General features: G+C 38.4%; 1 long non-coding RNA gene across 1 annotated transcript; it reads left to right on the top strand.

Annotated features, from left to right (window-relative positions):
- Positions 1-31,594: 31,594 nt before the first annotated feature.
- LOC130543079 (uncharacterized) lies at positions 31,595-139,700 on the top strand. Its single transcript, XR_008958097.1, has 2 exons — positions 31,595-33,208; positions 129,165-139,700. It is a non-coding gene; the product is annotated as an uncharacterized LOC130543079 (long non-coding RNA).
- Positions 139,701-144,179: the final 4,479 nt, after the last annotated feature.

Below are 144,179 nucleotides of genomic sequence, written 5' to 3'. Positions count from 1 at the left end.
AGTGTCACTCCAGAACAGGTTTGAATTTGATTTTGTCAGAGGACGTTGCTTGTTTGGGACAACTTTTTAAAATAAATTTTGACTTCCATTTTCTTTATAATAAGTAAGAAATTTGGACTCCAAACTCTGTGAAGTATGGTTTCAATTTTACACAAGAAAGTTGTATTTTTTTTTCTACTCAAGTCCAAGACAAACATTAAATACATTAAATGTATTGTATACTTTCAAGTTACTTACTTATTCCTTCTTTGACTAGAATTATATCCCTTCAAGTGGCCTTAATTTTTTTCACAGGGGTTTAAGCTCTAACTCCCAGTGTTCTGTGGGCCTAAGGAGGCCTGGGGTCTCACTCCTTAGGGAGGTGGGTGTTAATATCTAACCCCCTGACTGTGGCTGAATCCAGAATTCTTTCATGGCTGTGGAAACATCATCTCACACATCGAGTACTCTCTCATTAGACTCTAATTCTGGTACATGAAGATTTTTGTTTGTTTCTTGCACATTTAGTTGTAACTTTTAAAAATAAGTAAAAACCACTGTTACTTTTCATTCAGCATCTATATCCCTATGAATTTTTTGAGAGAGGTTTTCAGTACAGCCTAGTTTATGGAATTACTGAGAACGGAGGTCCACTTCTAATTCCGAGGGCTGCACAAAATCTTTTGATGTGTATGTGCAAGGTATTGATTCAATCACTCACTCGCTTAGTGATGTGAATTTGTTCATTTTCACAGTTTTCTGGAGGTTCCTCACTGCTCTGTTTTGGAGCCCAGTGTCCTGCCAGGCATGGTAGCTACAGAGATCCCTTGCTCTGCGGCAAGCGGCTGAGTCTGCTCCAGCGTGGTGAGTCAGCACTGGCTCTGAGCTGCTCTTTCTTTGTGATGAGTTCCTTTATCAGCCAACTGCTATGGATTTGTAGTTTGGTATCTGGTTTTGTGATCTGTTTTCCTTTGTCTTGCATTTTTGGTGGAATCAGGCATTCCTTTTCATCCCTTTTGCTCTGTTTCATGTTAGTTTTGTATTGTGCTGTTTAAGAGTGTTTGTCGTCGGAAAAATACAAGGGAGAACATGGGCGGAGGCCCTCTCACAGACTGGACACAGACTGTCCATTTGGACAAACTGCTGAGTCATCAATAAAACCAGACAAGGTTTTCCTTCCTTCTTGAGCTTTTGTCTGGAGATCTTGGCTTTGACCTAGAGAGTGTTCTCTCTGGTGTTTTGCCTGCTGGGCGGAATGGAGATTGCCGAGTCCATGTTCAGAGGAGGCCATCCATAGGACTGGGGACCCGAGACACAGGGGTACAAGCATTATATTCCTTTCTATGGTTGCCAGCTCTCATGGGGTCTTCTAAATGTAAATCTTATCGTCTTCCAGGAAAAACTTCTGTTTTTTTTGTGTGTACAGTACTAACTCTAGCACTTATCTTTCTAAATGGCATAACTTCACTAAGGATGATTGAGGGCTTCAGTGGCCACTCTGGGGAACATGTGACTTGAACAAAATTGTTCACCTGACAAGTGCCCTCAAAAAATAAAAGAATATTTCTCAGGACCAGTGGGGCAGCAGTTTTCACTGGTATGAGAGGCCTCCGAATGAAACTCTGAATCAAAAATTCTTTTAGTAAAAGATTCTCTGCCCAAAGCTAATGAGCAGTTAGCAAACTAGACTCTTTTCCTAATGAACCCTTCCCAACCTTGTCCTCCAGCTGCCCCTCTGTACCTAGCTCTCTCTTTGCCCCCTGCAGCTCCCCCCCCTCCCCGATCTCTGTGTTGTGCCTCAGGAGTCTTTTCCCTCTTTTTCCCCTGTCCAGGTCCTGTGTCTTTAACCAGCAACTCTCCTAAAACCCACACATGTCAGTGCCTCTAGACAGTCATCACTCCCAAGAGCCAGGTTTAAGGCAACTGTGGAATTTAATCCTTGGACTTGAGCTGAGCTGAATTAAGAGGTGTACTTAAAGATTTTTCTATACACAGAAAATTCCAGCAAATATTCATAGAAGAATTTGGAATTCTTTCGTGAGGGCGTATGGGGCCAGATGAGGCAGGCTCACTACTTTTTTTTTTTAAAAAAAAGATTTTATTTATTCGACAGAGATAGAGACAGCCAGTGAGAGAGGGAACACAAGCAGGGGGAGTGGGAGAGGAAGGAGCAGGCTCATAGCAGAGGAGCCCGATGCGGGGCTCCATCCCATAATGCCGGGGTCACGCCCTGAGCCGAAGGCAGACGCTTACCTGCTGTGCCACCCAGGCGCCCCAGGCTCACTACTGTTATTTTTACTACTGTATAGTATTCTGGTGTTTGCAAAGTGTATGCGTATCCTTCTCTCAGTTTATTCTCCAAGTGCTTATGTGGTACAGATGGACACTTTAGTCTACATTTGACAAATGGAGTCAGAGATTCAAGTTAATGCCCAAACTCTACAATCAGTTAGTATGAAAACTGGCAACCGAAAATTATGAATTATAGTTCTGTGTAATTTCTCCCTGGCCATGCTGAACATATAATCATATTTTCAAATCTTTCTTTCTTTCTCAGTTCTTGACAACGATGTTTGATTGTGTATCAAAAAGCACATAGAAATGTATAAATTGGTTTAGTTTTGTAGTCTTGGCATTATAGAGCCTGGTCTTTTAGTCTGGTGCTTTTGGTTTAATATTAAACAATTACTAATCAAAATTATAATTTTTTCATTCATACGTTCAAAGTAAAATTCCTCATATGATGAGATCTTTTCAGTTCTTTCTTCTATTTTAAATTGTTATGTTGTGTGTAATCCTTGCGAGATTCTAAAAACTTTGATTATCTATACTTTGTAACTCTGAATTGCTCTTTATGTATTGATTTATGTAAATGTTTCATTGAGATTACCTTCAAGCTACCCTATAAATTGTAAAAGTACAAAATGTCTTCAAAAGCTAAGAAATAGCTATAGGCATTCTTACAAAAAGATTTAATAAGACCAACTTGTGCTCATTTAATATTCTCCTTTTGCAAGTTTTCCCCAAATCCAATCAGTAGTCATGAATGCTTACATGACACAGGTTCATATTTGGCTCAGTTGAGCTTATATTCCCCTTAAACAACAGACTAATACCATGATTAATTGTATCATGGACAAATTGTATCCTGGGCAATTTGAAGCTGGTCTGAAAAGGCTGTATACTTTTGATTAAAATTGTACAACATTGTGGTACATTCTGTACTATCTGTGCATTTTTTAATAAATTTAAAACTACTCTAAAATAAAGTTATTACATAAAAAGAAAAAGATCTAGGGCCTAAAGAATAAAAGAATACAGAAGATTCAGGTAAATTTTTCCAGGCAGAAAATAGCCAGGGCAAAGTTCCTAAGAAAGGAATAAGCAAATTAGCAAATTCAACAGTAGACATAAAAATCAATTTTCCTAGAAGGGTAGAGGTAATATTACTATCCCTGGCGGTATGGATCAGATGGTTACAAAGAATTTGGGATGTTTAACCAAATCACTACATCCTTGCATGGTGTTGTCATGTCTCAAACATGCATCATCAGGTTCTTTGTCATAATGGACAGAATTCTAGATTCTCCTGTTGATTAGACTGTAAGTTAATAGTGTCCAGAAGTTGGATGCCCCAGTAGCTCTATTTGTCATGCTAGAAAGAACAGACAGCTAATGCTTCAAAAAGATGGCTATTACTTGAATAGTATTCCTTGATGGCATAATTCAGATTTCAGTAATTTGACAAGTTAATTGAGGAATAATTCAGACTTAACTCTTCAGAAAATTAATTTGGCATCCAATTTGATACAGCAAAGTAAATCCTAAAAGAAATGCAGGAGTGTCTGATAGAACTATAAAAATGCTGATAAATGGGATCGTGCAACAGTTTTGCAATTCCCTGTTGTTTGGCGAGAAAAATCCAGCGGCCTGTTCTTATGTCTGCGTCTTACCATAGATATATACACAAGAACATGGATTAAAAACAGAGCGCCTCATAAATGTTTGATTTAAAACATTGTAAATAATTCTCTTATTTTTCTGAGGAATATTAAAATTTTTATGTAATTTTTAGCAATTCTTGGTGGTGCCTTTGGGAAATGTGTCACAAATAGAAATTAACATTATTCTTTTTAAAATATTGTATTTGTTTATTTGAGAGAGAGAGAAAGAAAAAGAGCACGAGCTGGGGGGAAGGGCAGGGGCAGAGAGAGGAGTAGACTCCCTGCTGAGCAGGGAGCCCAACACAGGGACCCTGGGATCATGACCTGAGCTGAAGGCAGATGTTAACCAACTGAGCCACCCAGGCGCCCTGAAATTAACATTATTCTGAACAGCTTTTAGTCTATCTAGAGTGGAGATGAAACGCTGGGTTCTGTTGTGAGTCGTGGATTGAGGATGACGGAACCGTGGGGTAGAGTGACTCTGAGTCTCTAATTGGAACCTGGAAGAGAAGTGCCTACCATTCAAAGAGACCTTTTTAGGTTTTTGAGAATGAGAAATACATTTTTATTGTGTTAAATCACGGATTCTTCATAGCCTGCGTGTTAGGGCAGCCAGAGGTGCCTTCACGAATTGATACTCTCATACCTAATTTCATACTACACTCCTTTGAGTCAAGAAACCTGAAGTTAGGAATTAATGAGCACTCAGGGTCTATGTGGAAAATCTGGGATTCACAGCTGGATTTTCTGCATACAGATGTTTGGTATTTTTTCCCATGCCAAGTGGTCAAATACGTTAGTTTTACTTAGTGTTTAAAAGCTCCCTAGAGCCCCAGAAGCAGGAGGTGAATAATGACACTAACCCTTAACCAGCGGTACAAACCTCAATTATTTACTTCCTTCAAAGTTCCATTCCTTAGTTTGGAAGAGATAATAGCTCTTAACATATGTTGTGAGGAGTAAGATAAGTAATTCAAGTTAAAAGTTTTCTAGAGTAATTTAACATAATGCCAATACATGGTAACATAATAGCTGTCCCTTTGGTTCTTAATATTGAGCTTTCTAGACATTGAAGAATCTGGAATTTTGCCTTTCTTCTCCTCCCTGTGAGTAATTTCTCCTTCCTTCTGTTTTTGTATAAATCGTTAGTTTTGAAACTGGACACACAATTGTACTTGGAGTTTTCTACTAAACACAAAACAATCTCCACGTGAAAATAATATGCAGAAACCCGTAGAATAAGAAGGGAGAATTTCCATTTATTGTAGTGTTTTCAACCATGGGAATATATGTTATTATATTGCTAGTAATAGGAATATATCATTTTATATATGTGTGTGTGTATATATAGAGAGAGAATATAAATATAGTATATAAATATAATATAGTAAGAAATGTAGTAATAAGTATAAATATAGCATAAATATATATAGTATAATATAATATATAATATATATGTATAATGTGTATTGATTTTTATTTGAATTTTTTATTTTACTTGAAATATATATGAAAAATAAATACATAATTTGGTTATTTGATAAGAAGCCTGTAAAAATATAAGCACATGATATTGTGGAAAAAACACTTCAGGAAGAATTTTACGTTTTATGGTGAAATTGCCTACAGTAAGTAAAGGTTGCAGAGTGTTAAAATTTTGAGCTAATCGCCTGGTCAAGGTTATGGAGCCCTACCTCCTGTTAGGGCTGATTCTGTGTCAAAACAAATACGTCAAGAGAAAGTAAACGTGAAACAAGGAGGGGATGGGTGAAAACTATGGGGCTGAGTTTGAGAAAAGTTAAACCGTGTATTCAGAGTTGGGTCTCTGTGCCCACCATGGCCAGGGCCAACAGGTGCAGAACCTGGATTCATGTGTGGCTCTATGAACAAATGAATATGCAGCTAGAGAGCTGTATCGCTGGGTTTGATTAATATGTGAGTGCTGTATTGGATGATGCAGAGGAGATTAGTTAAAAACAGTCAGGAGAATAAGTCATGCCATGCTAGAAGGAGATAGTATTACTCTGGTGCAAAGTGCTCCTGACTACAAGTGATCAATGAAGTGAAAAGCCAAGACGGCAATGTAGTGTTTGCTTTTGTTTTAGGATGTCTTGTTGCAAGTATGGTTCTACAACGACTGTTCTTATTGTTTTGATTTTCCTGATGTTAATATGGCATCATAACGCTGGGAGGTTATTGTGGTCACAGGACTGGTACTGGGGGCAGAAATGGAAGTCAGAGCAGTGAGCCTGCCTGTTGGAGTGTTTCTGAGGTTCTCCAGGTCCTGCCGTCTCGGCCGTGTTGTAAACGTGTTCCGTGTTTGCTGTTTGCTCCTCACTCCACCTCTCCTACCTGCGTGGGAGGAAACCTCAGCGCCGGTTATTCTTGTGTGGTGTTTTGTGAATTGCCCCTGCATCTTGTTGCCCCTCAAAAAGATGAACCCAAATCCAAAGATGGAACATAGGTTGAAAATGAAATTAAGATATCTGCCTTGGCCAGATCTCTCTGCACATGTTACATGAATGGCTGCTAACAAGTGAGGGTGCTCACCAGTGTCCTTCTCTGTACCTTTGTATATGCACTTTATACACACATGTACACACGTGCACAGATAGACATGTTTCACAGCTATCTTTACATTGTACATATTGTTATGACACATACATTATTTATTTTATGATATGCTTTAAGGATACTTCTGTGCCTGTGTGTATACTCCTATGCATTCTATTTTTCTGCTTACACAATATTTCGTATTTTAGATGTCTCTTTTTAGTGATTCTTGTTTTTTCTATTTGAAACAACACTGAAGTGATATTTGTGTGTATCTCTGATATATATCTCTATATAAGTATTTCTATAGGATAGGAGCCTACATATAGAATTGCTAGATCAAAGGTCATAAGTATTTTACATTTTACAAAATAGATTCAGTTACCTTCCAAAGAGCTGAATTTATTTATATCTATAAATGATTACTGATACTGTATTTTATCGATCCTTGGAATTTATGCCAATCTGATAACTGAAATATATTTCATTTTTATTTCATATTGTTAATTCAAAGAAGCACATTGCATATTTTTAAATTAATCCTTTGTGTTTAATATTTTTACACATTGTTTAATAATTTTACTAGTTCTCTTGATTACTGAAGGGGAGGGAGAATAAAGGGCAGACGGAATAGTTGAAGGAGATTAAGACGTACAAACTTGTATAAGTCGTGGGGATGTAATGTACAGCATAGAGAATATAGTCAATAATATTGGAGTAACTTTGATGGTGACAGAGAGTAAGTAGAATTATTGTGGGGATCATTTCACAAGTAAAAAATACCAAGTCATGTGGGTGGCTCAGTCAGTTAAGCATCTGCCTTTGGCTCAGGTCATGATTCCAGGGTCCTGGGATCGAGTCCCACATCAGGCTCCCTGCTTAGCAGGGTAGTCTGCTTCTCCCTCTTTCTCTGTCCCTGCTCTTGCTCCCTCTCTTTCTCAAATAAATAAATAAAATATTTTTTAAAAAGTACTGAGTCACTATGATGTATACTTAAAACGAATAGGGTATTGTATGTCAGTTATGCTTCAATAAAAGAATAATGATACTAGTGCTTTTATACTTTTTAAAATTTATTTTTACAAATCATCTGCAGTATATTTCTATAGCAGCTACCCTTTCTTGCTGTCTCACAGCAATACATGAAGGTTTCAATTTTTTATCCTAATGATCACTCATACTTTCCTGCTTTTCTCTTTCCTCATTATTGGTATCCTAGTAGGTGTGAAGTAGCATGTTGTGATTTTGATTTGCATTTTCCTAATGACATGTTTTCATGTGCTTATTGCCATTTATATATCTTCTTTAAAGAAATGTCTATTCAAATCATTTGCTCTACTTTTAAAATTGAGAGTTTATTTTTTTAGAGCAGTTTTAAGTTCATAGCAAAATGTAGGGGAAGAGGCAGAGATTTCCCATATGCCCCTGCTCCTACACGTTCATAGCCTCCTGTCATTATCAGCATCCCCCTCTAGAGTGGTACATTTATCACACTCAGTGAACCTACATTGACACATCATACTTGCCCAAAGCCCATAGTTTACATTGGTTTACAGTCTATTTCTGGGATCTTGGTGTTGCACATTTGGAGAAATGTATCAGGACAGGTAGCCGTCATTATGATTTTGTATACAGTATTTTCACCGTCCTAAAAACCCTTGGTGTTCTTCCAGTTCATCCCTCCACCCAACCCCTGGCACCCACTGGTCCTTTTTACTATCTCCATAGTTTTGCCTTTTCCAGAGTGTGATATAATTGTAATGTTACAGTATAAGTATGTGGCTTTTTGGGGTTGATTTCTTCCACTTAGTAGTATGCATGCCCGTTTTTTTCATGTATTTTAATGGCTTGACAGCTCTTTTTTATTTTTGAAGGGCTGAATGATATTCCATTGTCTGAATGTACCATAGTTTGTTTATTCATTCACCTCCTTGAGGACATGTTGGTTGCTTCCAGTTATTAGCATTTATGAATAAAGCTGGTCTAGACATCTGTATCCAGGTTTTTGTGTGGACATAACTTTTCAAGTCCTTTGGGTATATATCAAGGAATGCAGTTGATGGATCATATGGTAAAGAGTATGTGTAATTTTATACAAAACTGCCAAACTGTCTTCCAGAGTGGTTGTACTATTTTGCATTCCCACCAACAATGCATGAGAGTTCCTGTTGCTTCGTAACCTTGTCAGCAGTTGATAGTGTCTCTGTTCCAGATTTGGGTCATTCTAATAGGTGTGTTCTGGTGTTTCTTTGTTGCATTTCCTTGATGACCTATGATGTTGAGCATCATTTCATGTGCTTATTTTGCATCTTTAAATATTTTTGGTGAGGTGTCTGTTAAGGTCTTTGGTCCATATTTAAATCAGATTGTGTTCTTATTGTTGAGTTTTAAGAGTTCTTTGTATATTTTAGATAACTTTCCTTTATCAGATGTCTTTTGCAAATATTTTCTCCTAGTCTGTGGCCTGTTTTCTCATTCTTTTGAGATTGTTTTTTTTTGCAGAGCAGAAATTTTAAATTTTAATGATATCCAGTTTATCAATTATTTCTTTCATGCATTATGCCTTTGGCACAGTGTCTAAAAAGCCTTTGCCATATTCTCGTATGTCTGTTTTCTTATGTTCTAGTAGTTTTGCAATTTTACATTTAGGTCTGTGATCCATTTTGCTTATTTTTTGTGAGTTGTGTATAGTCTGTGTCTAGATTAATTTTTGCATGTGGATGTCCAGTTGTTCCTTCATGTTGAAGACTCTTTTTGCTCCATTGTATCACGGTTGCTCCTTTATCAAAGACCACTGTATTTATGTGGTCTACTTCTGGGATCCCTGTTTTATTCCATCGATCTGTATGTCTCTTCTTTTGCTGATACCACACTGTCTTGATTACCACATCAAGTCTTGAGGCTGAGTAGTGTTAGTCTTCCAGTTTCCTTCTTCTGCTTCAATATTGAGTTGGCTTTTGGGCTTTTTGTCTCTAGATACAAACTTTAGAATCAGTTAGTCAATATCCATGAAATAACTTGAGATTTTGATTGGGATTTTGTTGAATCTATAGATAAAATTGAGAAAAACTGACATCTTGACAATATTGAGTCTTCATATCTATGAACATGTAATATTTCCTCATGTATTTAGTTCTTTGATTTCATTAATCAGTTTTGTAGTTTTCTTCATATAGATCTTGTACATATTTTGTTAGATTTTTTTTATTTTAGTATTTCATTTTTGGAGTGCAAATGTAAATGGTATGGTGTTTTTAAATTTAAATTCCACTTTTTCATTTCTGGTGTATAGGAAAGTGATTGACTTTTGTATATTAATTTTGTGTTCTGCAAACTTGTTTTAATCACCTACTAACATTTGCTCAATTTTTAATTAGGTTCTTTTATTTTTGAGTTATGTTTTTTATATATTATGGATAAATGTCCTTTGTAAGAGATTATCTCAGATATTTTCTTCCATTCTGTAGGTTGTATTTTCACCTTCTTGGTGGAATCCTTTAAAGCACTACGTGTGTGTGTGTGTGTGTGTGTGTATGTTCATATGAATTCCTTAGGATTTTTCATATACAAGATTATGTCATCTATGCATCTGTAAATATAGTTTTACTTTTATCTTTCCAATCTGGATGCCTTTCAGTCTAGTCATGTTATTTTATATATTCTGACAATTGCCAACTTATTTTGAAGTGTTTTTTGTTTTTGTATTTGATATGTTACTGATAAGTTGGGGTATATGTCATTTTGCTATTTGTTTCCTCTGTTATGACTTTTTTATTCCTCCATTTCTCAATTTAAGCTTTCTTTTTAATTGAATAGATATACCCTACTTTACCATTTTAATTCCTTTTTTTTTTTACCCTATTTTTGTGTTACTTTCTTAGTGGTTACCTTAAGATTAAAATTAACATCTTAATTTAAAGTTATCTGTTTTAGAATAACACCAATTAAATTTAAGTAGTACACCAAAACTTTGCCCCAGTATTACCTTGTTCTTGCTCTACTCTTTTGTGCTATTTTTATCATGTAAATTATGCCTTTATATATTATAAGCCTATCAGCACTGTTTTATAATTTCTTTGTAGAGTTATCTTTTAAAACTGATGTGAGAAGATAGAATTACAAGCAAAAATACATTTCTACTGTTTTCCTATTTATGTATCTATTTTAGTAGATTGGTGCTCTTTATTTCTCTGTGTGGAATTAAGTTACTTTCTAGTGTTCTTTCCTAAAGAATTCCTTTCAGTATTTCTTTCTTTCTTTCTTTTTTTTTTTTTTTTAAGATTTATTTATTTGTTTGTTTATTTGAGAGAGAGAAAGAACACAAGCAGGGAGGAGGGGCAGAGGGAGAGGGAGAAGCAGACCCCCTGCTGAGCAGGGAGCCTGATGCGGGCCTCAGTCCCAGGACCCCAGATCATGACCAGAGCTGAAGGCAGAGGCTTAACCCACTCAGCCACCAAGATGCCCCTCTTTTCAGTATTTCTTATGAGACAGATCTGTTGTGACAAATTTTCTCTGCTTTTGTCTATCTGGAAATGTTTTAATTTCTGCTTTGGTTTTGAAGGATAGTTTTGCTAGATATAGAATTTAGATTCACTGTCCTTTTTCTAGGAGTAATTTGACTATGTCATCCCACTGTCTTCTGGCTTCCATGGTTTCTAACAAGAAGTTGGTTATTTTCCTTTTTGTGAATTTCTTGTACATGATGACTCCCTTTTCTCTTGCTGCTCAAAATTTTCTATTTTTCATAACTCCTGACTTGTTAACTATGTGTGCTGATGTGGGTGTATTTGAATTTATCCTGCTTGGAGTTCTTTGTCATTCTTGCATGTGCAGATTAATGTTTTTAATCAAATTTGGAGAGGTTTCAATAATTTTCTCAAACATCCTTTCTGTCCTTTCTGTCAGTCCTCTCCTTTTGGGATAACAATGATATGTATTCCATTGTTTGATGGTGTCTGTGATTATTGAGGCTCTGTTCATTTTTTCTTTCTTTCTCTCTTTCCTCTAATTGGACATTAATTGACCTATATTAAAGGTCATTGTTTCTTTCTTCTGCCAGTTCAGTTATGGTGTTGAACTTCCTAATGCGTTTTGTATCTTAGTACTATACTTTTTAGAATTTCTACTTTGCTCTCTTTTATAATTTCTATCTCTTTATTATATTTTCTTTTTGGTGTGATGACCTCATACTTTTCCTTTAATTTCTTAGACATGGTTTCTTTATTACTTGGTTACTTTATTACTATTTAGTTCAAATCCACAGTTTAAATTGAAAGTCTTTATCTGATAGGTCTTACTTCTGGGCTTTTTTTGACTGTTTTTTTTCTTATGAGTATGAATCATGTTTCCTTTTTTTTGCATCTAATAATATTTTATTGAAAACTGGAAAATTCAATATTATTGTGTATCTGCTTTGAAAATCAGAAACCTACCCTAGGTCATTGTTGCTTTCTGTTTGTTGTTGCTTTCTGCTTGTTGTTTTTACTGTTGCTTTTTTTTTTTTTTTTTTTCTGAACTAATTCTATGAAGTCTGTATTCTTTGTTGTATACAGCTACTAAAATCTCTGATTGGTTTGCATTGTCATCAGGTAGTGCTTAGACAGAGATTTTCTGAATTAATTTGAATTGGTAAGTCTCCTAGCCTTTGTTAGGGAGTTCTGTATGTGCGTTTGGGGCTTTCGATATTTTAGCAGGCAGTTTACAACTCTGTGCCTTCACTTTCTGTTTGTGCAGGTCCTTCAGGTCTATCAGAAGTGAGAGATAACAGCTGAGGTCTTTCCTCAGCATGCACATATTTATGCTCATTGTATGATCTTTTTGATCACTAGGAATATGTCAGAGTTCTTCATAACACCTTATCAACTACACATTTCTTTATTTTTTCGTTTCACTTTCTTGGTCAGCCATCTGTTCACCCCAACTGAAATCACTCCTTCTGGCAGTTGTAGTGTTAAACAATTACCACTGATTGTTTATGACAAATGTTCTGGGATAGACTTATTTGCAGAGAACGAGCTCTGATTCAGTTCAGATAAAGATAATTCCTGAGAATGAGGCTTTCAGGGAACTTCCACACATGTAAAATAATGAGAATTCTCTGGGGAATAGGGTTTTTTTCCCCATGGGTTTTAATCCTTTTCTCCCCCTTACAGTGTTTTCTGGGATGCTTAATTTCACAGCTTTGATAGTTGTATGTCTGTTTACTTTCAGAGCTACCACAGACCTGGGGAGAAGGAAAAAGGAATAAGTATAGCTAAAATGTCATAAAGTTAACTGTTCTTGATGGAATTAAGTCCTTTTTCTTGAATAAATTTCTCTAATTGTTGTACGCCTTTAGTTAATTTTAAGAGTTATGAAAAAGTTGTTTTGGGCACATTTTTTCCAATGTCTCACTGCTTTAATGGAGGAACAGATTTTCAGAAGTACTCATTACACTATCCTGGAAGTGCTTCTTCCCTCAAATACATTTTAAATGTTTGGAATCATCTAGGTTTGAAGAAGGCTGTTTGCTGGGTCACTGGCTAATTGCCAGCTTAAAAGGAATTTTATTTGATTATACTGAGGCGCCAGATGATGTCTTAAAATTTCATGGATGAGCTGCCCTGGATGTGCTCCTGGTGAGTTTTCAGATCTGTAGTACTTGAATTGACAAATCTTTAGTTGGACCAGAAGGTGAGAATGCTATTTTATTTATTTACAAAATGTAAGCAAACTGCTAATTTGTTTATTCCAAAGCCTTTAATCCTTGGCTTCTAATATGAATAATGAATGAATAAATGCATTTAAAATAAGCAAATACATATTACTCTTTTCATTTTTATTGTGCTGACTTATGAATCATTAAATTAAAATGATGGATTTTTTAAAAGTATACTGACCTTAATAATTAGGTTTACTTCCTGTATTTATTTCATTATTATATGTTCATTTGACAAATGGTAAAAATTCAAATCACTGTGTAAAGTAACCATATTAGAATTACAGCACTTTTGAGTTATTAAAGCTATAAACTCCTTGGGGACGTATGGTAAGAAAGGATAGTCATCACTGTGTGAATTGTTTCTTTATAAAATTCCTCAATATATGTTTAGAATGTCAGACCTCCTATAACTCATCAGTTTGAAGACAGTCTTATTTTAAATAATCACTTAGGATGTACTTGTTTTTCACTTTCCATTAGAACATTGATTTATTTGTTATGCAAGTCAAGAAAATGTTTATCTCTGGGGAATGGTAAAAATGGTATTGCTTATATTTTATTCATAACCACGTTAGAACAGCTATCTCCCGGGCATTTGGAAAATTTGATGTGATACCAGTAATAATCCATAGCATTTCAGTCGCCAAATGAACAGATTCTTTCTGCATGCTGATCAAGAAGTGATCTGTGATAAAACTTTTTCAACATCTGAGTTTCACAGTAATGGTACTTGAATCCTACATTGTTAAATCACATTGGAGTCTCTTTTCTTTTTCCTGTAAATGAGGTCACTTCTTCAGAAGGCATATGTTGCCTTTAATAGCCTCTAACTAGCTGTGTGACCTTGGGCAACTTGCAGAATCGTAGAATCTCAGGGTTAAAAGGAATTGTAAAGGTTATTTTGCCTAGTTATTCACAGAATTTATAGATCTTCTCTCTTCAGCACTCCCACAGAGTAGTCATTCTGCTTCTGTTTAAATATTTTCAGTAACAGGGCACTCAGTACGACTCAATGAACTCAAACTCGTTTCAGGTAACTCTGAGTTGGAGGAATTTTGTCTTTGTTCACTTTGTTCTTTTGAATCAGCTTCCTTATGTTGAAAGTCTGGATAACAATAGCTGTCTCTTCCACAGAATTATTGTAAGGATAAGATATATAATGCGTGTAGAAAATAGGGTGTACACAGTGAAGCTGAGGTATGCCTGTCAGAAACTTATTGTATCCAGCGCAGCAAACGGTATTGTTATTCACAAATACTTGCTTTTATTTTCTGGGGGAAAATTAAACTTCATCCTTGTTAATATTAATCTCGGCCAGGTGACTTTGGTCTATGGAATAAGAATTTGGGCAACATGTGTCACTTTTGGGGAAAAACTCTCAGAGTCAGCACATGGTCCCATGCTCCCCTGTCCCTTCTGTCTGGATGATCAGAAATATTTCTGATAGAGTCTGTTTTGACTGGATCTTGGAGTGAAGATAGCATGGAGCAGATGTCCAACCAGCCCACAATGCACCTGTCATATAATTCACTGAGAATTTTTTTCGTTGGTAACCAAACACAACCTTACTGTCTTCTCTGACACAAAACTTTATCTTTCCTTCTGTGAAGTCTTGCTTTTCAGATTATATTCGTACAGACTTCTTACCACTATGGGGAGACCCTTTTTCCCTTCTCATCCCATGTGAAGTTAATTATTAGGTAGGTGGGAAAGTATACTTTCTTGAGCTGTACGCATAAGATTTTAGTGACACAACTAATTCAAGTAGGTAGTTATTGGATAAATTGAGAAATGTTTCTCTAATGACCTTTTATGACATAATTTTCATGAAATTTCATTTAGACTTGTAGTCTTTTTTCTCAAACTGAAAAAGGTCAAATAAAACAAACCTTCAGGTTTTTGTGAGAAATAGCATAATGTGGGTTCCCAGGCCTAAGGAGGAGAACTCAGCACACTGAAATTAAATAATTTCCTTATATTAAGTTACAGACATTTTAAAGTGGAGATTTTCATTAAATGAAGAGAATGTCATTACGGTTCTCTAAATTCAAATGTTGTAAGAGGGTTGAATACAGCATATCCTTTGGGAAAAAATGAGGCACAATGCCATTATACCATCACATGGCATTCATTAAACATTTGCTATGTGACTAACCTTTACATGCGTTGTTTCTTTCACTTTCAAAACAAACCCTGAGGTATATAATGTTACTAACTTTATATTTGAAATTCAGGCTTAGAGAAGCTGTGAAATTTACCTGATGTTACACAGAGAGAAAGTGGTGAAACCAGACTCTGCCCATGGCTGGCTCAATGCAGACTATGGAACTCAGCAGTGAAACATGATATGGTTTTCTTTCTCAAGTATAGATTTATGTTAGTATGGTAAGTAGCATCCTGTGCTCAGGGAGCCCAGGTTACCTTACCAGGGCTCCTCTTAGAGAGGGAAGGATCAGCCTGACTATTCTAAGATTTGTGTGTGTGTGTATGTGTATATAAACAACCCTAAAATTTTTTCCTCCTACAGGCTTTGTTAGGAAGAAACTATCTTAGGTCAATTCCTCTGTTTCTCTGTGTACCCCATAAACTGTGCTTATGTGATTTTTTTCCCATTTCAGGATGGCCTTCATAGTTGTGTTAATTCAGTGTTATTTGATTAAAAGTATAAGGGCATATTAAAATTTTTGTCTCTTTTGGCATTGCTGTCATTGCTAACATTTTAAACAAGGTCTGCTATATAATAACAGGTGCTCAAAATATTTGGTGAATAAATATATGAATTAATAACCCCTGAGGAACAATTCAATTTCTGGAGTTAATTTCTATATGGGACCTCTTGCCTATTCACATATTCCAATAACAGTGTTAACAAAATGTTAGTTGGGCCATTTTGGCTTATGTACCTGGTTGAATGGTCCCACTGTAACACATAAACATTGGCTGTTCAGATGTTAATTAGTTTTCTAAAGGGAGTAGATTGAGTTCATGCATTGAAGGCCACCCATAGAATGAATACAAAATTCTTTTTTTTTTTTAAGATTTTATTTATTTATTCAACAGAGATAGAGGCAGCCAGCGAGAGAGGGAACACAAGCAGGGGGAGTGGGAGAGGAAGAAGCAGGCTCATAGTGGAAGAGCCTGATGTGGGGCTCGATCCCATAACGCCGGGATCACGCCCTGAGCTGAAGGCAGACGCTTAACTGCTGTGCCACCCAGGCGCCCCTGAATACAAAATTCTGATAAAGAGAAAGAAGGAAGTTCAGTGCTGGAGAAGGATGTCAACAAATTTTCTGAAGTCTGAATATCATGTGATGATAAGGTCGTAGATGAAATCAAGGAAAGTATGTGTGAAGATGCTGTGTGGGAGCCCATCTACTCAGAAATCCCAGAAAGTTCTAGGCTTGGTATAAATCGATTCAAGGAGCAGAAATGAGAAATGTGACTCAAAACACAGAGAGAAAGTGGACCTCTGTGTGCAGAAAGGCTTTGCATTCAGCCACTTTATCTATTTTCACTTTCCCTCCTTTTTCATGCAGCCTGACTTTTATGTTACCTTAAAAACAACATAACAAGAACAAACAGAAACAACCTAAAAGTAACCAGGGGTTTTCTCACTAAATAACTATGATGGATGAGCTAGGGATGTTAGGGTGGATGTTTGTACCCCAGAAATGAAGAGCTTCTCTAGTGATGCCTGAGGCTGTAGGGGGTGAGCTTGTCAGCTGGCTTTCTTTTCTCTTTTCTCTCTCTCTTTTTTTTAAAGATTTATTTTATTTATTTTTATGTTAGAAAGAGAGAGAGTGAGGGGAGGGACGGAGAGAGAGAGAGAGAAAATATAAAGCAGACTCCCCACTGTGCATGGAGCCTGACTTGGGGCTCCATCCCAGGACCCTGATATCACCATGTGAGCCATAATCAAGAGTCTGGTGCTTAACCTACTGAGCCACCCAGGCTCCCTTTCTGATCCATCGCCTGAGGCAGGCCTCCCAGTCACAAACCCCTCCCATCGTACTTGGAAATTCCCTTTAGCGTTTTCAGTCAAGAAAGAGGTGCACCACACAAAGGTCCTTCCATCACAGTGAATGAAGCACAGATACCTTGAATCATCTTTTCTGTTTGTTTCACTTTTGAGCATGAAAACAATTTAAGGTATTCAGGCAGTTGAAAAAGATGGAAGTTAAACAGAATAACTTACCGTAGAGAACAGACAACTCAAGATAAGAGAAAAAAAAATTATTTCCTACCCTCAGAGTTATTCAAAAAGATACTATGTTCATAAAAAAAGCATAACATGCTAAGAACAAGGAATAATCAAATAACACATGGTGTCTGTTGACTGTTAAAAAGGTACTTGCTAATGTTTAAGTACTTATTATATTAAAAAAGAAAACCATAGGCCCAGAATGACATCACTTAATCTGACTAGGCAAACCGGGGCTCAGTACCTGATCTGACGGCAGGTTCAGCCTCCTCCAGAAATGGGAATCTTAACAGGTCAATTCGTCAATGCCAAGGAGGTAGCCCACCCCATAGGCTCTCTCCATGCCCCCAGAAGATGGTGAGGTCATCTGCTTGAAAGATCCCCGGATGTTCCCCCTTGGGGAAAGTGACTTCGCCTGGAGCAATCCTTTTCTTTTGCCAGTAACTTTCTTGCCCCAGCCTGTTTCCTATAAAAACCTCCTGTTCTGTACAGCTCCTACCAGCCACCCCTCCACATGCTACATGGGATGCTGCCTGATTCCTGAACTGTTTAATTAAACCAGTCAGATCTTCAAAGTCACTTGGTTGAATTTTGTTTTTTCACAGTTAACATAAGTTGAAATCTAAAGTCCAGGGAACTTTCCAGAACATTAATGTAAAACACAAAGAGTTGAAGTTTATGAGAATAGGAGAGAAATTCAAGAGGTCTGCTCTGGAGGTAGGACTCTCCCAGTAGGAGATCCTGAAAGAGAGAACAAAGAAAATGAAAGAGAAGACTTACTCAAATAACAAGGCATTTCCTAGATCTGAGGAAGGGCATGCAATTTTAGATTTAAAAAGGGAGTTTCAAAAAATCCAGTTCTAGACTCAGTATGATAAAGTTTTCAAAATCTAAGGAGAAACAAAATAATTCTGGAAAACTTGAGAAAAAAAAAAATCACCGATGAAGAAAAGATAGCCCACAAGATAGGATGGCAGAATTTAGTGTTGGAAAGTCCTTCAGAGGTCCATGGGAAAATAATTTTAAGCCTAAAATAATTTATTTTTAAAAATATCAACCAAATGTGAAGTCATAACAAAGAACCTTAAGGACTAAGAATGTGTAACTCACAATACATATTTTCTGAGGGCATAACCAAGGGTGAATTCCAGAAATGCAAAGTAGAAAGCAATAGATTGTAGGAAGTAGTGGCTCGGATTCAGCAGTGGAGTCAATGGAAATCATCAGCTTATTAGGGGATTATAGTGTATAGCTGATCAACTATGATCAAAAGATTGGGAGAAAAAGGAGATTTAGGGCAATAGGTACATTAAAGGATGTGATAATGTCAAGAATTTGATAACATCATATTTTGTTTTTGTCAGCAAGAAAAAAAATGAAAGGTCATTGAAGACAAGGGAGGAGGAAAAACGTGCAGTCAAGTCATGATCCAAGTGAGAAGAAAATAAAACATAGCATGATCAACTGATAAGATGTAGAGAATAAGATCCACTTGACCCTTTACCCAAGAGCATTTTCCTCCAAATGGTGTAGCTTCCCTTAGAAAGATCATACAATGCTAGCAAACACTTTGATACTTAACTGATCAATAAATGTGTAGAGCTGTGTTAATGTAACCTGTTTATGGGTTTTAAACTTTTCAATCAATTTTTACTCAAAACATGTGGCATATTTTTTTGTTTACAAAGAAATGTATATGTTGTTAGCCTTGACACTGTAAAAGAATAAAGGTAAAATTGATAGAAACTGGGGATCATATAGTAACTCTCGAAGAAAGTAATAAAAATACTATTTTACATAATGAACAGCTGGAAATAATTTTGCCTAAGCTAGATAGCAAAATAACATTTTAAGCATATTCTTTAATTTTACTAGGTTGACCTATAAAGGAATAGAAACTAACTTAAAAAGTAAAGAAGGGACGGAGATATGAGGTTATATAACAGAATCGGAAGTATATAACACTGTCTTTGAGGGGTTACACTGGTGTTTCTCAGGCTAAAAACGTTACTTCTTTACTTTGGATGTTTGAATTGCCAGTTGACTGTATTACTCTGTTTCAAAGTTAGCATTTATGTTAAGAGAAGGACTTCATGGTGTGGACAATCTGGAGCATAAACAGTTTGGATTTCCCAGTTGACTATGGACAGTGAGCTTAATATTACTATTATTATTTTTATTACAAAAAGGCTCACAGAAATTACCTATCCTTTAAAGGAGACATTAGGCCTATTCATAAAAAAATTTTTATGAATTGTCAAGAGATTATTTGAGGTCAGCCAATAGTTGGTTTAATGACTTCATTTTTTTATTTGTTCAGCCCTTTGGGTGTCTTTGGACACAGCCCTCCAGAACATGAATAAATAAAAAGTTCTATCATTGTTTCTATGTCAGTGGCCAATAACAGACTTATATTATAACACTTGAAATGGTCGTGATTCTCAGGTCAGCATTACAGAATGTTTAAAAACAGAAGCTCATTCATTTCCAGCTTTAGAGCATGCCAGTAATCCACTGCCTTAAAAGCTGCCTCATGGTTTTGAAGAAAGAAATATTTTTAGTAAGATGATTATTCACCTGTAGGTAGGAGATTTTATTTCATGTATTTGAAAGGCTGCCAGGGTTTGACATTTTATATTTGTCTAGCAATTGAGAAAATATTTTTTGTTAGAACTTGTAGGATGAAAAAAAAGCTATAAAAATTCAATCTCACATGAAATTGTTTGAAATTGCCTTTCAGTTGGCTAGATTATTGATTTCACCCTTTTATAAAATGAAAGGTTAATGAGCAAAATCACATAACATTCATTTCTAGAAGAAATATATATATTTAGAGACATATACCATATATGATTATATAAAATATATGTGTGTATATATATATATGGCATATATATAAATAGTTTGATACCCTTCCCTTGAAAGAAAAGTTAATATTTACAAACCAGAATTTATAACCATTATGATGTTATGATAGGCGATGAATTACGCCCTATCTTTAGCTTCAGAATCCTGCCAATTGCTGTTTTGCATTTAGGTGATATTATTTAATATGGAGGGCCAATTAAGTGTAAGCTAATGGAGGAAAAGTTTCTATATAAGCTGTTGTGGCCTGGATGAGAAAGGGATGAAACAAGCTTTTTTTCCCCCCCTTTGTTATTGAAGATAGAAATACATATTGGCAGATTGAAGTATATTATTATTACAAACCTTATGACAATATGAATAATTTTCAAAGAACCTACTGATTTATGGTACAAAGGTCCACCCATTTACTATTTTGCCATTAGTAGGTGATGGGAACAAAAATTAGGCTGAAAGATTCTGAATGAAATTTGTTGGAATTATTTTGTATTTCTTTTTTTTTTCTAAGATTTTATTTATTTATTTGACAGAGAGAGAGACAGCCAGTGAGAGAGGGAACACAGGCAGGGGGAGTGGGAGAGGAAGAAGCAGGCTCCCAGCACAGGAGCCTGATGTGGGGCTCGATCCCAGGACTCTGGGATCACGCCGTGAGCCGAAGGCAGGCGCTTAACGACTGAGCCACCCGGGCGCCCCTACTTTTTATTTCTTTTCACAGTAAAGCATACCTTTACTAAAATAGCCTTTAAGACTATCAGTAGTTATTATTTACATAGCCTCTATCAACAAGGTTGTGCCTGCTTTACATGTGAAGTAGAATGTAAAGCAAAAATTAAAATGAAGAACTTTGGTAAATAGAAACAATTTTATTTCTAAATGTCCAGAAACTTAAATAAGTCATGTTTTTTTTTCATTATCCTCATTGCAGATAATGACTTTTGCTTGTCTTTATAGAAACAAGTGTTTCTTGTTGAGGAAAATATACTTTATATCATACCTTTCTATTTTTTGCGAAGTGAAGATATTCCAAAACAAAGATGGACAGTAAAGGGGCAGGATATTAAGCTGTAGACAAAGACGAGGCTGCACAGAAAATTAGCACTAATTTTTTAAAAACTATTTTTGATTTATTCATTTAAAAAATAAATTTCACAGGCCTTTTTCCCTTCAACTTTTGTACCAAAAATAAATAAACGAGAGCAACCTGTTGGCATTCACCATGACCTGAATTTAATATGAGCAAATAGAATTTAATACTAAATATCCTCTCAACTAGAAAACCTCTCCACGAAGGTAGAAAAGAAAGAAGAGAATTTTATTATCGAATAAGCCTTAAGCCCAAATGTGATGTGCATCACAGGTGATCCCCTAAAAGATTGCAAAGACAGAAGACATCTTAGGCTTTTGTAAAACAAGCAGATGCAACCTGTTACACACATGTTCTCAAGATAAACAGTAACTAGCAATCAAGTAAGAGAACTTGACAGCACCATTTGTCACACATGGTTCATCCTAAATTCACCAGGTCATTGAGGTGACCATTTGTGTTTGCTAATTGGCTTTATGCAAAGGAATAATAAACTTGTCATATCTTTATGACAGGAGGCAGTTTTGAGCAAGGCACTGACTGAAGACAGGCTTTCCTCCACCCTCCCCAGCCCCCCCCCCCCCCCGGCAGAAACTGGGAAAGAGCAGCACTGTCTGTTTGATGCCTGCATTTGGAGGAGATGGTTGCTAGATCCTTGATAAAGTCATTTGTGGGTCATAAACATTAACTTTAAAAAAGATTTACCTACATTTCAAAGAGACAAGTTAAAATGAAAACTACAATTAAAACTAAATGTTCCAAGAAAAGGGGAGAAGGGAAAGTCTTCACTGTTTTCAACAAGGAGCCTTAAACCTCTTATTTTTTAAAGTTCTTACTTGCCCTTCCAGCTAAAGGGAGGGTATAAAAAAAAAAGGGTATAGAATTCCCTTGTGAATCACTACTGTTTAATTTCACAAAAGAAAGTAACTGACATTGGTTAAGTGAGATTTGTAGCTAAAGGATACGCTTACTCCCAGAAGTCTAAGTCTTGGTGTGTCTAAACTTACTCAAATAATGAAATATTGAGTAAATATGGCAATGGCAAAACTTTGGAAAATCTACTTTGACTGTTTTAGACAGTGAGGTAGAGTTTTCAGATTCAGCAAATCAGAATTTAAGACTCCTGGTTCATTTGAATTTCCAGTACATTGAGATTTAGTTAGCTGTTGTGGGTTTTGTTTGGCAAGTGTGGAGGGAGGCAGTGGTTGGAGCGTAAGACACTCAACTTAATGGAACTGGCCAACAATTTGATGAAGGCCCGTAAGAGAGATGTACCCATTCCTTTTATTTATCAATTTCATAGTTGCCTAGAAAAAAAATTAAGCTTGTCAAGAGACTCTGTGCCTTCCTGAGAAGATTGACCTGGAAGTCAGGAAGGTGATATTAGGAGCTGGTGGCAATCAGTGTTTGTTTGGTGTTAGCGATGAGTCAGTCTTCACTAAGAGCTCTACAATATCATCTCACTTAATTCACACATTCCAGAAGTGCAGAGTGACATGAACCTGCTTACAGGTGACAGAAATGATTTTCAGAGGGTGAAGTAACATTGACAAGCAGAGCTGTGATTTAAATCCCATCTTGTTCAAAGTGAAGGCTCCTGCGTGAGGTACTGTACAGCCTGCAAGATGGAACAGCTCCTAGCATCTGCTGCTTTTTTATCTAGACTCCTGGCCTATATGCATGAGCCATTGAACCTTGTGGGTTTTCCAACTTCGCACATATAAAATTAGAACACGAAATTCGGTGATTTCTAAATGTGTTTCATTTCTGCAATGTATGATTTTGTCCAGAAATCAGGTAGTTATGCTAACGAAGTACGGGAAATAGAAATATGCTTAATGTAGCTTCTTTCTAGATTTCAAGGTCAAACAGGGCACACCATTTCTTCATATCCCTGTATTTTTTCTCAGTGTGCACAAAAGCATTTTGCACAGACCCTCAGTGGATGCTTGAAGAGAGGTCAGGACCACTGAATGGTGTATTTCTTCTGGCAGTAAGTCATTCAAAAGGCCATTAGAAGAAAGGGCCCATTCTCAAGTTCCCTCTGTATTTCTACTAACATGAGAATTGCTGTAAGGCGTGAGGGATGTACGCTGGAATCGTAGAGGTGAAGTGTGCAGGCTGGGAGCCATGCGGTGTTGTAGCGAGAAGTGAAGATGGGGCTGCTGGGAAGCAGAATACACATAAGAGTCTCTCTGGGCTTCTTTAAAGTCACCCCATTCTTTCAGATTCTGGAACAATCGCTCTCCTCCATCTCCTTGAGCTTTGTTCTTCATGTACTGCTCCACTGGCTCCTGTTACCCCTCCGAGCTGAGAATTAAGCACAGACGCCAACTCCGTCTCCTTCCCACCTCTCTCTCCCTCCTGTTTCTCTGTTTGTCTCTCTTTCAGCCTTCATTTTACTGAAATAAAAATTAAATGCAGGTGAATGCAAACATCCCAAAGTGACTCACTTTAGAAGGAATGCCTTATAGGAATGCCCGGAAGCACAGTTTCTGGGCAGCTGTCCTTCCTAGTATGTGAATTAAGAATCAATAAGACAGAAGGAGGCACACAAGAACAGACCAAGAATTAGACCTGCCTTGACACCTTGATGTTGGGGTTCTGGGCACGCCACCCCAAAGTATGGCACTTTGGAGTATGGACTATTTTGAGCTGAGCTGAAGGAGTTTGAGGAAATGGGAGAAGCAGGAAGGTCACTTGCTCCCTCCATTCCTCATCCTTCTTCCTTGAAATGGGCCATAGAACCCTGATGTGAGGTGCCCTTCTAACAGCTAGAGGGAAGGAGCATCCTTCTGTCTGTCGACAAAGGGACACGAAGAAGAGTGCTGACAAACAGGCCTTCCTGAGTCCCCCACCCCAGTTTTCTTATTTATTTATTTATTTATTTATTTATTTATTTAACAGAGAGAGACAGCCAGCAAGAGAGGGAACACAGGCAGGGGGAGTGGGAGAGGAAGAAGCAGGCTCCCAGCGCAGGAGCCTGATGTGTGGCTCGATCCCAGGACTCTGGGATCACACCCTGAGCCAAAGGCAGATGCTTTATGACTGAACCACCCAGGCGCCCCCCCCCCTCAGTTTTCTATAATGTCTTCATACTCCTCCGTGACTATGCACTCTTCATCAGACCTTGCATAAAACACTCAGGTCTGTTTTGGGGGTCTTCATTTCCTTACAAAGGCTCCTGTATCATATTAAGACTTAGATGGAATAAATTTGTGTGCTTTGCTCCTATTAATCTGTCTTTATCAGTTTATTCTTCAGATCTAGCCAGGGACCCAAAGAGGGTCAAGGAAAACATTTTCCTCCCTGTAGTGACATGACTATCAAAAGATATAGTGGCATTTATAGTTGGCATAACGATGATTCTTCTAGGTCTAGACTCTGGCAAGTGTACATCCAAGATGATATATTTCAGATCAAGAAATTTGGCATTGGCAGCAGGTTGGCTGGGTTTGATAAGACATAAATGTCTATGATTGAGAAGATAGGAGTTTTCAGAGATTGCACAGACAGGCAGTATAAATTACAATGCAGTTATTCACTCAACTAGCTGGGAGCTAAAGGAAATGTCATGGTAGTTTAATATTAGGAAAATAATATCATTTTCTAAAATAACATCCAAAATACAGTATTTTCCAAAATAGGCAAACCATAAATGACTAAAGCACCATAAAGTTAGGCCATGTTCTTGAAATGAAATAGTTCTTTGGAATCAGAAAAATGGAATGTGCCTCTGCCTGTGTTCTTTGAATCCATAAACGAATCCTGTAAATAATAAAGAGAAGTAAATTATGAATAGAATTAATACTATATAATAGAAATGATTGGCACTAGAGCCAAAAATAGACTTACGCAGAGGATGTGGGGAGCTGAAGGAGTTTTTGCACGAAGTTGGTTCTGTTTTACTGGAAAGCAGGTAAAGCGTGGGGAAGTGTGAAGAATAGGGTCTCTGGGGCACGGTGAGGAGGAGAGATAAAAGGAGGAATTGTCAGATATGGAAGAGCAAGGGAAGAAGTGACCAAAGTTTGATTCCATGGAGTTGGTGTCAAAGCACTGCAAAACTCCAAATAGATTAAAATGATCTTGGGAGATTTTACAGTACACTGTTGCCTACTATAACTTCCAGAATACTGTGGGGGCTCTGTATGGAAAGCTCTGGAAATCCAAGAAAGGAATGTTTTTTCAGGGAACTCAGAATACACACACACCTGCATTTGCTAAACGTTGGTCAGTGGATCTTCTACCTCATAGTAACATGGAGCATTTTTTTAAATAAACATGGATTTCAGGATTGTATTAGTGATCTCTTACTGGGTAATGAAATATTCCTAACTTTAGTGGCTTAAAACAATACACATTTGTATCTCACAGTATTTGTGTATCAAGCATCTAGATGACCTTGGGCTTGTTCTCTGGCTCAGGATCTCTCACATGGTTCAATTATATGGTAAATATGTTGATAAACTAAGCACTAGCTCTGGGTAGTTTCACATTTATGAAAAAGGACAAAACTCATATTAATTTTTATCTTATCTGCATGATAAAAAGGATTAAATAAAATAGACTGGGCAGAATGAAATACAGAAAAACCAAAGATTCTGGTGAAGTAAACCTGCCATATTATACATTCTGATTGGATGAATGTAGTTTTAAAATCCACAGGTGTGTGTGTGTGTGTGTGTGTGTGTGTATGCATTTATATGTATTTGTGTATATTTATCATCTAGCTATTGGCTTTATATACATTAGGAATGGATATAAAAGCTAAACCATCTTTTACCTCAAAAAAAAAAAAAGATTTTAAATAAAGTATGCTAAACAAGGTGGTATATGATTTAGGTAACATTTCCCTTCAGAATTTTGAGCTTTATATTCTTAGCCTCTAATATCTGAGTGGTTTTTTTTTTTAAAGATTTATTTGAGAGAGAGAGGAAGAGAACAAGTGGGGGGAGTAGCAGGGGGAGAGAGAGAGAATCTGAAGCATACTCAGCACCGAGCACAGAGTTCCATCCCAGGACCCATGAGATCATGACCTGAGACGAAATCATGAATCAGACGCTAAACTGACTGAGCCCCTAGGTGCCCCATGGCTGTGAGAATTTAAGTAACATTCAGTCTTTTCATACGCCTGCTAAAATACTAACAACAGTCCTTACTTTGCAGGATTATGGACTATATTCAATAAAATAATACCTGGTACATACAGTGCATTCAATAAATAATAATGCCATGGTTACTAATATTATCACTAATGCTGTACTGATACATTACTTAGAATTATGACCTCTGTTTTATTTGCCAGCTGTCACCTTGTTTAGGTGAGCAGACTTTGCGGCTTCATCCGTAGGTATGAGGGGCCATTTCACACGATGGCCTGTCTAGATAAAGTTGGAGACTGCATGGAATCTCTGTGACATACTGGCTGGAAGTTTGCAGTCGTTATATTCACAGTGACCCACTCCGCAGCATCCATCCCAGGTGTGTTACCAGATCACCACCTTCTCAGCGCCTTGAGTGCACTGCAGTGCAGTTACAACAAACTCCTGAGCGGCTTATACCAGAAGCACACCCATGTGCTGGTGCCCAGGCCTGGGAGACATGACCTGTGTCCACGGTTAAAGCCTAGTGGGCAGGTGGGCAGCGTGGGAACAAGGAATCAGTTTATTTTTCTGGACGAAGCAAGTTAATAAATACAAAATGTTCTTTGCTGTGAACCCCATGACAGAAACCCATTTTTAAACTCCCAGGACTGCACAAAGCATGCCCTCAGGTTTCTGGTTTTTAGTATCTTCCAGGTTCGTGTGGTAACTAGTGCATTTTTCAACTTATAAAAGCATGTCTTTGTATATTTTACAACATATTTTTCACTTCATCTAATTATTTTGCATACCTTTTTGTCTCCTATTATCTCAAAAGAGAAATATTAATATATTTCAAGGATGTAGAAACTAGACCCAACCTATAGATAATTGATGCGGTCATGTCCCAAAGATGTAACTACTCCCAGAAATTCCCCTTATGTTGGTACCAGTCATCTTCGTGGACAGTATAAAATGCTAGCAGTAATGGTAGGAAGAAGTGAGGGGTTGCATCAATTTTTGGGGGGTGTTGTTAGTCTGCCGTTTTGAGGTAAAGTAGTTGCATGTAATGCTTTCAGAATAACAGTCATTTTATTTGAAGTACAATTCAGCAAAATCTAGGATATGGTTGGAGCTTAGAAACCAGGGAGTACCTGGAGTAAATTTAACATGTATTTTGTGAAAATTTCATTTATTATAACCTCCATATAATTTGAATAAATATTTCAACTTTAATTAGGTAGTTCGTTACCTCAGCTAATCATTGAGCCGTTGACTAAGTTCAATATGTGATATGTGAAGATTAAAAAAAAACAAATAAAAAAACATGGACTCTGCCCTCAAAGAGATTTTAATTGGATTGATAGATATGACATAGTCAGTGACAAATTTACTACCACAAAAGTTAAATAGGGGCACCTGGATGGCTCAGTCAGTTAAGCGTCGGACTCTTGATTTAGGCTTAGGTCGTGATCTCAGGGTCGTGAGATTGAGCCCCAAGTCATGGTCGGTGCTCGCGTGGAGTCTTTTGAGATTCTTTCTCCCTCTCCCTCTTGCCCCTCCCCCTGCCCTCTCTCTCTCTCTTTCTCAAATACATAAAATAAATCTTTAAAGAAAAGAGTTACACAGTAATGATTAGTAACAAAGTCATAATTATATGCATTATTTATTTAACAGTTTAGGAAAATGAGTCAGATAAAATGTCAGATTATCAGAGAAGAGCATGTATTATTTTCTTGGCAATAGGTTCATGTGGGAAAATACCAAAATAAAACATTGAAAAAAATGGAGAGAAGTTACATTATAGAAATTATGTTCTCCATACATTTACCTACAAATAAGAAAACATTTGTAATTTTAACTGCATATAACCTTCCATGAAGTAAGATTTTCGTATCCATTTTAACATTGAGGAATTTTTCTTCTAAGTTAGAAGCTGTTCAGAAAATATATCTGTGATGCTTTTTGAAATAGTATGGAGCAATAGTTCATTTGGATAATTATTTTCAGGCAGTATGTTCTCTGTGAGAGGCACCTTCTTATTTTTAGGCACTGGGGACATAAAAACCAGGAGGATTAACATGGAGATTGATCTCATGAAGCTGAGACTATAGGACTTCAATCAGTTTGACAGGTATTTGTAAAACCACGTGTCATGACAGGAATATCCAGTTTCTTACGTAAATGCCTGTCAGACTCTCTCAATCCTGTCTAACAAGGGTCAGGTCTTCTCCCTGAAAGAGACACAGGAGTAAGAAGTAGTCAGCAGGGTGAAGAAGAAGGGCAGGGAGGAGGGAAAGTCATAAGCAAGAGCCTCCACCGTAGACTGACCACGAGATTTCCAAAGAATTTTTGAAAGAATCAGTATTTCTCATAAAAAGTTTATGACTACGATGAAGAGAAAAATATATACTAAATGCAGCAAATGTTGATGAATTTGTTGCTGGATTTACTAGTCCATCAGCGTTGGTTCAAGAGAAGGCTGGAGAAGCACAGAATTTATTGTTGAGTTAAAGAATATAGGGTTACAGTTCTCTGTACCTGCCCCGTTTTTGTTTACTTCAACAGCTCAGCAAGAACTGACTTGGCAGTTAGCATGGGCCATGCATAGTGCCTGGTGATTGAGAGGGACAGACATGCTCTTGTGCTCAAGGAACTCACCAGTCTCTGGGGGAGAAAGGCTGTCACAGGACCAGCGATGTGGGCTGGCATCAGATTGTGAACTGAATTCTGAGCACGTTGGGCAGTTGGAACAGCAACGTGGGGCATTTTTTTTTTTTAAGATTTATTATTTGAGAGGGAGAACAGGGAAGGGGCTGGAGGGGGAGGGAGAGAGAGAATCCCAAGGAGACTCCCTGCTGAATGTGGAACTTGACACAGAACTCGATCCTATGACCCTGAGATCATGACTTGAGCTGAAATCAAGAGTGGGATGCTTAACCGACTGAGTCATGCAGGCACTCCACTTTTTAGCCTCGAGGACAGAGATTACTTACTTCCCAGAAAAGCTGATGCATGAGCTATTTTATGAATCTGCTTCATTTGGAAATTTTTAAGTTAACTACTTGGATGAGGAACTAGAAATCCATTAAATAGGAAGCCCCATGAGATCACAGGAAGCATTTCATCTCACTGCTAGCTGTTTCTAACACTTAGAGGAAGATGGATGGATGGGAGAGAGAGAGAATTTTTATTTTATGAGTGAATGCAACCAAGCTAAGATAAATTTGATGAATAATAAAATTTAAAAATATATGTACAGGCTGGAAAAATTGCTGTCCTTGATCCAGGGAAATGCAGTAAGGATAAATATAAAGGCTTGCATCAATGTTACATAATCAAATACCCAAGTATAGGAGTGGATCAGCCCAGCTACAATGACACCTGTTCGTGTGAGCCCGTGGCATGGCATGGCTTATCAGAGAAAGCGGAGATGGTCAGACGGCAGCAGAGCACTGAGTGCCACGAGTATTCACATTTCACCAGTGTCAGTCTGTTTGACAGCTTCTCTTTGGATAATGGTGACTGGTGCTTAGTGCAACAGTCTTAGCAGGGACAGTAACAAGGCTAAATATGTTTGCAAGAAGGCAGTGAGTCTAACAGTGATTTAATGTGGAAGATGGAGTGGTCTACTCCAGTCCAGATTATGTGATTCTATCGAATTAGAGAACAGATTTTCATTGCAGTTGAAAAATCTACCAAGATAAATAACTTCTCTGGGTCATGGTTTCCAGCCTAAGGGAGTTTGGGGACAAATTCATTCTGTTTCTGTAATTTTTAACTTCAGAAGACAAAGGCAAAAGAATTATGAAGGAATATACTCTGAAGGAAAATACTAAATGCAGTATTTCTTTTTGTAAATGTACTTTCTTGGCTTCTATTTGGATTCAAGCCTTTATTTATCATGGAATCTTATTCATACATGGAGTGTAATTTATAAACCTTTTAAGTTCAGCCATTTAAAGTAGATATCACATTTCTAAGCAAAGCCTAGGGTTACAAAGAAACTTGGTTTCCATATTTTTATGACTTCAAATTCAAAATAAAACTGAAAAATGATCTTAAGAATCAAGAATATAGAGCACTTTGATTTTTAATATATTCTGGGTAGGAGAGAAAGAGTTTTGAATCAGAATTGCCCTTAGGAATGGAAGTGATAACACCTGATAATGTCTGGGGTCTTAGTACATTTGAGTAAACTTTCCCCATGACATCCCTAATGACAGGGTAGCCAACCCTTGGTGCCTGTTAACCCATTGCCATGGGGCAAGGAAGGGATAGCAAAGCAATCTGGTAGGCCTCATGAATACTTGAAAATAAGTATGTTTCACTGGGGTCAAGAATTTTAATCTCCTGAAAACAAAATTTTATTAACTTTATAAGGTGCCCATCATGTGTTTTCGGTTATGTTAAAGCAATCAAGAAAGGAAGGAATACGCATTTCCTTGAGTTTGTTTATGTACTTACTGTTGTTTTTTTTTTTGGCTTAGAAACCAATAAGACCACGTTGAGAAACTAAAATATGATACTATAATAAAAATATTTAAAACATTAAGAATAAAAGGAGAAATCTCAACATGCTTTGGGGTACCAGCTGTGGTAAAGTACCCCTAAAAGGAACCCTTATGTATGACGAACAAGAGCAGTTTGTGAAACATACAGCGTCATTTGTCTTGAATACATGACTGAAATACAAAAATAAGGAGTCTGAGCCACCAAGGTCAAACACCAACATGGTTAAATCCAAATATTTGCCTACCTTGTGTTTGCATCTGTGCCACTGGGCAGGATTAAGGGAAAACCCAGAAAGTCTCGTTTCACCTCATGTTAGCTATCACTGAGCTCAAAGGGGTTCTCCGTGCTGATCAGCAGTCCCTCTGTGTTTCCCTGGGGGGTGGTTCACTCTTCCCCTCTGTTAGATGACGTTAGCGTACTGTTCTCTCCTCACGAATCTCCCATATCTTCTCTCCATCCTTGCCTAGTGCTGATGATTTATTACTTTGGGGGAAGTGTCCACAGTCTCATTTCAGGTCCATCCCTTCCCTTGCATATACACCCCCATCCGGTTCCTTTTGGATCACCCAAGAGAATGGCTCTAGCTACCCCCTCTCCCTTCTGCATGAATGTGGTGTTTTGGTTTTTTTTTTTTTTTTTTTTTTTTTTCTCCATCTTCTAAAAATGCTTTGGATTCCACTGCTTCCAATCGCTGCCCCATTTCTCTGCCTCTCTTTATAGGAGGATTTCTCAGAAGAGTTGGCTTTACTCACTGTATCCAAGTCCTATTGTTCTCTCAGTGTTTCTCAAACTTGGCTCCCATTGACTCTCAACACTATTATAAACTCCAGGGAGACTGCTTGCTAAATCCAGAAGTCAGTCCTCAGCCTCTTCTTGATGGATTAGCAAGATCTGACTGTGATGAGTACTCTTTCCAGTGGAAACTTTGATAACCACACTTCTGGTTCACTGTGTTTTCTCTCTCTACCTTTTGGTGGCTCCTTCTCCCTGCTGTTTCCCATAGTGGCTCCTCTTCTCACCACCCTTTTGAGGTTGTGAAGCCCCAGAGCTCAGTCCTTGGGTCTCTCCTCTTCTCCATCCATATTGAGTCTACTGGGAACTTTATCCAGTCTCATGATTTAAATATCAGCTATTTGCTAATGACTTTTCAATGCACATCTCCAGCCCTGCTTATGTATATACACAGCCTTCTAGAAATCCTCACGTAAATGTTTAAAAGTCACCTCGAACTTCACCCATCCTCAGTAAAAGTCCATCTTTCCATCCTAGCTTGGCTCCTTCCTTCTCTCCCTGGCCCCTTCATTAGTAGTCCTTCTGTTGTTGTAATTGGTCAGAAAGAGTGTGGGGCCCTCCTTGAGTGCTTTTAGACTCTCACACCTCCTATCTGACTGCCAGAGGTTTCTCTTTGCTCTGTCATTGCATTCAACTCTGAATCAGACCACGCTCGCTGCCTTCATGGCCACCCTGGTCAAACACGGTCGTCCACCCACGTTCCCTGCAGCAGCCTAGCGAGGGTCTGTTTGCTCCACCCCAGCCTCTCCATGGGCTCTATACACCATTCAATAGCCAGCATGGTCTTTACAGAATTAAAGATTGGGTATTTTTTTTTCCTGCTTAAAACCCACTACAGCAACTTAAGAGCCAGGGAAACTAATGATTGTAGGCTTCTACTGTTCACAAAAGTTCTTTAAAATGTCCTTTTAAAGTTAACATGGCAGTGCATTCCTGGTCCTCTCTCATCTTGCCATAATGCATACATTCATACAACATCAGTGGCAGTGAAGAATAGGCTTTTGGCCACTTTACAGAAAACAGGAAAAGCAAAAAAGCTATTAAATTGACACTAGTATACTTTTTTACATGTTTACTGGATGTTCTATTTCTCATGAAGCAGAAGCATTATTTTCAGATCCTATCCTGATCTGGAGCTTAGTGGTCTTTGTCAGTATATGCTTAAAGGAATATCTATTTAGTAGTGATTCTGGGTTTTGTCATTAAAACCTCAGTGTGCAAATAATTGCAGATCATCAGGGTGACAGTTGTGTTAGATTAATTCCAGAAACTGTAGGTTTTGCTTTTGGGTTAAGACTTATAGGAACATAGCTATAAAAGCTGAATTTGATTTGAAATGCATTCTTTAGTCTTAATAAGATGGAAGAAAGAGTAGTATTTTGCCCTTCCTGTATTGTACATACTTACATCCAATATTTATTTTCAGATTCAAGAGATTCTCATTTCAACAAGTGTGTTCTAAAACTGAAGGTGATCTTTTAGTCACTGTTAACTGTAAGTAAATTTTCATTAGAAACATAATTTTCTATCCAAAGGTATTAAAAATACATTTGAAAAGATGATTCTATCTTTCATAGTCTAGTAAAATTCCTTTCCTTCATTTTAAAGAAAATGAGGTTTCTAGATTTCCTATTTTACAGTATGCTGAAATTGCTAGAAAATGATTATTATAACTTTTCATTTGCCAGTGATGATTTCAGCAGATACATTTACCCTTTGTTTTACACAGTGCATCATGTCAAGAAAGTTCCTATACTAAAGACTAATTTCAAAACTAATGCCATAAAGTACTGAGTACATAAAGTGTCTTTTAATTGAGAACATCTAGAGAAATCAGTAGGTAGAAAAACACAAAAAGATATTATTGAAAGTTAAAGGAGAATGATTAAGTTGGCAAGGATGTGGAGTGACTGGAACTATTACATATTCCTGGTTGGGGGCGTAAATTTGTACAGTCGCTTTGGAAAAGTGTTTGCTGATAGGCATGTCCAATGACTCAGGAATTCCACTAACAGAAATGTCCACATATGCTCACGGAAAGCCATGACAGGAATATTCATGGAAGCATTGTTCATGATATTTGAAAACTAAAAACAACATAAGTCACAGATGTCCATGAAAAGAAGAATAAACTGTGGTATACTCATGCAATGCTAGATTATATATATGGCTTGAAACATTTTAATAGACAAACCTGCATATGACAGTATGGATGATTAGTGAAATATAATTTTGAGTGAAATAATGGAGAAAAATTAGAACAAAGGAACATATACTTTATGATTCTATTTTTATGAAGTTAAAAAGCAGACAAAATTAAGCGATGGTACTTAAGTCAAAATTCTGGTTACCTTTTGGGAGTTTGTCCTGAAGTGGGATTTGGTGTTGAGGGGACTTTGAAGTGATCATAGTTTTCTCTTTCTGGCTTCTGGTTATACGGGTGCATTCTATTTGTGAAATTTTATCAAATTGTGTATTTATAATTTGTGCGTATTTCATTCATATATATATATCTTAGAGCATTTCATAAGTTGATGATAATGAGTATGGTTTATCAGGAGAGGATAGTTGAATGACTGGCTACTAAGTGGTCTCATTGCATGCCAATATTTTGATATAATTTATCTGCTGTCCAGCATTTGGTCTTTGCTGGGACCCTCTATGTTGACTAGAGTAAGGGATTCTAAGTCACATTAACTAAACTCACAAGAGCCCAATGAATGAACAAGAAGGTCGATATATTAATTGACAATGAAGAATATTGTTTTCCCTGACCTGCAATGTTCAAATTCCTTAGTTAGATTAGACCTTTAATTATCATCAAATTTTAGCCTTTCATTATCATCAAATTTTAGTGTGTATAGAATGAAAACAGAGTAAGGTGAAGGATCATGGGGAACTTTTCATCTAGAAGAGGTGACACTCAGTTGTGTATTCTTATGTAAACAGAGTTTTTGTTTCCAGTGGCTGCATAAGGGTCCCACACATTAATGTCTGTCTGTCTGGAGGATGCCAGGTAAACCATACCACCTGGCACTGTTCTTTTCTCTAACATCCAAGCTCCATGCTTTATTCCCATTAATGCAAGTTTTCAGTAGGTGGAATGCAATGCAGATGATAATGCGTCCAGCTATAGGAACATACGCTGTTCAGAAATAAGAGAATGTATGCCACTTCAAGAACACAGATTTCCAAACCTCTCCCACTTTTTGTCAGGTCCTCGAACACAGTAGCCTCATGGCACAGTTAGAACAAAACAAATTAGTATTCTCTTTGAGAGAATCTCAGTGTTTTCAGTTAGTTTGGAGAGAAACGTGATGATTTCACAAGCCCCTTCCTGCTATTCCTCATCTTTTACTGATGTGCTTTTAAAGTGAGGCAACTATGGGGGTCAGACAAAACAGAATGAGAATGGATTATAAATTCACATGCTGGTGCCTTTGCATTTTCCTCCGTATCTCTGGGGAGACCCATTCCTTCAGCACACTTGTCGGCTGGAGCAGAGACACCCACTCACTTACTTGATAAATTCCAGAACAAAGGAGTATTTATCTAAGTCAGTGGTCCAAGTCAGCAGGACGATAGTATGATTTTCTAGCATGCTGACCTCTCAGCAGATTTTATAAGGAGAAACTAGAGCAGAGAGTTAAAATGGCATCAAGGATGAAGTCAGAAAGACTTGAAAGGCTTGGCTACCCACAGTGAGGGGCAGTCAACAAGGCAGGAGGAACACGTGCCAGTTAATACTTTGAAAAATGATCTCATCACATCAGTGCTTGTCCTTTCCCAACTTTTCTTTTCATTTTTCTTTTTAAATGTAGGCTCCATGCTGGGCGTGGGGCTCGAACTCATGACCCTAAGATCAGGACCTGAGCCAAGATCAAGAACTGGGGACACCTCACTGACTGAGCCACCCAAGCGTTTCAGTGTCCTTTCCCAACTTTTACAACATTTGTCTCTAGCAGTAATTTTGAAAGTTGGTTATTTACAGTGTCCTTCATTAATTGCCATTTTTACTTGGATTTTCTTATTTTTCTGAGAGTTATGTCAGAGCGTGGAGAGCAGAAATTGCTGCTCACTCTGTTTTTCATCTTCTGTGATTCTCGGCAGTATCAGGCACATACGTTAGTCGTTTAATAGATGTTTTGTTTAGATTTTAGTCTTTTGAATTAGCAAAGTTTCCTAGTAGGAACAAGGGACAGAGGATTTCATGGTATAGCAAAATAATGATTCCACCACTGAAGATCTGGTAGGACTGAGATCATAAAGGGAACATTATAACAATTTTCCTTGCTTTGTCTTTTCAGAGCTAGTCAGGCATGTAGGAATTATCTTGTTCCCCACCACCATCTTTTATTTTATTGTGATAGAACTGAGACTTAGTTTTGTAAAATGGCTTCCCAGGGTCAGTGGTTTATTATTACAGAGTTGGATCTAGAACCCACTGTTCTTTGTGAACTTGTATTATTGACGTCTACATCATTCTCATTTTGCATTTGCGTCGTGATAAAAGTTTGGTTCTGTCTTCTTGTTCAACTATAATACCCTAGGTAAGACCCGAACAATTTTTAGGAGTTTTGCTTATTTCCATCTGTCTCTTTTCTGTGTTTCCTTAGAATAATGGGCTATTCCTTACAGTTTGTACTTTGAGTTGACATAAAAACAAAAATGGAACAAGATCATGTTTTAGTAATTATTTTTTCTTTGGAAAGGAACTCTTCAGTGTTCTATGAGAAAAATGCTGGATCCTTTTACTTTTACTTCATGTTCTTTCTTCTTCCCTTTATCCTCTCCTCCTTCCTTTACAATGAAATATTTAAATTAAAAGTATTTCATCTCTCATCATTTTACCAGATTAAAATAGACTACCATGATTAATACAATAATTTTTCTTGCAATTAAAAAAAGATTTTATTAAACAAATTCATATATCAAATCAGGGATATAGCTTTTGAAAAGAGTGAGAAGAGACTAATCCTTTGTGATTATAAGTAATTTTTTTCTTTTCTAATTTTCAACTCCTATCACTGTTAAAGAAATCTAACCAGTCCCCCCCCCCCCCCAGAAGGAATTTCTTTCTCTTGGTACCTTTTCAGCTTTGAAAATAAGCAGCATATAATGTTCTAGCTATGCTGAGTCACAGCTGCATTCTAGATCCAAAGTCCAGTAGTAAGTTGTTAGAAATAATAGTCATCATTTCTCAAAAGCCCGGTTATGACATTGAATTCTGCCTTTTTCTTATCGTCTGTAGTAATCTTGCTTAGCAAGAATAAGGTATTGTGCTAGTGTTCAAATACTTTTTTTTTTCTGGGGCGCCTGGGTGGCACAGCGGTTAAGCGTCTGCCTTCGGCTCAGGGCGTGATCCCGGCGTTATGGGATCGAGTCCCACATCAGGCTCCTCTGCTATGAGCCTGCTTCTTCCTCTCCCACTCCCCCTGCTTCTTCCTCTCCTACTCCCCCTGCTTGTGTTCCCTCTCTCGCTGGCTGTCTCCATCTCTGTCAAATAAATAAAATCTTTAAAAAAAAAAACAAAACTTTTTTTTTTCTTTTCAGCCGTCAGACTATTAAATAAAAGTGAAAATCATATTTGCGGATTATATTGTTGGATAGATACTTAGTTTCATTTGCTCATTCACAGTGCACATAGAAGGTTATCGGTATTGGAGAGAATCATTACTTTTGTGTGGAATTTAGGAGAGACAGGATAAAAGTGATGCTTTTTAGAAAGCAGTGTAAGAGAGAAGGCAGAGTAGAAGAGCTAGACGCCGTTGAAGGGCGCACTAAACAGCCACCCAGTCATTGTTTCACTTTTCTTTGTGACAACATCATTGTCATCTGGGTCTGACCAACAGCTTGGTCTTCAGTTGCTAAGTGAGTTAAAAGCCAGGTGGTGAGTGGTTAAGAGTGTGTTTTCCAAGTCCAACAGCCCCTGTTTAAATTGAACTCAACAACGCATTAGAAATGCAACCTTATACAAGTGGCTGAAACATTCTAAATCGAATTTTCCTGGTTTATAAAGCAGCAGTCCTAATATTATCTGCATTAGTGGTGGTTGTGGAGATTAAATAAGGTTTTATGCTTGTGGGAATTTAATAAGGGTGGTAAGTAAAAATAGTGCAGTGTTTGGAACATGGTGACCACATGATATCGTTATAACCCTAATGGCCAAACTGATCTCCTGTGCACATAGATAGAAACTGTGGCATAAATTATAAACTAGGATTAACATTGGGCGTTAGGTCGTGTGAAGGAATAGGTATGTCACAGAAAATAACGCCCTGTGGCAGCGTTGGGAATGTGGTGGGAATAAAGAGAGAGAAATACACGAGACAGAGTGAAGGAAGCAAAGATGAAAAAGGAGCTTTCTCCATCATTAAAGATAAAAGGGCTAGCCTTTTATCATTGGGCTAACCTTGTCATTTTTTTTCGTTAGAAGTCTGAAAAAATAGGCGTGGTGAAAATATAGAAACAAGGTTTTCTATCCTAACACGATATAAAAATCTTAAAATCTGAGAGATTAGACTAAGGAATGTTCTCAAACTGGAAAATGGGCAGAAGAATGGGTTTGAGGGGAAAGCCTTTATGTGGAATTTGAGAGTCTGCATCCAGAGCCAGATGTAGACTCTAGTCCTGGAATTCTGTGACAAGAATGTGTGGAACGCCAAACGGGATTCTTCCCTGACACTCTCAGGTCATTTGTATGTAAAGAGTAACTTGGGCAGAAACAATGATTTTCAATGTGTATTCTGTAAACGTTGGGGTTTCCAGATCAAACAAGTGTGGGAAATGCTTGGTGCAGTCTTACCCGCTCTCCGTTCCCCACGCGCCTGAGCTCAGTAAGGAAAGCTCAGGAAGTCCTGCAGTCAAGACACCTGGTTACTCTTATTTCACTCAGTCCTTACAGATTATTTAAACAGGAGGGTCCTTTTGCCCTCAAGTGGAGTGAACTTTGGGAAGACTCGAGGAGAGGGGACTTGTCTTCTTCCTGTTAAGGAGTCCGTTTCATGAGCTGCCCATTAGCTTCTGTGGGAAAACCTGAGCGGTTAACTGCTCTCCTTTGACTCCTGTGGGAATGATGACTAAGGACAGGGGAACCTTGAGCTATTAATTTATTTTGACATGTCTTGAGGGAAATAGGAAATCCAGTTAAGCTTACTAGAGCAAAGCAAAACGTGGCATTTGTATTGTGTTGTACTGTGATACAGGGATATTCTTAGAAGATCACAAGTGATTGAGTGTATCTATATCATAATAAATAATCGGCAACAAATAGGGAGCTATTGAATTTGTACTTCTATATTGTTAATACTATAATGGGAGATTTACTTTCCTTAAAGCCAAGTGAAATCTAGCTCATATTTTCCTGGTACAGATGAATAAACAAAAGTATAAAAGTGGGAATGTCTCAGAGAATTGTTGCCACTTATTAGAGATAGGGAGCACATTTGTTAGAATAAATTTAAGACATTTCCTGTTTTCGCTTGCAGAAACCATTCTGTAGGTTATCCTGCCTAATAACTGGTCCTCTGGCCTCAGAGACTGAAGATGCACAAAATTAGTGATCAATTGATGGCCATGTCTTGAATATTAGCCATTCAGTATACCCTTGGATGAAATAGGTCACTCAAGGAATAATGAACCTTGCCTAAAGGCTGAGATCCAGCCCTCAGAGGAAGGAGCATGGCTGTGGGTCTCTGATGAAGTTATTAAACTAGGTTGGAAACAAGTCTGCTCTTTTGCTCGAGAGGGAAACTCTGTGTCTCTCAGTGCTGGTCACTATACCACAATCCTTGAAAAGATAGTCAAGACAAAGGGGGTGCGGCAATGTGAAGGGCCCATGGAGAATAGTTTCTCCATAAATTTACATATTGTCAGAAATCTGTACCATTTTGGCATTTAACATTTTCAAACTTACATTCTCATTCATCTTTGTAAGCCCTATCCCCACCATCTTCTTGGCAACTACCATAGTATTTATTGATTTAATTAAAAAAAATTTTTTTTTAAAGATTTTATTTATTTATTTGACAGAGAGACAGCCAGTGAGAGAGGGAACACAAGCAGGGGGAGTGAGAGAGGAAGAAGCAGGCTCCTAGCGGAGCAGGGAGCCCTATGAGAGGCTCGATCCCAGGACCCTGGGATCATGACCTGAACCAAAGGCAGACGCTTAACGACTGAACCACCCAGGCACCCTATTTATTGGTTTATTGATCATACTTAGAGAGTTAAGAACTTATGAAGATAGCAAATAATATGATAAAAAAGAAAACCTTTTACATAAAAGGCAATTTGTTCCTGTTGTCCATGGTTTTTTTTTCATTTATATAACACATTTGTATTTATAAAATGAGCCTTCTGTGCCTATCTAGTGGCACAGGGATAGAGGAAGAATGGTATGATGATTACATGGATGACATTGTCCATGGATGTATTTCAGAAGCTTGGTGAATGTTGGATTCAGTTCATCTATTTCATTTTTTTAAATGAATGAGTCATTACCAAATTTCTCAGATTCATAATATTTAAAAAAAATCTACCGCACCGCTAAAATTTAGTGAAAACAGGAGAAAGCAATGCAAATTAACATACCGAAGGTCTTTAATAGATTTTTTTTAAATATCATGAATCTGAGGTGAGCTGTTTAAAAATTCTTATCCTTGCCATTATTGGTAAGTGTGTATGTCAGGATATTGCACAATCAGAAGGAAATGAGAATTAATAACCAAAGTTGACACAGATATGCAATTAACATCTATCGGTCTTATTTTCAGGTTTTAAGAGATTGTCTTTATAAAGTAAAACTATAACCATACAGGTACTTAGAAGTAAGTTTAGAATACCTCCCCTCCTCCGCCCCAGATACACGTCTTTGTTTGGGTACATGTGCTTTCAAGAGAGGCTCTATTGCCTGAAAAATATTAAAATCCTTGAAGAACATCTGTTGAGTTCCCATATTAATAAGGCAATGTAGGGTGTGAAAAATCCTTTATCTCGTAATAACTTAGATGTGTAACTAAATAAGCATTCATTTTTAGCATGATTGTGGGGCATCTACTATGTGCCAGGCATGATGCTAGTACCCCAGCAAACAACACATACAGACACCCCTTCCTTTGTGGAGCTTATCTTCTAGCAGTTTACATTCTTTGTTAAATAAAAATTCAGCCACACTCTGCGTTTCTTGTAGAAGAAGAACAAGATGTATTTGAGGTTTTCATGACACTTCGTGTTACTTGCAATTGGCTGTATGTCTCAAGTACTCACATTTCTAGTTAGGTGTAGAGGTTTTGGTTTGCTTGTTTTTTAATAATGTTAAAGTGGAATGGAGATGGTAGATAAAAGAAACAGTGAAGTTTTGTGCAGAATCATAAAAATAGATGCACTAAATTTCAGAATACTGAACCTGTTTTCACACCGATTCCATGATTAAAGGGCACTGCGTTACTCTGGTGACCCGGGGCGGGGGGGCGGTCTATAGCAGTGGGTAAGGGGGGCTCTCAGAGTGCCCTGTGTGGAAGATGGGGCCCGAGCCTGGGGGCTCCCCCAGCAGTGGGCCAGGAAGGGGGCTCTGGGACCTGTAAGCTGATGAGCTCTCCCTTGCTGCCCGCTTTCTGTCTCACTGCCAGTAATGGAACATTTCTTGCCATAGGCCTGTTACATCAAAGAATGATCTGGATCTCTGTTACCTTTGTATGCTGTTTCCTCAGGCTTGAAGCACTCCTCTAGAGTTGCGGAATTGAGCAGCTCCTTCTGCAGATTGACATTTATGGAGTAAACCCTGAGCTGGTGCTCGTCCCCACCGTTTTCTAGCTGCAACATGGACAAGTCACTTACTGGCTTAGTTCTCCGTTTTGTTACTTAAGAAACAAGGACAAACTAAGAATACTTTTAAGATCAAATGGTCCAATGCTCTGAGTATTTGTGAAATCATTTTGAGAAGAACATTGAGGTGAAATTGTCAGTTATTCTGACTTATTTTCCAATTTCCTTCTCATTACTAAGTCAGTATGTTAGAACACAAAGGTAGAGCGATTTTTGTCATGATTTTCACATTTTCTTGCCGAGCTGGGACGTATTGAGGTGTTATTCTACTGTAGTGACTGGAGCAGAGACTCTAGAACTACACAGGTGGGTTTGAATACATTGTTGTCATTGTCTTGCTGCGTGACCTTTTCATACCTGTTTCCTCACTTCTAATACGGAAAAAGTCATAATGTCTGTGCCACTGGGTTGTTGGGAGCACGTGCAGGCACGTACTTCATGTTATTTATATCTTGTCTTTGAACAAGTTGCTTGACCTCTCTGCCCAGTTCAGAGCCAGCCCATACTAAACTGGGTTGTTAAACGTTCAGGAATTTTGTAAGCCGATTAAGTGGAGTCGTTACTAAAAGTTAAACTCTGTAAATTCACAGCTTATAAAGTATATTAAAAACAAAATTTACAAATCCTCAAAACTTCATTACTGTAGCATCTTGTACTATCACCTGTGCTCCTCCGACGCAGGTAGACATGGACGGCCATTCCTCTGAGTGGTATAAATACCCCAGGGCAGTGTGTATACACCATGGAAATTGGCAGCATTACATTACAGATTGAATCAGGAGTACCTACTTATGGGACTCTTTTAATGATCCATTGATTTATTATAGGTCAAGTACTTAGAAGGGTGTGACTCAGGTTATGCTCTCTCTAAGAATTAGCAGTTATTATGATTATTATCCCAGCAGCGTTTTGGCATGCCAGTGAGATATTACAATCCCAAGAGAACTGGCACCTGAAATAGTTTCTTCATCCAGCTCTAGGCCAACCTATTGTCCGTGGGATTTGTGTTGGCCAGTGGAGGACACCTTGATGAAGTTGTCATGTGTTACTTTCATAAAGAATACAGTCATGTTGGGCATTGTCCTTGGAAAGGTGTTGTCTTCACTAAGATACAGCCATACCAATCATCTCAAGTTCACATTTACTGTGAATATTGTTCTTGCCTTGTTTTTGAGCAGGACTGAGTTAAATTTAGTCATCGCCAGCATCCCAAATCATGTGAAAAAACAGGTTAAAAAAAATGAAATATTTGGCAAAGTGTATGTTGCCTGTTTAATGCTTGTTTGACCAAGTTAGGAAGTATATACCTTGTTGTAAGATGGATGCTAATAAGCACAAAGTTTTCAGAAATTTTGTGAAAACTGTACCTCACAGGAAATGAATGTGAATAATTTTAAATAAGAATATCAAATAAGTAATTAGAACAGCTGACGTGGGTTTTCCTACCGTTCTGTTTTTCATAGGGGACGGGGTCACCCTTGAAGTATTCTGCATTCCTGGGGAAGTCACTAGGTGTTGCCTGTGTGCATGGGCACGTGAAAGAGACTGTTCCCATGAAAATGACAGGGCTCTTCGTAAAAAAGTCCAGAACCAACCATCAAAGTTACGTTTAACTGGCAGTCTTAGGGCCAGCCAAGTTTTCTGGCCACTGGTGTGAAGCCAAATGCCAATTCTGACATTATTTCAGCTCAGTCAAGCATTGGATTGTTACAGGTAAAATATTGCATGAAGCATTTTTAATGCGTCATATTTTGTTCGAGAATTCCAGTTAAAAATAATGTTTTTTAAATAACTTGGTCTGTGGTAGTCTCTACAAAAACCAAAGAGAAGTTACAGATTTCTAAATTGCAGGGTAAAACCTTTAAAAACCTAATGAGATTTGTAGTGTTTTTAAAAATAGCATAATTATTTTTTTTAAATAGCATAATTATTGTTGAACTATATCATAACTATTTTAATAATTCCTCTCACGTTCTAGGGGTTTCTTTCTTTCTTTCTTTTTTTCTTTTCTCTTTTCTTTTCTTTTCTTTTCTTTTCTTTTCTTTTCTTTTAGAGAGAGGGGTTACAAGCAGGTGGGAGGGCAGACGGAGAGGGAGAGAATCTCAAGCAGACTCCCTGCTGAGGACAGAGCCCAAGGCAGGGGCTCCATCCCATGACCCTGAGATGATGACCTGGAGATCACAACCTTAACCAGCTGAGCCACCCAACACCCCTCAGTGTGGTTTCCTAAAGAGTGATTAATAGGTTGAAAGTATAAAGCATTTAGTAAATGTTTGTGATACATGTTGAAAGTGGTATCTACTATATGGAATTTTTTGTTTTTCATTTAAGAATACTGGCTGGTCATTGATCCAAAGAATCAAAAATAATTATAATGATCTGTCTTAGCATCATTAAGCCTTATGAAAAGAAGGATTTGGAGAACATAGATATATTGACTAGAGGCTGAGAAGATGAACTTGATGATTTTCTGAAATGCCTTTATGACTGACAGCAGGCCTTCCTCGGTCCATAGCCCTGTAGGGCTTTGTGCCTTATCTCCCCTCTGTATTTAAGCACAGCCAGAGAGAGGGGTCTTGATGATGCTCTTATCTGCACAACAACTGGACAGGAATTACCTGTGAATTGGATGGACCTCTAACGTATTTTCAAGTTGTTACTTCCGATTTCTGTTTTGCATTGGGAATTGTCCCAAATAAAATAAATGCACCATCATTAGATGCTGAATGGTAGGCCTGGTGCCATATTTCATTTTAAAACATTTTTTATATTAATAGACTTTAGTTTTTTTAAGGAAAATTTTAGGCTTATTGAAAAATTGATTAGAAAATGCAGAGATTTTCAAATACCTCCTGTTTCCCCCAGTCCACACAATTTCACCTAGTATTTACATCTTCTGTTACTGTGGGCCGTTTCTTAGACTTGATGAACCAATATTGATATACTATTATTACCTGAAGTCCATAGTTTACATTCGGGTTCATTCTTTGTGTCCTACATCCTGTGGGGTTGTATACAACATATAATGACATGGAGCCACCTTACCTATCTCATACAGAACCGTTTCAATGCCCTAAAATTCCTCCATGTTCCCCCTGTTCATCCCTTCTGTCTGTGATGACCACCAAACTTTTGATTGTCTCTATAATTTATCTTTTCCAGGATGTCAGGCAGTTGGAATCAGATGGTATTGAGTCCACTCAGATTGGCTTCTGTCACTTAGCAATATGCTTTTAAGGTTCCTTCGTGTCTTTTTGCGGTTTGATAGCTCATTTAATTTTAGTGCCAAATAATATTCTGTTGTCTGGATGGACCACACTTTATCCATTCACCTTCTGAAGGACAACCCTGGTTGTTTCTGAGATTCATCAGTTATGAATAAAGCTGCTATAAACAGTCACATACAGGTTTTCATGTGGTTGTAAGTTTTTAATTCATTTGGGTAAATATCAAGGAGCATGATGACTAGATTATAGGGCAAGAGTTTGTTTAGTCATGTAAGAAACTATAGTCTTCCAAAGTGGCTGCGCCATTTTGCTTTCCCAGCAACTGTGAGTGAGAGTCCCTCTGACTCCACATCCCAGCCAGCATTCGCTGTTGCTGGAGCTTTGGCTCCTATCTGTTCCAGTAGGTGTGGAGCCGTATCCCATTATCCTACCTTAGCTTCCATAATGACATATGATGTTAAGCATCTTTTCGTATGCTTATTTGTTATCTACACGTCTTCTCTGTTGAGGTATCTGTTCAGGTCTTGTGCCCATTTTTAAATGGGATTGTTTGTTTTCTTGTTGGTTTTAAGAGTTCTTTGTATATTTTGGACAGCAGTTCTTCACAGTATTTGTATTTTACAGATATTTTTCTGCCTCTCTGTGGCTTATCTTCTCATCCTGTAACTGCTTTTCACAGAGCAAATGTTTTTAATTTTAATGAAGTCCAGTTTATCAGATTTCCCATTTATGCATTGTACTTTTGGTGTATTTAAAGTCATCACCAAACATGTCACCTAGATTTTCTTCTATATTTTCTTTTAGTGTTATAGTTTTTAATTTTACATTTAAGTCTATGATTTTAATGAATTTTTGTACAAGTTATAATATCTGTGCCTAGATTCTTTTTTTTGGTGGGGGGCATGTGTATGTCTGGTTGTACAAGCACAGTTTGTTGAAATGACCCTTTCTCCCTTGGATTGCTTTGCTCCTTTGTCAAAGATGAGTTGACCCATTGTGTGATTCTGCTTCTGGACTCTCTATTCTGTTCTGTTGCTCTATCTGCCTCTCCTTTCTCCAGTACTCCACTGTCTTGTTACTGTAGCTTTATAGCAAGTCAGCAAGTTGAGTGGTGTCAGCCCTGTATGTTGTTCTCCTTCAATATTGTGTTGGCCGTTTGAGGTGCCATATTTTATTTTTAACAAGTACTTCCTAAGCACTTTGCTAAGAATACCAGATGCGGTGGTGAAAAAGAGAAGGCCTCTACTTTCATATGGTCTCCAGACTGGTTTGACTTGTATGTTCCAGAAAGATTCCCGACACCCCCGAGATGTCCTTTTTGTGCTAGTTGTTCTTACCTATACGGTTGACCTTCCTTTATCAAATCCTTATGCTATATGAGTTATATTTATTTTCTTCATTCTCTTGCTTGCTTATATTCATTGAGTGCTGCTATATGCCAAGTGATTTTCTCATCTAATCCTAATAATAATAGATAATGTTGTTATCCTCATTTTGCAGTTACAGAAAATCAGTCTCAGAAGTTTAAAGAACTTGCCCCAGGTCATACAGCTGCATGTGGCAGAAATGGGACCAGAGCCTGGATCAGTGCATCTAGAAGCCAACTCTGAGCCACGGTGGCAGAGCTCCTCCTTCTCACTTGAGTCTTTCTGTGCTCTTTCTTTACAGTCACATTTAAATGTTTTTTAAAGATTTTATTTATTTATTTATTTATTTGAGAGAGAGAGAGAGAGAGAGCAGGGGGCGGGAGAAGGAGAAGCGGACTCCATGCTGAGCAATGAGCCCGATGAGGGCCTCGATCCCAGGACCCTGAGATCATGACCTGAGCTGAAATCAAGAGTCAGATGCTCAACCGACCGATCCACCCAGGTGCCGCTACTGTCACATTTTTAACGCTACATTAGAGAGGCATGTGTTTGGGAGAAGGTCTGTGTGTGGGGAGGTGATTGTTTTACTGTTTTCATATTTTTAAATACGCCCACAGGGCCTTCTTCCCGAGCTGCGGATAACTTTGGGGTGGCAGGAGGGTCTTGGCCTTGTAATTGAATGGGAATTCTGATCTTTCCTCTTGGTTGAGAACCAATGGTATATCCCCTGAGATCGCTGTATATTTGATGGGGGAAACTTGCTGTCTTTGTAAAGTGCAGATTTTTATAGCTTGACAGAATTAAATTCAGGAGGCATCTCCGTAATCAATGCTGCATCACACACTTCCTTGTGCTCACTCCATCTTTCCGAGCCTTATGCTCCCAGCACGTGTTCAACCTGTCATCATGTCTGACCTTCTCTGATCAGGCTTTCTTCTTTAGAGGAGTGGCTGGCCCTCGTCTTACAGAGCGGTGGGGACACCAGTACCCTGTGTGACCCCAGCCTTTCCTCAGCTGCTTTCAAAGAGACTAGGGGCCTTCAAGAGGTCTCATGGCCTCCCCCCGCCAACAGTCACACCAAGTCTCTTTCTCCCATTTCATTAATTTTCTCCACAGGGTTTGAGAAGAGATCAGTAACCGCTGCGCCACAGAGATTTAGGGTCGATTGTGTGCAGGCAAGAGGCCTGGGAGGAACATGGCCAGAAGTCCATTTTGGGGCTGAGGTTGTTCCAGGAGGCACTTGATAACTTTCCAACAACCTCTGGAATCACTTACGTATTTAGTGGTAAAAGGCTTTGTGTCTTTTTAAACTATTTTCCCAGCATCACAAAATAACATTCGGTAGATAGGTCTTCAGTACGCAATTTAAAGGTACTTTGGTAAGTACCATAGATGACACAAAAGTGACAACTGCTCTCAAAAACCTTGTTTAGAAGAGAAACACAGCCACTTCTAACATTAAATAGAAAACAGCAGTACATTAAGAACCGGGGATGGGCAGCAAAAGGGCCTAAGGAGTACCGGGAAGCTCTGGGCTGTCTAGGGAACAAACAGATAACTTCACGGACCCTAGTGTCCTGGGGTTTGTAGGTTGTAGAAATAAAGGGTATGGGGTGGAGAGATCATGAACCCCCACTGTCCTTCTAGAAGACGCCAGTCTGGCTAGGCCCTTGGGGGGGTGTGCGTTAGGGACATCAGATTCTACCAGTTCAGGGTTTAGGGACAGTGTAGGCTAGGAGCGCCAAATCTGTCAGTGTTTTAGGGACAGGAGCCTCTCTTTCTCCCCCAGCTCATTGATCTCTGTGTGGTAGGGAAGTGGTTCTTGAAGCCCCAGACCCTGGAGGAAGGGGTACATGAGGTGGCACTGACTCTGGGGAAAGTGGTTTGACGTATGTGTGGCCTTTGGTTAAGTTAACCTTCAAAGAAGAGGGCTGTGATTCTCATGAAGGGCCGGGATTTCTTGGGCCCCTTCAGAGTTTAGGAAAGTCAAAAGTCAAACTATTTTGCCCTGGCCGAATGTAAGCTCTGTGAGGGCAGAGACGTTTTCTGTTTTGTTCAGTAGCTCATCCTGAGAACCTGGGACCTAGAAATGCATGCATCCTGTACTAGTGGGTTCAACGTCACACATACCTGCCGCTCAGTTCATTAGTATCCAGTGTCAAATACGATCAAGTGTTGGGGCACAAGGGACTCTACCAGACATATGAATTAAGTTCTGAAGAAGCAGAAATAAGTAGTTCTCCAAATTGCCATGTTGATTCCCATCTTTAATGGCTGGAATATTACTCTTTTCTCCCCATGCACAGTTTCCTTCTTTTTGGTGCCTTTGGATGATCATACCTCAAGCTAGTGTCTGCGGTGCCTAACCTGTGAAATAACATGAATTTTCAGAGCACTCTCCAATTTGGCAGCACTATTCCTTTTGCAAGTTTTCTTCTATTGCTTCTTCGGAGAGTCTGTCTATTCTGGAGAGAAGGGGTGGTCACCAGCTATCCAGGGCAGCCTTCCAGTAGCTCAGCCTCTGCTGCAGCCAGGCCAGGCCGTGCGGTTGCTTCTGCCCAATGACCCGAGAGCTGTCTGCTCCAGATAGTGGAGCTTCAGTATGAAGGAAGGTAGTGTGACCTGTAAAAGGCTTAGACGTGAGTGACAAATAGCGCTTTATTGCGCTGCCATTGAAATTTCCAGCTTTTCTGTTACAGTGCTGTTTACTCTGACCTGGACAACATTCGTTATCAAGCGATGCTGTCAATCCCGGGACCACCGTCTCTCCACATCTCGTTTATCAGACTTGTTTCTCTTCTTTAAGGACCAAATCCAATCTTAGCCTTTCTGAGAAGGCTTTCCTAATCATTTCATGTCAAAGGAGAGGGCTGATCTGCCTTCCATCTGATGGAGAATTACCATTTCTTGCACCATTACTATCAGTGGCCTAGATTTGGATGACTGTGTACCTCTCTGAGTGTTATGGAATTTTCCCAGCAGCTGTATTACAAGCTTTTGCATTTTATGCTACCAGGTGACTCTCGGGGTATGGAAGACATGATGCTTGCTATCTAAGGACAGTGATTGATCTCTGCAAATCAGAAAATGTATTTTTTATTGGAAATATCTACTATGTCAAGGCCAGATGAAAGAAGTTTTTCCTATATACATTTTTTAATAGAACTTGCTTCCAACTAAAGCTATTTTCATTATAATCTTAATGTTCTCCTATTCAAGTGAGTTGAAAATGATAGAAGGAATTCTGCTAACTGGTTAAAAATAGCATTAGCCATTGTTTCCTTGCATATGATTCAGTGGGTAATTTAAATGATAATCTAGTGGTCCTCTCTAGGGAAAACTGAATATCTGCAGTGATACTCAAAATAAAAAAAAAGAAATCACACATCTCAGCCATAATATTGAAGTGCGTTGTATTCAAGCCCACATTCACCACTGTGGGTATAAAGCCTGTGCTAGGTCCTCTGGGGGGAGCAGTAGCAGAGAAATCATTTGCAAAGTTTGCTGTCCCCATCTTCATCCCAGACGCAGTTCTGCAGTCAACCCACACACATTTCCAAGGGCATCATAGGGGGCAGGATTATCTAGAATCCTGGAGCAAGCTCATCTCATCAACTACCAGATAAAAAGCTTGAAAATCACCAGCATTAAAGTGAGCTATTCTCCCCAGATTAAAATTCGAGGATACAAAGCCCTTTTGAATTTATCAGTTTCTATTTATGAGATCAGTGAATTTTGCTCTCCGTGTAACCTGACTCTTTCATGTGAATTAAGCTGATGTGACTCTTTTTTAAAATGTTCTTTTCTGAATACATCAGAAGCCTTCCAGCTGACCTATCAGGGAGCCTCCCTATCAGGTCCAGCACAGATGTAGCCAGTTGAAAGGGACGGGGGGTGTCCCTGTCCTGATCCATGGGTCCACCCCTCTCATTGAAGCTTTTGAGAATTAGGCCATATTTTACTTCGAACCATTATCCCTTGTGTTTCGTGTCATGAGCCTTGCAGAACACTGATGACGCTCTGATAGCCCAGCCAAGGTCTGTTCGCTGCTGACCGGGAAAGAGGCTCTTCTGGAGTGTATGTTAAAACAGGAATGCTTCTCCAAGTAAATGGTAGCGACCATGCTAACTGCAGATATACTCCATTATAAACCTTTGCTCTGAAAAGTCAGGTGGAAGTCAAACTTTATTTTGAATGCACAAGGATACTATCTGTGTAAAGAGTCTCTGGGCTAATGCTTTAATAGCATTAGCATTTTGTAAATGGGCCTTTCAGAAAGCAAATACTTCCTGAAATGAATTTCCAAGAAGCCTATGTCAATTGCAGTTTTGTATATGCATATCTGTTATTTATATATATTCATTATGTTTATTCATTATATATGTTCATTTTATATATGTGTGTGTGGATTTTTTTCTTTATCTTTTCCTCCAACCCCACACACGTCACTAAGAAGATATTTTTTAAAAAATTTCTTTCCATTCCCACAAGTCACTATTACGACTTATTGAAAAAAAATGCTGAAGTGGTTTAATAATAACGTTAATTTTCAGGAGGTATTTGATCCCTTGAAATCAATTACAAGGAGAGCTCAGGCATGCTTGCCAGAGAATGTTCTTGGGCAAAGGAGCGATATCAATGATTGTTTATTTAAGCTTTCATTGTCTTTAAGGCTAGAGGTGGGGGTATGGGGGTTGCCCTTTGTATCAATCAATGATCCTACCCTTTTTAGTTAAGAAAATATTCCTCATTTTCATTTTGGAGTTAATTGTATCAGAAGTGGTAATGAAACACTTAAGAATAACAGTGCTGTAAATTACTTCTAAGGGAAGGAATTGGGGTGCCCCATAAGAAAAAAGATTGACATATTGACTGTGGAAATTTCCTACAAAATGATATAACTACAGTTTTTTTAAATAAATGCAAACTACTGAAAAGTAAACAGTGTTCACCTCCTTGACCATAATGATCTCAAGTAGACTCTCCACTGAGCAGGGAGCCCTATGTGGGGCTTGATCCCAAGACCCTGAGATCATGACCTGAGCTGAAACCAAGAGTCACTCAATGGACTGAGCCACCCAGGCATCCCTCTATCATTGAGATGGATAAAAATCACACAGTGTATTTTCTGATAATAAGCTCTCAAGTAGTTTTTGGCTAAAAAACGATGTGACTTGAAGATTTTTTAAAAAATTCTTTCTGATTATCCATGTAAACATAAAGACTAATGTCAGGAGAGCTGTAGCCACGTGCGGTAAATATGACATGTTTGCAGTATTATCGCAGTTGCATCTAAAGACAGTGCCATTTGGAAGAAACTTCCTTTGCCCATTTACAACAAGTAGACCTTGCCTATGACAGGGAATAAAGTAAAACATAGATTAATTTCAGGAAGGAAATTACCTAACATCTCTGTACCTTACTTTCCTCATCCATAAAGCGAAGATGATAAAAGTGCCAACCACCTACAGTAGTCGTGAAGATTAAATGTGTTAATATGCGCAAAGCACACGTCTATTCTTGGCACATAATAAGTGCGGTGAATGATTGCTACTATTATTGTTATTATGTGAGAGCAGGTGTTATAGTAGAAGCCCACTGCATGGTCACTGAACAAGAGGGGGCTAGACAAAGGATTGAGAATAAGGGCTTGGAGGCAGTTTAAACTCAGCTCATTTGTCACACTAACACACACACACACACACACACACGATAAAAATCACATAAATCCTAGGAGAACAATACAGACATATAAAAAATTAGGAAATAAGAGTAATTTTAAATGATCTTATTATTTTTCCTAAATGGACAACTATTTTAAGTTAATCTCAAGGCTTCTACCAAAAAATAAAACTATATATTTTCCCAAATGTGGTTGTGATGCCGCACAGGCTGAGGCCCTGAGAGAGCATCTCAGGCCCCTTGCCAAGAGGCTTCCTGGCTTTGCATGAAAAGAATTCAAGAGCAAGCCATTTACAGAAAGGGACAAAGAGTCATTAAGTATAGAAATAAAGAAGGAGCAACTTCACAAAGTAGTGATCTCTCCTCCCAGATGGGGAAGAGGCCCCCCTTTGCCTCTAACGAAGGTTTTTTTTTTTTAACTTTTTTATTTAAATTCCACTTAGTTAACATACACTGTAATATTAGTTTCAGGTGTACAAGATAGTGATTCAACACTTCCATCCATCACATCGAGCTCATCACAAGTGCCCTCCTTCATCCCCATCACTGATTGCCCCTGTCCCCTACCCACCTCCCCTCTGGTGTGTTCTCTGTAGTTAAGAGCCTGTTTCTTGGTTTCTCTTTGTGTATGTGTCTCTCTGTCTTTGTTCGTTTGTTTTGTTTCTTAAATTCCACATATGAGTGAGATCATATGATATTTGTCTTTCTCTGACATATTTCACTTAGCATAATACCCCCAGTTCCATCCATGTTGCAGCACATGATAAGATTTCATTCTATTTATAGCTGAGTAATATTCCGTTGCATATATATAAAGCACTTCTTCTTTATCCATTCATTTATTGATAGACACTTGGGCTGCTTCCATATCTTGGCTATTATAAATAATGCTACAATAAACAGAGGAGTGCATGTATCCCTTTGAAGTAGTGTTTTTATATTTTTTGGGTAAATGCCCAGTAGTGTGATTACTGGATCGTGGGGTAGTTCTATTTTTAATATTTCAAGGAAACTTCTGAGTGGTTGTACCAGTTTGCATTCCCACCAACAGTGAACAAGGGTCCCCCTTTCTCCACATCCTTGCCAACACCTGTTGTTTCTTGCATTTTTTATTTTAGCCATTCTGACAGGTGAGGTGATAATCTCATCATGGTTTTGATTTGCATTTCCCTGATGATGAGTGATGTGGAGCACTTTTCATGTGTTTGTTGGCCATCTAGATGTCTTCTTTCAGAAAATGTCTATTCATGTCTTCTGCCCGTTATTTGTTTTTTCCGTGTTGATTTGTATCAGTTCTATATAGATTTTGCATACTAACCCTTTATTGGATATGTTGTTTGCAAATATCTTCTCCCATTCTCTGGTCTGTCTTTTTGTTTTGTTAATTGTTTCCTTCACTGTGCAGAAGCCTTTTATTTTGATGGAGTCCCAGTAGTTTGTTTTTGCTTCGGTTTCCCTTGCCTCAGAAGACATAATCTTAAAAAAAATGTTGCTACAGCCAACATCAGGGAAATTACTGCCTGTTCTCTCTTTAAGGATTTTTATGGTTTCGAGTAAGTCATTTGGGTCTTTAATCCGTTTGAGTTTATTTTGGTAAATGGTATTCTAATGAGCGTTTTGTAAATTTTTAAAAATTAGCTAACCATATAGGGGGAAGCACTTTGGATTTGTTACTTACATTGGGCAGTTCATTTTTCCATTTTCTTAGAGTTGTGGAATTATCCGCAGGGAAAAATTTTAAGAATGTCCAGACTTTGTGGCTTTTACTGCCAGAGGGAGTGGGGTCTTGCAGTTTTCCTTGAGTTGGGTCTTGTGACTCTTTTATGTCCTGACTTTTAGGTTAAAGGTCATCTAAGACCAAAATGGCTTTACTTTGGTCAACATGTTTCCCAAGCCACCCTTCCCGCTGCCTCAGTTGAAGGTTTATTCTCTTAATTTGACAAAATGTCTGACTTTTGAATCAAGGTGTTTCCATTTTATTATTTTGTTTTCACTATTCACTAATACTGTGTTAAAAAAGGAAGGCTTCCCCCCAAAAAGATTATTTTTTAGGTTTTCTCTAAAAATCACTCAAAAGGACAATCTTCTCTTCCTTCATTAAAGACACAAGGAACAGATTGTTGGCAACAAAATGCGGAGGGCTTTGGAGGAAGGAAAGTGAAGGAAGTTGACTTTGAAGGAGTGGTGGATGCGATGTGATGGAACCAGCATCCTCAACCCCTTAGGGTTTCAAGAGAATCTTGGATAGTAGAAGAGAAAACAACTGCCAAAATTAACAGCCACTGGGTACAATGAATCCTGAATATACCCATTAAAGCAACAATGGAAAGAATTTTGTGTAAACCAATGAAGTTTTGACCTGAATAAAAGGCCCTGAAGGTAATTAAGATAAAATTAAAACTCATCAGCTAAACCAGTGCGGTGACCTTTACTGTTTCTGTAAAACTGTAGAGAGAAAAGGTTAAGTGAACAGCTTCATGTGAGATCTGACCTCAGCTTGAACAGGATCCTGGAAGCAGGACGCATGAAGTTTTAACTGTTCCCACGGGAAGGAGAGCTGCAGGCTGGGGTGGAGGGTGGGAGGCAGGGCAGGAGCACCCCAGCCAAGCAGCAACGCTGGAGTTAGAGCGAGGGGTGCTGTCAGGATGACCAGGTTCTTCTGGAACTGCTGAGGCTTACAGTGCTGCAGATCTTTCCTCTGACGTATTGGATGGCTAGCTCCTGCTGTCTCCCTCGGGCTCATCTTCTCAACTGGGTGGAAATTTTAATGATTAGAAGGAAACTAATTAAGTGATCCCTCACAAATTTATGAATATGAACTCTCAGTCTTAATTTTATTGGAAATCAGTGAACTGTTTGTTTTGTAAAAGAATGGTAATTGTGCCTTTTTTTTTCTTTTTGCTGTTAACCTTTTGCTCAAGACAGCACAATCCTTTGTCTCCTAATGCCAAATTGGCCTCTTTTGTCAGCTTGACCAGATTTCTTTCAAACACTGAGTTTCTTTCTCCAAGCTTCCACGTGTGCAGAGTAGGCAGCTTCCACTCACTGCCCTTTAAAGGGGTCCCAGACCGTACTCAATCCAAATGGTTTATCTACACACCTTTAAATGTCACTTTGAGCCTCTCCTGTTCAGGTAAAAATTCTAAGAGATAGAGTAGATAATGAGTTCGACTATACCAACAATGACATCACCTCAAAAATGCGACTCTTAAGATAACATGAACAATACAAGGGTGCCGTAGTGGCTCAGTTGGTTGAGCATCTGCCTTTGGCTCAGGTCATGACCCTGGGATCCTGGGATGGAGCCCCACCTCAGGCTCCACCCTCAGTGGGGAGCCTGCTTCTCCCTCTCCCTCTGCTCCTCCCCCATGCTTGTGCTCCTGTTCTCTCTTGCTTTCTCAAATGAATAAAGAAAATCTTAAAAAAAAAAAAAAGATCAGTGATCCTATTTAAAAAAAAAAAGAAATATGAACAATTCAGTGGAGAAGAAAAAAACTTCCGTTAGATTTCTTCTCTGAAATAAGCACTGTTTTTATATGGAGTTAATTGTCGCCCGTTTTTCATTGAATTAAATTGGTATATAACATTATATTAGTTTTAGATGTACAACATAATTAAAATTTTTAATAGACTGCAATAAGTCTAGTTACTGTCTGTCACCATACAGTGGACCCATTCATGCATTTTGCCTACCCCCCAATCCCCATCTGCTCTGATAACCACAATCCATTTTCCCTATCTATGAGTTTTTCTTTTTTAAAGATTTATTTATTATTAGAGAGAGAGCAGTGGGGAGAGGGAGAGAGAGAATCCCAAGCAGACTCCATGCTGTGCACGGAGCCCAGGGTGGGGCTTGACCTCATGACCCTGAGGTCATGACCTGAGCCGAAATCAAGAGTCAGACACTTAACTGACTGAGCCACCCAGGTGCCCCTCTATCTGTGAGTTTTTAATGTTTGTTTTGTTTTGTTTTTGATTCCGCATATAAGTGAAATCATTTGGTATTTGTCTTTGGCTTATTTCACTCAACATTATACTATTAATGTCCATCCATGTTGTCACACATGACAAGAGTCTATTCTTTTTTATGGCTGAGAAGCATTCCTATGTGCATGTATCACATCTTCTTTATCCATTCATCCATCAGTGCATACTTAGGTTGTTTCTATATCTTGTCTATTATAAATAATGCTGCAGTGGACATAGGGATGCATATATCTTTTCAAATTAACATTTTTGGATAGACACCCAGAAGTGGAATAGCTGAATCATTTTGAATTTTTTGAGGAACATCTGTACTATTTTTCATGGTAGCTGCAACCACTTCATGTTCCCACCAACAAGGTGTAGGGGTTCTTTTTTCTTCACATCCTCTGACACTTACTATCTCTTGTGTTTTTGGTAATAGCCATTTGAACAGGTGCAAGGTGATATCTCGTTGTGGTTTTGATTGGCATTTCCCTGGTGATGAGTGATACTGAACATCTCACGTGCTTGTCTGCCGTCTGTATGTCTTCTTTGGAAAAATGTCCATTTAGATTCTGTGCCAGTTTTTAATTAGATTGTTCTTGTTGGTTGGTTGGCTGGTTTTTGCTATTTAGTTGTTCGTGTTTTTTATATGTATATTTTGGATACTAATCCCTTACTGGATATATGATTTACAAATATCTTCTCCCATTCAGTAGGTTGCCTTTTCATTTTATTGGTGATTTCCATTGCTGTGCAGAAGTTTTTTGGTTTGATATAGTTCCACTTGTTTATTTTTGCTTCTGTTGCCTTTGCTTTTGGAATCTGATCCAAAAATTCAATGCTAAGACTGATGTCAAAGAGCTTACCACCTGTGTTTTCTTCTAGGAGTTTTATAGTTTCTGGTCTTACATTCAAGTCTTTAATCCATTTTGAGTTAATGTATGGTGTAAGATAGGGGTCTGGTTTCATTCTTTTGCACATGGTGGTCAAGTTTTCCCAATACCATTTGTTGAAGAGACTGTTCTTTCTGTATATTCTTCACTCGTTTGTCATAAATCAATTGACATATATGTGTAGGTTTGTTTCTGGGCTCTCTATTCTGCTCCCTTGATTTACATGACTGTTTTTATGTCAATACCATACTGGTTTGATTACTATAGCTTTGTAGTATAATTTGAAATCAGAGAACTAATTGCCATCTTGAAAGGCAATAGGAAAGCTAAATCTAAGAAAATGGGAAAGTTTTATTCAGAAAAGCTGGGAGTTTAGTAGATACAAGTCTTATTGGATGTGATGGGAGGAGAGGAAAATATGAAGTGGATTGAATAGAATGAGTCCTTGGAAGAATCTCTGAAGAGTTTTTTTGGTGTGAGGTTGTTGAAGTGCTGGGTTCACATCTCTCATTACATGTTCTTGACACTGTTCCTCAAACATGGGATTGCTGGAGGAAGGGCTATAGATGTAAGTAGTTTTAAAAGTATTTCATGAGAGATTACTAGGTAACATACCCATTGTGTATTACAAAGTCAAATACGAATAATATATACTTTTTGATCAAGGAGGTTCCAATCTTGTGGAGTCATACCACATTTTACAAAATAATAAAGAACACCATGTGAAGGTACAATAATCAATTCAGACTGCAGTGTTATGGAAGTTGTGGGAAATGGTTTTTCATTAAGTCTGGAAAGATCAGAAAATCTTTAGAGAGAGAGAAAGATTTCAGGTGAATGGTATTGGATTCAACAGTAATGTACCAGAAAAGGGAAGAAATGTATTCAGGAGAAAGCATGACCGGGGGGAGGGGAGAATGCAAAAGCAGCATGTGTTCTGGGAGGGGTGAGTCACTCCATCTGATGCACAGCAGGGTTTATGGACAGGAACAGTGGTAAAAATTGATGCTGGTTGGGTAGATTGGAACCAGTTTATTTAGAGTCCAATGTTCCTCACAGGGTTTTGGATAAATCATTTTTCAAGTAGAGAAGTGACAGGGTAAGAATTTTTCCTACAGAAAAACATGTTAAGAAAATGCAGAGGTGCCTTTAAAAGGATGAGAAAGTAAGAGGAAATACAAACAAGACAACCAAACTCCCAATTCACAAAATTGCCCACATCTGCCTTTGAATGTATCCTTAAGTGAATTTTGGTACAGTTACTCTTTGTTTCAGGTCTTAACTATTTATTCCTGAAATCATAATTTTTTATTGGTATAGTATATAAAAAGGCAATGCTTAAATATGCCATGTCTAATTTTATACCAGTTTGGGTCCTCATATGTTTTAGCTGATAAAATGTGTTTTAAATTGTAGTTACTCCTAATTGCTTTTTAAAATTCTGTATTAAACATTAAAAGTATTAACAATATTAAAAGTTCAAACTAAAGGTGGACCTTCATTTTCATGTACTAAAAATTATATCTAATTATATTTTTTTGTAATTGAAGGTACAAAAGCAACACAAAGAGCCTCTTTCCCTAGAGACTTGAATTTCTGGCATATCCTGGTCCTGAAGTACAATACCCTATTTACAAAGTAAAACAAACAATATTGAGGTGAAAACAGAAGGTCAGTAATGGAGGCCATACTATTTCAAAGTGTAATTTTGATATAAAGTCCCGATACATATCTCTCATTTTGTGTTTGTTCAGAATGAAAATTGACTAGTACATTAGTGAAAATACCCAAAGACTACGGGAAACAAAATTTAGATGGCAAATGATCAGTAATTTATGAATATGGCTCAGATAAGCAAAACAGAAGACATAAATAAATGAAAAAAGCTCAAGCATTCACTTTTTTAAATAACACCTCAGTATAAATGGAGATTAAGTAGTGCACTTGTGATGAGCACTGAGTGCTGTGTGACGTGTTGAATCACTATATTATATACCTGAAACTAATATTACAATTGTATGTTAACTAACTGGAATTTATATAAAAATGTAAAAAAATATTGATATTGTCTGAGAAATGGCCATAGAGAAATAGAGAAATTCTTACCTGGATGAGCTAAGAGCTCATGTGATGACTGTGTTTCAGAACTCTCAAAGATGAGTTTTAACTGAATCATTTATAATCACCTGCAATATTTGATTTCTATCACTCTTGTAACAAACAACCACAGACTTAATAGCTTAAAACAACACAGATTAACCTCTGCTCTGAAACAGACATGGTCAAGAGAATAGAAGACAAGCCACAGAATGGGAGGAAATATTTGCAACAGATAATATCTCATAAAGTACTGTTATCTAAAATATACAAAGAACTCTTGAAATTCAACAATAAGAAAACCAACAGCCCAATTAAAAATGGGCAAAAAATATGATCGACGCCTCCGCAGAGAATATGGTACATAAGTATATGAAGAGATGTTCAAAATGTTGTTAGGGAAATGCTAATTAAAATGAGATACCACTACATACCTAAGAATGGTCAAAATCTAAATATCAACCATGCCAAATGTTGGCAAGGATGTGGAGCCACAGGAACTCTCCTTCATTGCTGGTGGAATACGTAGTGACACAGCCATTTTGGAAGACAGTTTGGCAGGTTTTTGTTGTTGTTGTTGTTGTTGTTTTATCCAAGCTAAGCATACTTTTACCATATGATCCAGCAGTTCCTCTCCATGCTATTTACCCATATGAGTTGAAAAACGTTTGTCCACAATAAAACCTGCATACCGATGGGTATAGCAGCAGCTTTCTTCATAATTACTGAAACTAAGTAGCAACCAAGATTGTCTTTCAGTAGGTGAATGGATAAATAAACTGTTTCATCCAGACAATGAAATATTATTCAATGATAAAAATCAGTGAGTGTTCAAGCCATGAAAAGATATGAAGGAAAACTTAATGCTTACTAAACTTTATCACATCCTCTGTCCTTTGACTGGAAGCACCAGAAAAGGGACCTGCCTGTGTTGACGTGTTACGATTTTTACTTTTGCATTTCTGAGCTAATCCTTGCCGTTTTAGGGACGCCTGGGTGGTTCAGTCGGTTGAGCGTCCCACTCTTGGTTTGGGCTCAGGTCATGGTCTCAGGGTCGTGAGATCGAGCCCCTGCATTGGGCTCCATGCTCAGTGGGGAGTTTGCTTGAGGATTTCTGCCCCTCTCCCTTTGCTCCTCCCCTTGCTCACTCTGTCTCTCTTTTTCCCTTGCTCTCAAATAAATAAATCTTTTAAAAAAAATCCTTGCCATTTTATATATAAGTGATTTTAACCTATGATTTGTATTTGTAGAGAACATTTACTTCATTGAGTGTCACACTGGTGTATTTCTGGCTCAGTCAGTTATTACAATAAATTACTGTCTCCTGTATGTTTTTCAGTTGATCTAATGATGAAGTGTAAGGATTTTGCTTCCTACTCACTGAGATCCTGTGACTATAGGAAAGTCTGTTAAAGATCAGAGAGTCAGACTATCAAGAATTCATATAGTTTGCATTTTAAAAAGCTTAGAGTCAAACATTTTAATTGTATGAATTGATGGTAGTGCTTGCCAACCTACTTCCTATCATTTATGGACACAGTGAAATAGCCGTGTGCATAGGAGCATGTGGCCTTTATCCCAATCCCAGAGGCAAATACAAAGGAAAAAGACTTTGCTAAATGTATGGTTGGCTAAACTATAACCTTTTCCTCCTGTCTTCTTTTTTTTTTTTATTCTTCTTCTCTTCATCTGCTTTCTCCCCTTTTTATTCTACTTCAGTAAACTCATCCCTATCTCAACTGAGTGTAAGCACAAAATTCACAATTTGAGGGAATCTGTCGTAAGCCATGGAACATTTATTTTGTAGATTTTCTGAATCTTTCATTTTTTTCAGCTTTGGAGGGTATATAAGGAATAAGTCTGATTTGTGACCCATTTTGAGTCCTAAGAATAGAACTTTTCTGAATAAAAAGTGCACCGCAAAGACTCATTTCCATTTTGGATGTAGAAAGTCATAAGAGACCATGATTCTCACACTAATAACCCAAACAAGTGACATAACCTTAGTTTATTTTTAAAGCAACAGAGAGCTGAGGACAAAATTAACTTTATATAACTAAGTATAAGTGACAGGACCTTCAGAAGAGAGGATACCCACTGGTGTGCTCAACCCCTGTTGAAACAAAGGGAGACAAGCATCCTCCATAGTCCAGGCCTAGGAGAAACCAGCATATGGATGAGTGGGACAGAATGCCCTCTCGAGGAGGGCCAGGCGTACAGCAGCTCTCCACTACCCCCAACACTTTCCACTCCAGTGAGGGCTGAGGGTACTGTCTCCAAAATGGGGCAGGGTATGAGATCCCAGAGAATCCCCCCGAGATACTTTGGGCTTTCTATTCATGAAGACAAAAGGAAAAACTATCTCAGAGAAGCCTCTCAGAGGAAATACATACCTTCATAACGTGGGGTCTGCCATATGGTCCCACAGCCTTCTCAAGGCCATGTGTGGGGCAGCAGGGCCGACAGAGATCCCACAGCACACCGTGGGCAGCAGGGTGTAGGTCCTCGACAAATTCCCAGTGACCTGTAACAGCTGGCAATCAGAATCTAAAGCAGAGGTTGATGGTGCATGATTCATAAAGCCCCGGGACACACCTGTGAAACCTGTGCACATTGTGGCACCTCCCCAGTGCTCAGATCCCAGACCCTGTGAAAGGGAAGTCAGGATCCCAACCCCAAACGGGTGATCAGCATTGACTGGAGCTGCAGCAAAGTCTGCAGATAGCCAGACCACAGAACATGCAGACTTAGTTTCCACTCTCTTGATCTGATAGGAGATGGGGTGTGTTTCTCTGTGGGCACAGAAGGGAAAAAAGAAAACAGGAAAGAGAAAAGAAAAAAAGGCAGGGAGAGAAAGAGGGAGAAGGGAAGGAAGGACGGTCAGAGATATGGATTTGTTGAGTGTGTCAAGTTAGCACAATGATGTTGCACTATATCCATCCCTACTCATGAATGATGTATGGTCTTGTTTGGCTTTGAATTTACTTCATTCTAAAAATATATATTTTCACATCTTATGTTTATTCAGCACCTTTTGTAGTGATTGTTCACCCAAAGTATTATTATTTCATCATTTGCGTGTGTGTGTGTGTGTGTGTGTGTGAGAGAGAGAGAGAGAGAGATTTGGTGGGTTAGACTGAGGTGTGCCACTGAAACATGGCTTACACAGTCATCTCCTATATGGTCCTGTCCCAGGGTCGGAAATTCAACCATTAAAGTGTCCATTCTTTCTGTTCTGACAATGTCATTTTAGAAGGCTTTGATGTATTGCAAATCCCTTTGGAAAAATTGTATTATTAAGTCACTAAAAGCTTCACATGTTAGCATGAGGCAGGCAGTTTTTTATAGAGTGAAGATAAGGTAGAGTTGAAAGCATAATTCTACAGATGTGATCCATAGAATGGTTAGTTATTCGGGATATGAATTGTTGTTATGTATGTGAAAGTTTCCATGGTCAATCAGGTTTGTAAACCCCTTATTTAAACAAAGTGTTTACTGTAGAGCTTGTCCAGAGGATCCCCAAGGTAGGGGATAGTTTGGAGTGTTCTCTAAGTGTTATCCTACTTGAACAGTGCACCTCTAACACCTCTGGGAATGCTGGCCGTTTGTGCAGAACATCACAGCGCAGCACAATGAGAGGCCACGGTGCCTGCGGTGAACACTAGAAAAACTTTGGGATATGAATTGCATTTTTAGCTTCAGAGCAAAGTGGTTTTTGTTTGTTTGTTTGTTTTTAAGACCAATAATTTTTTAAAAAAGATTTTATGTATTTATTTGACAGAGACAGAGAGAGAAAGGAAGAAAGGGAAAGCACAAACAGGGGGAGCAGCAGGCAGAGGGAGAGGAAGAAGCAGGCTCCCCACTGAGCAGATGATCTGAGTGGAAGGCAGATGCTTAATCCAACTGAGCCACCCAGGTGCCCCATAAGATCAACAATTTTCTGAGTATTTAGTAAAAATAAAAAGTTACAGAAAGATTGAAATCTGGCCATTGAATGGGAACTGATTTGTGAATCAAGTATACATTTTTTTAAAGATTTTATTTATTTATTCGACAGAGATAGAGACAGCCAGCGAGAGAGGGAACACAAGCAGGGGGAGTGGGAGAGGAAGAAGCAGGCTCATAGCGGAGGAGCCTGATGTGGGGCTCGATCCCAGAACGCCGGGATCACGCCCTGAGCCGAAGGCAGACGCTTAACCGCTGTGCCACCCAGGCGCCCCTCGAGTATACATTTAATCAGAAAAGTTTGTAATCTAGTATAAATGGGACTGTCGGCTCCTTTAAAAAAAGTGTGTTTCTAGAATGTGCCATGAAATATGAACTCACATAATTGTACTTTAATAATGGAGTGTCACCAGGATCTGCCTCTGTTATGAAAAATATATTGTAGTGATTTTTTTTTTTTTTGGAAAAGAATGAACTCACAATTTAATGAAAGGGACATACTTTTTTCATACGAAAGACAGAATAACGTATTTTCTCTCTGCATTTTTTTCTATTATTTATAGAGGATCCTGCTGGATAATTGACACATTATAAAAACATAAATATTGAGTTATTGGAAGTGTACATGAAAGCTACCTGGAAGCTAATCTTGTTATTATCTCAAAACAGAAGAAAGAAACCTGTGAAAATAATATTGCTATGAATAGGAAACAATCATTGTTTATTAAATGTAATTAAAATTTTTGCAGACAGTTTTCCATGTTTGAAAACTCTGTTTGCCTCCCTGGTATTCAAATAAAAAGTGCCTTAAGTGAAAGGCAAGAGAGCCCACACACATTTCACATGCTGATATGGCCGTTCTGTTTTAACCCAGATGCTGTCTCATATCCACCATGACAACAGGCTTCTACAGGGCTTAGTGAAGGCCAAGGGAAATGTGCTTGCATTACTGAGAAATCCATAAGAAAATTTAAAAGAAGGATTTTTTTTGTCCTTTTTCTTCATTCCCTCCCTCCTTCTCTTTTTCTTTTTTCTATCTTTCAGTCTTTGCTCATTTCCTCTTCTTCTTTTTTCTTCCTGTGTCCCTTCTTTCCTAACTGCCTTCTTTCCCTAGTTTTAGTAAGTATAAATGTGATACCAGTTCTTGCAGATAAATTTGAATTATAAACAGAGGGAACTGAAAAGCATCCAGAGTCCCACTAGCTAGAGACAACTAACATTATTTTTCCCCTCTATTCTTACTCCGCACATTTAAGTTATCTGCATTTCTTGACCATAGGTTAATGTTTTGATTATGTCAAGGTAAAGAAGAGGAAGGTGAGGAGCACAGAGAAGAAATAGAAGGAAATGGGGTCCTTAGCGTTGTCCAGTAATTTAACCAGCTTTTAGATGTTCCAGTTTCATTAGTCAGTGTACCCCTTTGGTTCTTGTTTTTCTGAGTTGGGTTTCTGGTGCTTGTACCAGACTGTCCTGACATGCATGTTCATCTTCCTTCCCCAAAACATCTCCTCTGTTTTGATTGTCAGAGCCGTTGTGAGGCAAGGGTTCTCAACAGTAGCATGCATCAGATTCCCCTGGAAGGCTTATTGCAACATAGCTTGCCGAGCCTACCCATGTAGTTTCTGATCTAGAAGGTCTTGGGTGAGAATTTCCATTTCTAACAAGTCTCCAGGTGACACTGCAACTGTTGGTGCAGGAACTACCTGCTGAGAACCACTAATCTATGCCCGCAAGTCCAGGGTAGACATGGTCCATTTTAGTTGTCAAGTCTATGGAAGAAACAACTTTTGTAGTGATGGCCCTTCTTCATTTAAAAAGCTATATCTGATTTTTGTTTCATCCCAGGGTGAGGAGAGGGAATATTCCTTGTTAGTTGTGAATTAAAAACAAAGCAAAACAAAAAAACTTCATGAATCAACAATATGCTACTTGATATAAAGAAAAGTCCTAGGTTGAGAAACTCATAGTCTGGTAATAGAGCACATTGGAGGTGTAATGGGTCATGGCTAGAAGCTATCTTCTTCCGTCTTCTCGAGGGTATGTGTGTGGGTACTCAGTAGGGTTCTGCATTACTTCAGGGACCCAGGGGACAAGAGAAGGAGGGAGGGAACAATCCTGCTTTTGAGGTGTGTGTATTTGTACATATATTCCCTCTCTGCTCATTCCCCACCCATCTCCCAAACATAGATACACCTGTTCACCCTACTTGCAGGAAACAAATGCAATTTAACTTTTCTGACTTTCTGCCACTTACTTTTTAAAAAATATTTAATTTATTTATTTGCCAGAGAGATCGAGAGAGAAAGAGAGCATGTGTGCACAGGTAGTGGGAGCAGCTGGCAGAGGGAGATGCAGATTCTCCACTGAGCAAGGAACCCTATGCAGGACTTGATCCCAGAACCCTGGGATCAGGACTTGAGCCGAAGGCAGATGCTTAACCAGCTGAGCCATCCAGGAGTCCCTGTCACTTGGTTGTTTTTAACAACAAAGTCTTATTCAGAGCCCTACAACTGTATTTCTCTGTAAAAAATATGGGTTTTCTGGAAAATTTCCATAAGCGGAAAGAAAAAAATCCACAGTATTGGCAAGAGTCTGTATCAATGTCTTTCTGTATATACTGAAGGAAACTAAAATATAAGACAAAGCCAGCCGAATTCACCTCTCAGGATGTGGTACTAACTCTTTTTTTGTTGTTTCTTGTACTTCTCCAATGATATTCAGTTCTGTCCTTTTTCTCTTTGTCAACAACTTCAAAACACATTCTTCATAAAAAGGAGTTGAATTAGTACTAAAAATACACAAGTCACATCACAGTAGGGCACATGGTTCAGGACCTGACTTGTTCTGTCCGTAGAAAGAAAATTGTTATTGGTTTTGACAGATTAACTGACCCCATGGAAATGCAAACTCTGTGTTTAAAATCCAAGTGAGTTGTCCACACATTAGTCACTGAGGTTAGGTGGAGCCTTGTCTCATCAGTATTCCGCACTCTGCCTTCAGATGAAAGCAAGTAAGAAGCTTCCTTGGATGAAGAGAAAATAGAAGGAATCTTATCTGAGACCAAAGTCTGACATCATTCACTCATACCCAACTCCCATTAACTTCAATCAGCTTCAGCTTCTCATCAGAAAGAATTTTGCTGCAGGAAAGAATTTTGAACTTCACTGATAGTATTACAAATGGATCAAGGCTTATAATAATGAGTTTAATATCTTGGATGCAGAAGGAATAATTGGATTCTAGCAAGTCTTTTAAAAATTATTGGCTTACTGAATTTTATTTTAATGTAAATTTTAAAGTAGATATATATTGCATATAGCTGTATAGATGCAAAGACCCCGAAGTATAAAATATTATTTCAGCATTGCATGAACAGTTTCAAATTATGGGTTGAAGGAGTGTGACACCTGTCAGAGCAAGGAATGTGCATTACGGTTAATTTGATTGTGAGAATAGCACCAGGTTCTTACATGTAACTGTTTTACCATGTGGGCTTCTTTGTTTCCTCTTTGTCAGTCTCAAATTAATAATAATAATAAGTGAACAATAATCAGCACTAATCTTAATATTGTTACTTGATATACTTCACATTACTTGTGTTTCTACTATGAGCAAAGGGGAGTTATATATGCATTATCTTGTTTGTTCTCACTGCAGCCCAGTAAGGTAGATGACATCACACTGTTATCCTCATCTTACCAATGAGCAAACAGGAGTCTGGAGAAGTTAAATTTTCCAGATCACATACTCAGAAGAAGTAAGAACAGAAAATCAAGGCAAGGTTTGCTTCAAATGAAAGTTCACATTGGTTTGTATTAGTTTGCACAGAGACCACAGGATCCCTTTGTTTTTGTTTTGTTTTTCTATTCTCAGCAGCTTAAAGCAAACTCCTTGCTGGATGCAAATCACATGCATCAAAGCAGAATCCCCAGCAGCAGAGGCATCCTTGCTAGCAACAGAGCATAAGTGTGCTGTGCGATTTGTATTAGCAACCATGCAGGAAGGTGTTCTGTGGTTTTAAGAAGCTTAGGTTTGTGTAAATGGCTGTGCTTTTTGGGAATTTTAATTCTTAAAACAAAAAGGCACTTATCCTGAGGTTTCACGGATACTCCTCTTGATCCCTTCCTTCAAGCCTGTTTTATTTTAGATACACATAATGAGAAGGGAGACCACAGCTATTACTGACTCTGTGTTAAACGTTACTGGAAGATATAACCCACCCCCTTCTCTTATATTAAGGAGTACAGAAAATAAGCAAAGATAACCAGGTTTCCTGCTTCAGGAAATATTGCATCTTGAAAGATAAACTGATGGTCCCACAAAAATAGTGTATGTATCTAGACGAACAGCTTGCTTATCAACATACTTCCAAGATTCCTGCTTACTGTGGAAAATTCTGATGCTGGAAACTGCCTGGTTCCAGTCAGTGCCTCACCTTGTAAGAAAAACTAAAACCCGTCCATGTTGCTGCCCAACATTTGCAGCAACATGGACCGGACTGGAGGAGATTATGCTAAGTGAAATAAGTCAAGCAGAGAAAGACAATTATATGGTTTCACTCATTTATGGAACATAAGGAATAGCAGGGAGATCGGTAGGAGAAGCAAGGGAAGAATGAAGGGGGGGGTGGTAAACAGGGGAAATGAACCACAAGAGACCCTGGACTCTGGAAAACAAACTGAGGGTTTCAGGGTGGGGGGATGGGCTAGCCCAGTGATGGGTATTAAGGAGGGCACGTATTGCATGGAGAACTGGGTGTTATATGAAAACAATGAATCATGGAACATTACATCAAAAACTAATGATGTACTGTATGGTGACTAACATAACAATAAAAAATTAAAAACAGAACAACAAAAAGAAAAAACCTAAAACCCTATAGCCCAGCCCTAAACTTTGTAAATATCTTGGCCTCTTTTTCCATTTTGAGACATTGCTAAAACCCTGCCAAGGACTATTGATTTTATTAGCATATTACCTAGCTACTCAGAGGTCCGGCTCGGGAATGAGACTGGTTGGGTTAGAATCCTGGTTTGGCCAGTGGTCACTTGGGTGATCTCAATAACTCATTTAAGTCTCTCCAGATGTTGGCTTTCCCTGTAAAACTGGGTTAATAATATTGCTTTCTTCAGCCGCTTATTGTGAATTAGGTAAAATAACAAATGTAGAGGCCTTAGAATAGTGACTCAGAACTCAATATCATTTGTTATTTTCCCCCTTCTATGTAAGGCCTTCATCAGAAAAGGATGTCAATAATCTCTGTCTTAGTTTCACCCCATGTTCAGCTGGGTTTTATTCTCTGTTTAATCTTTTTAAATATCCCTTCTTCCTATGTTCTGACTCCCTCAGGTGTTTACACACGGCACCTGCAGACAGTGTCCCTTCTGGATGGTCCTTTCCTAATCCCCTTCCCAGTGTGACCTGAATGACTTTTTGCCCTGTCTTCTTGCCGATCTGATCATGTTGATATGACTGAGTTTATGGTTGTGGGTAGTATTGATATTTTCTCCAAATAATATGATTCATACTTCAGCAGGTATCTTCAGTGCTTTAACTCAAAGAAAGGACATAATAATACATAAGTAGCTCAGGTAAGGAAGGAAGTGTATCGGTATTTTGGTACTATTTAAATAGTAGCTATTGACCCCATAACTTGGAAGATTCCACTTTTTAAGACAGAAGGGAAGATGCAAGGTATAAGCTACTTTCTTCTTCAAGAACACAAGGAAAGTCTAAACTTTCACTAAAAAACACCGTGCAACTTAAATTCTGAGGTTTGAGTTGTCACAACATCTCAGAGCTGTCTCTGACAATTTTAATGATCTTCTTTAGCAAAATTTGCCAGTTTTGAGGCCAAGGAAGTTCTTGAGCAATTGGAGGAAATTTACACTTCCAAATGAAAATTCAGTCTTTGAGAATCCCAGATAGTTTTCAGAAAATAGTATTTTAAAATGGACCTATTACTGAGACACAGACATAAGTTTAAGTAACTGTTTCTTCTCTGGACGTTTTGTTCCACGTAAATAGTTTGCTAGCATTAATCATTTCATACCTTTTGTGAAGAAATTGTTCTCAGCGATTTTTTTTTTTTTCACATTTCCATACCTCTTTGGGGCAAAGTACTAATTGCCTCTGGGTTTGAACCATCTTTTCAAGGAGATTTGTAAAGTGACCAGCCTTGGAAGATAGAGATACGTAATGTTTTCTTCTGTGATGCGGATACTCTAGTTACTGCTGTTGCTGAAAGGAATGTAGCCTTTGTCTCTGAACCAAGAGTCTTGTATCATCTATCAGCATCCATGAAACAGTGGCAGGCTAGCTTGCAAGTGGAGTAAAATGGCAGACTCTTCAAAGTTCTCGACGGTTTTTGTGATAATTTTCATGACAGGATAATGGCTTTTTGCAAGAGGGAGGATGAAAGCCTCACCATCAATTAGCAGAATTTGAGGGACATCAGTGAGAATTCAAGGTGAACATGTTAACCAAATGTATGGCCAATTGGACAATAATGGAATTCTACCTATGGCCTGGAAATGAGGAGAAAGTAATTCGACAGAAGTTGTAGGCTGAGCAGAGGAAGGTGGGCTCCACAGTAGCTGCCTGAGCTGTACGTTGGTTATACTAGCTTTCCTGTATATGGGGCGGGGGGAGGATTCTCTGCCAGTCTAGTGGTTGGCGACTGGTCTGTTCCATTATAACAACTAGTACTAACATTCTTCCTGGGTGGGCAGAAGGGTTTCAGACAAGTAGAAAAGTTCTGACAGAAATTTAGGGAAAAAGCCACTTGACTTTTATAAAGTAGACCCTGATGGTTTATGACACTTGTTCACTTGGCTGGGTCTGTTCACATGGGGACATGTTTGAGGTCCGTATGGATGCTTGGAGTCTTTTTGATAGTAGGATTACTTAAATGCTTATTAAGAAAAATTTAACAGATTTGGTCCCGGGGTCTGTCATCTAATCACTAAGAGTGACTAATGCAAGGGCACACTTATGGGAAATTTCTCCAAGAGCCAAGATCATATAGAAATTTGTGAGTATTGTTGGAGACAGTGCTCATAAGTCCTTTGTGTTTTTGGATGACTTGTGAGAAAAGGGCCCTTTGATAAGCATATTTGATGCTTATTCTCCTTTCCTCTCAAAATGAAGGAATTGCAAATAAGATTTTCAAAGAATAACACCACCACCCCAACTACTGGTTTAAAATAGTTGTTCAGAACATAGAGAACCTCTTTTTTTTTTTCCTTCTTATTTTATTAATGAGGAATTTTGAAAAATTATCTCTGGAGCAAGGACTTATGGACAATAGCTGAATTAACAGTGCATGAAACTAAAATTGTGTTTCATACAAGGCATTCAGTATGGAATAGCTATGGTGAGACAAGGTAACCAAAGATTCAGTTTGATAATGTAATAATATAAATGTTTTCATTGTTGTTTAACCATGAAATTAATCAAAGACTAAAGGAAATAGAGGTCAGTTATAAAGCCAGGAGAATAAAGAAAGCAGAGAATCAGGAATGCTTAAGAGCCTGCTCAGAAACAAGGAGCTAGAAATTAAGGTGAGTCTTTGTCTCTTAGCATTTTTTTTCCCTCCAAACCAAGGAGGACCTGAGAATTTTTATCTGATTCTCACTGATATGGGGGGGGGGGAGGATTGTTTGTCCATGCACCACGATGCTGGATAAGAGTAAATATTAACCTGAAATCCTATCCATTGGGAGATAACTCTACCCAGTCTTTTACATTTCAGCAAGTGTTATGAGCAAAGACACTGGGTGGCTTTTGTTCTGGAATATCTGTTCAAAGACGTTTGTGTTGTGAAGAGCCTTGGACAATAGAGATAATGTCTCCCTCAAGAGCAGCGGACATGTTTGCTTACTGTCCAGTATAAAAATGATGTTTCTTTTCAGGGCAATTCAGGAAGACTTGCCTAGAGCCCGCTATAAAAGATTTGGGTTTTCTAACTTGCGAGTAGAGCAAAATCTCGGCCCTTTTGCAGTTAACACTTTGTCAAGTTAGTCCGTCTTACGCTGTGTGTTCCCTGGCTATACAAGAGAGGTGCTGACTCTGTTTCTACCCTGGATGGCCCTTGCACTCCTCCCCCCATCCCCTCCCCCCCAACCAGCACTGGAGAAACGAAGTTGTCTAAGTCCTCGGTCTGTGTTTCTAACATGTAAATGCATTTTGGGTAGGAAAGCTTGCAGCCTTGCCTCCACTTTGTCTTCTGGAACATTTCAATCCAATCTACTGACTGGTGATCCCCCACCCAAATCCTGGTGTCTCCCCTACTTTTCTCCCCAACATACTTTATAACTTGGAGTCTAGGTCCATTTGCTAAAATCTAATCCACAAAATCTGGTTCATTGACTTGATAGTTTCCTAAATGATCAGTTTGCCAAATATGCATGCTTTTTAATGCATGTATTAAAGTTTATAGCTCTTTTTAATGATAGCTGTATTTGTTTTCCTATAATTTCCCTGCACCTAATAATTCTATTTGTTTTTCCATGATTTGCTGGGGACTAGAGCAAGGAGATGGGACTGCTCTGCTCTCTCCCACAGCGGGGAGAAACATGGAATTGGCTTTTGGCAAACTAGCACTCAGTGAAGTGGTGTGTTTTCTGCAATTTCAGACACTTAAGTCAAAAGAGGAACCCCCCCTCCAGCTTTTACTTGAAAAAGTGTGAGAAGGAGAATTTAGTTTCTAGTAATTTGTGGAATAAAAGCATACTCAAAGAGGACGAAACAACAGGGGTACTTGTACTCTGCACATCTCACATACTTAGAAGTAGCGAGATCTGCATTAAGACAAAGTATTTTCCAGTCATATATAATGTAGTACTAGCTTCTTAGGAAGATGGCAGTATAGTCACCTCAAGATAGATGAAATTGACTTCCAATGAAGGATTCCAGGTCAACAACTCCAAATCCTAGAAGGAAGTGGTATCTCATTGTGGTTTTGATTTCCATTTTCCTGATGGCTAATGATGTTGAGCATCTTTTTATGTGCTGATAGTGCATTTATACTTTTTCTTTGGAGAAATGTCTATTCACATCCTTTGTCCATTTTTTAATTGGGTTTTTTATCTTTTTGTTATGAGTTGTGAGAACTCTTTATATAATCTATACAAGTCCCTTAATAGGCATAAGGTTTACAAATATTTCTTCCCATGGCTGTCTTTCACTTTCTTTTATGTTGTCCTTTGAAGCACAAAAGTTTTAAATTTTGATGAAGTCCAGTTTGTCTATTTTTTCTTTTGTTGCTTGTATTTTTGATGTCATATTTAAGAAACCAGTGCCTGCTGCAAGGTCATGAAGATTTACTCCTATTGTTTCTTCTAAATATTTTATTGTTTTAGCTTTTCCATTTAGGAAAAATAATTTCCAGGTCTTTGATCCATTTTGAGTTAATTTTTATGTGTGTTGTGGGGGGGGGGTCCCACTTCATTCTTTGACATGGAGATATTCACTTATCACAGTACTACTTTTTGAAAAGACTCTTCCTTTCCTGTTGAATTGTATTGTTAAAAGACAAGATTTAACCCTTGTTGAAAATCAGTTGGCTATAAATGTGTTTACTTCTGAACTCCTAATTCAATCCCATTGATCTGTGTGTCTTTCCTTATGCTAGTCCCACTTTGTCTTCATATTGTAGCTTTATAGTAAAATTTGAAATTGGGTTGTGTGCGTCCTTCAAGTTTGTTTCTTTTTCAACATTGTTTTGGCTACTTAGGGTCCCTTGCATTTCCATATGAATTTTATGATCTTGTCAATTTCTGCAAAAAGAGAAACTGGGATTTTCATCGCAGTGACATTGAAAATGTAGATCGGTTTGGGAAATATTGTTGTCGTAGGTCTTGACTTTTGTTTAGATATTCTCTAAGTTGTTTCAGCAATGTTCTAGAGTTTTCTCAGGGTAAGTTTTGCACTTTTGTTAAATTTATTCCTGAGTATTTTATTACTCCTGATGCTATAGTAAATGGAATAGTTTTCTTAATTTTATTTTATATTGTTGATAGTATAAAAATACAAATTATTTTGAACATTGACCTTGAATACTGAGACCTTGTTAAAGTGGCTTATTTTTATTAGTTCCAAGAGTTATTTGTGTATTCTTAAGGATTTTCTATATACAAGATCATATCATCTATAAAGAGAGATAACTTTACTTCTTAATTTTCAATCAGGATGCCTGCCATCCCTCCTTCCCTCCCCACCTCTTCCTTCCTTCTACCCTTTTCCCTCCCCTTCCCTTCCCTTCCCTTCCCTTCCCTTCCCTTCCCTTCCCTTCCTTTCCCTTCCCCCCTCCTTTCCCCCCTCCTTTCCCCTAATTGCCCTGACTATAATCTTTTATACAGTGCCGAATAATAGTGGTGAAAATGGTCATTCTTACCTTGTTTCTGATCTGGGGGAAAGCCGTCTGTCTTCCAGCATTATAAAGTCCATGTAATTTTCATAGATACCCTTTTTCAAGTTGAGTTTGTTCCCTATTGTTACTAGTTTGTTGATTGTTTTTATCTTAAAGAGCTGTTGAATTTTGCCAAAAGCTTTCTTTGCATCTAATGAAATGGTTGTATGTTTTTTTGTCCTTTGTTCTATTGATACAGTGTTATTAAATTAGTGGATTTTTGCATGTTTAACCAACCTTACATTACTGGGATAAATTCCACTTGTTTGTTGTATGTAATATTTTTTATATGGATTTGGTTTGCTACTATTTTGTTGAGGATTTTTTATGTCTGTATCCACAGAGACCTTGGTATACAGTTTTCTTTTCTTGTGATGTTTCTGTCTGGTTTTGGTATGAGGGTAATAATAGTCACAAAGAATGGGCTAGGATATACCCCCCTCCTCTCCTATTTTTGGAAGTTTCAAGAACTGGTATTGATTCAACTTTAAATGTTTAGTAGAATTCATTGGTGAAGCCATCTGGGCTTGGGCTTTTCTGTATGGAAAGTTGTAAAAATTCCTAACTCATTCTTTACCTACTTAAGGTCTATTCATATTTTCTCTCTCTTTCTTTCTTTCTTTCTTTCTTTCTTTCTTTCTTTCTTTCTTTCTCTTCTTTCTTTCTTTCTTTCTTTCTTTCTTTCTTTCTTTCTTTCTTGAGTCAGATTTGGTAGTTTGTGTCTTTCTAGTAATTTGTGCATTTCATCTAAGCTGTTCAATTTGTGGCATGCAATTATTAATATTATTGCTTTATAATGTTTTTAAAATTGTTGTTTCTTTAAGGTCAAAGAGTAAAGGGAAACTCTGTAGTCCCTCAGATATGTTACATTTACTTACTACACAGCCCTTTTTGTTCTGTTCTCTGGTTAGTTTTCTCTCTCCCAAAGAGTGCTGCTGAGTTACAGACGTGATCATGAGATGCATCAAAATGCATATGCCAAGCTGATCTATTTTCCAAATTCTGCTTTACAACATGCATAAAAGAAATTACATTTTCTTAGATACTTGAAAACGGTTTCTAGAAATACTAAGAAGTGTAAGAGCCATCTACGTATTGATATTAAATGGGATGCAAAGGTTCTGTTACTTTCAATACATTGTTTCTTCTCAAGGAATGAGAAAATCTTGTAATTACAAAAGTAAATCAGAAGGCATGTCAAATCATCATGTGTGATAAAAGCTGTATTTTACAATGTGTGAGAAATCAGAGAACTGGGGATGTAACGGATTTGTGAGAAGAACTCAAAACGGAATAGGTTTTTATATTTTCAGATGTAGCTGTGAGGCAGGACTTTTCTCTGCCCATTCTGCTGTGCCAGATTTACTTGATTAATTGTGAAGCTTTTATTTGTCAGGCATAGGGCCTTGTCTCTATAGTCTGAACTGATCTGTCGTTGACAGAGAAATGGGGCAGGCCGAATAATGCTGTACCCCCCCCCCCCAAGATACGCAGCGCCTGATCTCTGTTTTTTGGGGTTTTTTTGTTTGTTTTGTTTTTGTTTTTTAAGATTTTATTTATTTATTTGACGGAGAGAGATCGCGAGAGAGGGAACACTAGCAGGGGGAGTGGGAGAAGCAGGCTTCCTGCTGATCAGGGAGCCCGATGCAGGGCTCGATCCCAGGACCCTGGGATCATGACCTGAGCTGAAGGCAGACGCTTAACGACTGAGCCACCCAGGCACCTCTACCACCTGATCTCTGGAACCTGTGAATGCTACTTCATATGGGGGATAAAAGGATTTTGAAAATGTTTATAGATATGTTTAATTTCAGGATCTTGAGATGGGAGGATAATTTGGATATCATCTGGGTGGGCCCAAAATGCAGTCACAAGTATGATTGTAAGTGGAGGTCAGAGAGATTTGACACACGGACACAGGAGAAGACTGTGGTGGCATGGGGACCTGAGTAATTTCTACCAGCAGCCAAGAAACTCCATCCAGCCAATGTAAATTACTTGATGAGACCACAGAACTCATGATTGAGCTAAAATGTTCACTGTAGTTGAAGACTCTGTACCACTTTTCAAGCCTTAATTTTATTTCATTCCCCTTAACATTTTTTTTTTAAATTTTGAACATAATTTTTTAATGTACCATGTGACTGGTTTAATGCTATCAAAGTGGCCCAGATATATGAGCAGTCCAAATTCTAACATAAATACAGACAAACCTAAACTACGATCATCCCAAATTAATAAGCAGCCCTTAAAAAACTGATAGTGGGCCAGGGTTGACTTTTCTCCCCAAATACATAAACTCGTTTTCTTTCTGGATCGTTGCTTTGACAGTAACTCACAGGAAAAAGAATACAATGCAAAGAGAGCTAGAGGGAAGTGGGTTATTTATAGTTCAGCTTTCTACAGGCACATCCACAATATGCAATTAGTTTGAAAAGCTAGGAGCTGTAAAGAAAAAACAAGATCATCTTGCCCTGAGAAAAGATGATTTGTTTTGGGCTTTGATATATTGCTTCTATTAATTTATATTAGAATTTTAGTGGCAGTGATATGAGAAGAGGGATAGGCTTGAGTGAGGAGGTGATTATTATTCTGCATCTGGAGGGGGGTGTGTGTGTGTGTGTTTATTCACACTTCCACTTGGAAAAGGAGAAGAGTTATCCCACTACTTTCTCTTTATGGTGCCTTTTTAAAATCGAGGTTCTATGTGAAAGACTGATTTAAAAATGGAAAACAGTTGGGGCGCCTGGGTGGCTCAGTGGGTTAAATGTCCAACTCTTGGCTTCAGCTCAGGTCATGATCTCAGGGTCATGGGATCGAGCCCTGTGTTGGGCTCTGCCTTGGACGTGGAGCCTGCTTAGGACTCTCTCTCTCCCTCTCCCACTCCCCCATTCTCTCTCTCTGTCTCTTTAAAAAAAAAAAAAAAAAAAAGGAAAACAGCCAAACTCAGTGGAGGTCTTCTTTCAGATTACACAGGATGAGCACATGGGCCTACCACCTCCAGTGTTTTCAGTGCTACCTTTTAAGAATTGTGTTAATAACAACACAAATTTAGATGTTAATGGTGTAAGAACTAAAAAGAAAGTAGCAGAATTTGGCAGTTACAACAAAGACAGAAAAAAACAAATGAGAGGAGCGCCTGGGTGGCGCAGTCGTTAAGCGTCTGCCTTCAGCTCAGGACGTGATCCCGGCATTCTGGGATCAAGCCCCACATCAGGCTTCTCCACTAGGATCCTGCTTCTTCCTCTCCCACTCCCCCTGCTTGTGTTCCCTCTCTCACTGACTGTCTCTGTCAAATAAATAAAATCTTTAAAAAAAAAAAAAAGAAACAAATGAGAGAGAGGAGAGGGTAAGAGAGGAGAAAGGGGGGAAGATAGTATCAGACAGTGTGGAAGTAATTTTGCACGTAAATCCTTTGCCCACTATGTGCTTGAGAACTTAGTGTAAGCACTAGTCACAGTTTGGATCACCTGATGAAAGATGGGATGTTGCACTGGCAAGACTTTTAGTGTTAATCTTCAGTTCCAAGAGTGATTTAGAATCAGTGGTCATGATTTTGCCTTTGCAATATTGAATTTCTTCATTTATTCTTTAGTGGGAACAATACTGAGATTTGTCTTACATTTCAGATGACATTTCATTTCATTTGTCCACATCAGCATGAGGTAAGTTATTGACTATATATGACTATATAATTATCAATAATCATAGTTGTGATTATTAGCTTACGGATGAGGAACATGTGCCAAGCACAGTGCTGAGGACGTTACATCCCTTACCTCGTTTAATCTAAACAGCAGTGTGAGGGAGTATCTGATGTGCATGTTATTGTGAAGATAACTGGTGTTTACAGATACAGCTTTTAGGGTATAGATTTTGGATTTCAACACAGTCTGAGGCATTTCTTTTATCACCTCATTCACACACTCCATCATTCATTCACCAAATTTTTGAGGACATTCCTGGCTCAGGGGATTCACAAGTGAACAATAAAGTAAGTACCAGATCTCAACTCTGCTCCCATGGAGATTATGTGCTTGTTGAGAAAGATGTAATGAAGAGGTACAATAAACAGGTTTTGGGCTTTGATATATTGCAAATTGGACGTTCTGATTAATTATAAAAGGAAAAAAAATCACAGAGTAACCAGGGTGAGGTTAATACTTGAGGTAAGAAGATCCCCAGGGAAGACATCTCTGAAGGGTGTAACATCTGAACTGAGACCACCAAAGTGAGAAGAGCCAACCATACAAAGTACAGAGGGGAATAGGAAATGTGAAGGCCCTGAGGAAGGAAGGAGTTTGGCATGTTTGAAGGATGAAAGCAGGTAGTGTGGCTGCAGTACGTGAACTCAGGGGGAAATGTAAGGAGAGGGGCCTGGGTCACATAGAGCCTTTCCCCCTATGGTAAGGAGGAATTGGGATTTTATTCTAAGAACACAGAGAAGCTATTATCGGTCTAAATTCGGGAAAGTGATAGTGTGTTTTACATGATTGCTCTAGTATTCTGAAAAATCTGTGATTATTTCCAAGCCTGATCCATATTGTTATTCAAGATGGTGGATCAAGAAGATGGAAGAAGAAATTTAAAACTTTGGAGTGACAGTGGTTTTTAAATGGGAAACCATGATGATGACTCTGGTTTTTAACTCTGGTTATTGTTTGGGGCAGGATTTTGGCTTTGGGGTGGAAAATGAAATGAAAGAAATATTCTTCCTCTGGGGTAATTTCCCGTCCATCTGGATGTTCCCACTGAAAATAAATCTTCTTTCCCCAGAGCAGAGATTAGCCCATTCAGCTGGAACTTTTCAAGATAAATGTTTCATATCCACTGGTTAAAATAAATGGCTCTTCAGACAGGGAAGCAATACTCATTTTCAGTTAGAATCTAGCAGTTCCTTCTTTTTCGGATAAGTCTATCTCCAGTTAGAATGCAAAATACCAAAGAAGTGCTTACTTGGCTCATCAAGGAATGTAGTTTAATATCTTTGAATAAATGAACCAGATTAAAAGAACCCATGGTATTATCAGAGGGTAATGAATGATTATCTTTTGGGGATTCATTTGGAAATTATTGAAATGACAAAGCTTTCTTCTAAAAACAGGAATATTGAAGATATTTCTTTTTTTTTTTTTAGAAGTTTAATTGACATACAACATTATTTTTAGTTCCAGGTGTAGAACATAATGATTGATTTAATACTTGTATACACTGCAAAATGTTCACGATAATAAGTCTAATTACCATCCAGCAACATATAAAATGGCAAAAAACATTTCTTGTGATGAGAACTTTTAAGATTTTGGGGGGCAACTTTCAATCATGCACTACAGTATTATTGACTGTAATCACTGTACATTATATCCCAGTGACTTATTTATTTTATAACTGGAGGTTTGTACCTCTTGAGCCCCTTTACCTAATTCCTCCCCCACCAGCCCCACCCCCCATGGCAACCTCCATTCTGTTCTCTGTATCTGCAAGTTTTGTTTTATTTATGCATGGTGAAGAAATGCCATTTGGTAAACTTTCCAATCCACTTGTTTTTGGTGCAGTGACCTTCCAGCATTCTTATCTAGTCAAATTCCGAGCTCTGAAACACAAACGAAGCTTCATATAGTAAATTAGTATTATTTTACTGATTTTAAACATGTTTTCTCCTTTTATGGAAACAGGAGACAAATATAAGGTTCCTATTTCTTTAATGAAGTATGCATATGAAAAATCACCACTGATGTAGCTTTCTATGGAGTATTCTTTCTTTTTTGGTCTTTTAAGCCTGAAATGTATTATTTCTCTTAAATTGTGTTTTCTTAGCCTGTCTCAAATGAGCCCTCCAGAACTCAAGCCCTAGACTACTACTAGTCTGAGTGAAGTGACAAGGAAGGGAGGATAAGGAGGCTAAGGTATTCCCCAAAGGTGACTCTGCCAGTGTTTTCCAGAGCCTGAGAGACCCAGCTGAAACTTTGAAACACTTCAAATCAAGAACATGTATTTTCCTTCTAAAATGAAACTCAAGACGTTAAGCCCTTAAAAGTCATAACTTCCTGAAATCTTCTATAAATATAAGTCTTCCTAGGTTCTGAAAACGGAGATTTATTGGCATCCTCTAAATTTTAAATGTTTCAAGAGATAATTGAAATATCTTGTAAGGTAAACATAATGGTGACTATTTAAAGTTTTGCCTTATAGGGTGTATATAGTGATGAAATATGGACCTTATAATAAAAATGACCCCCTCTTTATACTAATGCTTCAATGCTACTGGGGTCTACTCATGACTATGAAACTGCTGGAAGAATAGGATGCACACAGCACTTCCTCCTTTTTTTTTTTTTTTTCCTCCTAAATTACACAGATTACACTGATTATACAGAAAGGCCAAATGGTTTAGTTGGCAAGGTAGGTCTATGACTGGTGCTTTCTTTATCCTTTAAATAGCCTGGCCATTTCTGAAAGCTGTTCCACACACACATTCTAAATCCCAGGCAGGTGCCATCCTGGATAAATCCCAATATGCTGGACTTTGACTCTGGCATGTCCTCTTTTAAATGTCCTCTTATACACTATTGCTTGTCTCTTGGCTCGCTCTTGTGGTTGTAGAACACCTTCTTACACTCGTCCCTACTAAGAACATGATGATTGAGAATGACACACACACCAGTTAAGGAGGTATAAAATTTTTTTAAGATTTTATCTAGAAATTCAAGGAATGGAGCTCTGGGTTGGAATATCAGGCAGTGTCAGACTCAGGTGAGGAAAACCCTTCTTTAATGACCTTTTGTAATTCCATCACAGAGATGACATTTATTCTATTTGCTCTTAACATTGGCCTTTCTTTTTTTTTTTTTTAAGATTTTATTTATTTATTCGACAGAGATAGAGACAGCCAGCGAGAGAGGAAACACAAGCAGGGGGAGTGGGAGAGGAAGAAGCAGGCTCATAGCAGAGGAGCCTGATGTGGGGCTCGATCCCAGAACACCGGGACCACGCCCTGAGCCAAAGGCAGACACTTAACCGCTGTGCCACCCAGGCGCCACAACATTGGCCTTTCTAACATGCATGGTCCAGCTGTGCTGATGGGTGTTTTAAAGCATGCCTACCGTCCCATCAGGAAGGTTGAGGGAAGGGGAATCAGAGACTATGATAAACTTTATGTCATTTCTTAAAGGTATTTTGGTCTCTTCTGCCTTAAAATAAATAGTTCTAACAGAGAAGTCTTAATCTTTCCTAGATCTTTAGGTGGAATGCTGTATCTGAGAAAATGCATGTATGTACAGTGTATGTGCAAAAGTGCATAGGCAGGGGTGGGGCAGGGGCAGAGGGAGAGGGAGAAGCAGACTCCCCGTCAAGCAGGGAGCTCTACTCAGGGCTCAATCCCAGGACCCTGGGATCATGACTGAGCTGAAGGCAGATGTTTAACACCTGAGTCACCCAGGTGCCCCCTGTTTTTAGTAAGAAAATATTCTTTTATAGCGTAGTACTCGTATAGTTTATATTGTGTTGAAATCCTATGAAAGATGCAATGGATATATATCACCTAGTAATGCTTGGATGAAAAGTTCACATGGCCTTAGATGATAATGAAGCCAGGAACCTCACCCTTACCCATGAGTTTGCCAACAGGCTGAGCACCCTGAGCTTCACCTGCGGAAGCAGAAGATGTCAGGACTGTGTGCTCCCCTGGGTGATAACAGCCACTTTGAACAATAAAGAAGACAATTAGAACGCATAGGTAGAAATCAACAACAGAGATAGTCCATTTGATGTGGGAAATGTTGGGGTTCGGAGCCAATGGCCAAGAAAGAATTCTTGAGATGTCTTTGGTGCAAAAAGGTGGTTTTATTAAAGCATGGGGACCCATGGGAAACAGAGCTGCACTGGGGTTGTGACAGGTGACTGAATATATACTTTCAAGTTGGGAGGGGATTAGGGACAGCACAAGCCTCCCAGGTATTTTGGAAGCAAGTTTCCAGGATGCTGAGGGAGCTAGCTGTTGTTAGGAAAAGGTCATTTATTATCGTTTAGTAAAACCCTGGTCATGAGACCCTTCAGATGTATTTCTGAGGACCCTATGCTTGGGGGATGATTGCCAACTTGTATTCTTGAGGGTGTAGTGATACAGGAAGTTTCCAAGGGAATTTTTATATGTTAAAGTAGACTTACAGGATGCTTGGGGGGTCAGGCTAAGTTTGCCTCTTGCCCTTAGCAAAGTGTCAACTGAGTTCCCAGAGGAAGGTCACTCTGCATTCTCTGCATTTCAAGGACATGTCAGTGGGCTATAAGTAGTAAGGAAATTTAATTTTTCTTTTGCCTTTGTTTCCCACATCCCATTCATTCCATAACTACCTACAGAAAGTGTGTTAATTATACACGCAAATGCTTCATTTACAGCAGTGGGGATGCATGCCATTGTAGGAAAGAGTTGTAGAGCTTTCAACAAAAGACAGAACTATGGGATACTAGCTGGGAAATTCTGCTTTCCATTGAGTTATTAGTGTTTTGCTATAAAAACTTCTGATATTCATGAGCATAATGATTTATATTTATTAAGTGCTTAGGTACTTCTCATATTATCTCATAAAAAATTTCAACAGAAGCCTCATTATACTAATGAGGACACTAAGAAACAGAGGGTAATGAGTCTCTTAAGGTCATGTGTCTAATAATTAAAAAAAAAAGAACCCAGAATTTGCAGCATGCCAAACTGACTCTAGAGTCCCACTTCTAACCACTAGGCGTGTGGCCTCCTTATGGAATAAATGGGATGGCTCTTAGTACTTTCTGATCAACCACCCTGAGTTTAAAAATGAAAAAAAAAGAGGGGGTGCCTGGGTGGCTCAGTCATTAAGCGTCTGCCTTTGGCTCAGATCATGATCCCAGGGTCCTGGGATGGAGCCCCATGATCTCTGGGTACTGGAATTGAACCCTGTAGTCAATCAGCTGGCCTCTGAGCTCAGCAGGGAGTCTGCTTCCCCTCTCCCTTTCCTACTGTCCTCCCCCACCCCTGCTGTCTGTCTCTCTCTCAAATGAATAAATAAAATCTTAAAACAACAACAACAACAACAACAACAAAAACACCTTAAAGACTTTAACCACAGTTAGATCCTAAAAGAAACATCTAAGGTAGACCTGGTTAGACCCTAGTGCATTTCCGGTCTGATTAAGTAACAGAACTCTGTAAGAAAAGCTGGGCTTTCCTTAAATATACACTTAAGAGTGGATGCTTATTTATAATCAGCTTAATTATCATCAAGATGGGAATTTAGCTATTAGGTTATTATGCATAATTTAGTGGCTTGAATTTTCCGTTGCCATAATAACTTTGTAAAACAATCTGCCAAAATGCATTGCTTTGTTTTTCTGGCAGGCCAATTTGGGGCTGAAGGAAACTCTTCCATATGCAATGCTTTTGCAACTTGATCAGCTCTGTAGTTGCTGAGGAAAGGAGACAGACTCTGAGAACATTGCCCTGTTAGTTTAATTTGAATGCAGATTTTGCTCATCTAAATTTCTCTGTGGCTTCTGGGATGTTCTTGAATTAGTGTGCTTGCATATGTGTATGCGCACGCGAGCGTGTGTGTGTGTGTGTGTGTGTGTGTGTGTGTGTGCATTTGTGTATGCGGCCCTGTTTGCACACAGCTGTGCATCTTTATTTCCTGTGGTCAGCTCTCTGCTTGATAAATATTTGGAAACTTGTCCCTGGTTGGAACCTGGGGAGAGATGAAACTTTTAAGAGCAGCAGCGTTGTGCTGGGAGTTTGGATTTTGATGATGGCTTTGGACTAGCTAATGAGGTCAGGGACCCACCAGGAGAGTCTGGACGTAGAGGTGACATAACTGTGTCACTCCAGAGGCAAAGCGTTGGGAAATCATTTGCTTTTTTCTGACTGTCATCTTCTTCATCCATCAGTTGGGGCTTGAGGAGATTGATGTGAATGAGGTGATTTCCAAAGTCCCATTCTCGTCCTCAGTTCTATTATTTTTTATGTGGTTCTGCCTTGTAAAGTTATTTTCCTTTTTGAAAAGTGAGAATTGAGACTGTCTGCATCTGTACACAGCTTACCTATGAGACTGACAACTAAGGGTGCCTTCGTCAGTGAGACTTTATTCTTTGTTTCACAAAATTCTTACCCGGGAAGAGAAGACTGTAAAGTAGTAAACTTCTTTTTTGCTGCAATGGCTGGCTAAGAATCAATTTATACAACAGCAGACTGATCAAACAGTCTTCTTCCCAGGACATAGTTGTTTATCTGGACAAGTAGCCTCTGTCTAGGGAAAAGATATCGTTCTAATATGCAAATTACTTGCTCATCAAGTGGCTGTTTGCTTAAGACTCCTTTCAGGATCCTCCCCTCACTGTGTCAATGGATCCTAAATTATGATACCATGACTTTTTGCCAAAGTTCATGACACCCATTGAAAGGCCCATTTAAACTACTTGAGACTAATCCCCAAAGCCATATATACCTGACCCCCACCACTTTTCTTTTTAACTTTAGTTTGTGTTAAGTAAGCTTTAGGCCCACCAGGGGGCTTGAATTCACAACCACAAGATCAAGTCTCATGCTCCACCTACCGAGTCTGTCCAGTGCCCTGACCCTCATCCCTTTTAAAATCCACAAAGACTCTGTCCAGGTGGTGTTGCCATTTATTGTAGTAAATAATAGACCCGATTTTACTTGATTATCAAATGATTCTAGTGGTCCTATGGGGAGTTGGCAGTCAAAATGCTCGTTGTTTCCATGTTACAGTAAGTTATCTGAGGTTTTGCTCAGGAGAGCACAGATGATTAGTACCACGCTAGAAACCTCTGGCCTCCTCCTTCTTCCACCGCTTTTTGGGTATTTAGTAGTATCCGAACAAAATTCATTTGTGGTTTTTAGTAGTTTCGATAGGAATATTACGGCTCAGATGGAATATTTGAGAGAAGTGGCTTTATATCACGAAAAAGATTGATACACTTTGCTAACGTGCGGGAACGTGTGCTGGTCTAGCACAGAGTCACTTGGTTAATATTGTGACCGCCACCTGCATATCACCATTCTAAGTCCTTTACAAACTGTGATCTCATGTAATCCTCATAAATGGGTGTGAGGTCTTTCCTCTGACTCTACTGATGATCAGAGAGATTGAGTCCACAGTAATACACAGACTGTGTACACCCAGGCTCTGTGCTCTTCATCACCAGCCAATGCTGCCTACAGCCTTAGTTATAGACCATACAGAACTTTTCACTGCAGAGTTCTGGATGCTAAAATTCTGTTTACCCCTCATTTTAGCATTTATAGGAATGCCACTTCTATTTCAGAGGGTTTTATATTTAGTCAATTCTATAATGTCAAATACTTAATTTAAATACTTACTTTAAAAATAATATCCACATAGACACCAGAAATTCCACTTTGATTTTTCCTTGGTGTTTTGATTTTAAAGTATCTTCTGTATGAATGTGTCTATCAGATCAGTTTGCTGCATGCAATGTGGCAAATGGGAAGTCCTCATGGGGGGCACCCAAAAAAGAAAGAAACATGGAAAGAAAAGTAAGTTTCCTTCCTCCTTTATCACATTCCTGAGAGCTTCCTCCCTTCTATGGCAAAACATCTCCCTTTGAAATTTTCCCAGTGCCTGGCCTGATACTCATTCTTCCAAACCATTAAGGTATGAGCTTTCACATCAAACAGCTGGAACCAAAGAGTATATTAAAGGACTGATTCCAGATTTTTTCTCTGGCTCTTAACGAAGTGAAAATGAGCTGCTCCTTCTGAGTCTGTTTTAGCTTCAGGGAATCTACCCAGGTGGATGTCTAGGTCAATTTTAGGACATACTCAACACTGTCCCGCAGAGAGGTGTTGCACAGATCATACACTCCTTGTATCTTGTTGGTTCTGCACGATCGCTGGTAAATATTTAGGCAGGCTGTGATATTTTCTGAGACAAACTATGACAGTAACTGAGGAGGAGATATTTCTCAAGACGGAGGTGATTCTGGACAAGTTAGTTTGTGCCTTATCTGCTCATATTTTGGATTTTGTGAAGCTATTTTGTCACGTATCTTGCCACATCATTCATCCTTGTCACTTAGGTTTTTGTTTTGTTTCCCATTTGCTTGCTTGTTTTGTTTTCTTTTGCTCCTCTATTTGCTCTTTGTGTTTGTGTGTGTGTTCCTTCCTTTTTGTTCTTATCTTCCTTTAATCTAGTCCACAAACCGTATAAAGATTGATCTAATTTGTAAATCAGGCATTGGCTTTCCATTGCCCTTTTTACTGCCCTGCATGGTGTGGAAACTGCATTAAGAGATGGAACCCCATTCCTTGCAACCCTCCATCTCCTTGATTTACTCCAGGCCCACTAGTATTTTTGTTTGTTGAATATGCTAATTTCTGTTGTGTTTCAAGGCCTCTAGTGATGTTATTCCCTACATTTTCAAATTTCTTTTTTTTTTTTAAGATTTTATTTATTTATTTGACAGATATAGAGACAGCCAGCAAGAGAGGGAACACAAGCAGGGGGAGTAGGAGAGGAAGAAGCAGGCTCATAGCGGAGGAGCCTGATGTGGGGCTCGATCCCATAACGCCGGGATCACGCCCTGAGCCGAAGGCAGACACCCAACCACTGTGCCACCCAGGCGCCCCTACATTTTCAAATTTCTATCCCAACACTTCACATGATGAAATTCTCTTGATCATTCTCCTGGATACTTGTATCCCATCATAAGATGGGTCTTCACAACGTACCAGAAACCTGTGGGCAACAAAACAAAGATAAATCTCATCTTCCTGCATATTTTAGAATCAATCTACTGAAAAAACAAAAAGTTTAGAAGGGAACCTTTAGTTTCAGATACTACCTGGCAGCTTTATCCTAGAAGGTAAAATGAAGACTTTAAAACTAAGTGAAGACCACAAGAAAGTGTTTAAAAATTCCATGGAGCACAGGGAAAATACTAATAGGAATACAGGTAAAAATTGAGAAAATGCTAAGCTAACATTAACTGTAGAAAGCAAAGATTCTTTATTTACAGTTGTAGTTTGATTCAGTCTGGCACGAAAGCTCTCCTTCACCTTTTCACACCTTGTCCCCCATGTGTTTTTCATACAGTCCTTCAAATGTATACTGAAAGTCTAGTAAATATATAAATATAAGTACATTTATGATTTACATGTCCCTGGCAATCATGTAGATTATGAAAAAAATTATAATTTTGCCTTCATAATAAATAAAATACTACATATCAGATATTCTAAAAGTTTAAAACTATGAATTAATAATATGATGTGTACTTTTCAAGTGTTTATCTGTATCTCCTTTCAGACATAGTACTTATTTACAGTGACTTCTGTTCTTCCTCATGTGTATTTGTGTCTCTCTAAAAATTTATATTTTAACTTGTTTACTGTTGCTGTTTCCATTTGCAGAATGTAAACATTTGTGTCAAATTATATTAGAAGCAAATTGACTTGTGAGTTAGGAGGGCCCCCTTCTCTACTTATTTCAAAGCAATTTCTAGAAAGGTAGGTGAGAGGGGGAGGTTGGATCCTTGGGTCCTACTCATGTTGTATGTGTCAAGAATGGAAGTGAAGTTCCTCAGCTGGTAGCCAGAGGATACTATCCTCATTGTTTCATGCATGAAGATATTTTAATAAATGGCATCAGTCATCCTTTATAAAATTCATGGTCTGTGACCTTCTTTCCAGGATACTGGATGGTATCCGTGCCTTCTCCTTCTTGAGGTTTTTATTAGGCTTTTCCTTTTTTAGAGAGATCTTTCCTTCTGCCACCCAATGCAAAAAATGTTTCCCAACCATAAGTACTCTATTCTAGCATGGCATTTGTTTAATTTTTACCCCTTATCATGATCTATATTTATTTATTGCTAATTATTAATTAATCAATATTGCTTTATTCATTTGCAGTTTGTTTACTTTACCATACCATCTATGAGAGCAAAGGCCTGGTCCCTCTATTTCACTCTAATATCACTAGCACTGATATTAGGGAAGTTGAATAAATTATTAGGAGAGCACCAAATATTCGCATTGATATTTTTAGCCAAACTCTGAGATCCAGCTTTAGCTTCAAATTCAACCTTGGGCTTAAGAAGCCTTAAAAAGCTGAATGACAAGCCTCCAGTATAACTTTTTGCATCCCTAAACATGTCCAAGATAATGATAGTGTGATCATGGAGATTAGCATGCTACCTAAGTAGTATTAATGACTTTTTTATACTGGCCACCACCTTCAAGATACACATTCTCTGTTTTGATAAATTAATACCTTTGAAGGTTATATAGCATTGCCTCTGCAGCTAAGAGATTTTTGTGTTTTTTTGCTTCCCAGGTATTGATTTAATTCTTTCAATTCATAGAAAATGATTTTTTTTTTCTAGAAACCCCACCACTCTCAGTGTCTTGCTTACAGTTGAAGTATAAATACAACATTACTCCATTTTCCCGTGAATTCCAAAAAGCTGACTTATATGCACATTTGGACAGAGTGGGTTTGGGCTGGAGCCCAGGAATATGCATTTTTAATATGCACCAAGCAGGTGGCTTCTCATGAAGCAGTTCAAGGGTGATGAGTTACTGCCTGATACTTATCTCAAGTATTGATGTTATCGATTGATCTAGATCTTTTGTCATCGGTGAAGCTAAAGTGATAGTTTTTCCATTTGCTCAAAATAATGACTGAGGCTTTTTTTTCTGTGTGTATAGCCTCAAGTCAAGGAAGGCCAGGTGTTCAGACAAGGGCTAATTTGTGTTTTAACTGGCAAACTGAGTTTTGTTTCCATTGATCCAGACTGAAGAGAGAAAGCAGATAGAGATGTGGTTATGATTGTGACAGAGAAATCAGATGTGTGAGCTGTATTCATAATACAGACAGAAATGGGTTTGTGATCAGAACTGTAGGAAGAAACAGATGGTGTAAGACCAGCTATAGGCAGATATTCTCACCAGTCCTCCCAGGGCACAGTCCGCCTGCCTTCTGCCTGTCCCCTCGACAAGGCAGGGTTCTCTGGGTGAGGAAGATTGCCCTCCAATATAGGCACTTGGCAGGTTCTTTGTAGTGAAGGCTGATCATTCGTGACATTGCCTCATTAACTCCAGCCTGCACTCTTGACCCTCCATATTGCAGATTATCCTGAATGAGTCAATGCTTAGAAGACTTTGCTGTGACTCACTTTCAAGCAGTTGAAACAAAAATACCTTGCCATCAATCATTAATAATATTTCCTGCCAATTTATTTGAATCAGTTTTGAATTCTCTGAAAACAGCCACTTCTGTGAATTTTGGCAGCTCTAAATTTTATGGAAAGCATGTTTGGAAAATTGTTCCTATAGTTTGGTTTTTAGATCAAGAAAATAAAAATTATCCACTTGGAAATGAATCATTCATGAGTGTGGAAGTCCAGAAAAATACTAGGTTAGAAGATAAAGCTGTAAATCTGGAATGTTGGGCTCAGTAAGTTCTAAAGTTCATTTGATTTTATTCTTACTTCCATGATTACATGCTTTTAAGGCTTGATTTTTTTTTTTTTCTTGTTAGTAAACTGTATTTGTTCCTTCAGGCCCATCAACACAGGCCCAATAAGATACATGTATTTTTATGTTCTTTCCTTAATGACTTTTGTTGACTAGATAAAATTCAGTTAGGAAGAACAACAGGACTTTGTTTTCAGCTGAGCTGTTTTCTTTTTAATTAAATTCAGTCCTGCAGACCTGAATAAGATCCTCTCTTGCTTCCTGTCATTTGTTTTGCTTTCTTTTCTATTTGATTCATACCATTCCTGACTTCATTTCTTTCTTTCGTGTGTTGGATGCATTCTGCCCTGATTCTTCACTTCTCAGAAATATTTAGGTAAGTGACAATGGGAAAGGAAAGGTGATAATTTACAGCTTTCACCTGTGCCTCAGAATGTTACCACCTACTGTATCCTTTGTAGCCCACGGTCAAGTTATGACCGATACCCACGCCGGTACTGCCACTGTTCCCGAATCTTCGGATTTGCTCCGGTCTCCCCATTTTGGCTGAACATTGAAAGGTCGCCCTGTCTTCACTGCCTGTTATGTCCTCTTGTTGGTGACATTCTGAGTGTGAATGTGGTCAATTTGCCGAGGCTGAGTTCCAAACTCCAACATAACAGATAAATGTCAGGACCCTGATTTCCTGACTCATAGCTCTTCCTGGCCCAACATGCTGTCTCTGATATGAAAAACTTTTGAGAAGTCCTAATTTTTCTCTTGATTTAACCTCCAAAGCTCAAAAGTAAACCCCGGATGTACTCATTAAATGTATCTGTTAGGCAGCAAAAATATATTCCTCTCATTTATCTAGCAGCTAATAATCACTGTGACTTGGTGGTTAAGTGAATGGACTCTGTGCCTGGTTGCCTGGGTCCTGACCTGGGTAAGTCAGCTTGGATGACTTATGGCCTCAGTTTTATATTGCATAAAATGAGCAGATGTTATTTCCAACATCATAACATTAACTGAACTGATCCACATAATATATTCAGAATATACCAAGCACACTCTCTGTATTTAATAAATACTAGTAATATGTTATTTCCAAACAAGATGCTAAAGATGTGAAGAATTCAGAATTTCTCTAGACATGACATCTATCTCCAGTACTTGACATTTATATACAGATGATAAAGAATAATCATACATAATCTCGGTGTGACTGGCATATTACTTTGGCCCTATGCTAACCTTGGGGATTGAGCAAGCCCTTTGCTATATTCCTTTCTCCCCCATATTCCACATCAAATTGCAAAGGCAGTTGTGATTAATGTGGATTCTACTCGAGTGTTCCCGAGGAGATGGAGAAGGTGTTACTAGGTATATTTATATAGGACGATCTAAATTACTCAGGTGGTCACTTCTGTCTCCCAGGCTTGATCCCTTAGCCACACCCAGTCTCTGGCACAGATCTTCAAAACGCACTCGCTCTTGCAAACCAAGTTAGTCTTTGCCACAGCAGAACAAAGTCACTGCACTCAGCCAAACTCTTTCCCTGTGTAGCCCAAGTATGCCTAGTGAGAGTTTCTGTTCATCCAAACAAAAGTAAGTAATTAAAAGGAGATGTGTGTCAGAAGAGGAAAAGGCAGCTCTGCCACCTCAGAGAGAGTTTATTTCTGAGTAGAGATTCTGGAGGTCAGAAGGACTTGCACCTACGGAGTGCATGTCTGCTGAATATGGAAGGATGAATACACTTTGAACATCTGGACGTGGAAGGGTGAAAGATGGAAACTGAGAACAAATAGGGAGACAGGGAACTCCAGAGAGAGGATGGTGTGAACATAGGTGGAATGTGTGCCGTACACATCCGGATCTGTGAGCACCATCTTACACGAAACAAGCAACCTTTTTCATGACACATCCCCAAAGGCAAGAGAAACAAAAGATAAAATGAACTTATGGGACTTCATCAAGATAAAAAGCTTCTGCACAGCCAAGGAAACAATCAAAAAAACTAAGAGGCTGCCCACGGAATGGGAGAATATATTTGCAAAGGACACTACAGATAAAGGACTGGTATCCAAGATCTACAAAGAACTTCTCAAACTCAATACACGAGAAACAAACAAATCATAAAATGGGCAGAAGATATGAACAGACACTTTTCCAATGAAGACATACAAATGAAAAAATGTTCAAAATCATTAGCCATCAGGGAAATTCAAATCAAAACCACACTGAGATACCACCTTACACCAGTTAGAATGGCAAAAATAGACAAGGCAAGAAACAACAATTGTTGGAGAGGATGTGGAGAAAGGGGATCCCTCCTACATTGTTGGTGGGAATGCAAGTTGGTACAGCCACTCTGGAAAACAGTGTGGAGGTCCCTTAAAAAGTTAAAAATTGAGCTACCCTATGATCCAGCCATTGCACTACTGGGTGTTTACCACAAAGATACAGACGTAGTGAAGAGAAGGGCCATATGCACCCCAACGTTCATAGCAGCATTGTCCACAATAGCTAAATTGTGGAAGGAGCCGAGATGCCCTTCAACAGATGAATGGATTAAGAAGCTGTGGTCCATATATACAATGGAATATTACTCAGCTATCAAAAAGAACGAATTCTCAATATTTGCAGCAACATGGACGGCACTGGAGGAGATAATGCTAAGTGAAATAAGTCAAGCAGAGAAAGACAATTATCATATGATTTCTCTCATCTATGGAACATAAGAACTAGGATGATAGGTAGGGGAAGAAAGGGATAAAGAAAGGGAGGGTAATCAGAAGGGGGAATGAAACATGAGAGACTATGGACTATGAGAAACAAACTGAGGGCCTCAGAGGGGAGGAGGGTGGGGGATTGGGATAGACCGGTGATTGGGTGGTAAGGAGGGCACGTATTGCATGGTGCACTGGGTGTTATACACAACTAGTGAAGCATCGAACTTTACATCGGAATCTGGAGATGTACTGTATGGTGACTAACACAATATAATAAAAAATCATTAAAAAAAATAAATAAAAATCTTTCCTTAAATGCAAAAAAAAAAAAAAAAAAGATGGTCTCAAGGATCTTACAAGTGGAAAGAGGCTTACTCATGCAAATTATTTCAAGAATATTCCAGGGAAAGAATGAACCAAGTGTAAGGTCAAGATGAGTTCAGGGGAGGAGGAGGTCACTGTGGACCAGATTTATCTAGACTTCATGGAGTTTTGAGCTGACCGTGAATGGTGGGTAAGGTGAAGATGAGCCATCATAGACCAAATCATAGAACTGCTTTCTTCCCTTTCCCGTGCACTCTATAGTCTTCAGCATTATCCATGAAATATAACATTTTATGATCATTTTTATTCTCCCTCCCTGACAATCACAATAAAATCTAGAATGTTTTAGTTTATGAAAAATCCTACAGAAAATTAACTTTCATAACTTTGTTTCATAGAATGGTTACTGAATCTATTGGTTCAGGTTCTCTGCTCCCACTATTGACTAGCTCCGGGAAATTTACCTTGTAAAAAACTTCCCTGCACTGGATAGGCAAGAGTTATGCAGTAAAAAAGGAAAGCTCACAAGAGAAAATAAGCCATACAACAAGAACCAAACTACCGAGCCACAAATACTTCCCCAGAGCTGCCTGAATGTTTATGGCTGAAGTCTTGCCATTGGCTTTAAAGAGAAAGAAATAACTTCCTTCTGCAGTTTGTCCTCTTTCCCTTTATGAGTTAATAACAGATGAGCCCACGTATCTAGGAATATCTCAGTTTTGAACTCTGCGTGCTTGTATGTCATCACAGCCAAGTACCGCAGGGGGTCTCAGCCCACATCCTCATCTTACCATTCACAGATATGGGTATCGTTTCCTGTGTCTAGTGACGTCATTAAATGACAGCCTTCGAACCCCAATGGGAAGAACTTTAAATATATTGTTAATAATTGGCACAGCACTGAGAGATACACAAACCTCCTCTCTCTGGACTAGTTCTTCAGCCAGTAGTTTCAAGTGGAGGAGTCTTAGGGGCACTCAAGAATCAGACAGTCATCCACCCGAGATTTTCAGGTAACTTCTATCCAGGGTCCACACATAAGATCCAGATAATCAAAGACAATTATTGTAATGCTTATCTTCCAGCTTTTAAAATTTGCCTTTCTTCTTTGCTAGCTTATGGTTTTGGCATGTTATAACAGACATTTCCTACTTTTTAATTATAATTAGCTACAAATATCCTATCCTTAAATTATTTTGTGCACCCTTACTCACACATTGGTATGAGTTCCGCACCTGACTTCATTTTGCTTATAACTTGGCTAAAATATGCCCTCCCACCTGCAATGGGGTTTGTACTCACATTATTTTGAGAACCATCCAGTTTTCTTGGCAGTCAGTTTGTTTCCTTGGTGATTAGACTCGATACTAAGTAGATTTTTAAATAGAAAACAAAATAGCAGTCCAGACATTCAGAAGTCTAAAACTCTTTAACAGCACATATATAGAAATATGATTACATTTTCTACATAAACAACACTCTGGGACCTTTTGTAGGACCTAGTCTTTGTAATCAAACTTCAGTGGAGATCGAGCTAAAGAGCATATGGAATGTATTCAGAAGTGTCTCAGTTTTACAGACCTTATAAGAAAGACTCACTGTCTAGGCTCAAACCCAGGCTTTTTTTGTTTTAGATCTAACCAGTGATAGCTCTTTTACTATTTTATCCCTGACAGTGGAATGCACTTTTGATTAGTTGTTGCAAAATATTACAAGAGTATTGCGTAATTGAATAACATTATTTTGTTTTTTTACTTATTTATTAATCTAAAATTGTTATTTATTATTATTTATTAATCTAAAAATAATGGTCCATAATAATGCTACCTAGGTCCAGTACAAAAGCTACTACCCACCAGTTAGTATAATCAGGATAATTCTTGATCTAAGAACCTATCTGGCCATATTTTAGCTGTTCATATTGCTATCTTTGGAAACGAGAGGTTCTGAGATTATTTAATTCAGAGATTATAGAAAATGGGCCACATACTTCCACTGCAGCAACTTTAATGCCTTCAGGTAAAATTTGTTCTGCTTTCTTTTGTCCCGAAGCCTCTTAATTTCATGCTTTACAAACAGCATGAAAAATTAGGATAATATATTTTAGAAAATGGCCTGAATACTAATAATGTTGCTAAAACCATAAAACTTCTTTTCTGAGAGTTTGATGAATTTGGAAGGGCGACAATTTAAAATAGAATTTTTTTTTTCTTTTCAGTAGAATACTGGCCACTGGAGAAACAACATATTTTGCTTCAGGGAGAAAAATGTACTTACAATGCTACATGTCCCTCTGATAGCATTGCTGTTACTAAAAATAAATGAAAAGCTAGAAAGAATCAATGAAACATGGTAATTTGTTCAATACTGCCGTATTTTATGCAGCCTCTCTGTTGAGGAAGGGGGTTTGTTCTTAGTTTAATTAATTCACTCCTGGCGCCTGGCTCAGATTACAGACTTTAACAACAATCTTAGTGTTTTTCTGTGTTTCATTGTTCAGATGTGTGATCTCGAGTGCTGTTGCATAACCTCTAACCCATGCAAAGATCCAGTTGCTGATTTTTCAGCATAAGAAATGGGACAATATGATTCTTCAAGGGGTTGAAAAGCCTGCCATCAGAAATTCTGCTCACAAGCATGATCCATCAAAGGAGAGCAGGGAAGAGGGCTGCCCAAGGCACTGCCCTTCCTTTGGGGTGAATACAACGTTCTAAAAGTTAAATTGTATTGCTGCCATACAACTCTGTGAGCATACCAACAAACCACCGAACTGAACACTTTAGACAGGATTTCAATCTCCATAAAGCTGTTAAATAATTTGAAAAAGTAATGAGATCAGAACTAACTTGGCCCACCTCTGTTCAGCATCACAATGTCAGGCGCTTCCACATCCTGTTGTTAAACAATAGGAGGCCAAACAAAACTAACTTAGACATTTCTCCCCAGAAACACTCCCTCCTGGTGTATAAGGCTGTGAGCTAACTAAAACAACATTCTTTAAAGTTTTTGTTATAAAGATATTCCTTCGAATTTGCTCATAGACACTTGTTTCAAGAGCCCTAACTCAGGAGCTCTCAGTCAGGAGCTGTTCTGTTCCAGGTGCTGTGCAGTCAGAGCCAGGTGTCCACCATGCAAGACCCCCTCCATTCCACCTGCATCCAGGTGTAAGACCCCCCCTTCACCCGTGTAAAACCCCCCTTCATTTCACCTGCATCCAGGTGTAAGATCCCCCTTCATTTCATTGAAATAGCCCACCCTCATTTTCACACTCTGATATACTACAAAACACAGTGGATCTGGTGCTCTCTCCCTTATCACATTAAGTCTAATAAACTCAATTGTACTTGACTGAGGGGATTTTAGGGTGGTCACTGGGAAGTGGTCTGTCACAGGTAGCTCAGAACTGATGTCTGTAATTAAGAAGAGAGAATGAGATAAGTCGCATCACTCGATATCCCAGTACTTCACTTATACCTGATAGAGTCTTTGAAAGTACATTTGCTTTCCAATTTGACGTTTGAATTAAGTAAACAAATACCTACTCCCTAAAATTTATTAGCTAGTGCTAACCTAGCTTTAGGGGAAAAAAAAAAACTAGCTGGAATATTTATGATGTTGTATATAGTATAGAACAATCATTCCATTATATATATTCATATTTCATTACTTGAATTACTTTAATATAATCAATGTAATTAATATGCTATGTTGTTACATTAATATAATATTCCATTACTTAAAAAATCTACTTGCAACTGTGGCAATATTTGAGTTTAATATACAAGTAGTAATTTATGATTTATTGTGCCTACAAGACTATTTTAATAAAGTACATGTTCATATAATAAATATTATGTCTATAGAATTTTCACATATTGTATTGAAATTGAATTGTAGGCCTGAACTGAATTATATGTTAAATATAATTGAGATATATAGCTACTTAACTTTCTAAATCTGAGCACTACAATCACAGAATTTTAGATTCCTTCTAAATCTGGAATTATAATGGATCTTATCAGTGAATTTTTAATGATCTGTCATTTTTAATTTAAATATGAATTAATTTATATTCTGAAATCTGAACCACATCAGGATTATCTGAGAATAACATCTGTGAGCCACATGTAAGAGTAAGATGATACTTTTGCATTGACTTAGTACCTTTCATGTCAAAAATTTAAATGAACCTTTGGTGGCAGCATCTTATCCTCCATTAACAGTGGGAGTGGACTATAGAACTGCCAGAGGGAGCAGGTGGGTGGTGGGACTTGGCTAGAGCAGTGACCACGTTGGGTTTTTAGAAGGTGAACTCTTTCCTTGTCCTCAAGACTTCGTAGTTAGGTTCATTTCCTTCCTCCTGAAATTGCTTCTCCTTATTAACATACTGATGAGAGCATTGAAACTACTGCCTGATCGCTTGGCATTTGAGTAATGATATTATAAATACTGGGGTGTTTTTCTCCCTTTCTACTTTCACTAATGTGGCATAATCACTTTGGTATCATCTTGTTTCTTGGAAATTGTCTTCAATCACTGAGGTCACAGGCTATAGGAATTATATATAAACTTGAGAATGTGGACATTAACAATAGTATTAAGAGTAAAACAGTTGTCCGGACTTTGAAATGCATTCATTACTCCATTTAAACATCACCACAAGACTATAACGTAAATTATTTGAGATGAAAAAACTCAAGCATATACGATTAAGTCATTTGCCAGCAACTACTAAATAGCAGAGTCAAGATTTAAAATGAGATTCATCAAATGCTAAAAATTCTCTTCCCACTTCATCAGGGAATTTGTTTTCCATGACACAGTGAAGCAATTTATAGAATTAATACCTTGTGACTTCACTTATTAGAGAGGATGCATCTTGTCCAGTTCATCCTTCATGTTTATTTTTGTATAATCACTTGTACTCTGTATCTACTTCTTCATAATATCTAATTTTCTCCACTTTATTTATGGTTTAATTCTCACACCGAACAGCTTCTTCCCCAGAGGGCAGGATCTTTGTTAGGAAAAAAGAATTCACACAGGTGAGCAGATAAGGAACTAACTTCTTTCTAAAAGCTCTTGAGCACTTTGGATAGAGTTTGGGGTGGTAGGCTTCCTGTATTTAATGCAGCCTAGTAGAAGTTGCTGAATTAGGGATGCTGTATCTCCGTGACAAGCACATTACAATGTCTTCACACTAATCCTGAGTTTGGGTATTAGGAGTCTGTTCTTCAGTATCATTCCTTCTGTGCCTACATAGTAGAGTAGTCTGGCTAATTGTCTAATTTGGAAATTCTAAACCACCTTGCTCCTCCCTCCTGCTTTGTTCTTATAGCTCTCCTCATTCCAAAGCATCATTTCTGTCTCTGATTGTTACGAATAAAACAAGACAATAGCAGCTCATAATTGAGTTATGCTCTGCTACGGGGAATCCTAACAAAGATGAGGATGAAAAACAAAATAACATGCCTCTTGTTACTTTTATTTATGTTTAGTTTTAAAATATGCTTAGGTTAGAATTTCAAACAATACCAAGAGATTGGATGAGCTTTTCTGTTTATTAAGAGGAGTTAAAAGGTTGGGAAATCCTCACTTACTGACCATGTAACAAGTTTCTGAGAAGCTAGAAAGAGCTTCTGAGTAGAAGGTCTTGCGATCATAGAGATAGTGGGTGACATTTAGCACCATATATTAGGCATTAGCACATTTTTAAAAAATTCTCTTAGATCCTTTTACTACTGGATTATATAAATAGTCCTAGTGACTCTATACCACTGATGATTACATTTTCTTTTTTCCTCAGATAATTTAGTATTTGCTAGACAATATCAACTTGCAAAAAAGAGGTATAGACAAGTCATCTTGTTTTTTCCCCCAATGGAATAAAATAATATCCTAAGTGATTTATGCTCTCAAGGAAAATACTGTCATGTAGAGAAAAAAAAAGCACAGCTTTTGAAAAATGTAACAAATTTTTTCTGTACTCCAAATGGAGTCCAAATCTACACTTTTTCAATTTGAACTGAGAAGGATTTCTAAGATGAAAAAACATGGATTACTTAACCTGCTGCTGGTTGGTTGAGATGGTAAATATATTTTTCTGTATTTTTATTTTGTTCAAGTTGAATATCAGATGTCATACTTATCATTCTACTCCATCTTCCACTTCACTATGCTCAAACTCCCAGAGGAGAATGGCATACCTTGACTATATGTGACAATGTCTGAACGTAGGCTAACAATAGACTCTTGAGAGATGTAGCAGGCTGAAATCTGACTAGCCTTAAAATTCATGATCTAAGCATATATGAAGAGCACTATGCTGCATATTTAAATGAAGAATTGATTTATCTTTGGAGAAGAAAAAATATAATAGCTCAAGTATATTTAAAGATAATTATTCAGTGTAATAGTGAAGCAATGTTTAAGAATACAGCACTGTCTATGACACAGATTGCCCCTTAGATCTTCCTCATCCCTAAAGAAATCATATTCTGAGTTCTGAGGAGAGGAATCTATAACCAAAGAAGACATTTTTTTTTTTAATTTTAAAAAGAAAATCACTAAGGAATTATTCTACACATACACAAAAAGCACCATGCCCAGAATGACTTCACAGAAGAATTCTACCAAACATTAAAAGACGAACTCATCTTATTGATCTATAAATTATTCCATAGCATGGAAAAATAGAACTCCCCAATTTCATATACATACACAAACACACACACTTTAAGCCCAAACCTAGTATTTGAATTATCAGGGAACATAGGGGCATGAGGCATTTCCAGCAAGACTGGGAAGAAGGAAGGGATCCCTATTTTCTCCACTATACTTAGGCATTTTCGTAGAGACATCAGCCAATGCAATCAGATAAGATAAACCAATTGGGTCATAATAGTTGCTTATAAAACCCTAGAGTGCAAATGATAAAACTGGCTCCAACAATAAAAGAATAAGTGAGCAGATAAAATAGAAACAAAAATTATTAGCCCTCATTTACACAAATAACAATTGTCAATAGCAACAAAAAATTAACTATTTTGAAATAATAAGAAATTAGAAAAATCTAAAGAAAACCTTCCAACCCTACTGAAAGACTAGATTTTAAATAATGGAGAGATATTCTTTGTTCTTAGATGGGACAGATTAACATCACAAACAGGAAGGTTTTTCTTACTTTATTAATATAATGGAATCCTAGTTAGTATACATAAGTATTTTTGTGGAGTTAGACAAGTTGATTCAAAAGTTCATACTGAAGAATAAACATGTACAGATAGTTTCGAAAACACTGAAAAAGTTAAACTACATGGAAAGACCATGCTAGATATTAAAGCATGTCATAAGCCTGTATAATTACAACATTTTGATGCTCCATGAATAGACAAACCAGTGAAATAGAAAAGAAAGCCAAGAAATAGACCCAATGAACATATGGAAATTTAATATATTGTGAATATGGCATCTCTAAACATTGGGACAGTGATGTACTACTTAATAAATGGTGCTGGGACAATTGAGTAACCTTTCAGCAAAAGATAAAGTAGAACTTTGTACCTTACACCATTCTCAAGAAAAAACTCCAAATAGATTTAGGTATTTAAATGTAATATATGAAACCATTGAGTTCTACAGGAAGACTGAGGGAATTTCTCTGTAATCCAAATGTTTGTAAACCTTGCTTATTAGTATTCAAAATCCCATGTGAATTTAAGATTGATAAATTAGACTATATAAAGGTGATAGAAATTTTGCATGACAAAAAAGTCAACTCCAAAAGCAAATAAGCAAAAAAATCCAAAAACCAAAACACCACCACCACCAAAAACCCTAAAAAGCTGAGAGAAAAATGTGTGTAACTTTAAACTGAGAGTAAAGGCTAATAACCGTTTGTGTGTGTGTGCGTGTGTGTGTCTTATTATTTGAAGGACCAAGGACCAAAAACCCAATGGTAAAAATATACAAGTTATTTCTCAAGAAATCATTAAAATGTCCCTCGACCCTATAAAAATTCTAAAACATTCAAAATATACACAAAATAAAATACAAATGCACAATTTCTCTTCTAATCAGATTGATAAGAATATATCACAAAACATTCTATAGACATTTTCAGTATTTTCTAATAGAAAACAAACTGATACCATTCTTTCTGGAGAGGAATTTAACAATAGCTAAAAATATCTACATATGCACTTACCTTTTGACTCATTGATCTTACTTCTAGGACAGTATCCTAAAGATACACCTCCAAAACCACAAAAATACTTATGCACATAGATATTTGTTGCCAATGTTGTTTCCAATTTGAGAATCATGGAACCAGTTTAGATACATATACTTAGAAGAATAGGTGACTAAACTATGTCAGATTTACATAGTGGATTACTGTACAGCTATGATAGAATACCAAAGATCTGTATGAGCTAATACTGAATAAGCACCCCCCCCCCATGGATAGTAAGTTAAGAAGGAAAGAAAGCAAAGTGAAAAAAAAAAAGCATAATAGTATAGAAAGGAAAAATAGAAAGAAAATGATATAAGAAAATACAGGTGTATTTACTTATCTGTAGAAGAGAAATACAGGAATGATAATCCAGAAACTAATGAAACAGGTTATCAGTAGGGAGTGGGTGGGGATGGGGGCAAAAATGGGGGGCATGGGAACGATGGAGTAGGGATAATAAGGAAGTGACACTGAGATAACCTTTGGTCCAGGTTTGACTCTTAGAACTATGGTACTGTTTCACATACTTAAAAAGTATATGAGTAATTTATGTCAACCAGGATATAAGGAAAACCCCATAGTATGCAAAATATAACAAATGAACCTATGTTACAAGTAACAACCGCAGTAAAATTAGGATGAAAAAGAAATGAACTGACCGAAGTAAACTTCCTAGAACAGTATTTTGACAGCATTTTATAAGGCTAGAGATAAAAATAACTGTGTAGACATTATGCTGCAGTTAGTAAATTTGCATTTTGTGTGACTTATAAGTTAGAAATTCTGAAACTACCTTATGTGTATAATAAAATTGGGCAAATAAAATATACAGTGGTCAATGAGGGTCAAATTGCTCACTAGAGGAGAAGGGAATTACAGATAAGGACAGGAAGAAGGCTAGAATCATCTCTGTTGTGTTGGATTGGAATAGAAGGTATTAGTATGAACTCATGGACAGACGTACAAATATGTGTATTCAAGCGTATTCGTTATCTATCACTGTGCCACAAATCCCCATAAGCGTAAACACTTAAAACAACAAATATTTACTGTCTCAAGCTTTTGTATGTTGGAAGTCTGGGAGGTTTAGCAGGGTCTTGCTTTTAAGGGTCTCGCCTGGCTGCAGTCAAGCTGTTGGCAGAAAGCGTTCTCATCTGGAGGCTGCACCTGAAAAAAGTCTACTTCTTAGCTCACCTGGCTGTTGGCAGAATACATTTGTTGCTGCTGTGAGACTGAGAGCTTCAGTTTTTTTGCTAGCTGTTGCTGGTGGTCTCCCTCCTAGAGGCTGCCTTCATTTTCCAGCCATGTGGGCTGTCCATTGACCAGTTTACAACATGGCTGCTTGCTTCTTCAAGGCCAGACAAGAGTAAAAGAGCGAGTCTGCAAGCAAATGGAGTCTCATTTTCACCTTTGCTGCATTCTCTCATTTAGAAGCAATTCATAGTTCCCATCCACACTCAAGGGAAGGGAATGCACACAATGGCACAAACACCAAGAGAGAGAGCTTGGGAATGGGACACCTGGAGTCTGTCCATCGTCTAAGGTGTGAGTACACATACATACATTTTCTGTGTCTGTCCATTTAGAAGTTATAAAAGCAACATTAGAATATAAATCAGTAATTTTACATCAGTAATATCCAAACGATTTATTTTTCTCTAAAACCTAAAAAATTTAAAATAGACTTTGTCTTCTATGAGATGTAATTTCCTTTGGCGGGATGTTTCTCCCATTCCCCCTTTTATGGCAGATAACTTATAAGACACTGACCTGACTTAGTTTGATATACAATATATTAAAAGTAACCATTTTCTATTAGTGTATGGTTAACATTTTACAAAAATATATTGCACTTAATTTAAATGCTTTAATTTATGTGGCTAATATAATCCAATAGCCCCAATTTTACAGCTAGAAATGAAATAGAATTTTTGAGGATTTTTCTTTTCATTAAACTGAATTGCATTTAAATGTTAATTCAGTTTTAAAATCTTAGGAAACATGATTCTTTTGGACATGTAAAAATTTGTAAAAATAATGACATACAGTGGTACAGCTTAGAGCAGGAATAGTTCTTTGACTATTAATCAGAATGGAGGGGGTGAAGGTCAAGGTTTAGAAAAGGTCATTATCGTTCCTCTAGAATGTGAAAGAGGTAAATTGCAAGAGAGAAAAATGTTGAAGCAAGACCATATAATTGTCATGTTCTTTGGTAATAACTCAAGGAAAGAAACAGCTGAACCAGGGGTTCAGCTAACTAGTAAAGGTTTTAGAAGCCGCTACCAACATAGCACCTCGTTGCACCCCTGCAATCCACTTCTGAATTCTGAAATTGCTAGAAGTTAACATATTTGTATTTATATTATAAATAAATTATATATAAATATAAATATATTTATATTTTCTTTTCTTGAAATATGGACTGCATGTATCATATGGTGCAATTCATTTCTAAGGGAAATTCCTTTCTAAAGGAAAGTTGATATGCGGCTGTATGCACTTGCAATAAAAAATTAGAAATTAGTAACAAAGGATGATCATTGTAGTAGCAAAAAATGAAGATATCAAGAGAAGGATCAAAATAAAGGACGTGGTAGTTGGTAGTTAGGAAAAGAGTAGGGTCAGCATGGTTGCTATTCTGAAATTTTTGAGGAGTTCTACACTTGCTATAAATTACAAACTGTACCAGGACATTTTCCCTGTAACTTTACCATGTATCTTGTTGAAATGTGATTGACCTCCTATTTAAAGTAAAGCACAGCATTTAAAAAATTCTGTATTATAGTTCCATTAGAGAAACAGAACTAGAATGACTATTCTGGAAAAATAAATCTGCTAGAATAGGCTTACCTATTGTGGGAGTAGCAGGGGCATAGGAGTCTGTAAGTGGAATTTTCAGATGAAAGTCAGCTGACCAGAGCTCCAGAAGGCAGGGGCATCCGGCTCCCAGAGGGGGGATGGGAAGAACAGGTGAGACCCACTGAAGTCTGTTCCCTCTGCTCTTGTTGGGGGAACCCGGGGTCACTGTTAACAACAGGTTGAGGGCTGGGGAGGAGTTTACTGTGGAGTGTGGCAGAGTGGGGACAAAATGGAATTCACCAGTGTGTTCATCAGCCTGTTGTCGCCTCTACCCATCATGGCATCCAGAGCGGAGAATCTTCTAATGCTTCACTTCTGTCATAAATCTCACAATTTTCGTTTTTGGTCAAATAACCCAGAATATAAAGGAGAGAAGATTCTCAGAAATGTGGTACCAGCTTCGTTGAGTTGACACATTACACAACAGCACACAACTCACAGATGAGGAAAAGGAATCCCATGGAAAACTCCCTTTGTATGTTCCCCCAGCCATATGTAGAATGCCTGGGTTGCTACTTTGCCTTCCTGGACTTCAGTATCAGGTGTGTCAATGCAAATGATAATTTTTCCATTTTGAGACCTCCATCTTGCAACTGAAACTAATTTTCATAAATGAAAGAAAATATGTGATACACTGACATTTTCTTTTTAAGTATGTTAAGTAATAATCTGCTCTTATATAGACCTCACCACAAAATCATAGCTAGTGAAGAAATCTAACCAAGCAATTTGGCTTCATTATTCAAAGGGTTACTGATGAATATGACATGCAGGGGGAAAAAAGTGTGATTTGAAGTGTCAGCATCTTTTAGTCTAAAGTTTGTGTAGGCTAGCTGTGCGGTTCTTTTCTTACAAAGCCAGAGCAATCAATTGAAAAAGAAAAACACAGAGTTTAAATAAATGTTTTGCATAATTGCTGCACAAGAAAAATAGATTTATGTTTACATTGGTATTACTTCTATTTTGCTGAATTGACTAGAGTTTTAAAGATCACATAGGCTAAAATTCAGCTCTGTATTTGCTTTCTCGTGGTTCAAAGTTCTGTTAGCACATTACTTCAGAATCCAAACTGTATAACTTCCAAGAAGTGGAATCGATGAAAACATTTGACAAATGTACCTTACAGGAAGTTTCTGTTTGCACTGAGTGAAAATATTCAGAACCCATGCAGATTATGCACTGTCAGCCCTTTTCTGCACCGTGTGGTGTCTTATAGTGCAGGGTTATGAATATCTGCCCTTCCGTTGATGAGAAATAAAACTAGTACTAACAGCTGGTGCCCGTAAGTTCACTTTGAAGAGAGTAGTTCTGAACGGTGCTGGATGTGACCACCTCCCTATAACTCGAGTTTTTCCCTCAACTCAAGGGAATTTGTTTTGTTCCTGCCAGTGTGAGGAGGCCTATGGATCTGCCTTTTTTAACAGATAGAGTAAAACAGGTAGATTTAAAGAGTTTCAGTGGAAGAGTCCCACATACATTTTAGAAGTGCTTATAGTCCTCATTTCTGTGGCAGCCCCGTGGAGAAGACACAGTTAAAGCTCTGCGGCCTCTCTGAAGCACATTGTTGTCATCTCAAGGATCTCAGTCCCCAGATGTCTTTGCAAATGTGGGGTTTGTTATTGTGGCGTTTGTGGTAAGACTTCTAGACAAAGGTGGTGAATTTACCAGATAATTCTCCACCTGGCTTTTCAGATTCTCACTGAAGTTGGAGGAAAGGGCTTTTCATATGATGGATATCATAAAGGACAGAGAATTGGGGCAAGGCAATGATAATTTGGAATCACAAAGCAGATGGAGGAGCTGACTGACTCAGCACAGGAAGGCTCAATGAGTCAAGTCTACAATCCCTCAAAAGCCCAGGGATTGGAGACATCCAGTTTCTATGAAGTGTTGGATAAAAGAGGATTGTTTTGTAGTTCAATTAAACACTACCTGGGACCACCTGGAACCCTCTGTTCTATGAGACCCTCGTTGATAGCCGATCTCTCATCTTGCAGAAAACTGGAGATTTCTTGTCTAGAGACCATAAAACATAAGTTATGTGGGCTGGAGGGAGAAATCATGGTTGAAGTTAGAGGGGCTGCATTAAACACAAGAGGACAAAGTGAAAGTTTATCTAGTGAATATTGAGCTTTCCCTCTTCTGACACATGCACACCATCTCTTCTCACTTGGTTTCCAAAATGCTGTCATGCAGGTTTTGTCTTCCATGTAGGGAAAGGAAAAATAAATGTTCTTGATGGTTGAAGTAGGGAAGAGAACCTCATTATTCTGGGAGGAGAGTGAAACAGTGAAACACACCGTTGAGTCAGTTGCCTTCAACTGTGGCACAAACCCTTCATTCTACCTTTAATTAACAGATGACTAACTAGGAACAGACAACCTAAGATCATTAGATGTTTATGAAATCAGAAGCAAAGATAAGTGGGCATAACAGTTTGAGGGAAACAGATCATGCAGGTGAAAGAAAACTTCAAAAATCATCCAAAATTTGTTTAGAGACCTAGATAAGATATTGCATTCAACAATATATGTACTCAATATAAAATATGTAATCACATAATTTTACATTCTTGGACATTAAAAATATAGAAGCAAAATTGAAAATGTCTATATCAGATTGGAAGATGTGTCTGATGTACCCGAATGTAAACTAGGAAAGAAAAGATAAAGTAAGAGAGGATTAATTCAGGGTGTACTTACTGAGTAACAGGGTGTAATTACTGAGTAACGTGAAGAGAATTGGAGGGAGAGAAACCATCAAATTCTAGTTCGAGTAAAATTCTAGAAACTGAAAAACTTGAGTTTCAGTTTGAAAAGTTATTTCCATCCAGCACATTGTTGGAAAATAGGCTTAGAGTAAAATATATCACTGTGCAATTTAAGATCCTTAGCAACAGAAAGTCCTTCCTGAAAAGCACCCTATATGCTTCCAAAAAGAAGGAAAAGAAGCCACATAAGAAAGAAGAATCAGAACAATCAGACTTCTTAAAAAAACACTGTCAGTAAACCATGGAAAAAGACCTTTGGGTTTTTGATGGAAAATGTCTTCCAGCATAAATTCCCTACTGCTAAATGAGGGTTAGCCTCTCTGGGACTGATCACTGGAAGGCATGGCTCCCAGAGAAGAAACTGCTTTCCTGCAAAGCTCCATGGCCCAAGGGTTAAGGCTCTGCATTTTAGCCTCCAGCTTCCAGCCATATCAGGGAACATTGATGCTCAGCAGCTGTGAAGACTGATCTGGCAGTGTAGGCCTGGTGAAAGTTTTCGTGGTATCACACTGCTGTGATATCCTGGCACCTGGTCACACGAGGTGAGTGGCTGGTTTTCACAGCCCTGCAGCTTCAAGCCCCGCAGCGTAGGGGTGGGTTCCCTTGTCCATGACTGGTGTCCAGGCCAGATTGAATCCTGGGTGATCTTGGAAAGCAGTGGGCAATGAGAAACTTACAGACCTATTCACTCTTCCATCCACCTGAATTTTTCTTAAGAAATCCTGCTTCAGCAGATCTGACATGCATGTGTGGTATTGCCGTGTGTTCCTTATACACGACATTCGGCGCAATGAGGAAGTTTTCTTGGTGCCCACCCAACATACGCTTCTGAAAACAAATGAAGGAATCAGCTTAAAAACAAAAACAGAAAAACTTGGATATTGAAATGTCTGTTAGATGCTAAGTACACAACTGTTGGAATGCAGGACTTCTCATTGTTCACAAGAATTAACTTTCACTGTTATCAAGAAATATGAGAACCAGGGAATTAGTTGACTGGAAGAAAGTTCCCTGTGTATTAACTACTTGGGATGGAGTCATTTCCTCCATTAAAGGAAGAAGAACCAGAACCCATGATCAAGCCTCTCTCTCTCTCTCTCTCTCTCTCTCTCTCACACACACACACAAACACACACACACTCAAAAAGAAGATATCAGTTGCCTCCCTCATGATTACCTAAGGATGTGTGCAGTCAGACTCAGCAGCTGTTGCTGAGGCTGTAGGGGCTTTTAGGAGAGGACACGTTTTCTCTGGAAGACATGCGTGAGGAGGATCCCCAAACTGCACCCACTCCCAGTGAGTTTAGGGTGGTAATAGTCATTCTGGTGGAATGAACCTTCACTGTCCTGCAGCCTCAGAGTCATCTTTTGACTCAGATGCTCATGCAGGGGTATTGACTGTCTAACTGTGATTCCCTTCCACACAGTTGGAATGTTGGAGGGCTATCTAGGCACTTGGAAACAAAGAACAGCCCTCTCTCCCATTTGCCCAGTGGCCCCTGATCTTCCATTGGCAGTGGCCACCTGACAATGTCTAAACCCCCTGCCAGTTCCTCTCATGGGAACGCCACAGCTTTTACTGGTTCAAAGTGTCTTTTGCTCGGTGAAAATCTTTTTGGATCATGGAAGAGAACTTCAGAACAAGGACTAACCTATCCAAGATGGATCTTCTCTAGGCTGATATCCCAAAGAGGGAGCAGGTCACTTATAAAGATCTAATTAGTTACCTATTAGTACATAATCTTGGCCAATCACTGCCCTTAAACTCTAGTGCCTGGATCCTACCAGGTGAGGGGCTGGTGCTTCTTTTTCCACGAACACTAAGCTTACAAGAAGGAATGAAGCCAAGATTCTTCCATGTTATAGTGCTACTTTCCCCTGGCTGTGATCACCAACGGGCAGGAGCTTGATTCCCTGGTGATGCAGCGTCCAGGCCTCACACCTAAAGGCTGAGAATCTTCTCCCAGAGCCCGCTGCCCACGTCAGCCATATTGCCATATATGGACCTGGAATGCAGGCAGCAACATGGAACCTCTCATCCTCGTGGGTTTGGCCTCAGGCATAGAGCTTCTGCAAGTCCCGTGTGTGAGCTCTTTATTGATCCATGTGCTTATTACACATACTTCACCAAACTGTGTTCCCTAACTTTAGGGCGGAACTAAGACAGCTTCAGACAGTGCCTCAACACGTTCCCGCCTTCTTCATGTGCTCTTTCTCAGGAAGCTACTGGTAGATATAATCCCCACAACAAAGGATAAACCAAGAAAGAGGAAGACATGATATTCAGGATACAGGGGAATCCAACACACAAAGAAAGTGGGGGTCCCTTGGAATGTGTTTAAGTGATACTCCAAAGTAGCAATGTTCATCCAGTGGGGGGGAAATTGAGATTTAAACCTGTCATAAAGTTTCAGGTGAATTTTCTTTAAGAAGATTACATTGATGGAATGCCTGATTGTTTTAAAATACTGCCAAAAGATTTGTGCAAATGAGGCAGAATTTGGAGATAAGCACTGCCTATAAATACTGCACTTAAACCTAGAAGCACCCCAAGAATGCTAACAAATAAACATCGTACTGTAAATGCTTTAAAGTGTTTACTAGTCATAATGATGCAATCTTAAATTCTTCTCTGATTAAAGTTATACTGGAACCATATTAGAAAGGTTCATAAGAGGAATATGTGCACACATGCACGTGTGTGCGTGTGTGTGTGTGTGTGTGTGTGTGTGTGTTTCCCCGTGGAGGGGGGCAGTTGTGGAGGTTAGGCCTCATCTTTCACAGGGGGAGTCATAACCAAACCCTGAAATTAAAAAAGAAGTTAGTATGTTGACATGACATGAAAGCTGTAGTGTTTAGAACCATGCTTGTGGACACATGAGAGGCAGCTGGCGCCAACTGTCCCCGAGGAGCGGGGAGTGGCTGGGAGGCCGTGTAGAATGATCCGCCTGTAAGCTGTGTGCTGTGCTCTCAGTGAACACACACACACAACAAAGATGAACGGTGTCAGTGGTGGAGAAGTCATTTTGTGAGGCAAAGAGTACGGTTGTGAAGTAGAGGAGAAAGTGGAAAGTGGGCTGATTCTCGGGAAAATTGTTTTAGTTGTCAGAACCAGGGCAAGCACCTTGTTACAGCTTCTCTGTGCTTGCGTCCTGAAGATCCTGCTGCCCAAGTGGCCCCCTTGGTTACGTTGCACAAAACCACTGGACTCTGAGCATCATTTATTTTTGTGTCGGCTCTGTAGATTGAATGAATCGTTGTCTGTTTCAAATGTCAATGAGTAGTTGTTTTATGGATATCTCATAATCATAAAATTAATTGTGTGTTTTCTAAGTCATACTGAACACACACATCTATGATGACAAGCTTGTGTATGTTTACTTAAAACCATCAAAATTTTCTTCAGGTTTTACTTTGAAAGTTTTAATAAATACTTTGAAGGGTCATTAAAAATGAACAAATGATACATTTCCCTCTCCTACACGTGGGCTTTGTAACATTTAATCTTGAGTTATCATTGGTAAGTATCACCAGTCCTTTGTGTTTGGGATACATTGTTCTTTATTTTCAAGTTTAGAAAATTATATTCTCCAAATAATTGGGTTGCAGTCCTACAATTCCCAGTCTCAAAAGTACATAACTTCACAAAAGCCATTTAACAAAAAGTAAATAACATCTGTCTTTCATAATGATTGTGAAGGTCAAATAAGACAAGATATAAAATGCCTAGACCAATTCCTGATGCAGAGTATATATTTCAAACATTTGAGATTGCCTTTTGTCCTTTTTTTCTTATGCCACGATCTTTGGGAGATAGAACTGTAGAAGACTTGGGTCCTATTTTTCTCCTCTGTTGGGGGAAACAAAGACATATTTTTATAAAGAGACAAGGAGCCATGCAGGGGGGAAAATGTACCTAGTACAATAAAGAACAGCAAGTCTGCCAAGAAAGTTGAGGGAGAAGGAATGAGCTTGGGGACGGAGGGTAGCAATCCAGGTTTTCTGAGTAAAGAGCACAAGTTAAGGGAAGATTTAATTGCAGCCCCGGAGATAGAAACCTCTGGAGAGACTTTTCTCCCAGCAGCCATTTGCTCACATTCCAGGGGAGTGAAGGGAAGGAAGCCAGGAATCTTCCCTCCTCTCTCCTCTGCATCCCCACCAGAAAGGATTTATTTACATTCCAGAACAAGGGTCTCTCCCCTCCCTGCCCCTCCCTCTTTCTCTCCCCACTCTCTCTGTCCCCTCCCCCCTCTCCCTCCCATAGGAGGCCAGCAGATGTCCAGTCACCCTAAGGAAGCCATGGAATTCCAGGGCTCCTACTGTGTGGTACAGACGGCATGGATTGTCCCGGTGAACATGGGATGGGGCCTCCACCATCCCCCAGAGGGGGACGAGGGTTGAAGACCTGCCTCTGCTGGGTGCTCCTCTGGCTGTGGTTTGGGCTGTAAGGAATGGTCTGCTGTCTGCTGTCCCTACACGTGTACAAAACCGTGGTAGCCACGTATTCTCTGACGCCTCAGTTTCTGTCTTAATATTCCATGTAAGCTGCAGACACAGAAGGGCATAATGTGAGGATGTGGGGTTGCTGTTTGAGCAAGAGGGAAGTGGGCTGTCATAAGGGAGGGAGATACAACTCTGAGGACCCTCAGGTTTGTAGACGCATACATTAAATTTACATAAAATATTCAACAGGGAAGTGCACTGAGTCAGAGCTCCTTCACCAGCAACTGAATGACCATAGGTACCTTAAGAAGCACATGCGTTTCAAAATCTAAAATCACACAGAGTGAGCACACATTATGCTCCAGGCACAGTGATTAGCACCTCAGAGAAGAGCTCTCACAGCGAATGAATGGAAAATCAGTATTTCTCTAGCCCAGGAATAAAAAGAACAGTTAGAGCAAGAACTTAGTATAAGACGCTTACTTCTGCAATATTATATTTAAATTTATGTCATTCATCTACCACTATTTGTCTTTTGAAACAAGCTCTTTCCCTCCATGTGAATCTGCTGATTAGATGCCACCACGATCTCTTTCACATTAACAAACTGTAAGTCATGGTCTGTGATTGCCGTTTTTAGTTTCTGTAAAGCGAGCAAAAACTTAAGACAATTGAGAATTATTGTGAACTTGAAAATTTTATGAATTTCCCGAATTTTACCTATTGCCTTGGCTGTCCCTAGTTAGAGTAACATTTTGAGCAACTTTGACTTTTATTTCCCATTTACATTTCTGTAAGTTAATTCATCATCTCACCATTTTCCACTGTGCTTGACATTCATAGGTCCTCATAAATATTTGTTGCACGATTGATGGAATCCCTGTTTGACAGTGAGAACACTGAGGCTCAGTCACATGCCCAGTATTACACCATCAATAAGAGGTGGTGCCAGGTCTCCACCCCACATGGGGCCCAAGCCCACAGTCTTCAGGACTTTGTAATGCTGAGCTCCTACTTGAAAACTTCAGGTTCCTCAAATTCTCCATCGCCAGCTGGTTAGTCTGGAAATGAGGTGTTATGAACAAGACTGAGAGCCGTCAATGAAATTTCTGATTTTGTCAATATTTAAAATAGGGCTTTGCGACCTAGATAAATTCATACAATTTTGGGGAAAAATGACTTTAGAGCATATCTATTTTTTTTTATATGAAGAAGCAGAAACAGTAATTTGCCACTTGTCTCTGAGAACCTGGTTGTCTATAATCTTTGTGTAAATACGCAGAACATATTTAAAAACACAAATGTTCTGAAAAATAAAAGCAGATGGAGTTACAACCAATTTAACAAATATGTGTGTAATGGAAAGTAATTACAGTAATAATTGTATGTAAGTAAATGATGGTAATTATTCAAAAAAATTTAAAGAAACCAAATATTTTCTATTTCCATTTTTATTTACCAAAGCAAATATAATTAAAGTACTTTTTGTTTTAGAGAACATTTTTTCTCTGTTCCATCTTATGCTATAAAACAGATTTTAGAAATATAAAGTAAAATGTAACGTTCTTGCATATTATATGCAACTTTGATACCAAGAAAAATCTTATATTGTTGGGTTGTTGATTTAACATCCTGTTTCCTCTGGAGGAGATGTTTCATACACAGGGGGGCAAAACAAAGTGCACTGATGTCGTGTTACCATGGTAATAGATTTCTGCCCATGACAGTCTGCTGTAATCATGTTGGTGAAAATTTGGTTTAATTTATATGCATTTTTCTTATGTCCCTGAAGGACCGTCCCTTGTTCCTGAAAGAGCACAATCTCGATCTATATGGCAAGTAATGTTCTGCGATTTCTCAAGAGCATACAACCTAAAACAAAGAGTGATTTCTGTTTCTATTTTCCTCTAACATTTTAAGCTTATCTTTTCTCTGATGTTATTCTTTACTTCATTTGTCCACTTTATTCAGTGTTTACTGGTGTCTTTACTACCTCAGCACCTTATACCTGCTGGTATTGTTCATGTTATATTGTGATGACCTGTTGGCGTGCGTGTCTCTTACTAGACCTGAGCAACCCAGTCGAACAGATGGGAATATTCTATATCTGTGCTGTCTCTACTCATGTGTGACTGCTTAGTGTTCGGAATGTAGCCAATTCAAATGAGAAAGTAGATTTTTAATTTTATTAAATTTTTATTGATTAAAATGCCATACTTGGCTACGGTCTACCATATTGGACAGCATAGTATTAGAACATAATTTCTTCAACTGTGTTTTATTTTTAGTTTAAATTGACTAGGAATTTCTAGTGTGAATAGATATTCCAGACTATAGCTGGAGGGCAGTACTTAATATATGACCAAGATATTTTTAACCCAACTCTTGGTAAATATAAATTTTTTTTTAAAAGGTGACAATAATTATTGGCCTTTGATATTCTAGCAGAAACATATAATATTATCTTAGGAAACAACCAATATTTGTAATTTCAAGAGAACTTTGTAAAACATTATTCTCCATTGCTAAATATACTTCACACTGACAATTATGTATATGTAAATTTGTATGTGTATAATTTGTGTAAAAGATGTGTATAAATATGTCATGTGTGTATGTATATCATCATATATGTCATACATATCATATATATGTCATACATACATATATATATGATATGCATATGTATGTATGTATGGCATATATATATATATATATTCCATTTACCTTATTAACTTATTTGAAAACACTATTTAAATTTCAATTATTTTTCTCACTGGATCATACTCTTTCTTACAAGTGATTTTTGCCCCCTTTATTCTCTTCTTTGTGTTGCTTTCTATCAAACATCTCTGGACTGCAGAGGTCAGAACTTCCCTAGTTTGAATATTTTGGGGTTTCTTATTTTTCTTAGGGAAATCTATGTTTCTTAGAGAAAAGCATTGATAATTATATTTTTAAATCAATATTATAGTAATATTTGTTGATTTAAGCTAGTATAATTTAATTATTCCCCTAGTCTCTAGAAAATTTGAGAAAAGATGCATATAAATGAATTACTAGAACAGAGCGATAAGAATTAATATGACTTAGCAATTTTATTTAGTATGAATTTCCAAAATTGGTGAAAAGTACAGTATTTTTAATGACATTTTCAATGACAGCATTACCTATAGGTTAACTTTATCGAATCAAAAAAAATTTTTAAAGGTAGGATGTGGAGAATATTTAAAAACTGTAATATGAAAAAAAAAAACGAGAAAAAAAACCCAGAAATTTAAAAGTGTTTGCCCAAAATCTTGCTTTAAGGGCAAACTCTCAAAATTTCACTTGGTATAATATACAGTGATAAATGGCAAACAACATTTTACAAGCAGATATGATTAAGACTGACCTATAGGTGCCATGAGCTATTGCTTTATAAGAAATTATATCCAGATTATTTTTCCCAGTCCTTATTGGGATTGCTGGAATATAAACCATAGGGCAGGATTTTCATCTTACATTGATTAAATGGCAGCTTTCCTGTGTACAAAGACTAAGGCTTAGACATCTTTACTATTTTATAAATATGATATTGTTGCTTTCCACTCAGTAATCTCTCAAAAAAAAGATGATACTATACTGAAGTATTAGAATTATTACCTCTACAAAATGACCAAAAAAAAAAAAAAAAAAAGAATTGTCAGAGCCATAGCACTTTAGAGATTGGTGTAAAAACGGACAGCAGATCAGAGGAACAGAATTGCGAGCCCAGATGTAACGCCATACATATGTGGACAGTTAATTTATGACGAAGCAGTCAAAAACATACACTGAAATGTCTTTCTTCGATAAATTTTTCTTCAATGAATGATGCTAGGAAAACTGGACAGCCACATGTAAAAAAATGAAACTAAACCACTAGCATGTACCATACACAGACATTAACTCAAATTGGAGTAAAGATTTGAATGTAAGATCTGAAAGTATAAAATTCTTGGAAGAAAGCATAGGCAGTAAGCTCTTTGACATTGGTCTTGGTAATGTCTTTGTGGCTCTGACTTCAGAGAAACAGGAGACAAAATAAACAAGTAGGACCACAATGAACTAAAAATCTTCTCACAGCAAAGGAAACCATCAAAACAAAAAAGGCAACCTACTGAATGGGAGAAGATATTTGCAAATCGTATATCCAAAAAGGGGTTAATATCCATATCATGTAAGGAACTCATGCCACTCAACAATAAAAAAAACAAACATTGTGAATAAAAAATGGGCAGAAGAAATGAATAGGCATTTTTTTTCCAAAGAAGACATACACGTGGTCAACAAGCACATGAAAAGATATTCAGCATCACTAATTATAGAGAAATGCAAATCAAAACCACAATATTGCTTCACATCAGTCAAAATGACTAAAATAAAAAAAGACAAGAAATAACAAATGTTTGCAAGAATGTGGAGAAGAAGGAACCTTCTTACACTGCTGGTGGAAATTGGTGCAGCCAGTCTGAAAAACAGTGTGGAGATTCCTCAAAAATTAAGATCAGTTCTGTCATATGATCCAGCTATTACACTTACAGGTATTTACCTGAAGAAAGTGAAAACACTGATTTAAAAAGGTATTTGTACCCGTATTTTCATAGCAGCATTATTTACAGTAGTTCAAGAGATGGAAACAAGCTAAGTGTCCAGTGTTCTCAATAGATGAATGTACAAAGAGAGTGTTGTGTGTGTGTCTGTGTATGTGTGTGTGTGCATGCAACGGAACACTACTCAGCCATAGAGAAGAATGAAATCTTGCCATTTGCGACAACATGGATGGATCCTGAGGACATTATGCTAAGTAAAATAGTCAAACAGAGAAAAATAAATACTATATGATTTTGCTTATATATGGCATCTAAAAAACAAACAAATGAACAGAACAATACAAAAACAAGCCCATAGATACAGAGAAAACACTGAGGGTTACCAGAGGGAAATGGGGGTTAGGGACAGGAAAAATGGGAGGGGATCAATTTTATGGTGATGGATGGTAACTGGATTCTTAGTGGTGATCCCTTTATAGTGCATACAGATGTCAACTTATAATGCTGTCCCCCTGAAAGTTATATAATTCTATATACCAGTTTTACCTAAAAAAAAAAAAATCGTCAGAACCATGGCATTCTAGAGATTATCCAAATGTACTCTCAATAGAGAGGAAGTATAATATTATAGACATCGTTGACATGGAAGTGAATGGTTATGGGTTCTAATCACATTAATTGTTAGGTTTGCCTTTGGGCAATTCACTTAACAAATTTTAGCCCCAATTTTTAAATGTAAATTAAAAGTAGATTAAAACTGGATTTTTTAAAGGTCTTCCCAGCTTTGTAGAAATATTGAAAAGAAAAATTATAGGGAAAACCAGTTTACCTATCATTATGTCTTTAAGGCGTTCACATTACCTCTGTTCATTCTAGAACTGTGTCAGGCGCTGGGGTGTGCCCTGTGATACCACAGTAAAGTACACTGGCCCTTAAGAGTTTGTATTCCAGTTAGAGGCAGGTGAGCATACTAGTGTACTGAAAATTTCAGGTGTTATGATAGGAAGTAAATGAGTGGTTCCCTTTTATTCAGGGACAAAATGGGCAATGGGGTCCAAATACTTCCCAGAAAGAGTAACCTTTGAGCCAAATCTTGAAAGGTGGTTGTGTTTACATGTAGACAAGGTAGGAGAGGGCTCTTCAAGACTGAAGGAGCAGAGAGAGAGGGGCTAGAGCAGAGAGAGACATAAAATGGTGTGTTGGAGGAACTGCAAAGAATTTGTGTCCATTCTTCCGTTAAACTGAGACATATGTGTGAGCATTCACAAGCATAGGTACACAGCAAGACTTACGAGCATGAGATTTCAAAAGAAAATGAAACTGTGAGCGCTTATCAGGGCATTTCCAGGAGGACCCTGAATGTCCTATTAACGAAGCCAGATTATAGCCAATGACGAGCCTACTTCTTTGTTCATAAAGAGAATGTTATAGTGTGAAGGAAAATGTTTTAATAAAAACTGTACTGGGATAATATCCTCTCTATTCTTAAAGCAGCATTTTCATGCTTTATTTCCCCCTCACTTAACTTTGTCTTTTTCAGGACCTTTCTTTAATACTCTGGGAGAAAACATTGCCTGTATTAAAAACCCTTTTAGTGTTGAAATAAGTCACCTTCACAGTCCTTAAAGCTTCAAGGCAGCAATTCGCAGTCCAGAGGTTATTTTTGCTCCAGGGTCGTTGCTTGGGGAACACGTTTTATAGTTGTTCTTGGCACAGTGTGAGAAACAGGGGCACCTGCTGAACAGAAACGTCCTGGGAAAGCGTGCATCTAAGCCAGCTCTGCTCTTAAGGTGCGAATTCCTCCAGCCTGTGGCCGTGCAGGCCTTTCGTGAGCCGACCCTGAAGTAAGCAGATCGCATAGTGTGACCAAGGCGAAGTATAGGCGTCCTGAAAGAAAGGTCAAGGAGAAAAGAGATTTTTTTTTTTGAGTGAAGCAAATATACTAAAATATAAATCAATGAAGCAATGATTAATGTCCTTCTTAAAATGTAGTTGAAAAATAATACGACGATGTCCGGTAACTAAAAAATTCACCTTGATATCTCAGGAAACTGTCTCATAGAGATGACTGCAGAAAAGCTAATTTCATCTAGATTGAGGAATATATATTTTATGCCAGCTGCCGTAAAAAAAATTAGCATATTCAGTGGTCAGGCATATGGGAAAAGCTCAAGGTGAATGGTCGCACCATTCCCATCACCGAGGGCAGCAGACGGTGCCACAATTTATGGAGTCCTGTAAGTCATATGAAGGAAGCGAGTACATTTTGGAGGTGGGAGAATGACAGGTAGTATCCAAAAACTATGCCAAAATGGCTCAATATCAATTCTATGTACAAATTAGGAAAAAGATCAGATCTTTGTTTTTTTAGTAAGTGTTTCCTTGGAATAATTGAGCAAGTTTCTTACGTTTTGTACGAGGTACTAGTCTCTCAGTAAGAGCTGGATGAACATCCTTGAATTGAGGGCCTCATCCAAGTAGTCAGATAGCTCTTAAAGGGAATCACTACTTAATGAAACACTTGAGCATTGGTTTAAAATGCGGACAGTGCTGGACACTCCTAGCGTTCTGGCAGGCACACACTTGGTTAAACTCTCCTGTGCATTTGCAGATCTCATTCAGCCTCCTGATGGAATGTCACTGAAATTTCACCAAACCTCTGTTGGGACTGCCATGGAATGCCTATTACTTGCATATTTTAAACTTCTCAGACCTCTGACCCAATGTACATTTTCTGTTATTAATAAAAATGTAAAATTTATTGAACTGGAGTGTTTCAGTCTGCTGAAATTCCTCACTGAAATTCTTCATTTAATTCAGAGTTGTTTAGAATTATAGTGTAAGTGTATCTTCTTAGATTTTGTGAAGTTATGATAGATTTGGCAACTGAACCCATTTCTATAAAGTTCCAATTTGAATGGAATTAAGAGAGAAAATGTGGAGCAAGGGACTTCTGTCTGGATATCTGCTGTGGTTTTAAATGTTTAATTAGAGCTAACTCAATTGATAGCCATGTGTCATTTGATCTTACATAAGAGGAAAAGGGTCGTCTCCATGTTTTGAGTGAAGAAACTAAATTTCTGAGCACCAAAGTGATTTGCTCAACAGCATTCCCTGACAGGCTCAGTGCTTGAGCCTTTTTGCCTTAAAATCCAGGGATCTTCCCTTTCTTTCTTGGTAAAGAGACCATAGTTTTCCTGGAGCAGTTCTCGTTTATGCCTACTGTTGTGAAGTCATCTCTAACACTGTTGCCTTTCCCTTTTAAAAGTACACTGACTTAGATGATAATGTTATCCTGGTTTTACGGCCCCAGTAAACCGATTCATCATAGCATCCTCCCCAGATCTATCAAATACGATGCTGACTTTTGTGTAGGGGGATTTCAGGAATCCAGAGGTGGGGGCTGGCCTCCTGAGCTCCTCCTGGAACCCAGAAAAATTCCCCAGGTCTGCTTCATCCTGCCCTTGACCTGAGCCACTGGGGCCGTCACTTAGCAGGATTTGTGTTGTTGCAAGTAACAGGACCTAAAATCATTCCTAAAATGAGGACTTCAGTATTGTTCACATAACTAAGAGATTCACAGGCAGAAACTGGGGCTAGGAACGAATGAGGTCAGAACCTCAGTGTCTCTCTCCCCCTCTGTCCACCTCCCCGCTCCCCTCCTTTTTCTTATCTCTCCCTCTTTCTCTATCAGTTGACTGCTTTCCTCTGTATGTCATCTCCTTCTGTGTGGTGGAGAAGTCACCAGCAGTTGTGGTTTATAGATGACAATGGATATGTTGTTGCCATTACTGTGAGCCACAGCTCTGGGGCTGATGGGATTGGGAATGTGGGAGGTTTGCTTTCCCAAAGGAAAATGAGAATGAAGGAGGGGAGGAATGGATGTTGACGAGCAAACACACTAGCCCTTTACTATCCCGTTTCTTTGTTGAATTAAAACTGAATCATCTGAGATGGCAACTAGTCCTAGAGGTACATCGTTTTCCTACAAATTGCATGGCTAACTCTTTCCTTGCTGAAGGTAAAGGGGGATGAAGTTATCTATCATGGAAGGGAAATGAGGTATCCCAGTGATCTCCCACATTTCCAGCTACACTCCTGCACGTGAGCTTGCTCTGTGTGCTTCTCCGGAGGTCCCAGAACAGAGAGCATTCCCCCCTGGCCTTGCTCAGCTTTCAGCGTCTCACTCACAACTGAGGCCTTAGTTAAGAAATGTGTGTCCCATCCTCCTGTTTTTATGATTCACACGCAGGCCTGGCCAAACCCGCCTACTTGGGGTAGAAGCAGCTGAGGGTATGTGCATGAGGGTAAGCCTGTAGGGTTGGGGCCTTATTGTAGCCACTTTTATGCTCCTCCTATCATCCCATACTCTACCAGTGCCTCTATCATGTATCATCCAAGCGGGTGAATAGTCAATATTTGTTAAACTGAAAGGTGCCTTAGAGTCTATGGTTTCTTCTGATAAAAAAGAGACTGAAAATGCTGTGTTATGCTTGGTGTCAGTGTTGCCCTTTATAGAAACACTTCACCAAACAAGAGTTGTGTCACTTTCTTGTCTGCTAGGGAAATTTCACAAAGCAGTTTAGTCAGCTTGATTGTGATGCATAAGGTGCAACTCCTTCATTATTCATTCATTCATTCATTCATGCATGCATGCATGCATATACCACATATTTTTATGTGCCACCATTGTGCTAAAATCCAGATTATCACATTCATGATAGAGTCTTCCTAGTCCCAGAGTAAAGTTAACCTCTTTTTGCTTTGCTGAGCCACATGTACCAAGAAAATATGCCAGATATTCTTAAACAGATGTGAAGATCACAGTCACATTGGAAGATTTATCAAAAAACCTCCTGGGTCCAACCTGTGAAAAGGTGCTTTCCAGAAGTTTTGGGTAGGACCTGAGGGGTATGGGCTTTTAAGATTCTTCTCAGACTTTTTTTTTTTTTTTTTTTTTTTTTTGGACACACACCCTGATTGAATCTGAGTATTTTATTTGAAGACCCATCATCTGTAATGGCACTCCGAGTTTGTGCTCTCTGGGTTATGAGGCAACCAGAGATCTGGATGTGCCCACCAATACTGGGCTCAGTTGCACTGTGTGTACTGGAAGTGCTGGTCTGGCCGCATCAGAGCTCTGCCGAACATGGCCTGGAATCCACGGAAATCTGAAATAGCTCAGAATGTACGGTTACGGAAGAGTACTAACTAATGCTACACTTCGTTTTATTAGGATCAGAGTAAATCCATGGGCTTTGTTTTGTTGCTATTTTAATTTGGACATAATATATTTCCTAAATACTGGACTACATTAGGCAGACAACAATGGAGAAAAAAATTAAAGTATTAATATTAACCGGGAACATTACAGTATAACTGGGAACATTACAGTAATCTGTCTTCTCCTTCTTTCTTGTTCCCTCCCTTTTATTAAATGTGACTAAAAGACTAGGGGAACAATGAATTTGAAGAGTCATGTAATTAGGAGACTTTGGGGCTGGAGCAGCCTTTCACATACTATGAAATAGGGACTGGAGAGATTCTGTCTCTTCTTACCTCTCTCTCCTTACCTCTCTCTTCTTACCTGCTGTTCTTGCAGACAGCTTTTCCCTGTACAAAGTCAGCCGAGGTGGGGAAAAAGGTGCAATCAGGGCCAGTCTTGCACTGAATGCTATCAAAATGACAGGGGCTGGGAGACAGAGAAGTGCTTCCCCCAAAGGGACGTGTGTGTGCCTGCCTTCAAAATTTGGAGTGGCCGGTGAGGGCAAGAGGGGCTCTCTACAAGTCCGCATCCTACAAGAAAAACAGATTCTGGGGCAAGGAAACAACAGTGGCCCCCACATGTCGGAGTGCTAACCATCCAAACAAATGATGGGGTCTCAAAGGAGACTTTCCACCAGACGCTAGGCTTCATCAGCAAGCACTTCTCTCTCCGGTGTGGTGTCTTAAAGTTCACAGGAAAACACTGGCTGAATTATGTTGAAGGCACAATAAAAATGCTAGAGACAGACCATATAGATGTGTAGTCTTCCTTCATCTGCATTCACAGTATACTTGTGTTGTTGTAGCGATAGAGATTTCAGCTTATTATCACCATGGCTCCTAAATATTATTGCGGTTGTTTTTTTTGTTTGTTTGTTTTTGTTGTTGTTGTTATTCTGGAAATTGGAGTGTGATGTTTGTAGCATGCACCTTTTGACCTAGTAATATTACAGTAATCTGCTAATGAAACCAAAATCTTGTGGCAATTTGAGCCTTTCTTCTTAAATTTCCTTCCTCTTCCTCCTTCCGCTCCATCATAAATCTGCTCTCTTCAATACATACTAAGAAATTCAAGGTTCTTTTTCTTTAATCTCGTGGCTCATCCAAATATAGTAGTTTAACCCAAATATCAAGTACAACAATGGTTTCCTTTCCTATTTCTCCACTCAAGAGGAACCTAGTATAAAAAGAAAGGTAGAGCATGTATTTTTTGTTGTTGTTGGCATATTAATTTTAATGCTTTTAAATAAAAATATATTTTCTAATTGATATCAAAGGAAACTTGCTAACCAGTCTCTCTTTTCCTCTTCTCTTCCTATTCATTTCTTTTTTCCTTCTTTTCTTCTTTCCCTTTTTCCCCCTAAAAATATGTTATTACATTTCCTTAGAACTGTTGGCATTTTGCTAGAGAGGGAATATGGTAATTCACATGACATCAGGTGAAGGCAGTTACAGGAATGCAGGTCACATCAGAAGAACAAATTAAGATGGTCATTAAGATCTGTGGCTGGTTCCGCAGCTTCTTGGCTGCACAATCTTGGGCAACGTATTAAATCTTTGTGTGTTTCCAATTCCCCCTTTCCAAAAATGGGCAAAATAAAATTATTTATATCATAGGGCTGTTAAAAGCATTGAGTGTGCTTACAATCATGCAAAAATATTGTGTATAAGGTTTAACCATTATTATTAATTATATATAATATATAACATAACAAACCATTATTATTAGGCACTTATCAAATTTCTGAGTTACCTTGCTTTGTCATACTCCACATAGAACTGCATTCATATATTATAAATTAATAAAGGTAAATACAGATCTCAAGCTTTGCACAAAGGTAGAATACACTATTTAAAAAAATAAAAAGTAATGAGAGTGTTCTAGAAATGTTTCTGGCTCATTTCCATAGCTGAGGACAGAAAAAAAGTCACAGACTGATTGGAGTTATACCATTTGTATTTGTGGAACTCAACAAGGCAGGAATTACAAATTGGATTTTCAAGAAGCCTAACAATGATACCAGTGCCTATGATTAGTACAACTATGTTGGGATAAATGTGAGAGGTCCTCGTGCATATGTTAGAGTCGGCTGGTGTAACTGCCTGCAGGAGCCTTCTGAAATCACGGCAGAAACAGAACATGATTGCTGCCCTGAAATGGGACTGCACATTCCACTTTGGGCCCTGGTGATACAAAGAGTTGAAAAATTCACAACTAGTGAACAGTAGGACGCACTAAATGGAACCAAAATATAATATCATAAAAATTTTAGGATATTTTTCACGAGACAGCAAAATACACATTTTAAAACTTAAAATTATATTTTGAGGAACAAAACCTTGAAACACATATTTGTTACATTCACCCCAAGTTTATGTGGGACCATTACCCCCAGAAGCTGAAAATCGCTTTTTCACCTGGATTCTCTGTCTTTCCATAATTGGTGACTTTTTTCTCTGCTCTGCCTCCTCGTTTAAAATGTTCTCATCGTGAGCATAGGTCTTACAGTGTAAGTTGTTAATTTTTCTGCTCTCTTCAAACTGGGGCTCTATCACCTAGGAACTGACAATTTCCATTTGAGTGGTGGTTAGAATAATATAAGTAAGAAAGAATTCAAGCATAATTAGATGAAGAATATAAATGCAAATTTTTATAAATCAAAGCCTGCCAAAGATATACTTCTATGTAAGTATATATAAGTAAATATATATGGAAATTTATTTCTGCCTAATATTTAGGAAAAATGGGATATTTTATATTAAAAATATTGTCTAACTACCTAGGTGTTTTACATCGAATAAACAATCTGCATAGAACAGAAACCAAAAAATTTATATGACGCTAAGCACACAGACAAGATAGGAAAAAAATCATGCAGGAAAAAGAACAAATCCCTCCTGAGACAAGATCTCACATGAGGGCTGCTTACCTAATTTTGCTGCTGAATTTGGGTACCAGACTGTGTGGTCTATATGTAGAGCTCTCATCTGTATGCAACAATGCATGAAGAACTTTTTATATGTGTGTTTGTATGTATGATTTGTATATGCGTGTGTGTGATCTTTTAAGAATGTGAAAATAGGGGCGCCTGGGTGGCACAGCGGTTAAGCATCTGCCTTTGGCTCAGGGCGTGATCCCGGCCTTATGGGATCGAGCCCCACATCAGGCTCCTCCGCTATGAGCCTGCTTCTTCCTCTCCCACTCCCCCTGCTTGTGTTCCCTCTCTCGCTGGCTGTCTCTATCTCTGTAAAATAAATAAATAAAATCTTTAAAAAAAAAAAAAGAATGTGAAAATAGTTTGAAGAGTTGTCTCCAAACTGCATGGTGATAATGTAGTGTTTTGATAACGTATCTACATGCATCAACCTGTATTCTAAACAATACAGGTTGTTGCATATGTATATATAGACCCACGGAGGATATATGTTAGCTCTTCACTGAACACTTGGTGACAGATCTTAATGAATATGGCTGAGGGAGCAGTTCTGATCTGAACTGGATTCAATCTTCTTGAATTTTGAAGATTGAATTCCAATTCAAATCCTCCTAGTTCTGTGGTGTTCAATACCAACAAGTGCTTCCAGGGCCTTGTTAGAGGCAGAACATCCTTAGTCTTTACAGATTTGCTGGAAGTAAGTACTTTTAGTACAGTCTGGGAAATTTGATTTCTCAGCAGGACTTGCTTCCTTCCAATACAGATTGCAAAAGATTGGCTCCTTACTCTTTTTCCACAAGACAGGCCACATGATGCTTCAGCTCTTTGTCCTTGAGCTCTCTCCCTGTCTTCTCTGTTCTCTTGGCCAGATGTGTTTTCTGTGCCCTGATGAGCATCCTCTGAAACCTGGCTAGTTGCAGAAAACTGCGTATTATTGAGCAACTAATGAACACTCTTGCTTAATAAATCATTTCATTTCTTATGTCATTTCAACTAGACATTTTGAAGCATGAGAAATAAGGAAAGTTATATTAGCTCTTAAAGCCCTAAGAGTGTATTCAAATATTAACTTTCCAGATTAATGCACAACATAAGTTACATAAAATAAATTAAAGGAAATAGGCATTTCATAACTTCATTCCCAAGTAAGATAGTATATATGAAACAGGTTTTAAGGTAATCAACATATATGGGGTTAGTATGGCCTTTGTTTTAAATCTGGACCTAAGTTCTGACTTCATATACTTATCATTTAATATGTTTGGGCGGTGACTCCTCTTCCATCTTCATTTTGTACCAGTGGCAAAAGTGAAATGAGAAAGGAGTCCAGGTCGATGAAAAATACACAGCAAATTCAGCAAACCAGAAATAGAGGGGAAGTTCCTCAACTGATAAAAAATACCTACAAAAACCCTACAGCTAACATTTGGCTTCATAATGAGAACCTGGAAGCTTTCCCACTGAGGTCAGGTACAAACGAGGTAGGGATGTCCCTCTCACCATTCCTTTTCAGCATCATACTGGGATTCCCAGCTGATGTGATAAGACAAGAAAGGAAGTAAGTGTATAGATCAGGAAGGAAAAAATAAAACTCTCTTTGTTTGCTGATAACATGATTGTGTAGAAAATCCTAACGGATCCACAAAAAACTCCTGGAGCCAGTAAGCTTTTAGAACAAGTTTGCAGGATACAAGGTTGATACATAAAGTCACTTTTCTATATACATGCAATAAACAAATGGGATTTGAAATTAAAAGCACAATACCATTTACATTAGCACCAAACAAAAAGAAAGAATTAAATACAAATTTAGCAAAATGTGTACAAGATCTGTATGAGGAAAACAACAAAACTCTGGTGAAAGAAGAAATCAAAAAAGAACTAAATAGAGAGATACTCCATGTTCATGAATAGGATAACAATATTGTCAAGATGTCCATTTGTCCCAACTTAATCTGTGATTCACTACAATCCCAATCAAAATCCCAGCAAGTTATCTTGCAGATATTGAAAACTTGATTCTAAAGTAAATGTGGAGAAGTAAAAGTCTAAGAATAGCCAAGACAAATTTGAACAAGAACAAAGTTGGAGTACTGGCATTGCCCAACTTTAAGATTTACTATAAAGCACAGCAATCAAGATGGTGTTGTATTGGCAAAGAATACACAACTAGGTCAATGGAACATAAAGAAGAAAAAACAGACCCACGCAGATACAGTAAACCAACCTTTGATAAAGGATCAAAGGCAATACAATGGAGAAAATATTGTCTTTTCAACAAATGGTGCCGGAACAACTGGAATTCTACATATGAAAAAAATCAAAGTAGACACAGATCTTCCAGGCTTCACAAAAATTACCTCACAAGGGATCATAGACTTCAGTGTAAAATGCAAAATCATTAAACTTTTAGAAGGGAAAATAAGAAAACCATCTAGATGACCTTGGTATGGCTGTGACTTTTTAGATACACCGAAGCACAATCAATGAAAGAAATAATTGATAAGCTGGATTTAATTTAAATTAAAAACATCTCAGTGAAAAACACTATCAAGAGAGTGAGAAGAGAGACTGTGTGTGCTGGGAAGGGCATGGGGTATGTGAGAATTCTCTGTACTTTCTGTACAATTTTATTGTGAACCTAAAATTGCTCTGAAAATGAAGTCTATATATATATATATACACACACACACACACACATATATGTGTATATATATATATATTTTTTTTTAAGTGGACGGCAATTTATCTTGTGTTCCCTTTATCTTTTGCCGTGTATCAAACTACCTTAAACTTAGTGACTTAAAGCAGTTGTTTTAGTGAACACCATAATAATTCTTGAAATATGAATCAAATCAGTGGGGAAGCCGAGAGGATGACTGACTAGTTTATGCATGCAGTAAAGGGTTAATGGAATGCTTACATGTGAACCAATAAACCAAATATTGTCTACTTAACTTTCTACCAACTCTGTAGATGTTCACTTAGTTATGCCCTGACTTTTCATAAAGTCAGTTACAAGTAGATTTTTATTTGAAATATATATATTCCAGAATTCACCATTCTAAAACCAAATAGTATTTCAAAATTTTAGCCATATGTAGATTTATGACATCAATGACTGCATTCTTATGTAGAATCCCATTTATTATTTTCTGTGGCACTGTTTCTCCTCAAAAAGGGGGGAAATCTATGAATGATGCCCCAAAGCTGCCTCTTGGTATTTGATTGATATTAATTATGAGAAACTCTGTTCAGGTTATACTTCTAAACTTATGATGTAAAAAAGTCAGTAACTTCCTCCTTAAGAATGCATTGATATTATAATAGCTCCAAAAGACATTGTGGGTCATAAAAAATAAACTATTTTTACAGAAAAACTGAGATAACACAGACAATTCTTGTGTACCACACATCCTTATTAGGGTTATTTTATGTTAGTTGAGTACAAGTGAACCAATACTGATAAATGATTATTAACTACAACCTATATTCAAACTTCCTGGTTTTTCCCTAATGTTCTTTTTCTGGTCTAGCCTCCCATTCAGGATGCCACATTATATTTTTGTCATGACTCCCTGGGCTCCTCATGACTGGGGATTTCTCAGGTTTGATGACCTTGGCATTTTGAGGACTATTGATCATTTGTTTTATGGAATGTCTTCCAAGTGTGATTTATTTATTTGAGAGAGAGAGCGAGAACATGCAGAGTGAGAGAGAGAGAGAGCACGAGCAGGGGGAGGAGCAGAGGGAGAAGCAGACGTAGGGCTCGATCCCAAGATGCTGGGATCACAACCTGAGCCAAAGGCAGTCGCTTAATCAACTGAGCCACTTAGGTGCCCCACATAAATGATTTTAAATTGTGCTGCACTGATTTGTCTATTCTCCCACATTTGTTTACTCAATTTTTTACTTATATCAGTGTGAATCATGGACATTTATATTTCGACTTAGAATCCAATACTACTTTATTTATTTTGTTGATCGGCTTATTCCAGCTATAGCCATTAGGAGTTCCTTCATTTGACTTCTGCATCCCTTCGACCTGCCCCAATATCTGTGTGTATCTACGTATCATTCCCATTACCACCCCTGTATTAAGAGGCCTTTGATGCTAGCCTGCACTTACGAATTACAGGCATGGTGTGATCTTCAGCACCACAGATCAAATATGAAGAATTGGAACTAAGCCCAAATGCTTTTCCTAACAAAGACTGTGCCTTGCTATTCCAAAATATTATCATCAAGTTATAATTGTTTTCTCTATAAAAATTTATAAGTATTAAATAATTGTATTAAGTTAACTTAATTTTTAAGTTATTCTTTATCTTTCAATGTACATGTCTACATATAATATCTGATAGAGCCAATCCTCCTTATTTTGCATTTTAAGGACTGTCTTGACTGTTCTCAAACTTTTGTCTTATTAATGCATTCTAAAATAGGTCTGGTTCTTCTCAGTGTGCTTTCATATTTTTATTATAGTTGAATTTATAGATCAATTTGGGCAGAAATGATTTCTTGATTACGTTAAATCTTATTCTTGAATGAGGTGTATCTCTGTCACAGGGTAAACAGATTTTGAAAGAGAGATTTACGTGCAGGAAGTTTGTGGGATGTGCTCTCAGGATCAAACCCTGGTGGGCTTGAGGAAGCGGTGGTGATTAAAGGGGGACGATGAGCTGCAGTGTCATTGCTACCGAAGCCTCAGGGGATCCACCAGGGAGTTCTGGAGTGAGGGTGGCTGTGCAGGGGGCAGGGGCACTGGGTTTGGTCACTTGCACCAAGCAGACATTGGATGCTGGCTGTCGCAGGGACTGGGGAGCGTAACCTAGGGCACAGCAGCCCTCATTAGTCAAGGGAGAGTCTGGAGAGGGACAGGGCTGAGGGATATTGGCTGCATAAACTCTCAGTAGCTAAGGAAGTGGATGCTTCAGCCCCAAGGAAGGGGATTTAGGCATTGTACAAGATCATCATTATAGCGCATGCCCAGAGTAGCCAGGATGCATTCATTTCCTGCAAGTCCTGAGAACAGATCCTCCCGGATTCCGTCTGTCCTCTTATCCTGGGGGAAATGGACAGGGAAGTGGTTACTGTAATGAAAGAATTGAAAGACCATTGAAACTGCTCAAGACATGCCCAATACTCAATATTTCCTCTTTTCACCATCCATCCTAGGCTTCTCTTGGTCTGGTGAGCACTTAGACTTGTCCCAGGGAATTCTCTATTAGGTCATCTGGACCTGCAGATTGAAAGATTGTGAGCCATGTGTCCCCTTGCTCTGCTCAATTCATAGCTACCACACTTGTTTATGTGTCATCAAATCTTGGCAAGGTGGTTGGAAGAGATGCCCAAGTGGATTGCCAGGTGGCAATACCTTCTTTTTGATAGAAGTACTACCTCCTTCTAACGAGCCTTTCATGGTGGACACTTGGCACAAGGAGTTTAAAGTGAGCAAGCCACAGCCATAGTTTGACATTTTGTGGGCTCTCCGTGTATCCTGGAAGTGTTTACCATACACTGTGGAGGCTTAGAGGAAAGGGACCACAGATTTTATAAAGCCTAGATATGGCAGAAAAGGAAAAAGGACTTCAAGCAGGTCACTGGGAGCGATGGAAAGAAAAGATGACTCTCATGTTAGTCCCAGGCCCATACATTTTAACTGTCAGAGATGCAGTCCCATATGATGGTAAGTGATTTAGAGAAACATATTTAAGGTACATTCTCTAAGCTGACACCTCAGCTACACATGCAGTAAGTAGCACATTGCTCTGTTGGTTTGGCAGCTTCTGGTTGATGAGGCATTGAGAGGAATGGTGGCTTATAGGACAAATGGCATAGCTCTTTCACTCTGAGTGTCTCTCTTGGTCCCATGCCATGTTATGTGGGATCCTGTTTCATAAGAGAAACATTCTCAAAGTCCTTAGCTAGTGTGGCAAGAAAAGTAGTTTGTAGGAAGGAGAGATAAACTGATACCTAGAATATGTGTCTACCACTGTCAACATAAATGATTGCCCTTTCCAGGGAGAATGGTGTTCACAGAAGTCGATTTGCTACCAACTGTCTGGTTGGTCTTTTAGGAGAATGCCACTGCCATATCAGGGGCTCACAGTTGAGCTCCATTGATAGAGTGTTGAATGCTTCCCTGCAGGAGAAACTACATCAGACTTAGCAAGTGGGACTCTGTGCTACTGCGTCCATGAATGGCCTCCACTCCTGCGAGCACGGGCAGCCTGTTCATGTACTAGTTGTGCTAGTACTACTAGGGTAGTGGTGATAGCTGATGGCTGATGTCTACTAGCCCAGTCCTTGTGTCTCCTTGGTTCGTCCTTCCTTCTTCTATAGCGGATGTGCTCTGATTGACATGAGCATAGAACTTGCATAGAACTTGAAAAAACAAAAACAAAAACTAACCTTCCTATTTTATGCCCAATTTTACAGATTCATCCTCATGCTTTGTTCTCGATCTTCCAATTATTCTCCTTCCAAGCCTCTGAACAACCAAGTCCTTGACCAGTCATGCACCCATTCTAATTGAGGCTAGTTCTCTTTGCATACTAAATAGGTAAGTGTGTACACTGCCTGCAGAAATGTCCTTTGGGAGTGGTGTCTTTAGGGAGCGCTGTGAGTGAAGCTGTAATGCAGCCATAGTCCAGGTGCCCAGGTACTAAGCCAGCCTATGTGTGAAGGTTGACAGTCCTCCTCCTCCATCAGCCAGTGCTGAGAAACCTCCCATATGGCCATGTTGGGAGCAGAAAGAGAGGGGCTATTGTAATAATGATGGATGGCATGAGAGTCTGGGCTACCCACTCGAACTTTTACATGCATTCACCACATACATCTTACCATGGATTGATGCTGGGATGGCCCAGCCTTATGGCCTAGTGGGTCTGACAGAAGCCAGCTCACAATGGGCCAGTTCAGCCCCACCACCACTCAGTCTCTCCATCTCTGCTGGGACCCAATAGCACACCCACTGTTGCCTTGGGAGAAGTGTCTAACCCTCTGATGCAAATGTCACAGGCTCACTATAGTACCATAGGCGTCGATGTTGTGGTCCTCTGATTGGACTTGCCATAAATTTCAGAGTCATTGTTTGTTTTCCACCACAAATACCCTAGGTTTGCCAATGCATATGGCTAGGCGGACTGCTTACACGACAGCCTCACTTGCAGATACACTGTTTCCTATCCTGGACACCATTCAAACCTGGGAGCATTTTTAAAAAAATAAACACATTGCGTATGAGTAAGAGTAATATTCCCGTTAATATGCTTCTTTGATGACTTCGAGAGTTCAAGATATTGTACTCCCTATCTAAGAGCAGGAGTGGTGAGATGCAGTATTTAACCTTTTCCTTGAAGAGGGTCTACTAGAATGCCCCGAACTGCTGTCCTACGGCAGCAGGCACTCACATGATGGCACTCACATGATGGCACCAGGAATCTTCATAAGGTTTCTCTCTCAGCCTTTGAAGGGCAGGTGTCTAACTAAGGTCTCCGATGTATTAACCACCTGGTTCACCTGGCTTGTTTAACATGATGCTATACTTTCAGTGAGCCAGGTATGACATTCTGTTGCAGGCCCAAGTCATCCTTGTCTCCTTTGCCTATAGTGTCACAGGAGCTGGAAAAATAATAAAGGCCTAAGAAATGACCAGAGGTGTATACTTTCATCCATCCCATGAGAAAGCACACTGTTTCTGGTTTTAATTTGCGAGAGGGATAGAAAGGGGTGCATTTGCTCGATCAGTGGCCACCTAGCATGTTCATGAGGCAATCTTCATATATTTTAGCAAAGTTGGTGCATAAATGCTATGGGGCTACTACTCGGAGTTTGCAAAAGGCCACTGTGATCCTTAAGGATCTGTCTGGCTTGTGCAGGGACCGGGCTAGCGAATGAAATAAGAACGCTGTGCTGTGAGACTCAGCCATTCCTGCATTCTGTAGGTTTTTAAGTGTAAGCTAACTTCTGCAGTTCTTTCCAGGATGGGATTTTTTTTTTTTTTCTTTCCTCTCTCGGCTCCAGAGGCTTCCACTTGGCCTTCTTCATGACATTTATCTATGTATCTCTTAAACCACAGGTCAGGGAACCAGACAGCAAGCTCTTGTGACCGTTACTGGACTGGCTTCCTCAGCCACATGATCACAGAATCTTCATTTATATTAGCTGGATAGACTGAAAACACCCTTGTTAGCTGGATATCTATCCATCTCGCCCATAAACATGTCGTGTTCCCCGTCTCCAGAGCTCCATGCAGGTCAAGTGCGCCTGACTCCTACTCTAACCTTGCCACTTATTATGATGATTGAAGCTGACTTTCTCCTAATGCTTCAATGTTGCCACCTGGCCTCTATGGTTTCTTGAATTTATCCTCCTTTGAGTCAATCGGTCAGGCAGCTTCAGTAATTTCATCTCCTTATCTTAGTCCTGACCTGGAGAGGACGGGCACCATCGAGCTTGTCAGTGACACAGGTGCCTTTCGCACAAGCAATTCCTTGTTGCCATGGTAAACTCGTTAGGGGAGCTGCATCCATGGATGGCCGCCATCCATAGGTTGCATTTCTGTTCTAGCATGTCTTTAACTGTGGGGTTTTTTTTATCCCTTCTTCCGCTGTCTGCTGTGGCATCTCTAGTGTCTCTGCTTGATAGTGCGCATGGCTTTCTCCAAGCTTTGAGGCAGCAGGGCTGTCATGATGGCCTTTTTGTGCTGTACCGTTTCCTCATCCTGCTCCTTTGGTTTCACAGCCCCTTCCGTTGCTGCTTTCCATCTCTAATGCTCCCGTGACCAACTCTGAGTAAGTTTCTCATGGCTCTCCTGTAGTTTACAGTCCTGTCTCCTGTGGTGTTTGATGCAATGGTGAAACCGTTTGAGAAGTTTCGTTATATTTCAAACGTTTAATCTTTATTTTTAGATGTCCATCCTTTTCACATATACCTATTATTTTAAATATTTTTTATGTGTTAGTGGTAGCTCATTCATGTATTATAAACATTTTATTCTCTTGAATATTTTTATGTGTTTTTTTTTAAAGATTTTATTTATTTATTTATTTGACAGAGATAGAGATAGCCAGCAAGAGAGGGAACACAAGCAGGGGGAGTGGGAGAGGAAGAAGCAGGCTCCTAGCGGAGGAGCCTGATGTGGGGCTCGATCCCAGAATGCTGGGATCATGCCCTGAGCCAAAAGCAGACACTTAACCTCTGTGCCACCCAGGCACCCCTGAATATTTTTCTGTTTTATATGAGATAATATGTATTTGTTACATCTGGGAGGCTCTCACTCTGTTGCAAGCTGCTGATACTTAACAGTATTTTGTTTCCTTGTGACTTGGAATGAGTTTTGTTGTAACTTCATATTTAGTTAACTGAAATCTGTAGAATCCCAGGAGCCTGATTGGAGGATACTTTCTTCCCCAGATCTTTTAAACTTGCTTCAGGGGGATTTGGATTTGCAAGATATCTGGGATTCAATCCGCCCTCTGGGAATTGTCCTGTGAGGTCACAATCTCAGCTGGAATTCTGTTTGTAGCCACCCCCCCCCCCCCACTTCCCCAGGTTCTGTGTCCTGTGACATCAGGAATCAGTGTGATTGCCTTTAGGCCAACACTGCATTTCTAGGATCACCTGGTCTATTTGCTCCTCACTGGGGTCCGGGGAAGCAGGGGCAAAACCAACAATGCCTAAACATTGCTTTTATCCAGGATTTGTTTGTTTTGTCATACGAAGGTCATTGGAGAGTCTAGTCTCCAATTTTGCCAGGAGTTAAGGTCATTATTTTTTTAAATTCTTTATATCTGTATTGATTTGACAGGTGAAAAACTATTTCATGTCAATGAATTGGTGTCGCCTCACCTCTGATGAGATGGTACATTTTGTCATACTATGTTTTCTTGCCCATTGTCACTTCCCCTTTGTTCCACTGCCTATGCAGATCATCTGTCCTTCTGAGTTGACCTTTCTCTTCGCTTCAACTTCTGAATACCTTTTGTATATTTATAATATGACTTTCTGTTCTCTCATATGCACAGAGATTTCTTCTCTTGACCAGTATTTGTTTATTGCTCTTACTTACGGAACCCTTTGCAGAGGAAAACGCAGGTAGTCACATAGGTATTCAGACTTTGAGAGCCAAGGCACACTTCCCCTCTGAGCGGAAGCCCCTTGTGGGCTCTCCGCTGTCCTGGCCGTCCCTAGGCTGCTTACCCTGCACCATACAGTTCCACTGACCCAGAGATAGGAAGACCTCTTTCCCAAGGACACTTTTCAGTGTTTCGCTGCAAATCTTTTACTTCCTTTATTCCAGAGTCTCATTTAGCTATGGAATGAAAGCACCATCTCTTCATCTGTTTTTTTTTTAAATCACTGCTAATGCTCTGGGTCTTTCAGAGCTTCAACTTTTAAATTACAGGAGCAAAGTGCTAACATTACTGATTTCTACATTTGATTCTTTTATCCTGTTCTTAGAGCAGTGGAGAGAGAATGTCCGTGCTAGTACCTAAACAGGAGAAACTACGATGTTGCAACATGGAGTATGGATATGGGGAAGACACGCCAAAGTCCATCAAAATACAAGTACAAGAAATGTGAAGTAATATAACAAATATGAGATAATGTAATATTATATCAGCGTATATCAAGAGTGAGTAAAAAACAGAAACCATCTCTACCTACCTGATAAAATCACTAATCAAATCAGTCTAGGAAAAAAGAGTTATAAAATATAGCTATAAACTGAAAGAGGCTAAGAGCAACCTTTATAGCAAGTGAAGATTTACAAAACATTAAAAAGAAAAACAAGGCAAGTATCTTACTATCAGCATTGATATTTAACATTGCTTAGAAGGTTCTAGATAATATAATGAAAATAAATATAAATATTAGAAAAAAGAGACCACTATATCTCCACATTTACATATTTACAAACATTTGAAGAGACCATTTCAATACACGGGTGATAATTTAGCAAGAAATAATGAAATATTCAAAATTGAAATACGTGTAAAATAAAAGTTATACTTTAGAGGATAATACCTCCCAAAAAGCAACTTCAGAATATTTTAGATGACTTGAACTTTTTTTCATATAAATTCACTCCTTGAAAGTAACGTTAGAAAGCCATTGATTAATAAAGACAAATTGATGGAGTAAAAAAAATGACTAAATGTTTCCCCTTTGCATCTAACCACAGGCAAATAAATGTGTGTTTCTCTTTTGTGAAGCTCTCTACTTCAAAAACTTGTAGATATTATCCTCCTTTTACTTTCTAAAATTCTCATATTGCATATTTGTCTTACCTTAATGCTCCCACTTTATAAATGCCATGACTCAGTGTCTTTCCTTTGTCTCCTCTTCTCTCTCCACTGTCTCCGTCCCCTGCACAAAACTCACCAGTTCCTTGTCCTGACTGCCCTCTGAGATGAAACTATCCCCCTCACTGAGGATTACGACAGTGAGATCATCTTTCAGTTCTTCCCCTTCCATATTCTTTTTACTCTGTGTCTCTGGTCTTACAAAATCACTGCTCCTCTCACCATTCCTGACATCTTCCTCCTTCAAATTTTCTGTGTCACATGGACTTGTAAAGAAGCCTACCAGTTCTTTAATAAGACTCAAATGCCCAGGCCGTTCCAAACACTGTCGCCATATTTATCTTTCTGTAGTCACTTTAAGTAGTATCAGCTGTAACAAAAACAAAACTAGAACCTCAGCTGAGTTTCTGTCACCTCCTGAAAACCCACCCTGCGGACATATGCCAGGAGCGAGGTAGATGGCCTTGGGCCCCGCTACCCCTTCTGTCATGCTTCCAGGTTCTAAGTGACACTGAGCTATGGTTCTCCCATAAGTTCCCTTCATTTCTTGACTCTCAGGTTTGAAAGTGCCCTCCAGCTGTGATACCTTTCTTCTTCATCATCACCACACATTCAAATTTACCCACTTTTTAAGGTACAACTTAGATGCCATCTCCATAATGAAGTACTGCAGCCACAAATCATCTCTCTCTGAACAGCACTGAATTTGATTTTCACGACTCCCTTGGCATTTATTTCCATCTATTTTATATCACAGTGGTTTTCACCAGTCTTTCTCTGCCTTATTTGAACTTAGGGCTTGGAGTTAGAGCCATGACTTGAGCTTTTTTTTTTTTTTTTTTTTTGAACCCCTAAGTATTAAATAAAGTGCTTTCCATGGAGTAGAGGATGAACTTTTTAAATGAATATTTTATATGAAATTGACCAATTGTGATTAAGTTCGCCAATTGGCTAAATTTCTATCAAATAGAATTTTTAGAAATAGCCTTAAGTGCTTATGGTTTTAAGGAAACAGTACTTTCTGGCTTATGTTTGAGCTTTTAGCTGAGGATTTTATTGCTACTCTTAGTTCAAAATCCATTAGGAACTAAAATGCACCTCTGGAAGCTTTTGAAGAGAGAAATTTTCTCTCTGGGCCCTTGTTAGACATGTTTCTTAAGGCTTGAGTATGGCACTTCATGCTTTTAGAACAAAGAACAAAGAGAATAGAAGTCCTGGGGGAGATGTCCAGGGGACCCTGCCACAGACAGGGGGAGAGATTGAGAGGGGGGCACCACCCCACTTCTGCCAGAAGAGGACCAGACCTCCTATAGAGAGAAGCCCATGGAAGGAGCATAAACTGAAGGTTGAGATCTTTGACCCAAGAGATGTATATCTGGCTTCAGTATATATGGAGAAAAACTTCTTCTACTTATGTTGTTGTTTTTTTTGTAAAAATAACTTCATTTTTAAATTTTTGTATACAGAATGGCCAGACACAAAATGGACCTCATTTAACACTCATAATAAACAGACTCTGAGGTAGGAATTATTTTCCTCATTTTGTAAATACAAACTGTGGCAACTAGGAATCGTCAGTTAGTAGCAATATAGTTAGTATTCTTATTATAATTATTATTGTCCAAATGGTCATATGTTCATAGCTATGTATACGTATATATACTGTAGCCTAGCAAAACACACATATAATTCACCATCACAGCAACCATACAACTTATAGTCTGGATTCCAAAACTTCTGAGAATAAAGGCTTTATTAAAAATTATGGCAAGACCTCAGGAATAAATTGCACATTTCTTGGGCAAGTCAAAGCTATTAGTCATCCTATTCACAGCTAAAAATGTGACTCAAAAGTCGTTCCTTTGTCACCATAGACATTCTGATTACCCACCCATCTATTTATACATCAAAACTTAGTATATTTTGTAACGTTCCAGGCTAACAAATCAAACTATGCTTTACCTTTTTCCTGTTTTGTACCCTGGGTTAATTAGTAGACATTATTTTGAATTTTATTTTTCAGGGAATCAAATGATGGAATTATATTTTTTTTATGTCAAAATTCACCTATCACAAGAGATAATCCTAGGACCCTCCAATAGCTTGCTATTTCCAGGAATCTTTCCTATCTCATTTGAAAGTGTACTGGTGTGACTGGGGAGTCGCAGCCTCCTGGGACAAGTCCTATGGCTGACGTGACAATGTATGTCCGGGTGTGGGTTGCTCCCTTTTTCGTAAGGGAAGTGATTTGGCAGTGGCTACATAGTTTATGAATTACTGATTTGCTTACCCACCACAGAATTTCATTGTCCTCCAGGAAAGGTCTGTATGTGCACCACTATAACTAGCTGTACTATGACTTAGATAAACCCTCCTTTAAAAAATATTTTAAGAAATTCCTAATCACTAGGCACAGCATTAAACAATTGCCATATGGTCCATGGGGTCTTGCATTGTCTGCGCTCTGCCTGTCATTTCAGCCTCAGAAGACTCGGGATGTGAGCTGGTCTCCCAGCAGGCCGGGTTCCGCCTCCTGAGCGAGGCACCCTTCCAGGGGAATGTTGTCTCTGCCCCAAGTGTGGCAGCCCCCCATCACACATCCAACACACACGTGCACACACCTGACCCGCTAACTTCTACTCAGTCTTCAGGAGCCTGCCTTTACTCGTGAATCTAAACTTTGTTTCCCTCTTATCTGCTCTCATAGTAAGCAGTTGTTTCCTTCGGAGTACTGATTTTTGTTACTACCCACTTGTACGATTATTAGTCTAATATCCATCTCTGCTCACAATCTGAGTTCTGTAAGCATAGCGCTAGATCTGTGTTGTCTCCCTGTTTGTAGCCTGTGCTGGCACAGCAGGGGAATGGAGCACATGTTCGCCCAGTGCCGGTGAAAATACACGGAGGTTATAGTGGATGCGCATGGTGCGTACGCATTGTTTCAGTTCGTACGATGTCTCCGTTAGAAAATGCGTCTCTCTCGTTTCTGTCACGTAGAATTACGCATCTCCTAGAAAAATTTAATCCTCTCATTCATGGTCCACCTTCGTCATTACAGTTAGATGTTTTCTTTCTTGACGATTTTCCCTGGGTTTCTCGCATGAGGGCTATGACCTCATAAGTCCTAATATTTAGGCAAATATAGTTGTTATTGCTTGCTCATTCCATCTCAGATCCCGTCCACGCCCGGCCAGGAGCAGAACGCCTGAGAACACTGTAGTATGCCGAACTCATACCTGTGAGCTCCCGGCCTTCCACCCACCTCACAGTGTTCTCCGCCTCTGCGTGACTGTCAAGTGTTTAGACGTCTTCAACACGCTATTAGAATTGTTTCTAAAAATGTATATTGTTAGAGAGAAAAAGGAGTCTGAACCTTTTAAAAAATGTTTGATTTTCATGCTCTGTCTATGCTGCTGAAATGCATCTTTTGTTATCAGTACTCTACTTCTCTGGGTTTTGAAGTTACAGAAATTTAAAAATATTGAGCAGCGAGCGTATAGTGGTTTGAACAATAATATGGCAGGAGGCATGGGCTCTGGTTTCCGGCTGTCCACTTGTTGTTTCTGATGCACTCAGTATTTCAGTTGAGCTGTATGGACTTCCAGTTCACTCACCTGCAGTTCATTATAATATTATATTACTTAATATACTTACTTACCCCTCAGCTCCAGTACCTGATCTTAGCCTGAGACAGGGTTTCTGTCCAAAATAGAGGTGCTGCTGAAACAGGGAGCCCACACAGTAACATAAATTTACAACCAAGAGAATAAAGTGCTCGGTGGAACAGCGAAACAATTCTCTCCATCAGGCAAAGAATAGTAAATAATCTTTGCTTTTGTTTCCTCTCCTTGTCCTTCCAGCCTGTCAGTTCATTTCACTTAATAATGGCTAAAGTGGGAAAGGATATTTAAAATTTTTAACAAAGATGTGTATATTAAATTATTCAGATTTCAGATTCACTTTTCCCCCCAAATTACATATTTCTTGCATAAATAATACATTGAAAACAGCAAGTGAGTTTTCAACGATTTTACACTCTGCTTTTAACGGTGCCTCGAATGATTGTGAAATGCAGGTCTCAGAGCTAAAGAAGAGTCTCTGGAGAGCTGTCCCTTCCAGGGGACTGTGTTTGATTTAAGCTAGCAGCAGTTCTTAGGGATGTCAATAGCTCATGACTCTCGAAATGCTGTGAGTTACGGTTTTTATTCCATCCCCTGAAAAGCAGCTGCTAGGTGGGGCATCGAACAATGTTTATTAGTATTTCAGGGGAAAATGTCCAATAATGAATGGATGCAGAAGAGGATCACAAAGCCAGACATCCAAACGCCAGAGCTCACAGCCTGGTTTTGGAGAACCGGCAGCTCACAAGGTCAATAGACAGGAATTCAAGCACTGGCTGTTGCAATAATTGCCCATGTGGCTTTGGGCCTTAATTTTCATCTCCTGTAAGATGGATTGATTGCAGAAGGTGGCATCAAATTTCTCTTTTCCATTCTAAAATTAATATATACCTGTTATTGAAAAACAGAAAAAAGTAACAAAAAAGTCCAAAAATCACTCATAATAGCACAGCTTAGAGAAAATCAGTGTTTTAACATTATTGTATATTCACTTTTATCCTTTTTTATACAAATGTATATTACTCAGTTACATGCTTTACCCACTATATATGTATGTACATATATGTTATGGACGCATCTGTATTTCCCATACATACATTTTACATATTATAGAATCTATTCATGTAGCAGTCTGTCTTGGTTTTTATTTATTTACTATATCAAGAGCATGTTCACATGTTATAAAAAATGTAATTTTATGATTTTGTTAATTATATGGAAGGTATGATTTATTTAACAGTTACTGATTATTATTTAGCCTCTAGGTTTTCATAATCACAAAAAGACGAGTATCCTTCCATATTAATGTGAGTCCGAATTATTTATTATTCAACAGTAGGGAATTATTAGAATGAAGGAACGAATTATTAATTAGAGTAGCCATTTGGAAAAAGGTCAGTTCTCTGCTAAATTGCCATTTTCATAGAGATTCACAAGACAGGGAAAGAGCCAAACAGAAGCAATGGAAATATTGCCAAGAAAGCTCTAGATATAGCTTATGTGAGAACAGTCAGCTAGAGTGCTCTGCACAGAGTTCATCCTCAGCAAGACCTTATTTGGTTACAAACGAAAACAAAAACGAAGTAAGAGAAAGACGGAATGACTGTGTGGAGGGAAAGTGTGTGTATTGCATTCGGTGTCCAGATGCGTTCATCAAACTAACTCTGTGGTTCCTACAGGTTTTGCAGGAACGGTTTCTGGAATGTCCCGTGTTAGGCAAATGTTTGCTGAGAAGTTATTCTGATTGTGTTTTAGAGACAAAGTCACTGCAGCACTTCTGGCTGCATTCTTCTGGGCTGAACTTTTAACACATGGCATCTACCTCGGAACAGCATTCTGCATTTCACTCTCATTCTGGGGGTTTAAGTCTGCATTCTCCAGATTCGTCACTAGATGGGAGGAGAGGGCTTTGGTTAGATTCTAGTGTCCGCCTTTCACTCTGGTATGTTTCTAACATGGGATCCATTTGGTTTGATTCCATTAGAATAATTCATTCACTGTATGGTGACTAACATAACATAATAAAAAGTTATTATTAAAAAAAAGAATAATTCATTTGGCGAGATTCTAGGATAGCTTTTTGTACCCACTAGCAATTTTTCTAGAGTAATCTGAGTTCACAGAGAGCATTCCTCCCTCCGTGTAAGAAACTACAGAAATTTGCAAAACCTTCTTCCTGGGATTTCAGGGTTATGCTGAGGGGTGGCCCTTGCTGTTGCAACTTGTCATTCTGTGTGTTTTAGAGACCTACCTGGCATGGGGGTCAACCTCCATCAGTTCATCAGCCTTTGGCCTGCAGTCCTTTGGGGATGGCTCTCTGACATTTCCCTGAGCAGACTGGAGCTTGATCATAGCCAGTCTGGTGACCATAGCTCCTCCTCGAAGATATAGACTGAAATCTGCATTCCTGTGCGCCCACCTTCCCAAGGCTGTACATTTCAGTTTTTGTACTCTCAGCCATTTGGACATTGGATTCTGCTAAAAGCCGTCTACGAGCTTCCTGCTTCCAGGCACCATACTCCTCTGCCTTGACATTCCCTCCAGTACCTTCAATCAAATCCGTACAAGGGTGTCCACTCAGAATAGTGTTTTTTTCGGGCACCTGGGTGGCTCCATCAGTGAAGTGTCTTCCTTTGGCTCAGGTCATGATCTCAGGGTCCTGGGATTGAGCCCCAAGTCAGGCTGCCTCAGTGGGGAGTCTGCTTCTCCCTCTCTCTCTGCCCCTCCTCCCCGCTCGGGCTCTCTTTCTCTCTCAAATAAATAAATACAAATCTTAAAAAAAAAAAAAAAAAAGAATAGCTTTTTTCTCCGTGAAAATTTGTGCACTTGATGTAGTTTGTTTTCAATGAAAGGATTCATAAGAATTACCCCATCTGCCTCGACCAAATCACTCTAACCATTCATATGCCTTGCATATGAACATGCCCTTTTATAGTAGGTGGTGTTATTTGTGATTACATGTATTTCGATCAACTTTAGTATTTAACAGTTAACAGTAAATAGTACCATGTAACAAGTCATATTTATGTCCTTACTTTTTCTCATTCAACTCTTTATTTTTAAGGTCTGTCTGTATCGCTATGTGCATATCTCTCCATCGTTTTTGCTGCTGTATTTTACAGAAAAATTTCAGAGTGTGCCTCTACCATGTTTTTTATCTATCTATCTGTCTGTCTCCCCATTACGGAAAGCAGAGTTTCATCAAACTCTCTGCTATCACAATCAATGCTTTGATAAATGTCTTTTTATCTGTACCTGTCTTAATATATACTTCTGCAGAATTTTTCTAGGATTTGTATCTAGAAGACAGATCACTGACTCATTGCATATATGCATTTTAAATTTTCAGTGATACTTTCCAAAATGCCTTTCCTGGTACTTTTCCACTCCTGCCAAGAGAACTGTTTTCTGCCTCTGTCCATCCCAGCCAGTACTTGATGCTACGCGGCTCTCTGATGTTTGCCTTGTTTGTGGTTGTTGAGTGGATTCTAATTAGATGGCAGTGTGACATGATTCAGTTTAATAGATGTGAATTATTTGTTGGCTTAGTCCCACAAATGCCTTTTTTCAGATTGTCATCCGTTTGCTGATTTTGTCTCTTGTGCCCTTGATTGAGCTGAAATCCTTACAAATGATGTAGTGATACGCATCAACAGTTTGCTCTATGGCTCGTGCTTTCCGCGTGTTCTTTAAGAAGACATTTCTCTCGTTAAAATTACATTCTCCAGGAGTTGTTTTCCCTACTTTCTTGGTTTTATTAATTGTCTGGCTTTAAGTTGTTAATAAAATAAAATATCTTGGTTTTCATCAAGGAGCACAGTTTATACATGGCATAAGGTAAAAAGGATAGCATACTTTTTCTCTAACACCATCTACTTATCAATACATTATTTCCACATGTTTTGTGGGTGTTACCTTGATTGTATCTCAGATTTCTATGTATCATTGGTCTGTTCCATCCTTTTGCTTTTTTGTTCTTCAACCAATATCATGTTTACCAAAAAATTCATTTGTTTTGAAATGCTTATGTCCTTTCCTCTTTGTCCTTTTAAACTTAGCTCTTTGTAGCTCTTTATACCTTCAGAAATTGGCTTTATTGAGTTGAGTTTTTAAAAAAACACTGGGATTTTTTATAGGTATGGCACTGAATTTATAGATTATTTTGAGTAGGAGTAACAGGTTTGCTGTATTCGTTTTTCCTGTTCATGGTTGTAAAACAAAAGCAGGTACTGAAGTGGGCCTTCTTGCTGTGTCCCTTGTCTCCGTCCGCTCCGGCTGCTGTAACAGAGTACCGCCGATGGGGTGGCTAGGAACAGCAGGAAGGTACCATGCACAGCTCTGGGGGCTGCCAGCTTGCTGTTTCGTAGCTGTGCCTTGGCTCTGTATCCTCACATGGTGGAGGTCTAGGGAGCTCACTGGAGCCTCTTGGAGGAGGCACTGTTCTCCCTCATAAGGATGCTACTCTTATGACCTACATGCCTCCCGAAGGCTCCACCTAGGCACACCATCGCCTTTGGGAGTTTGGATGTCAGCATATGGGTGGGGGAACACTAACATTCAGACCATAGCACCCCTGAGTGTTACTAGAAATAAGTTGAAAGTTTCTCTGTTAACATTAGGAAATTTGCTCCATCAATTTGTTTTATCAGTTGAATGAGCTATCCTACTATTTCACTTTCCTGAATATTCTGTCATAAAGATGTAAAGGATATTCTTATGCTTTTCCTGGAAATATTACATAATCATAAAATATTATCATTTACCTAATCATTACTGTGACTTGGTAGATTCTCTGATGCTGAATCATTCTCATATTTCTGATATGAAACTAATTTGATCCTGTTGTATTATGCAGTTAGATTTTATAAATATTCTTTACTTAGAATGTGTAAATCCATTATCATGAGATTGATTGGCTTATAATTTTCTTTTTGAATCTCATAAAATGAATTGATCAGTTTTCTATCTCTTTTGTGTACTCTGGAGTACTTTTTATAATATAGAGATTCTATTTCATGAATGCTTAGGAAAAAATCCTTGAAAAATATCTGTGTATTTGGTTTGAGATAGTGAGGTGTTTTTCATTATTTCAGTTTTTTAAAAGATTATTGATCTGTTTTTAGAAGTCCCTAATTCTTCTTTAACAACCGTAGCATTTTATTCTGTTTCAGTGATATATCCATTTGGCCAAATATTACCAAATTTATTTGTATGTAACTAGTAATATTTTATTTTGTTGTCAGTTTGTTAGCTCTGGATTTGTCCTTTTAATTTCTGTATTTATTTATTTCCATATTTTTATATTTTATTTTAATCAATTTTGATTCACAGGCTGATCTATATTGTTAATTATTAATTAATCTTTTCAAAGACCCAGCTCTTAGTTTTATTATTTCTCTTTACTGAATGTTATTTTCCTTTTTTATCCTCTCTTTTTTTCAAGCTTTCCCATTTATTATTTTCTTCTTTCTTGATTTTGATATTTGCCCAGTTGCTCTGGAAGAAAAAAAAAAAAACATCTAACTCTTTATCCATGTATTTTTTTAAACTCTTATTTATTTTTATTTTTATTTTTTTAAGTAATCTCTACACCCAAGCTGGGGCTTGAACTCACAATCCCAAAATCAAGAGTCCCATGCTGTACCAACTGAGTCAGCCAAGTGCTCCTCTTTATCCATATTTTTAATAAATGATTTTCTGATAAATGTATACAAAAGAGTAAATTTGTATGGAATATATAGAGTAAAATTTTATTCCTCTGTTTCTCAAATTATAGCCTGTAGAGATTTCCCTTAATGGTCAATTCTAACTATTTCGTAATACCTGTAATGTGTTGGTTTTTAACGTAAGAATCACTGATTAATACAGTTTATAATTTCCAGATATGCATTTTTTAAGATTTTATTTATTTTATTATTTGAGAGAGAGAGAGTGCAAGTGTAGGAGTGGGGTGGGGGCATGGATGTAGAGGTGGGGAAGCAGACTCCCACTGAGCAGGGAGCCTGAGGTGGGGCTCCATCCAGGCCTCTGAGATCATGACCTGAGCCAAAGGCAGATGCTTACCTGACTGTAGGCACCCCTATAATTTCCAGATATATTGAGGTTTACAAAATTAACGTTCTTATTTGTGGTTTTACTTTTAACGAATTGTATTTGGAGAATGTTTTCTATGTAATGTTAATTAGAATTTAATGAGGTTCAGTTTTGGACTACTAAAGTCAGTTTCTCTGAGTGCTCAAACTGTGTTTGAAAATAGTCTGTTCTTAACATATTGCATGGTAAATTTTATACATGTCTCTTTGTTCAAGCTTATTATTTGTGCTATGTCATTATTCCCCAATTCTGAATGGAGCCGAGCAGAATACAAGTCCCCAGAAGGAAACGAGTTTTATTAAAGAGAAAAGAGGACCCTATTGGGGAAGAAGGAAGAACTTTTATTATCCAATTTTTCCTTGAACCAAGCTACTATAACTTAACTCCAAATACTTAAAAGTGAACTTGTAATGAGACAAAAATCATAATAT

This window comes from Ursus arctos, unplaced genomic scaffold (genome assembly GCF_023065955.2).
Source record: "Ursus arctos isolate Adak ecotype North America unplaced genomic scaffold, UrsArc2.0 scaffold_7, whole genome shotgun sequence".
Classification (NCBI taxonomy): domain Eukaryota; kingdom Metazoa; phylum Chordata; class Mammalia; order Carnivora; family Ursidae; genus Ursus; species Ursus arctos.
The sequence above is the reverse complement of the archived record's forward strand: the minus strand, read 5'-3'. Positions and strand labels throughout refer to the sequence as shown.